The sequence below is a fragment of the Apodemus sylvaticus genome, chromosome 2, assembly GCF_947179515.1.
Source record: "Apodemus sylvaticus chromosome 2, mApoSyl1.1, whole genome shotgun sequence".
In the NCBI taxonomy this organism is placed as follows: Eukaryota; Metazoa; Chordata; class Mammalia; order Rodentia; family Muridae; genus Apodemus; species Apodemus sylvaticus.
In genome coordinates, this window is record NC_067473.1 from 49,479,194 (window position 1) to 49,623,372 (window position 144,179).

At 37.5% G+C, this 144,179-nt stretch overlaps 1 protein-coding gene and 1 non-coding gene across 5 annotated transcripts; one reads left to right on the forward strand and one right to left on the reverse strand.

Annotated features, from left to right (window-relative positions):
* Positions 1-38,865: 38,865 nt before the first annotated feature.
* On the reverse strand, positions 38,866-113,692 carry Pot1 (protection of telomeres 1). 4 transcript variants are annotated; one of them, XM_052173316.1, is made up of 19 exons: positions 113,624-113,692; positions 111,107-111,173; positions 106,346-106,461; positions 103,264-103,310; positions 99,049-99,163; positions 77,675-77,805; positions 74,341-74,631; positions 70,964-71,119; positions 56,181-56,350; positions 53,332-53,417; positions 52,118-52,180; positions 49,531-49,687; positions 46,857-47,062; positions 46,103-46,238; positions 43,765-43,853; positions 42,877-42,968; positions 40,689-40,794; positions 39,455-39,584; positions 38,866-39,152 (listed from the first exon to the last, which is right to left on the reverse strand). In XM_052173316.1, the coding sequence occupies exons 4-18, from the start codon at positions 103,270-103,272 to the stop codon at positions 39,472-39,474; spliced, it is 1,920 nt and encodes a 639-aa protein (XP_052029276.1). In that variant the 5' UTR covers positions 103,273-103,310; positions 106,346-106,461; positions 111,107-111,173; positions 113,624-113,692; the 3' UTR covers positions 38,866-39,152; positions 39,455-39,471. The 4 variants fall into 4 exon arrangements, with proteins under 4 accessions (XP_052029276.1, XP_052029274.1, XP_052029275.1 ...); XM_052173314.1 differs by having other exon boundaries at positions 38,866-39,584; XM_052173315.1 differs by lacking the exon at positions 106,346-106,461 and having other exon boundaries at positions 38,866-39,584.
* LOC127679500 (U7 small nuclear RNA) lies at positions 101,054-101,115 on the forward strand. Its single transcript, XR_007976805.1, has one exon. It is a non-coding gene; the product is annotated as a U7 small nuclear RNA (small nuclear RNA).
* Positions 113,693-144,179: the final 30,487 nt, after the last annotated feature.

Below are 144,179 nucleotides of genomic sequence, written 5' to 3' on the forward strand. Positions count from 1 at the left end.
TTTCTATGCAACTTACATATGTTAGTAAAAAATATTTTTTCTTTCAGATAGGAACATTATGAGTCAGAGGTCTATCTAAAAGAACTGTAGGGATGGAAATGGAGAGATGCCTGAGGAAAAGAATGTCCAGCAATAGACCCAAAGTGGGATCCAGCTCAAGCGGATGTCCCAAGGCCTGGCACTGTTACTGAGGCTATGGAGCATTCACAAAAAGGTACCTAGCATGCCTGTCTTCTGAAAGACACAACAAGCAGCTGAAAGACTCAGATAAAAATAAAGACCAATAGCTTATGCTCTAATATCAAGAATTGACAAATGGGACCTCATAAAATCACAAAGTTTCTGTAAGGCAAAGGACACTGTCAAAAGGACAAAAGGTCAACCAACAGATTGGGAAAGGATCTTCAGCAACCCTAAATCTGACAGAGGGCTAATATCTAATATATACAAAGAACTCAAGAAGGTAGACACCAGAGAACCAAATAACCCTATTAAAAAGTGGGGTACAGAGCTAAACAAAGAATTTTCCCATGAAGAATGTCAGATGGCTGAGAAGCACCTTAAGAAATGTTCATCATCATTAATCATTAGGGAAATGCAAATCAAAACAACCCTGAGATTTCACCTCACACCAGTCAGAATGGCTAAGGTCAAAAACTCAGGAGACAGCAGGTGTTGGCGAGCATGTGGAGAAAGAGGAACACTCCTCCACTGCTGGTGGGATTGCAAGATGGTACAACTACTTTGGAAATCAGTCTGGCGGTTCCTCAGAAAACTGGGCATGACACTTCTGGAGGACCCTACTATACTTCTCCTGGGCATATACCGAGAGGATTCCCCGGCATGCAATAAGCACACATGCTCCACTATGTTCATAGCAGCTCTATTTGTAATAGCCAGAAGTTGGAAAGAACCCAGGTGTCCCTCATTGGAGAAATGGATACAGAAAATGTGGTATATTTACACAATGGAGTACTATTCAGCCATCAGAAACAATGAACTCATGAAATTCTTAGACAAATGGATGGATCTGGAGAACATCATACTAAGTGAGGCAACCCAGTCTCAAAAGATCAATCATGGTATACACTCACTGATAAGTGGATATTAGCCTAGAAATGTGGAATACCCAAGACATAATCCACATATTAATTGATGTCCAAGAGGAAAGGAGGCGTAGTCCCTAGTTCTGGAAAGACTCAGTGCAGCAGTATAGGGGAATACCAGAACAGGGAAGTGGGAAGGATTGGATGGGGGAATAGGGGGAGGGAAGAGGGCTTATGGGACTTTCAGGGAGTGGGGAGCCAGAAAAGGGGAAATAATTTGAAATGTAAATAAAAATATATCGAATAAAAAATATTTGCACCCAAACAATGGACCCCTGCTGCTGACTCCTGTTGTTGAATTAGGGGAAAGCTGGAAGAAGCTGAGGATGAAGTCAACCCTGTAGGAGGACCAGCAGTCTCAATTAGCCAGGACCCCCAGATTTCTCAGACACTGGACTACCAACCTGGCAGCATGCACCAGCGGATATGAAGCCCCCAATACATATACAGTAGAGGACTGCCAGGTCTGGGTTTAGTCAGAGAAGACAGACCTAACCATCAAGAGACTGGAGGCCCCAGGGAGTTTAGAGGTCTGGTGCAGTGGGGGATGGGGGTTGGGGACATCCTCTTGGAGACAGGGGGTGAGGATGAGGTATGGGATGGGGCACAGTAGGAGGGTGGACCAGGAGGGGAATAAAATCTGCAGTTTAAAATAAAAAAATTTTTTTTCACATAGTATATTCTGATTCTGGTTCCTAACCCCTCTATTGGCAGTTTCTCCCAAACTCCTCTCCCATCTGGATTCACACACTTTCTGTCTCTTCTTAGAAAACAATCAGGCATATAAAATAAAAATAAAAATTAAATTAAATTAAATAATTATCAAAAAATAAAATAGGAAAGAATACAAACAGTAGAAAAAGAGCCAAAGAAAAAGGCACAAGAAACACATACAGATAGAGACATTTGTATACGTTGGCATTCCATAAAAATACAAATAAAATATATGCAAAGGATCTGTACAGTTACAAACAAATGAACAGAATGTCCTGACTCAATATTATGAGTCAAAGAACTTCCAAGGATGCCTTTGAGTTCATTTTCTGTTCGGCCACCTATGTTGTAAATATGTGGCCTACACTTAAGAGTGGCTTGCTTTTATAGTGAGACTTCCTTGTAGAAAACTAGTTTCTCATTTGCAAGTGGTTATCAATAGAAGATAGTATCTGGGTTGGGGATGAAGACTTGAGACCAGTTCTCCGTTCAGCACTAGGATCTCATGTGTGGCACGTCAATCCATGCAGCCCCTGTACATGCAGTCTGTGATTCCATCTGTTCATTTATCCCCCTGTGTCTACAAGGTCTTATTTCCATGGTGTGCTCTATTGCCTTTGGCTTGTTCATTCTTTATGACATACATATGTTTCTTTAAAGAAGCTAGACTTCTTCAACAATTTTAACTCAAAATGAGTTGTACACAACAGGTTATGAAAGAAGCAAAATGTTTTCACTCTACCCAGGGAAATCTTAAAATTACAGCTTCTTGCCTCTCCTGAAATTTTCCTATTGAGTATCAGAGATAGACAAAGATTCCCTAAGTCAGATAAAGGCCCTGTCTTACATATTTTTTTCAACCATGAAATTAATTATTAAACAGTTTCAAAATTAGAAATTCCCAATTATGGTTTCAAGATATAAGATATAAAATTGGAAATATATGTGTGTATTAATATATATACATCTATATAAAGAAACACATTTTAATTGTTTTAAATATATATTAAATATATATACACATATATGTATATATATAAAACATAAATTTCTGTCTAACCCCGGTTTAAGGACCAGTGTAAGTCAAGCATTTAAGTACATTCCCTTTGTTCTACAATCTATCTCAGAACTTTTTCTTCTGGCACAAGTCCATATATTTATTAAAAGCAACCCTCATCACCACTTTATTTTATGTCCAGCAACTACCATTATACTTTTTTTCTATATTCTTTGTTTACATTCTAAAAGCTTTCCCCTTTCCCAGTCCCCCCGCCCCATATGTCCCATAAGTCCTCTTCTCTCCATCCATTCTCCTATCTTTCCCCCTCCCTTTTATCTGTCCTGGTACTCCCCTACAATGCTGGATCAAGCCTTTCCAGGATTAGGGCCCTCTTCTTTCTTCATGGGAATCATTTGATATGCTAATTGTATCTTTAGTATTCAGAGCTTCAGGGCTAATTAATATCCACTTATCAATGATTGCATTCCATGTGTATTCTTTTGTGATTGGGTTACCTCGCTTAGGATGATATTTTCCAGTTCCATCCATTTGCCTAAAATATTCATGAATTCATTGTTTTTAATTGCTGAATAGTATTCCATTGTACATATATACAACATTTTCTGTATCCATTCCTCCATTGAGGGATATCTGGGTTCTTTCCAGCTTCTGGCTATTATAAATAAGGCTGCTATGAACATAGTGGAGCATGTGTCCTTATTGCATGTTGGGGAATCCTCTGGGTATATGCCCAGGAGAGGTATAGCAGGGTCCTCCAGAAGTGTCATGTCCAGTTTTCTTAGGAACCACCAGACTGATTTCCAGAGTGGTTATACTTTTTTTTGAATTCCACTATCTTGCATGCACCATCTGCATTGAGTCATATGCTTGCAGCATATATGGTTTTGCAACTGTCTTTCTTCACTTAGTCTGTGTGTTCAAGGTTCATCCATGGTTTTACATGCACCATCCATTTTTCTTTTTCAGGATGAAAAACAGCCTGTTGTACATATATGCCACATTATGTTTTAGCTTTTCACTTATCCATGGACATATGGTTTATTTCTACCTCTTGGCTGTTGTTAATAATAGTCTTGTGGATATGGATATGTAAATATTGCTTTGTTGTGTGTTTTGGAATGTATAACCCAAAGTATGGCTGTATGTTAATTTATGTTTAGTTTAGTTTTAGTATGTCTAGTTTTTAAGAAGGTATCATATTCTTTACTAGAATATGTATAATAGTGTAATAGTGTCACTTTTCTTTTCCCCCCTACAAAGTATAGGGGAACTAGTTTCTTCATATCTTCTTTCCAATCAGTAATTATCCTGGTGGTTATGAGGTAACTCATGATAGTTATAGATTTATATGTTATGTAACATTCAATAAGTTTTAAAAATGTTTGCATGGACTTATTTTCTTTGGTGATTTCAAGTCATTAGATGTGCACCATATGAAATCCTTACAAAGAAATGGTGACAGACCCAGAAACCGCAAGCAAGAAGGCCCATACCATGACATGTACACACTTTTGGGCTATTCTGCCTGGGAAAAGGTTGTTAGAGAGCAGGCTGGTGCCTCAAGCCAAGTGTAACTTATTAGCACCTAATTACTATGTATCTGAAAATACCTGCACCTGCTACTCCCATGGTCTTCAACAGAATGTCTGTTATAAAGTGTATGAAAATGAAAGGGTAACTGCACAATGCTTGAGGTGATATTTATATTATATTTTGGGTAAGAGCAAGAGCAAAAACTGCCCACTTACCAGCCTTGTCTATCTACAAAGTAACTATATTAATAACATGAGTACCTTTGCAAAAGATTTGCCTTCTTCAATTATACTCTGATGTGTTAGTGTTGTGTGTCACACTTATAGAGCCTTTTAGGTACTCATTGTTTAGCAAGCCTATGGCATTTCTAAGTTTCTGCAATGAGGTAAAATTAAAATAAATTTAAAAATAAACAAGTCAATAGAGACTTAGTATAGAATGAACTGCATAGTTCATATTGTATTTGGCTTCAGACATAAGTAAAATCTATAAAGATTATCCTACTGAAATGATAGCATCTCATGATATGTCTCTAGCATTCATGAAATAAGCAGGAAAGGGTTATTTATGGTTTTAAAGAAAGTGAGTGTGGATGTCAGTATGGCTGGGTTCGGTTCTTTCCCTCTATTGTGTGCACCGTAGGCATTAAATTCAGATTGGCTGAAAGTGCTTTCACCTGCTGAGTCATCTTGCCAGCTGTGTTATGAACTTCTATACTTTGAAAATATGTGAAAGAAGGAGTCCAGATTCCAAAGTTAAAGTCTATTGTATATTGGGAGCTGCTTCTTAGAAAGTGAAGGCCTTATCTGTCCTGGGACTCTGTTGAGAAGGTATTGAATTACCAGATTGGTGTGGGTAGCCCTAAACACACTTGAATACATAGGCAAGGCATTTATTTGGATGGTTTATAGAGCCAAAGTCCATGCTGTCATACTTCTGAGAAGATGCTGTAACGTTAGTATTCTTCCAGAACTTTTTAAAGTCTCTGAAGCTTTGCAGGGAATTGGAATTGGCAGGGACACCAGCAGCTGTGACCAAGCTAGCTAAGTTTCTGGAGGTCTCTAGACACACACTTGCAGAAATACTGACAGAGTTCAAAAGCTGCTGCTGCTTGTTGTGACCTCTATAGTCTCAGATTGAATTCATTTCTAGATCAGTCCTGAATCCTGCGAGGAATAGCTCCCTCATCTGCCACGCTGTCAAAGTGCAGTTTCCAGCCTCAGGCTTCAAAACTGATTTGATTCCACTGAGTTTGCACTTGAGATTGGTTGTATATTTCTGTAGTTGCTGTGTTGATCTGAAAATTAAAACCCTGTGTGTAAATAAGTTCACAATATAATAATCATTATAAATTTCCCATTAAAAAATGTGTGAATTAGCTACACATTTTCTTCAGAAAAAAAATCCATGATTATTTTACATTAGCATGGAGGATAAGTAGAAATCTGTGTAGTTGAAATTTATATGTACTTTCAGTTATGTGCTCATTAAAAATAATTGTGACAGTTAATCATCATGCAAATGGCATGTTTGTATATGATTTAGAATGCTTTTTGTCATACCAAATATAAAAATGTTAGACATTAACCTTGCAGTGAAAAAATACTAACTATAGAAAGATCTGCCTGGCTCACAGAAACACAAAATAAAAAGTGGAATTGCTAGTTACTAGATTAGCAGTTTTCCCCTATTGATAACAGATACAACGTGCTCTCAGCTCTCACTTTTGTAGTCCAGAAAAAGTTGGGATGTTATTCAGTTCAGTACCTAAAGTTTTTAGACACATATTCAAAATTAAAGTCTCTGCTTACATGGCCATCCTGAATTATTTTCTCTTCATAAATATTTTAAAATGTACTAAACAGTTTCTGAATGTCAAAAAGGAAGTTCATGTTACCTTTCTTAGGAGCTTCACAATGTTCCTAATAAAGAGAAGGAGTTGTGAGACAAGAAGGCAGGAACATAGAGAACTGAAGGAGTTTACAGTTACTTCCTTCAGCTCTGCGCTTTCATTCCCTGAACTCCCTTAGGAGAGCCTAAAGGCAAAGTGAATTAACATCTTCTCACCAGCCCAACCCGCCCAATTAGCATTAGGCTAATTGTCTACATCCATTACACTCTTTAAATCTCTATATCTAGAAAATGTGACAAACTGAGATTAAGAGAATGCACTTGACTAAGCTGAGTTCCTGAACTAGAGAGCTGTGTTTGTAAACCAGGTGTGGCTCCAGACCCCATGAGAAGAAACACTGTAATATGATATACATGCCAGGCAGGTTCATTCACTTCTTTCTTCACAGTTCTCTTTCATTTGCTTGGTAGATTATTGATTTATGGTGATGTAAGGCTTCCCAGAGAGCGCGTACAAGCACTCCCACTCCACCATAAAGACTTTCTACTTTTTTTAGTTGTTTTGTTTTGTTTTGATACAGGAACTAACAAAACATCAAAAGGCGTTGTGTTGCAGAATTTATTTAATCCCTACTTGGGTTTCTACCCTGCTTTTGACCCCTTAGTCCCAGATAAAAGACACACAGCCTTTACAATAAGCCTTAAACAGCAGTTGGGTAGATACCTACCTGCTATGCTATTAGAATTTACTTTCCTATGGATGACCAAGAAATATTACTTACTACTTACTGTTCCATCTGGGCTGCCCTTTACTCCAACTGGCCAGGTTTTTATGGTTCACCTAACCCATGGCTGCCTCTCCTCCTTCTCCTTTCTTCTCCTTCTTCTTCTCCTCCAACACCTTCTTCTTCTCCTGGTGGTTATCCCATGACCTCAAGCCCAAGAAATCTAAATCCCAACTATTTCTCTTCTGCTCAGCTATTGGCTGTTGACTTCTTTATTTACCAGTCAGAAATAACTTGGAGGCTGGGTCATAGGTGTCTACAGGGGGACTCTCTCATCTTTGGGGCAACAAGTCTTGGGGGTCCAATATCAGCAATAAAATACAATCAGCATCAGGCCAATCCATTTCAGGGTAGGTTGAAAGAATGTAAATAGATATCTGCAATTTCAAGGTCAACTATAGTTATAAGTAAGATCCTGGCTCAGGAAACAGAACAGAACAGAACAGAACACGACAAAACAGAACAGAACAAAACAGAAAGAAAAAGAAGAAAAGGAGAAAAGAAAAACCATATGGGTAGAAAATAACCAAATAATAGGGCCTCAGTTATCCAGTGCTGTGTTGAGTAAAGAAAGAAATTGCAATGAAAAATATGGCATGCTTGTTACAGAAATGTATCTACGAAGTAGGAAAAATAAAAACAGGCAGAGAAAAGGAGAATGTACAGAAGGAAAAGAGAAAGGGAAATGAAGGAAAAGAAAAGAAAAATGGTTTCAGACTCATCTACAATGTGTAAACTTCGTATTAATTGATCCAAATGTTTTGTGGAACACTGTCATTTTTACAAATAAAAATGGCAAGCAAATTTTAGATAACACTTAGCTGATAAAAGTTGATGATCCATAAGTGGAAGTAACATCTTGTGATTGCTGGCTGTCATATACGTAAGATTAGATGGGAGGGGAGTAAATAAAGACACATTTTTTATTCGATATATTCTTTATTTACATTTCAAATGATTTCCCCTTTTCTGGCTCCCCACTCCCCAAAAGTCCCATAAGCTCTCTTCCCTCCCTCTGTTTCCCCATCTACCCCTTCCCACTTACTTGTTCTGGTATTCCCCTATACTGCTGCACTGAGTCTTTCCAGAACCAGGGACACATTTTAGATTATCATGAAAAGATGCACTAACTTCAATAAATTAAAATATTCTCTGTGATGCTCCTATTTAGAGCATTTTACATATTTTTAACTAAACAGAAAATATTTTCTAAAAATTTTTACTGTTTGATGCATTCATTTTAGGCTAATATTTGTGTTTATTTGCAAATTGGAATGATAATTTTGTGTGTCTGAAGATAACCTCTTTTGTTTCTGCTTATTTCAGCATATAAGGAAGCCTTATTAATAAGGTTTACTAGACATTATAACACCTCTGTCGGAATCGCTTTGATCCATAAGAAGACGAAAGGGAAAATAGTGATATCTTGACATCTTCCTTTCCAATTTGTAACCCTTTGACCCCCTTTTGTTGTTTAATTGCTCTAGCTAGAATTTCAAGAACTATGTTGAACAGATAGGGAGAAAGTGGGCAGCCTTGTCTAGTCCCTGATTTCAGTGGGATTGCTTCAAGTTTCTCTCCATTTAGTTTGATGTTGGCTACCAGTTTGCAGTATACTGCTTTCACTATGTTTAGGTATGGGCCTTGAATTCCTGAACTCTCTAAGACTTTTATCATAAAGGGATGCTGAATTTTGTCAAAAGCTTTTTTAGCAACTAATGAAATGATCATGTGGTATTTTTCTTTAAGTTTGTTTATATAGTGGATAACTTTGATGTGAACACCTAAACCTAATAAACAACTTCAGCAAAGTGGCTGGATATAAAATTAAGTCAAACAAATCAGTAGCCTTCCTATATTCAAAGGATAAATAGAGTGAGAAAGAAATTATGGAAATGATATCCTTCACAATAGTCTCAGATAATATTATATACCTTGGTGTGACTCTAACAAAGCAAGTAAAAGACATGTATGACAAGGACTTCAAGTCTCTGAAGAAATTGAAGATCTCAGAAGATCTCCCATGCTCATGGATTGGCAGGATTAATATAGTAAAAATGGCCACCTTGCCTAAAGCAATCTACAGATTCAATGCAATCCCCATCAAAATTCTAAATCAATTCTTCATAGAGTTAGAAAGAACAATTTGCAAATTCATTTGGAATAACAAAAAAACCCAGGATAGTGAAAACAATTCTCAACAATAAAAGAACTTCTGGGGGAATCACCATTCCTGACCTCAAGCTGTATTACAGAGCAATAGGGATAAATACTGTATTGTATTGGTACAGAGACAGGCAATAGAATTGAAGACCCAGAAATGAATCTACACACCTATGGACACTTAATATTTGACAAAGGAGCTAAAACCATGCAGTGGAAAAAATGACAACATTTTTAACAAATGGTGGAGGTTCAACTTCCTGTCAGTATGTAGAAAAATGCAAAATGACCTATCCTTATCTCCTTGTACAAAGCTCAAGTCCAAGTGGATCGAAGATCTGCACATAAAACCAGGTACACTGAAATTTATAGAGGAGAAAGTGGGGAAGAGCCTTGAACACATGGGCACAGGGGAAAATTTCCTGAACAGAACACCAATGGCTTATGCTGTAAGATCAAGAATCAAGAAAAGAAAATATCTAATAAAAGAAATACGTTACCACCTGGAAAAAAAGTATTGACAAATGAGACCTCATAAAATTTCAAAGCTTCTGTAAGACAAAGGACACTGTCAATAGGACAAAATTGCAACCAACAAATTTGGAAACATCTTTACCTATCCTACATCCAACAGAGGGCTCTAATATTCAATACATACAAAGAACTCAAGAAGTTAGACTCCAAAGAATCTAATAGCCCTATTAAAACATGAGGTACAGAGCTAAACAAAGAATTTTCAGCTGAGGGATATGGAATAGCTGAGAAGCACCTAAAGAAATGTTCAACATCCTTAGTTATCAGGGAAATGCAAATCAAAACAACCCTGATATCCAACTTCACACCAGTCAGAATGGCTAAGATTAAAAACTCAGTTGACAGCAGAATCTGGCAAGGATGTGGAGAAAGTAGAATGCTACTCCATTGCTGGTGGGATTGCAAGTTGGTAAAGCCACTCTGGAAATCAGTTTGGCGGTACCTCAGAAAATTGGACATAGTACTTCCGGAGGTCCCAGCCATACTACTCCTGGGCATTACCCAGAAGATAGATGCTCCAACCTGTAATAAGGACACATTCTCCACTATGTTCATAGTAGCCTTAATACACACACACACACACACACACACACACACACACACACACATATCCCGAAGCTAGAAATAACTGAGATGTTCTTCGACAGAAGAATGGATACAGAAAATGTGGTACATAATGTGGTACATTTACACAACTGAATACTACTCAGTTATTAAAAATGATGAATTCATAAAATTCTTAGGCAAATGGATGGAACTAAAAAAATATCATCCTGAGTATGGCAACCTAATTACAAAAGAACATACATGGTATGCACTCACTGATAAGTGGATATTAGCCCAAAAGCTCAGAATACACAAGATACAATTCAGCAGACCACATGAAGCTCAAGAGGAAGGAAGACCAATGTGTGGGTGCTTCAGTTCTTCTGAGGAGGGGAACAAAATACAGGATCAAATATGGAGTTAAAGTGTAGAGCAGAGACTGAAGGAAAGGCCATCCAGAGACTGCCCCACCTGGGGATTCATGCCATATACAGTCACCAAACCCTGACACTATTGTGGATGCCAAGAAATGCTTGCTCAAAGGAGCTTGATATGGCTGGCTCCTGTGAGGCTTGGCCAGAGCCTTACAAATAGAGACAGATGCTCACAGCCAACCATTGGACTGAGCACAGGGTCCCAAGTGGAGGAGTTAGAGGAAGGAGTGAAGGAGCTGAAGGGGTTTGCAAGCTCATAGGAAAAACAACAATATCAACCATCCAGAGCCCCGCAGAGCTCCCAGGGTCTAAGCCATCAACCAAGCAGCACACATGGCTCTAACTGCATATGTAGCAGAGGATTGCCTTGACAGGCATCAATGGGAGGGAGAGGTCCTTGGTCCTATGAAGGCTGGATTCATGTCCCAGTGTAGGGGAACAGAGGGGTAGGAGGTGGGAGTGGGATGGGTTGAGGGAGGATGGGGTAGGGAATTTCCTGGGAGGGGAGGAAACTGGGAAAGGGAATAACATTTGATATGTAAATAAAGAAAATATCCAGAAAAAAAAAGAAGAGGAAAGTGTTAACTTAGGTTGCAAGTTCATTTAACCAGCTAAGAGAATAGATGATTGGAGAAAATGGGAGAGTCAATATTGTTTCTTTGGAAGTGCATTTTCTTTGCTTGGATTGTAGCCAGAAATTAATTAGGATAAAGTTGTTCATGCATATGCACAAATGTGTGTGTGTGTATAAAATCAAATATGAATATATTTTTGTCTATTACTATGTTTATAGTATTATGTCAATGTAAGAAGCTAATTGTAAACCAGAACCTTCACGTTTTTTCAGATAAGTGATTCTAATGTTTCTGCCTGATTTATAGTTTTGTCCTACATAATTAAGTATGGCACTTGCATAATATTTACTAGGGCTTTGGCTCCAGATAAGACCCCAGATTTCCCAGGCACCCAGCATGAAGGATTTCTTTAAGAGTTGATATTTCATTATTATAACAAAATACCCTCAGATAATTAAATGAAAAGGCTTATTTGGCCTCTCAGTTGTTGAGATCCAATCCATAACTCACTTGTTCTGTTTCTTTGGGCCTGTGACCTGGCAGGAGTTGCCTGACAGAGTAGCAGTTGGTTACATCATGATCTAGGGCACCGAGGAGAGCAAGAGAAAGACCAGGGTCCTGCAATGCCCTTCATAGTCATGCCTCAATGACCTAAATCTCCCATGAGGCCCAGCATCATAACAGTCTTTCAATAGCAGCTTCATGGGATCACATCTTTAATACATTGGCATTTGGGAAACACTAAAGATGCAAACTACAAGACCACTTCTTTTCAGATACACTTGCTATAAGGTAGCAGGTTTTGTCTATCCTTTCTTCATTTCTTGTCTCTTTGCTCAAGATCGAGTAGGAATCTCGGAGTTTCACTAGACCTTATTTACCTGTACTGGTGAAGGGTAGATTCTTCTTTGCACATGATTTTGGCAGAATAGATGTCCTATAATTCACTGCAACTCTACAAGAAAGAAATCAGAAAAAATTTGATGATATCCACATGAATCTAAGTTCTATTGAGGGACCCCCCTCTTCATATAGCTTCAAGAATTGAGCTGTAGTTCTTTCAAAACCGCCAGATAATTTTGAGAAATTATCTCTAAATATCTTTCATACATTTACAAACACAGACTATATACATACCAAATGTTCTTGAGTGTGTGCTTTTTTCAGTGCTAGAATCAGACTGTGCACAGGGAACTTCACTATGAATCTGCAAAGTGCTCTGAGATCTCCAAATTCTTGCATCATAAATGGAACTGAAATTCCTCTCAATTGCTTGTTCAGTGTAGTGGGTTCCTAATACCTGCTGACTGAAACTGGAGAAGAATAGGGAACCTGGTCTGGTCTCTGGCTAATTATTCAAATTATAGTTTTTGTTCTTTAAATTCTCTTAAATTCTTTTTTTTTTTCAGGAGATAGGTGAATCCTACAAAATCTAAAATGTTACAAGAAACATTAGTAATGAAGGCTGATTTTGCTGATATGGGAACATTGCTGTGGCTATCTTTATATCTTGTTCTACATTATTAAGAAAGAATCATGGAGGCTTCCCATGCACAGTAATTAGCATGTGCCCAAGGACTGGAAATCAGTTCCTCAGAGTCCTGAATCTCCAGCCTCCCCACTATACAAAAGACAAAAACACCCGATTGCACCTTGAGTGCTTCTTTCCTTTCTCCATGTTTCTACCTCACCAATGTTTCATCTCTCCTGTGAGCTTGCTTCCTTCCTAATTTTCTGTCCTGTGTGTCCACATCATCTTGTATTCTTTTGGTGTTTTAAGCATGTCCCTTGTTTATTGTCATCTAGATGTCTCTTTCTATTTGCATTATCTGACATTTGGCACTTTTTGTTTCTAATATCATCTGCCGTGCCACTTCCAATTTAATTTTTTCTCACTGTGACTGATACATAATAATTGTGCATGTCTATAGTATACACTGTGATAAATTAGTTCACTTCTTCAATATACAATGATCAAATCATGATAATTAGCTGTTGCAGATGGCTACTATTTCTCCATGATTGGAGCCTTTAGACTCCTTTCTTTTATTTCTTCATAAAATACATGATGAATTGTCGTACACTATCATTACCATACTGTACTGTGGGACACTAGAACACACTTCTGACAGAATTTGTGGTACCTGCTACCCAACTTCCCTCTGTACCCCTTCTCTTTCAGCTTCATTGAGGACCAGTGATAGCAACTTTCTCTTCATCTTAGCATAAAGCATAGTCTTACTCAAAAGCACACACCATAATTCTCTAGCACAGGGTGTACTGGTTAGTTTTTATGCCAATTGGACACAAGGTCGAGTCATCTGGGGAGATGGGGTTCTTAATTTAGACAATTCTTCCACAGGAGTGGCTAGTCTCTGAGACAGCTTCTTGATCTAAAATTTAGATGGGATGACTCAGTTTACTGTGGTGCTACCCTTGTGGTCCTGGATGGTGTAGAAGAACAGGTTGAGCAAGCCATGAGCAAGCAGGCCAGTAGGCAGCACTCTTCTGTGGCCTATCTATCAGTTCTTGCCTCTAGGTTTCTGCTTTGAGTTCCTGCCCTGACATCCTTAGATGATGAACTATTATCTGAAAGTATAAGCAAAATAAGCCCATTCCTCTCCAAGCAGTTTAGTGCTATGGTCTTTATAAGAGTGATGAAAACCCTACGAAAACAGGGCAGCCTTGACTTTTCTCACTGTCACTGGTCATACCTGCATGATTTTCTAAGATTAGATGATTAGTTTGCCTCATCCTGTAGGACTTCAGTATCCTAGTAACACTCCTCACTCCTATTGCTTCTGGAAACTTTTACACAAGGTCACACAGAAAGTTGACTTTTATGATGATTACAATGTCTTTCAAGATAGAAATCTTAAATGAGTCTCCTCTTGAAACAAGAACAATTCTGGTTTACTACCAAAACTTGTCTGAAAGACCTAGCCTATCTAACACGAAAGACAGGAATATGTAAAAAGTGAAGTGAAATTAAGAACACAAAGAGGTAAGTGACTAAATTAGCTTTGATTAAGATAATCACTAAAATTGCTAATGCCTGATTGCAGCATGGAGCAGAGAGTGTCAAATCTTCAGAGACGAGGTGAGAAAGAAATCCTCTCACTAAAGCTAGATGATCATTTCAAAGAAAGGTGTCTATCTAGAAATCGGTATCCTCCTGTATACTTATGACCATTAGCATGACCTCCCATGGGTCTTTCCTTCAAATTATCAGTATTGTTGTGTGACTGAACTTGTGTGGCAATTTTACATTAAAGCAGTTTGGTTTTAGTTAAAAGAAGGACTTCAAGGAATTAAAAGAATAAATATCAAAGTTAATAAAAAGAGTTTGACATGCCAACATGGGTTTGTGGAAGCTCGAAAGGACTTGCCTCTAGATGGAGAGATATAAGTAGTTGTGGGCTGCTGACAGAAGGAGAATTTGTCACCGTCAAGGATAAATCCCTTGATAGTTTATCCAATTCCAAGTTACCAGTCTTAAATACAAAACCAAAACTCAAACAGGACCTTTCTAAGATTGTATGTCTTTCTCTCTGTCTCTCTGTCTCTCTCTCTTTTTTTCTCTCTCTCTCTGTCTATATATATATATATATAAAACAATAACTAAAGACGAGATAATGAATTTGAGAGGTCATAGTGCGAAGACAAGGGAAGAGCTGCAGTCAGAAGAGGGAGGTGTAGAAATTATGAAAAACCAGTACTCACATGTGAAATTCTTGAACATTGTTAAAAGAAAAAAGCAAAGCCCACTTTATAATGAAAGTGTTATAAAGGGATGGTCATACCTAAAAGTAATTGATTACTTCTAGAAAGAAATGAAGTTATTACTAATGTGGAAGCATGGATAAGAATGGGAGAAAGCAAAAGAAGGACCCAGCTCTTCAGAGTTCTAGGAAGTGCATTAAAGAGATGACAGCTGAAGGCTTTGCAGAACTGGGAAGGCCTAACAGTGACTAGCCCCAAGATTGCCAATGCATCCCAACATAAAAATAATTTTCGCTAAATATTTTTAGGGATGAGGCAGTAACATCACTCAGTGGTTAGAGGCCATCAAACCCGATGTCCTGAGTTTGATTCCAGAGACGCTGAGGTGGTTTAAATGAGATGCCCTCACATCTGTGGGGCATGTGAATAGTTGTTCCCAGTTGTTAGTGTTGTTTGAGAGCTCTTAGAGGGTGTGAGCTTGTTGAAGAAACTGTGTTATTGTAGTCTGAGGCCTTGAGGTTTCAAAAACCACATAACATTCCTAGTTAGTGCATTGTTTCCCGTTTGTGGTTTGAGATGTTAGTTCTCAGCTTCCAGCTCCAGTTTTGATGTCTTCTGTGGGTTGTCTCAACATTTTGGCCTCTACCACCCTGAAAACATAAACCCAATGTAAACTTTCTTCTGGAAGTCATCTTGGTCATGGTGTTTTATCCTAGCAATAGAAGTGCAACTAATATAGACAGACTCACATGATAGAACAGAGTTCTGAAAGTTGTCCACTGAATTCCACAGGTATGCTGTAGCATATTATCAACCCCCCCCCCACATCCCAACCCTTCCACATACACACAACAAATATACAACACTATAATAAAAAAAATTCAATCTACAGGGATGATTGAAGGCAATAAATAGATTAGCCACCATTTCCATGATAGGAAAAGAACACTTTTTGCTTTCCTCTATACCATTTCATTGGAATAGGGAGGTTTCCATGAACTTGTTACCATAAGGAAAACAGCAAGCTCTGCAGAGAAAATATTTCATTCTGGCTTGGGATATCTGAAAAATCCAGGACTGAGCAGGCATGTGTCTTTTTATGTCTGATTTGTTTCCTTCTGTTTATTATATTATTATTATTTATATGCTCCTGTGTTTTATTCTTTAGTGGTAGACTGAAGGGGTTAGACCTGGAGAGGTGAGGAGGTAGGGAGGAGCTCGGAGGTGTTGGAGGAGGGGAAACTGTAATACAAATATAATGTGTAAAAAAAAAATCTATTTCAATGAAAGAAAAATAGAAAAAAATAAATCCAGAATTTCACACACATCAGATACCAAAGGAGAATAGTGAATCATCACCCCTCAGGTTGCTTCTCTTTGTGACTTTGTAATTACTCAATCTTCACAAGCTCATCTAAGTCTATTATAACACCATAAACACCTCTCGGGTTGTATAGTTGCTTTTTTTTTTTTTTTAGCATATACTGTTTTATCTCTTGGCAGATTCAAAGAATTGTAATTTTATTGGCCTAAATTGGAATTCAAATATTAAATAAATACAATAATTTTTACCTTCTACTGTGCACACCCATAGACACACACAAATGCATGAACACACACGAGCATATTGCTAGTACATATGTTCAAATAACTATGAATATTAGAAGAAACCATTAGTGACAGATGCCAGAGTGGAGGGCAAAGGGATCAGACAGTGACAATTCTAAGGGATAATACGGTGATGAACTGACAAGTGTCAAAGATGTGACTCGCAAGTAGGAATAGCGATCAAGCTTATCCGTCTCTACCCCTCTACCCTGGTTCTGACAAGCTACAAGGAAAGGCTCAGGAAGGACACTTTTCTCTTCTTCACTTGTGAGCAACCTGGGTTAGCTCATCTAATGATGCTATTTAGTCTATACTGATTTCCTTTCTATACCTCTATGTCATCAATGGTCCTCTCAGAAACCTAGCATTCACTGAGGTCTTCAGTATCTGACTCACAAACAGAAAGCCATGGAAAGCCAACACAGCTCTCCACCTTGCTACCCATAGCTTTCTGTCTAGCCCTCTCCCTGGTACACTTAGTTTCAGTTATCTACTCCCCAGGTCACATTCTGGGCTTTGTACCATCTTACCCTTCACCTTTGAAGTCTCAGCTCGGAAGCCTCATTCTTTGAGAGCAAAGCCTCACTCTTCCAGTTTTCTAACTTTGTGAGTTCCATTGAATAATTATTATTCACAGGTATCTTAGATCTCTAGTCCACATCTATGAACTCCTTTTGATGAATGAAATTTAGGTCCCACTGATCTTCCTTGTGGTAAGAATCTTGAACTCTACCTTTTATCTAGGTTTGGCACCTGCTCTCTCTCACCTCTGACTTCTACACTGCCCCTCTAAGCCCTCCTCTCAGAATAGTCTTTTGTTCTCTGCTTTCCCAATCAGATTCCCAATCCTAAGCATTCTTTGTACTGCCTTTGCAGCCATGTCTCTCAGAAAGCTTCCTTGACCACCATGTCTGAGTTACTTCTGAGATGTTTGTGCTTGTTCTTTACCATGCTTTACAGTGTCTCCTAACTCTCAGTGTAGTTCTGTGTATCTCATTAGACTAAGATACAGAAAGCCTGGGATTGTATCTTCTCGGTGTTCTCGGAGCCTGAACCATATGCACTATCAATAAATAACTAGATGTTTAAAATTAATGAAAAATATGTATGTAGATAAATATTTATAGTCTCAAATTAGGATATTCATTATGAATAGAGTATTTACTACTGATCTAGCCTTATTCCCCATCCTGGAAAGTTATTAGAAAAGTAAGTGATCTATACAATTCATATAGAAGTTTTATGTATAATACTTTAAGTGATTGTAATGTGCATATTATATACTTTTTAAAAGCCATGTACACATGATCTCCACTACCAGCATAGAAAATTCATTTCCTGAATTCACATCAGTTTCTCTTTGAAGAACATTTTTTTTCCCTTTGGCTCAATGTGATGGAAGGTGACTTTCTGAGAGAGGAAACAGGCTACTTTTAAATCTCCCACGGCTTGCCTGACAATTCATTATAGGTCCTCTTGGTCTTCTAACATTTTCTGACAGACTCTCTACCTTTAACAACATCATTGGCTATATATACAGCCTGTGCCACAGACTTTTCTTCATAAAATCTCAGTGCTAAATTTGCTCATGTCACAAATGTGTGAGCTGCCTGAGAACATTGGTATTCATTCCACTGCTGGTCTCCTCATAAAAGTGGAAGTGTCAGATGATGATAATTCTGTCTCCAGAAAAATGCCTATAAAATGCACGCAAATTGAGGGGACATAAAAGTTAGAAAGAGACTTGTAAGAATAAAAGAAAAATGCTAGGCTTTCATAACTGCTGACACTTTGATACCATAGTCCTCAAAGACCATTAGACTATATCCAGCTCCTTGCAGCTGACATGTCAGAGTTCCTGCTGCTTTGGCAGAGAGACGTGTCTCTATGGAAAAAGCACACTTCCAAATACAGGAGAGTAGGCAAGGTATATCTATGCTGGTAACTTCAAACATGGGAATAATAACAATTAGAGAAATATATAATACCAAATATAAATTACTGAGTGCAACTTCTAGTATTCTGATCCATTGTGCATATTTTTCATTTCCCTTTTTATTCTTGTTGTTTTAAGACAAGGACTTACTACATAGCCCAGGCTGACTTTAAACTCATCTCAGCCACCCAGGGTTTGGAACTATAAACTGCTGTTTGACTTTTTGACACATGTCTATTTACTCTAATAGAGCACCAAGAACAGAAATGATTCACCCAAGTCGAACACCTGAACCAATGAGTTCATTGAACTGCCTTACTGGAGCATGGACAAATGAAAGGCAGCTACATCACAAAATCCCACCCAGGCTGTGGCTACTCACAAAAGTCCAGGAATCAAGTTCAAATCTCTACATGTGATGGTACTTACCTGTAGCCCCAACTGTATGGTTGGAGACAGGAGAATTTCTGGGTTTGTTAGCTACCAGCTTTGCTCCAGATTCACTGAATGACTGTCACAAGGATTTAAGGGAAGAGGGATACAGAGCAAGTCACCCAGCACTTTCACCAGCTTCTATGCACGCATACGGAGGCCACACCTGTACACATACGTATATATGATGTATATTATGAACACACACACACACACACACACACACCAGAGATTCTTTTACATGCACCTATATATTTATATTTTCCTCTGGTCTTGATGCCTTCCTGTATGTCTTGAGTTTCGAAGCTTTTAGAATTCTCAACACACAGAAAGTCCATTTGAATTTTCTTGTGCTGTAGGTCAGCTAGCGGGAGATCATCAGCTGTTATCTGAGAAGTCTGTAATGTCTTTCTTTGTGAAAATATATTATTTCTGGAGACAAAATTCCATTGGAGAGAATTCTCATTCTGCACTATGAGAAGTTTACTTTTTTGGCCCTGAAAGCAATCTTCTTCCGGCCTTCCACAAGCTCTTCCATTGGGCTTCCCAGGCTTGGTCTAATGGTTGGCTGTGAATATCTGCATCTGTATTGGCGAGCTGATGGTAGAACCTCTCATGGAACCATGGATACCAGGCTCTTGTCAGCAAGCCCTTCTTCGTATTGGCAATAGTGCAGGGGTTTGGTGTTTGCAGATGGGATGAATCCCTAGGTGAGGCAGTCTCTGAATGGCCTTTGCTTCAGTCTCTGTTCCATTATTTTTGTCCCTGTCTTTCCTTTGGACAGGAACATTTCTGGGTTAAAAATTTTGAGATGGGTAGGTGGCCCTATCCCGCAATGGGGACTCTGCCTATCTCCTGGATTCATCTTATAGAGCTTCACTATGTTGGCCTTACCACCTATATTTCAGATCAAAAGTTGTTGCTCTTTATAGAAACAGTGATTGCACACCAGAACCAACATTTTGACAGTTTCCTTAATACCTTGGGGAATCTGTAGCACATCTCTGTCAATATGCATGGTCTAGTTCTTTATCATTCATAAGCTAATCTCCTTTTCCTTTTGTAAAGCAATATGAAGTGAATTTGACAGAGGAATAGACAAGTCCAGGCAAATCACATTTGCTCAAAAGGAGTAAAATAGAAAAATAGAGTGTCACAGAAAATCTGTGGATTATTTCCTATGCAGTCCAAAACCACTGAAGGGAAGGCAATGACATGCATCAATTAGTTAGGAGTCTTCGGACAGCCTACTGACAGACGCATGAATTTGAATTCCTTTGGTTATTTCAAGTGTGATGTTTTCTCTGTACATCTTTTGCTCCTATTAAAGACACAGCCAGATCTGACTATTGAAATCATTGCCCAATTCATATCTAGAGAATGGCATGAATTTTCTGTTAATTCTTAGTGTTAGTCTTATTTTCTTATAGTCTTAAGAGCTAACATTATTATCAAGAAAAATGAGAAAGTTGTGTGTGGTGGATCACACCTTTAATCCCAGCACTCAGGAGGCAGAGGCAGGTGGATCTCTGTGAGTTGACAACCAACCTGGTCTTCAAATCAAGTTACCAGCCGTAGTACTGTCACAAAGAGAAACCCTGTCTCAAACATAGAAAGCAAAGCAAAACAGAAACGACAACAAAAAAGGATTGTGTGAAACCGATGAAAAATGTGGAAAACTTGTTTCTTGTTATCTTAAATATGCTATCTTCAAATAAGAGATGCCTTTTTCTGTTTACATATTTTATCTAGACATTCAGTAAAGTTTAGTGTTTTGCCAATGACAATCATAAATGGACATTTCCACCATTATAGTGAAATATTCTAACAAAATTTCTAGTATGGGTAAAATGATGATAGACATGGTACTCTACTGTTTTGAATATGTCTTACATGGGATACTTATGGACAAATTGGGAATAACAGTGGCTTTAATACTACAGCAAAGAAAGGAGAGTTATTCTACTTTTGTTTTGGATGATGTTTGGAATGATACCTCTCATAATTGAAGAATGAAAATGCCTTAAATTAATATAGTCTTAATTGTTCCCCCACTTATTCTAGAGCCCAGCCGCATGGTGTGAAGATGACCAAACTGCTACGCTATCATGACACTGATTTTCACAACCTTGCTTGAAAAAAACCATTTAACTATGTTTGGTGGCTCATGACTGCCATCTTAGCACTGAAAGGTTAAGGCAGGATTACGGCAGCCAGGCTTCCATGGCAGCCTGGGCTACAGAGTGACTTTCTGTCTTAAAAGAAAACAAAACTAAAATAAACTAAACTAACATAAAATAAAAGCAAAAACAGAAAACCACAAACATTCTGCTGGGGTGACTTCTCATCCATTCAGTTACTAAAATGAAAATCATATTATTACAAAATGGCACTAACTTCCATATCTAGGAAAAACTATCACTATCAGCAGGAGCCTGATTCATTCTGCCTGTAATGTTTGGCAGGCACTGCTATCTATTCAGTTCTATCAGAGCTGAACATAGTTAAAAATTCAATGACATCTGCTTGTTGAAGATAAAAATACCATGTTAACTAACTTTTGATCACTATGATGAGATCCTAAAGAAAACAACTTAGAGGAGGCAGAATGTATTTTGGCTTAGGGTCCATTCTCAGTTCACTGTTGGCTGTATACATAACACTGAGGGGCATGCAAGACAGAGTGATGTCAGAGGGTGTAACAGAGTGAGACTGCTCATGTCAGTCTCGGTTGTCCAGGAAGCCAAGAAAGCGTGGAAGAGGTTGGGCAATAAATACCTTTCAAGTGCATGATCAAGAGAGTAGATTTGTCCAATCTGGCCACACTGCTCAGTTTCTACCACCTCCTAAGAATCCATTCAACGAGGAATTCAACAATAAGTTAATTTGTTGGTTTGGTTAGACTCCTTAGCAATCACTTTCCCAAAGCACACCAACTGGAATCATGACATTAAAAACAGATTTTGGGAGATGTGGAACTCTTCATACCCATACAACACAGGGCACACACCTTACATTTGAAAGTTAGTTGCCATTCCACCTCTCTATTACAGTTCATCTTTACTTGCAAAATAGGAGCATCTGTTGTCAAAGCTTCTGCTCCACTCTCAGATCCTCCTTCAGTGTGCCCACTGTTAAACTATCCGCTCTTACATATCAAGCTTCCTAGTGTGGTGATTTCTGCCACCTGACTTTGTTGGTCTGTTCTATTTCTCTTTTTCATGATAGAATTGACATATTAAGAAAAATTTGAAACAAAAGATATATCCTTGTAATGTCAGTTAGTTCACGATTCCCCCATTTCATTCATGTGTACAGTAAGTCCTCAAATTAACTGAGTGTGCAGCTGTTTCCCTTTCTCACCACCGTAGAAAGGCTGAGAAGGATGCTGCTGCATCAGAAAAATAAGACTAGAATAAAATGAAGTCTAAGAGAGCAGCAACTAAAATAAAACTTGTAACCACCACTGAATCCCTTAGAGCTTTTCTGTATCTGTCTCTTTGGTCCTCTGCTCTCCCTGTCATTCTGATATGAGCATTATTTCAATTTGCAGTCTTCACAAGGTCTAAGTAGCTTATTTTGGCGGTGTAGCCACAAGTTGAATGTATCTGAGCCAGACTTTAGGATGGCAACTATGAATCTGACACTTAAAGGTAAGTGTAACGTGAAACCAGCATTGAGAACCATTGTGTTCTTCATTCTAGAGAAAGGTACTTCTACACCAAAGTACTTGGTGCTTTCTGAGTCACCAAGCAGTAAGAGCTTGAATAGGTGAAGGTATATCTTCATACGGCTTCTAAAAGCAGGTCTGACTGATTTACCAGAGGTCATGACTAAATGTACAAATTACTAGTCATCAACCCCATTGACTCCTTCTTCACTCTGCATGGAAACAACATAGGGTTGAGCCTTGAATGCACATTTCTGGCTCTTGGGTAACTACTGGTTTAAACTCTGTTGGTGGTAATATATGCTAGTGTTCTGATTCGAAGACAGAGATATCTAATGTGGCAAGATCAGTTCATATTAATGTCATGAGAAACCTCCCACAACATACCAATAACTTCTAGACTCTGGGTCCTGAGAAGGGAACAGAGCTAAGTTCTGGTTTCTAAGGTGCCCATTCTGTTTTGGGTGAGAAAAGAAAACTGAATAAGCAGTCAGCAGATACAAGCAAAGGGGGAAAGTAAGATGCAAGGTAGCTGTCTGTTACAGAGCAGAGTGGACTTGTGATAGGCTGACAGCTGCTTTAGGACTAGGAATGTTCAGAGTGAACCCTGGAACATTAGTCCTAAGTCCCTGAGGGAGATTTTGCTTGCCCGATATGCTGAAGAAACAGAGGGTAGTGTTTGGATGAGAGAAGAGAATCAGGGCAATAGAAGGTACCAGAGGCTCAGAAAGGGTAAAGGAGCAAGTTCGTTGGTATAGGCCATTCCAGTGTCATTGTATGAGATGAGAACACATAGCTATGACTCTGCATGCCAGTCCAGACAAGAGAAGCTGTTACTCTAGCATGGGTTGCACAGCTGTAGGGAAGGGTAAGTACAAACTTCTGGCTAGAGCTTAAGAGAATTACGCATGATTGTTTTTTTTGAATGCACTGAATGTGTAATAAATACGTAGAGAAAAGGACAGAGAAGGCAACTAGATCTAATGTTTGTGAATTTGGAGCTTAATACATTTGCTGCAAATTAATTCCTCTCCAAGCTGGCAACTCGGTGAAGCCTGATTAACTTCTAACAAAAAACATCTTCATGGAGGTAAAAAACTAGAAAGCACAGTCCAAATGACAATGATTTATTACAACCCACGTTTACCCTGACATGAAGCATGGGATGAAAACCATTCAGCATCTAGACTCAGGGATCAGTAGGTACATGAGCCAGTCTGCTCAAGGTCGTTGCCGTCAGGAGGAAACAGCTCCTTCAATTTTAAAAAAAGACCATGATTTCGATATACTAAGTTATTACTGCTTATGATAGTTTTAAAATATGTAGACCCAGTTTCAGAACTACTTCCTATTATTCTCAATTAAATTTAAATTTCTGTACTTTAAGTATTCTTGATAACATAAATTATTCTGATATGTAGATTATATAAATCTATCTTGTCACTAGTGAGAATAATATAGTTTTACATAGCCTAATACATATGTGTGTATGTATATATGTATGTTATCAGTGCATTCAATAAGAGCAATATAACCTCATGTGCAATTGTCATGTATATTGTTCAATCCTGTTAGCATTCCTTAGACTAGATTATGCATTGTTTGTTTAGTTCTTTTCATAGGATATATATTTTCTTTCCCACTTTCCATTTTTCTTTTACTTTTGTCGTTTCCAAACCCATCAGCACAGACACCTCAAACTTGCCATGTATCCACAGTTAGCCAGAACTGTTGATCCCACCCCAAGAATGTCCCAAGCTCTGGGATTGCAGGGATGTGGCATCACGCCTGGCCTCATTCTTGTCCTTTTTTCTGAAGTTATGTCCCCTACTTGTCTTTTCTCACAAACTGTGTCAAGTCATTTTCAGGCACATCCTGTATGAGTAATAACTGAATATAAATGTATGAGCCAACCTTTAAAATACCCATTGTGCATACTGTATTGTTTATCTTAACATTCATTTATACTTTTGTAATTGTGTAGAAATTTTAGTCATTTCAACATTTGAGGACAAATTTACCTTTGTAGTGTTAGGAACATGCAAAAGAAACTTATTCTAAATACTACCATTTCATGTTCAGACTCCATTTAATTATTGAAGAAAATAAGTTCAAGGTCCTCAGCTGTAGGGGAGCTGGGGGCTTGCCTACAACTGAACAGCTTCTGTTGCAAACAGTTGTCTGCAGCCAGACATCTCAGGGACAGCGTGTACGGAGATGGTTGTCTGAGTCCAGCCATCTATCTCAAGGACAACGTCTCCATCTTGTTGGCAGGATCAGACAAGTTCATGTTCTCAGGTCTAGGAATGAACACTTATTCCACTTCTGCAAGTGTTTTCTTAATCGACTGTTAACGAGTAAAGAATATAGAAATTGCTGTTATCTAAACCAAGGTGCATAAGTTGTGAAAAATACACAACCAATGGCCTACTGGGCCCTAATTAACTATATGCAGCTGACCTGCTCCTTTGGCTCCTTACCACTCTGACTTCCAAACTTAATGCCTAGGAGAATGAATTAAGGACCCCAATAGCAAAATAGAGTTGGATGACACTGCAGCTCTTTCTGCTTTGTGTTCCCTTCCTTAAAATATGTATAAACTCCCTTTGGCGACACAGAACAGATTCCAAACTGGCTGCCTTCTGAATGCTAGAAAAATAAAGCTTTCATTTTTAAGCTTCCTTATCTGAAGTGCATTTTCTTGGCTTCCACCCGGAATCCAACAGTAGAACCTATCTAATAAGGGATAAGCACGTATAACTTCCTCCAAAACTAACCCTACAACAATGTCTTTCTATTTTCACCTGAATCCACAGGTTACTCATTTTGATTTTAGAAGATCTTACCTTGGAGCTAGAATGGCAGTAAATGCTTATAATCCTAGTACTTGGGAAGAAGTTTGGGTTGTGAGATCTTCACAAAAAAATGTTTTATGTTCCCTATAATGCTACAAGAAACTAGAATTGCCTATATATGCATACTTTTTTAAACTGTCATGGATGCTTGGGACAGACAATTACTTATGAAGTAGCTAAGTTTGGCAAAATCCTAATTTTTAAAACTGCCTTCTAAATAGAAGTAAAAAAAAAGTCATCTGAAAACTAAGAGTTTATGTAAAGCCCTATTGTTTTTCCTTTGGGAATTCATTTGATTTCAAAGAAAGGAAAAGCTATTTAAAAAAATCAGATGCCCATAGAAACTGTAACAATATATGAAAAAATATTTTGTTTCCAGATGATAGTGATGTTAGGTTTTTAACAGATATATTCTTTAACCCTTTAAACTGTTAATAAGCAGATGAACTAAAGAAAACCCACACAGGATACAAAGAGCTTTTTTCTGGTGATTGTCAGATAAATGACAATACAGACTCTCTAAAGAAACAAAACAAAATAACTTTCTCTATACAAACACTTCCACATATCTTCTCTCTTCTTCCTCCCCAAGTATGACTTTGCAAGTCACGTTTCAAGTACAAAACACAGGCAAAGTTCATTAAGATGCTGTCACAGTCTAAAAGTAGCCGAGCCACTGACCTACGAGTGCCTCTTTACACTTACCACTCTAATGATAATTGAAGCTGGAGACTTTGCAACCCACCAAGTGTACACGTGAGGGGAAGGGACATTTATCTCCTTGTAAGATCACAACCTTGAAACTTTAACTCATCTCAAATTTCTTAAGGGTTCTAATTACAACACTGAAAGAAAAAACAACACACACCATTCCTGAACGATTTTCTGACATCAGTGTAGGTATAATGTTACACATGAGTGTTCATAAGTTCCCAGGACTCAGAGGCAAAGACAGATTATCTTATCCAGATTTTACTAGTTGTTGAAATTTATACTTCCCTGATGAATGAAGATAGGTTATAAACCATCTAGAGATCCCAAGGCATGAGCAGAGGAACATATCTTTTATTTTCCCCAAAATGATATTCTAGGGGTGAGTCACCATTGCCTTAATTAAGTTCAAGATTCCTAGTGAACCACACAGATGATGTCCTTTCTTCCATTAATTTTCTGTCTCCATGAATCTGTCAAGCATTAAAAGTATCTTTAGGCAAAAGTGCTATAGAAGTTTTATTCTGCATTAGACAAGTGTCTAAAATACTCACTACCTAAAATACTATAGCGGATATTGTGAAATCAGGCCAGGATGTCTAGACTTACTTATAGGAAAAATAAGGTAAAAGGTAAAAGGCAGATTAAAATAATAATAATAATAATAATTTAAAAACAACATTATTAACTACAAAGTTATAAGGTTAAAAACACAGAGATAAGCAAGAGCAATGGGTTATAATGTACTGGGAGTCAGCTGGAGTGCCCTGTCCTCAAAAGGAGATTTCTTATATGCCTGGTGCTGGGGTTTTGTTAGTCTATGGTTCTTGTGGGAAGTATTGTATACTCAAGAGGCACAATTTCTTTTAAAATTCATGTGTCACATATTTATATATATCGACTTATATGAATTATATATAATTTAGGGTAAATATAAAACAATCTTATCTTTCCTTATTCCAAGAAGTAAGGATAGTTATTACAATATACAATAAAGATACTTACTTCTCTTTACAACAAATGTATACTATCAGAAAAAGCCCTAAGAAGATAAAATACAGAGATCAAAAGATTGTGGAGAGTTTAGCCCCACTGATATATTTACATCACAACTCCTGCTTCTGTGCCTTAAAATTAACACAGAAAGAAGAGCCAGAGCATTGGGAAGTGCTGTGTGATTGTCTTTCCAAGAAATGGTTTCATTAATAAGATCAGAACAACAGCAATTATCAAATACGCTAATGCAGATTGGGGAAATCCCATGGGGTCCTAGCTCTAGATCAAGAACTACAGGCAACTAATGTCTGCTGAGAGAGCAGAATTAGCCTCTCCCAGGTATAAGTCCCTAATTGGTTATTTAAGACAATGTGCTTAGCTCTGATATCATACACATGTACAACAAAAAAGACTCAGCAAGTTATATTTGTACATGTGTGTATATACAACATTCACTGTGCAAGGGTAACAGGCCTCTAGACTTTAGTAGTTTCTCAGACCTTAGCATGATGAGAACTGACTCCATGATGGATGGCCTATTCAGGCTCTAAAACTCAGCACCCAGACAATACCATCTGCCAAAACAAAAACAAAGACCTAATCCATCAAAACTCATAGTTCTTGGAAGTCTCTAAATATACTAACCTTGCATTTTTGGCTTCTGTAGTTCTGTTTCTGATTGCTCTTTGTTAACAGTGTGTCAATGTAAGGTATCATTTTTCCCCAGAAAGGATCTAGGGGGTACATTAAGATCCCAAACACTCAATGTACTTGCCCCCACACTTTCTATTGTCTTAAACCTGTAGCTGAATAGTCGTCTCTGGTGTATACCCCAAAACACAAGGTGATTGAGAATGAAAGAAATGGTATGCACATGGAAATATCACAGTATTCTGGCATTCAGATGTTCTCTCAAAGCAGTGTCACCGAAGGTGGCCAATCAAATAAAGGGGGAGCAATGAACACCTCCAAGCTTTAAGGCGCATTCTTTCTGTCCTAGAAACAGACCAATGTGTGAGAAGAAATACAATCTCATGGTGTCTACACAGATGCTCCAGAAACTGAAAATTGAGTTAGATGCTGTAAATAAACTGTTTACTTAAATTTGCATAATATTAAATCAAAACAAATATTCTAGCAGCTGCACATAAAGAATTGATATCTAGCATGAGCATCATGAATTAGCATCCAACTGCTCTAAAATGACATTTTCCCAATGTCTGTTTCTGATACAGGATCATAGACATGTGCCACCTTTAGATAAACACTGTGTTTATGAAACTTTTGTCCAAAACTGAAAAGAAAAACTTACAATAAACAAAGAAATCACAGCAATGTGAGCTTATTTAAAAGCAACAGAAAGCACAGCTGTTTCAAAAGAACAGTTCAGAGAAAAGTTTCCCTTTGTAAACCTGGAGGTACAACGTGGTATATTTGGAGCAAGATTGTGGTACCTGATCTCTGGTTGCTTCCTGAAGGCAGAAGAAATGTCTCACTTACTTACTTCTGAATCTCTAAAGCCTCACCAATTTCAAACATATTTGCCTGATGAACATTTTGAACGGAGAGTTACTAGGTTCTGAACAACAGCATCTCACTATCTCCCAAAAGCTGATAAGTTAGGCAAGGGTGAAGATGGACTACAGGAGTAGAAATGCATCAACATACAAAGGACTGGAGTTTAGGATTACTATAAGCAGGGGTTTCACAACAGTGTTAGAAACCCTTTATAGTGCTGGAAAACACACTGGTTTACTTTTCAAACTACCTCTGCTGTTTAAAGTAGGACTTAGGCCATATTCATCTCAGAGTCCATGTTGTGGTGGCTAACGGTGCAGATCACCTGAACTCAGCACATGACTAGCATTCAGAAACACCAAGTTGGCCTTTCAGTCAAGAATTAGTCTTCTTGTCAGATTAATTTGTTGTGAGGTTCAAATACATACTTAGTATGTAGTCAGTACCAAATAGCTGGCATACAGGCATTTTTTGCTGAGTTAGATTTCTGTTTAGTGACATAATACCTGTGAAGATAACTTATGAGGAGGAAATATTGATTTTGGCTCATGGTCTTAGACGTTTCAGTTCATGGTCACTTGCCCCTTGTTGTTTTCGATCTATGCTGTATACTGCATAGGATGCCAGTTCACCTCACAGCAGGGGAATGCAAAGAATAAGAAAAGCAGAAGTCAGGCTTCCAAATCTCCTTCCAGGACACAGACCATACAATCTAACTTCCTTCTATACGCCTCACACTTTAATATTTCCACAACCCCCTAATGATGCCATTGCCGACTCAACATGCCTTCAATACATGGTCCCTTGGGGGAATTCAAGATTCAAGCCATAGCACTCCACTCAACACCTGAAAACTAAGGAAACCTCCAAAATGTGTGCACTTATTTTAAGCTACCCAGATCCGTTATCTCACGGTTTTTAGCAAATACCTAAATGCTGGTGGCCAACCTTTCTTTTCAGTTGCACTTGAGGCAGTGAAATGGGAAGAGGATTGTTGGGGGAGGGGGTGGTGGCGTTAAGACTTAGTCTTATGAGAAGTTTAGGGCTGCTGTATAATAATAATAATAATAACAACAACAATAATAATATTTTCCTATAACACCAGTAGCTGACCTGTCTTCTGAGTTCCTTTGAGGTGAGAAACTGTTCAGTACCTCATCCTAAAACAGGAGGAGCTTAAGTAAGTAGCCTTTGTTCTGTCTCCACAGGAATTGTGGGGGCTCTATCTTTTAGCCTACTAGTTGAAGTCTCAGGAAGAAAAGGGGACACTTTGAAAAGTGATTTTAGCAGTTTATTTCTAAGTTGTATAAAGTTTCCTATGAAAGTTCTCTAAGAAAAAGGGGAAAAGGGCTTGTAAGAAAGGAGGGATAAGAGATTTAAGAACAAGTGGTATAAGGAGTGCTAAGAAGAGGGAGAGAAGGAGAATAATGCCAAGAAAACCAGAAACAAGGAGAATGAGTGTGAAGTGTCCTTCTTTCTAGCCTCAGCACTTACACACTTTTCAGAAAACATGACCATGTGATAAAAAGTTTATCACAAGTTTACACATAAATTCAAATCATAAATCGAATAAGAAGTTTACAACAGAGAATGTTTATATGCATATCCATTAGGAGTAATTTTCTGGATAAACATTCACCATCTGTCACAGTTCCACAAGGTTATGGAAAGTTAAAAACAATAACTAAGTTATTAGTGACATTTTGTATAGATAAAGCCAGGCAATATTTTATCTTCTGTCCTAGCACCTATGGTAAATCATTAGTTCCCTTTTATGTCCTTTGGTTAATGGTTTTACAACCTTTTAGAATGTGCTCTGAGTAGCAGCATGCCTGTTTACTAACTCAGAAGCAATTAATTGGTGACACTTGGAGACTGGCAGAGTTCTCATTGCAGTTTCTCCTATCAGAAAGGACCTAATAGCAGCCCTACTATAAAAGAGCTTAATAAATACTGATATACTTCCAGGAATTCTTATAAGATCATCATTAAGAATTAAGAAGTCATCTACCAGTCTCTATAGCATCACTACAAGACAGTACATCTTCATAGTTCTAGAGATTTGTTCAAAAGGGTGGGCTCACACCTAGTGATTGTTATATCAGGAAAAGCATATTAATAGCAGAAATCTTTCCTAAAATGAATTTCTCCTGGGCCTTGTCTACTGAAGCTTTATCATAGATTTTTACCCAAGGCGAATTCATCTCAGGAAGATCACTTGCTAATTATTAGTTAGCTATAGGTCTTGACACCCAAATAATGTACACACACACACACACACACACACACACACACACACACTCAAAACTGAGTATTTGTTCAAAACTGAGTATTCCTGATTTTAAACTTGTTAAACATACATAACTCTCCTTCCTGTCCTCTGTGGCCCACCTCACCTCTATCCATGTAGCAGCATGTTCCAAGTGACTGTCCTCCAACTGTACTACCATTCTCAATTAAAACTTTGGTGTTGACTTGGCTTTGTTCCTTCTTATGGACCCCCCTAGCTTTCCCTTCTAGTGCATTCTTAGTCCAACATGTCAAGCACCTATACCTATATACAAACTCTATCTGTGACCCCATTGGGCACACTGGGTTGGGACTCCTCATGTCCTTCATTATGCTCTCTCCGTTCTTATCCCAATATGTGCAACATCCTGCTTACAAGTGCCCATCCTTCTCAACTCCATTCCCAGGAAACTCCAATTCTTGGTACAGATCCAGAGTCCCCCTAGGACTTTCATCTCTGTCTCTCCAGAATATTTTATCTAACTGGACCTACTTGCAGGAGTCACTCCTCTGACTGTACCATGGGAGTCCTCTTCTTGCTGTGGACAGGACCTCATTAGTCCATCTCTATTTCTCTCTACCACCCACTGAATATAGAAGCTCTACCTACCAGAAAGCCCACAGCCAGCACACTTATATCACCATATATCAAGATCTAGAATCATGTCAAAAAGTCTAACTCTAGATGCCCAGAAACTAGCACAAAACCACAAACATTTACAGCCAAGACAGTAAGCCTCCACCAGAACCTAGCAACCTACTACTGTGGGCTCTAGGAAATTTAATATGCTGAAGCATAAGACAAGGACTTCGAAACCCCAATTATGAATATATTCAGGGACCTTAAAAAGGATATGAATATATCCCTTAATTAAGTCTGTAAAAACACAAGCAGTCGAATGGAATAATAATTTGACATGATAGTACAATTTATTAAAGAAACAGAATTTTAAAACACAAAATGAAATAAAATTGGAATAATACATTTGGGAAATCAAACAAAAAACACAGAGATTTTTTCTTAACCAAAAGATTGAAAGAGATGGAAAAGAAAGTTTCAGGAATTCAAAACAAAGTAAAAAAGTTGAAACCGCAGTCAAAGAAAATACTAAATATAAAAAAATCTAGGCACAAGAGATCAGGAAATCTGGAACACTATGACCATGAATTTAAGAATAAAAAGTAATAGAGGAAGGAGAAGAAATCTAGGTCAAGGGCACAGGAAATATTTTCAACAAAACAACAGAAGGAAATTTCACCAATCTAAAGAAATAAGTGCCTATCAAAGTACAATAAGCATAGAAAATGCTGAATTAACTGAACCAGAAAAGAAATTGCCTATGATACTTCATAATCAAAACACTATACTTACCAAACAAAGGACGAATATTAAAAGCTGCCATTAAAAAGAAAAAAAAGACCAATAACATAAAAAGGCAGACCCATTAGAATAGCACTTGACTTCTTACTGGAGACTCTGAAAGCAGAAAAGCCTTGGCAGGGTTTGACAAACTATAAGAGACCACAGATGCTAAGACCACACCCCCAAAATCTTTCAGTCATAATTAATAAAGAAAGAAAAACATTCCAAGTTAACAGCACATTTAAGCAGGATTTATATACAAATCCTGTTTTACCAAAGGCAATAGGAAGAAAACCTCAGTCTGATGAGGTTAATAGCAACCAAGATTAAACAGGGATAAATTATCCTGGACTAGTGAATAAAGAGGGGTAAAAAAATTCCACAAAACAATAAAATATCAGGAATCAAGAAATAGTATTTATTGATAACTTTCACTATTAATGGTCTTAACATCCTAATAAAAAGACAAAGGCTAGAAGACTGAATTAGAATCTTGCTGCTGCATCCAAGAAACATAACTTTCCAAGAATAGATATTACCACAGGATAAAATGATGAAAAAGGTATTGCAAGGCTCTCTCTCCTACTTAGTCATCACAAAGTAAGTAGTCCTGTTCTGCCACATGTTGCCATAGTGAGGTTCTACCTTCCCATGACAGGAAGCATGAAGTCACATGACCATGGGGCTGAACCTCTGGAACTACATCTCAGAATTTCCTCAGTTGTCTGTCAAAGTCATATACAGTAATATCTGAATAATAGAAACACAAATGACTCAAAAGCAAAAAATAGATAAATAGTTGACTGGTAAAGGAGAGAAAGAAAGAAATAGGAAGGAGGAGGATGAAGGAAGAGAAGGAGGAAGAGGAGGAGGAGGAAGAGGAGGAGCGGTGTATTAGAATGACTTACAAGTTGTAGTCCAGCTAGTCCAAGGATGGCTGTATGCCTGGAGGTTTAAGAACCCAGTAGTTATTCAGCCCACAGGTTGAGTATATCAGTTGGTCTTCAGTATATGTCAGAATCCCATAGAAGGTCTAATACTAGGGAAGAGCTTGCAAAAATGAGCAAGAGAACAGGTAAAGAGAGAAGTTTCTTTTTCCTTGTCTTTTATATAGGCTGCCACCAGAAATTTTAGCCTATATTAAAGGCTGGTCTTTCCAACTCAAATCTGCATTAACGTTTTATCTTCCCTCCTCAAAAGGTCCAGAATAAAAGTGAGCCTTCCCACTTTAAATGACTTAACAAAATATTCATCACAATTGTAGTTCCAGATGTAGTCTAGTCAGCAACCAAGAATAGCCCTCACTATAAGTAAACCTAGGGCTGAAATCAACAAAACAGATACAAATAAACGAACAAGAACTACAAAGAATCCAGGAAAAAATTAGTTCTTTGAGAAAATAGGTAAAAATGATAAACCTTTAGCCAAATTAACTAAACAGGAGAGAGAAGATATAAATTAGTAAGATTAGAGATGCAAAAGGAGAGAAAAATGCAGGGGAAATGCAGAGAATAATAAAGACATACTTCAGACTCATAACCCTTAATGATATAGAAGCAGTAAATACAAGTCTCCCAACCAAAAAATCAGGAGGTAGGTGAATTCCAAAGTAGAATTCTACCAGCCTTTCAACGAATATTTACTGCCAACACTCCTTAAATTATTCCATAAAATAAAAACTGAAGGAATTTTGTCTAATTCTTTTCGGCTCCACAATAAACCTGACACTTAAACTACACAAAGATCCAACAAAGAAAATTATAATATTTGCAAATGAATTCAAGAACATATCAGAAGATTAGCCACCATTTTCAAGAAGCCTTCTCTGCAGGAATGTACCACTTACACAGACTAAAGGAGAAAGACCACATGATCTTCTCATTAGATTCAGGAAACACTTTGCCAAAACCCAACATCTCATGATAAAGTTCTATAAAGACTACAAATAAAACAGATTTATCAATGTAATAGAAGTGATTTATAGCAAGTCCACAGCCAACACCAACTTAAACAGAAAGATACTCAAAGCGTTTAAAATAAAATCAGTGTCTTAGCTAGGGTTTTTATTGTTGAGAAGAAAAAAACAGCCTGGCTTAAAAGCAAGTTGAGGAGGCTTACTGGGCTTGCACTTAGACATTTTAGCCAGTCTATCATTGAAGGAAGTCTGAAGGGGAACTCAAACAACGCAAAAAACTGGAGGCAGGAGCTGATGCAGAGGCCACAAAGCGGTGCTACTTACTAAGCTTGCTCCATCGAGCTTGCTCAGCCTGTTTTCTTATATAGCCCAGGACCACCAGCTCAGATGAGATAGGCTGTCCCCCATTAATCACTAAGGAAATGCTCTACAGCCTTGCCCACTGCCCAGTACTTATGAAGCCTCCTAGATCATTTTATGTCAGGTTGACATAAATCTAGCAAGCATAACTGAGACTAAGAAAACATATCTTCTTTTTTCATATCTATTTAATATAATACTTGTAGTCTTAGCAAGTTCAATAAGATCACTGAAGGTGATCAAGGGGTACAAAAAAGAAGTCAACATATCTTCATCTGTAGATGATATAATTTTATAAAGGATCCAAGAGTCTCCACAAGAACCACAGCTGATACTTTCAGCAAAGTATCAGGACATAAAATCAACACACAAAAATCAGTAACTTCCCTATATACATATGACAGATGGACCAAGAAAGAAATCAGAGAAAAAAATTCCTTTCAAAATATCCTCAGGGAGAAAATATCTTGGGGTACTTTAACTAGACAAGTGAAAGACATGTATAATAAAAACTTTAAGATGTTGCAGAAAAAAAAAAAAACTGAAGAATACATGAGAGGATGGAAAAACCTCCACTACCCATGGATTGGTAGGATAGTAAAAATGGCCATCCTACCAAAACCAATCTACAGATTCAGTGGAATCCCCATCAAAATTTGGTCTTCATAGAACTTGAAAAGAGAAGTTTACCATCATATGGAAACATAAAAAAGAAAAGAAAAACTAAACAATCCTGAATAGTAAAAGAAATGTTGAAAGTATCACCCACCACCCTAGATTTTACAAATAAATTTCAGTAATAAAAAGAGCACAGTATTGGCATAAAACTGAAACTTTAACCAATGGAATTAATTGAAGACCCATGCATAAATCCACACAATTTTGGATACATGTTTTTTCATAAACAAGCCAGAAATACATTCTGAGACAGCATCTTCAAAAAAATAGTGCTGGCCAAACATGTAGAAGAATCCAAATAGATCAATACTTATCATCCTGCACCTAATTCAACTCACAATGGTTCAAAGACCTCAACATTAAAACCAGATATGCTGAACCTGATAGAAGAGACAGTGGGGAACAGCCTTGCACTCACTGGCACAGAAAAAGACTTTCTGAACAGCACACCATTAACACACACAGGCACTAAGATGTACTAGATGTACTAGATGGGTCCTCATGAAACCAAGAAGCTTCTATATGACAAAGGCTATCATCATTCGTACAAAGCAGCAGGTTGCAGAATGAGAAAATGCCTTTATAAATTATGCATTCAGTAGAAGGGTAGTATCTAAAACATACACTGAACTAGAAATCCACCAACTAGCCAAACAAAAACCTAAAAACAAACAAAAGACCCTAATACAGCAAAACCGAACAAAAAAAAAAAGCAATTGTTCCAATAAAAAAGGGGGTACAAAACTAAACAGGCTTCTCAAAAGCTTTAGCTAACGGTGAAGAAACATGAGTGGTCACAGTATTGGATTGAATTCTGCATGCTACTAGAGGAGAAAGGTAAACACCGACTCAGCTACAATCTACAACCATGAACTGCTTCAAGATACACTGGTACAATAGTGGAACAAAGATCATGGGGGAAATGAAAACCACTGATTGGACTCAAGGCCCACTCAAATGAGATGGAACCTATGTATGCTCAACAGTGTGCTTTGTTGGCCAAGAACCCGAGACTCCCTATGACATGGACCCAGGGAAAATCAAATACTGTTCTGCTAAAAGTGCATAGCAATAAAATAACCCTTAATATTCTGCTCTACACATATGTATTAGTCAGGGTTCCCTAGAATAACAGAGCTTATCGATTTCTCAATCCTTTCTCTTTCTCTGAAGCAAATTTATTAGAATGACTTACATGGTGTTGCTACAGTTAATTCAACAATGGCTGGTTGGGACTAAAAAGTACAAGAATCTAATAGCTATTCAGTCTACACAGCTGGATATCTGTTGGTCTTTAGTGCATGCTGGTATTCTAAAGAATTGACCTCTAATGCTAATTAAGGAATGGATTTCTTAGCAAGGCATGGTTAGGCAGGCAATGAACAGAAGTCTTCTTCTAAGTCCTTGTACAGGCTTCCAGCAGGCGTGGCCCAGATTAGATATGGATTAAAAATGTGTTGTCTTGATTCAAGATTTGGATTAAAGGAGTGTCTTTTCCTAGCTCAAAAGACCTGGAATAAAGGCCTGTCTTCCTACCTCAAAGATTAGAAATCTTCCTTTTTCAAATTAAGAAAGGTTCCTAGGTCTTCTTTCTTTCTTTCTTTCTTTCTTTCTTTCTTTCTTTCTTTCTTTCTTTCTTTCTTTCTTTCTTTCTTTCTTTCTTTCTTTTTCTTTTTCTTTCTTTCTTTCTTTCTCTTTCCTTCCTTCCTTCCTTCCTTCCTTCCTTCCTTCCTTCCTTCCTTTTTTCCTTCCTTCCCCCTTCCCTCCCCTCCCCTCCCCTCCCTTCTTTCTTTGGGTTTAATTTTTTCAAGACAGGGTTTCTCTGTATAGCCCTGGCTGTCCTGGAACTCACTCTGTAGACCAGGCTGGCGTCAAAGTCAGAAATCCGCCTGCCTCTGCCTCCCAGAGTGCTGGGATTACAGGCGTGCATCACCACCGCCCGGCCCCTAGGTGTGTCTTTCATGTTTTGAGTTTTAGTTCCAGATGTAGTCCAGTTGTTAACCAAGAAGAACTATCATATAATTGATCAGCACCTTACTTGGTCATCATCAGAGAAGATTCTTCTTGCAGTAGATGGAAACTAAGGCAAAATCCCCAACTGGATAGTATACAAAGTGTAGGATATTTTGGAACACCTAGTACTAAATTGGGTGTTGTCTTACCTTGCCATCTGTGAACCCATGTGAATCCTGCTTAGTGGTTCTGTGGGCCATGTTTTCCTCAGGTCCTTCATTTCCTGACTCCTTCAGTTTTCCATCCCCATCTTCCATGTGGTTCTTTGAAGTCAGAGGGGAGAAATCCTGATGGAGTCATCCAATTTAGACACTTGTGGAAAACTGTCTGTGTGTCTCTGCCCCTGCTCCCATCAGATTGTGGAGGAAGTCTCTTTGAGGGAAATGGAGAGGGGAATGGATCTGAGCGAGAGAGGAGGTAGGAGAGATCTGGGAGGAGTGGAGACAGGGCTAGGTTAGGAAGTATTGTATAAGATTAGAATCTATTTTTCTAAAAAAGTAAGAAGAAAAAGAAAACATCCCATTTGGACTCCAAATCAGTGACGGCATGGATTTATGAGTATAGAGGAATAGCATTACAAATTATTTCATTGATTTTCCCCCATTATGTTTGGATCTTCCCTACGTCTCTGGACTATTTAATCTCCAGTTCTTGACCATCCAGGCAGTATACACCATGGGCTCTCTCTTGTGGCATGAATCTCAAGTTAAAGAAGACATTGGTTGGCCACTCCCACAAGCATGGGCTCCCTAAATGGGATCTTTTCATAAAACCTCTCCCCTAAGGGCTCAGGGAATTTTATAGCTAGGGGAATTATATAGAAGAAGAAGAAGCAGACAGACGGTAAGAGCCAGTGAGGATAAAGGATACTAAGAAAACAAGGTCTTGTAGACACAACAGGACTAAGACATACATGAGCTTACATACTTTGTATGTACGAGGCCTATATAGATTCAAGCCAGACAGGGTCCCAGTGCTCAGCAGAACTGGATATGGGCTCCCAATCATAACCAAGAATCTGTCTTCAATTTTCAACTACTGGCAAAGAAACACTTAGCTTTCTCCAATGGAGTCTCACTAGTAATATTAACCCAGAAGTAAATGGCCAACAAAAAACAAACTCAATTGTATTTTGTACATATTTTGGTCTCATATTGCTTTATTTGGGACTTTCCTCCCCTTCTGTCACATGGGACTTTTCCTTGCATGCTATGGTTTCTGATTTTGTTTCACAGATTATTTTTGTATGTGCATGTCTATTTTTTTTTAAGTTATGGCCTGTTTTCTTTACCTGTTTTCTAAAGAGAGAAAAACACAAGTGTAGAGTTGGGTGTGTAGGAAGTATCTAGAAGACGTTAAAGAGGACAAAATGTTATTAAACTATATTTAACAAATGATTTTTTTTCAAAAACACCCATGTAAATTAATAACACTGTTGAACAAAATGTAGAACATTTAACTAACACCTTGGTAATGCAATATAGGAATGCTTTACCTACTACTGAAAAAGATAAGACATAGATGATTCACAAAAAATCATAAATCCCATCACTTTATTAGCAGGTATGCAATGAAATAACTTCTAGTATTCCAGAGAAAAGTCAAAAGTCAAACATACTATTTGGTTCAGAGACACATTCCTTCTAAAATGGGCAACAAGAGCCCCCAAGTCAAACATTCCGCCATGTCTTCTGAAAGCAAATCCTCCTTTTAGTACAGCCAGGCTCACCGAGACAAGCATTTGTTCAACCAGCACTCAGTTAACCGGATAAGTATGTGTGGATGGAGGGAGAATTTGTTCAGAAGTTGCTAAGCAGATTCTTCTGTACAAAAACATCAACAGCATAGAAGGAAAATAAGCTCCCAATGTTTTATAAACGGGAGCCAAGAAAACTTGGATCCCCCAACCTGAGCCGCCTCACTTTGTACCTCCTGGAAGATGATGAGCAACAAGGGACTTCTGACATGTTCACAAGACAGCATTAATAACAATAAAGTATTTTTCTGTACACAATAGCTAAACTATAGTGAAAAAGGATATAATACTTTTTCATAATAGCAAAGGGTCTTCTTGGAATCTCAGAGAGTCATGACCTTTTCTAAAACTGTAAAATCCCATACATACTGCACTGAGCTGCAGCACTAGACAACATCTTCTGCAACCGTGGTATCAGAAATCTGGTAGCAAATTCGTTGTTCTGTTCCAACGGTGACATTGTAGGACTTGATGAGGCATTCTAGCCATGGGTATGTATCTACAGACCAAAGGAAACATCATTTAGACATTAAACCAAGCACAGAACTGCTAATGCTGACTAATTTTATTTTTTTCCCCAGGAACAGATGAATGTGATTGGGATTACAGAAAAGCCAACAGTAGAGACAGCTGCCACATTCCTACCTAGCCGCAGGGCGACCTTTCAGTGCTGGATGCTTCCTGGCCTCTCCTGACTTTTCCTTGCTGAGTGAAAAAGAAATGGAACCTGAACTTCAGATCCAATGATCCTGAGTGTTAACATGTGACCTGCCCTGTAGGAAGCAGCGATGGATCCTCCGCAGCCTGGCAGCAGTGGTGCCATCTCTATACTCTATCATCAACAGAATGCTCAGTACAGTCTGAACAGCATCTGGTACAGCCTTAACGTCAGCAGGGTAAAGTGTGAGACACTTCTATGCATGGCTGTTGGAACTGTTTATTGTAGAGAACAGAATCTCTGGCCACAGAAGGACATGGTGGCAGTCATAACTGGTACAATTTTTTCTGGGCAGGAGCATGTTGACAAGCCAGTGTTGTGCAGAAACAACTAAAGCTCATACATTTTGCAAAGTAAAAATTTAAAATTCTGAAGTCCATTAACATGGAAAAGAAAACTCATCAATAAGTCAAATGAGATAAATGTGGATTATTTTTAGTACATGTTTCGTGGAGAAATTGCATCCACTTTGTATAATTAGTTTCAATGTCTGTATGCTGTATGTGTAAAGTCAGAGTCAAATGTACTGTGACAAAAACTGCTGTTTTAAGTATATTTCAAACTATTTTAAAACTCCTTTATTTTTATTTATCTCAGCTACTATCTCACCAAAATATGGGTAACAGTTATTTTTTACAACCTAGTCAGTTGTTCAGTTAGACTCATACTAGGCTTACCTCCAGGCTACAGATTTGAAACATACTAGGTATTTTTCTAAGAAAACGGGGGGGGGGGGGGGGGGGGAGAGGGGAATTAGAGAGGAAAAAAGGGAGGGAGGGTGGGAGGGAGAGAGAGAGGGGGAGAGAGACAGAGAGCAAGAGAGAGAGAGAGAGAGAGAGAGAGAGAGAGAGAGAGAGAGAGAGAGATCTTTTAATTACTGCCTACCAACTTTTATTCCTGGGGGACATATTGTATCCATGATCATTTCCAGGCTTCTCTGAAGGTTGTCATCAGTGAGGACTTCAGATGCTGGGATCTTGAAAAAGTTCTCCTAAAAATGGTAAACATAGGAAATGTTAGTCTTTTGAAAAAAATTTTAATGTGGGGTTGGAGAGATGCCTCAAGGGTTAAGAGCACTGGCTCCTTTAGCAGGGGACTCAGGTTAGATTCCCAGTACCTACACATGGGGCTCACAGCCACCTGTAACTCCTGTTGCAGGGGATCTGATATGTTCTCTGACCTCCTCATGCATATCAAGTGACGTCACTTCTTCTAAGATGAACGTGTGGAGCCTTACAAAGCACAGCAAGAGGACGGCAGTGTGGCTCTCTGCTTCCAGTAGCAGACCTTCTGTATGATGCCTCAAACTTTGATTCCTCAACTTTATACTTTTTAAAATATGATTTATAATAAAAATCAATGGCAAAGACCTAATATTAGATTTATGTGGTCATATTTTACTTATCTACTTTAAGTATTTTTAAATCCTTCTAAGAACAAAATGCAGAGAATTGAATTTTAGGCTTTAAAAGTTCTCAATAATTTAGACTGAAGTACTAACCATTTGCCTAAAAAATTCATGAATTCATTGTTTTTAATTGCTGAATAGTACTCCATTGTGTATATATACCACGTTTTATGTATCCATTCCTCCACTGAGGGATATCTGGGTTCTTTCCAGCTTCTGGCTATTATAAATAAGGCTGCTATGAACATAGTGGAGCATGTGTCCTTACTGCATGCTGGGGAATCCTCTGGGTATATGCCTAGGAGAGGTATAGCAGGGTCCTCCGGATGTGTCATGTCCAGTTTTCTTAGGAACCGCCAGACTGATTTCCATAGTGGTTGTACCATCTTACAATCCCACCAGCAGTGGAGGAGTGTTCCTCTTTCTCCACATCCTAGCCAACACCTGCTGTCTCCTGAGTTTTTAACCTTAGCCATTCTGACTGGTGTGAGGTGAAATCTCAGGGTTGTTTTGATTTGCATCTCCCTAATGACTAATGATGTTTAGCATTTCTTAAGGTGCTTCTCAGCCATCTGAATTTCTTCAGGTGAAATTCTTTGTTTAGCTCTGTACCCCTTTTTTAATAGGGCTATTTGGTTCCCTGGGGTCTAACTTCTTGAGTTCTTTGTATATATTGGATATTAGCCCTCAATCAGATGTAGGATTGGTGAAGATCTTTTCCCAATTTGTTGGCTGCCGTTTTGTCCTTTTGACAGTGTCCTTTGCCTTACAGAAACTTTGTAATTTTATGAGGTCCCATTTGTCAATTCTTGATCTTAGAGCATAAGCTATTGGTGTTCTGTTCAGGAACTTTTCCCTTGTGCCCATGTTCTCAAGGGTTTTCCCCAGTTTCTTTTCTAGTAGTTTCAGTGTGTCTGGTTTTATGTGGAGGTCCTTGATGCACTTGGAGTTGAGCTTAGTACAAGGAGATAAGAATGGATCAATTCGCATTCTCCTGCATGCTGACCTCCAGTTGAACCAGCACCATTTGTTGAAAAGGCTATCTTTTTTCCACTGGATGTTTTCCGCTCCTTTGTTGAAGATCAAGTGACCATAGGTGTGTGGATTCATTTCTGGGTCTTCAATTCTATTCCATTGGTCCACTTGCCTGTCCCTGTGCCAATACCATGCAGTTTTTAACACTATTGCTCTGTAGTATTGCTTGAGGATACTAAGGGAGGTAACGCAATCACAAAAGAATACACATGAAATGCAATCATTGATAAGTGGATATTAATTAGCCCTGAAGCTCTGAATACTGAAGATACAATTAGCATATCAAATGATTCCCATGAAGAAGGAAGAAGAGGGTCCTGATCCTGGAAAGACTTGATCCAGCATTGTAGGGGAGTACCAGGACAGAGAAAAGGGAGGGGGAAAGATAGGAGAATGGATGGAGAGAAGAGGACTTATGCGACATATGGGGGGGGGGGGCGGGAACTGGGAAAGGGGAAAGGTTTTGGAATGTAAACAAAGAATATAGAAAATAAATATATATATATATATATATATATATATATATATATATATATAAATTTACACTGAAGTAAAACTAAGAAGTATGAATATATAAAAAATTTAAATATAAAATTTTAGTGAAATATCTTTAGCAGTTCTGTTACTTACAGAATCCTTGAGGTAAGTGTCCAACACTCCGGTTCCGTCATCCAGAGTGAAAGTCATGACAAACACATACTGCAGCGGTACAATGCCCAGGACTGGGGAAAGGAAAAAGCAACTTATGTCTGCCAAGTAGACGTTTTTGTAAGATGAACTCTATCATGTAGCTGCAAATGCTGTTTACTAAGAGAATTTATAAGAGAAAGAAAATGTGCACTTAGGAACTGTCTGCTCCAGTATTAATTTAGTAAATTCAGGAAGCAGACCAATGTATATATAGGGGTAGTCTCATGATATAAGCAACTGTGTCTTAATATTTGATAGAAACCATAAAAAGTGTTAATTAAATATAATACATTAGAAATGGAGCTCTGGCGCTGAATTCTCAAGACACAATTAGCATATCAAATGATATCCAAGAAGAAGGAAGGAGGGGGCTCTGATTCTGAAAAGACTTGATCCAGCATTGTAGGGGAGTACCAGGACAGAGAAATGGGAGAGGGGTGACTGGGAAATGAGCGGAGGGAAGGGGGCTTATGAGACTGATGGGGGGGGGGGGGACCAGGAAAGGGAAAAGCATTTGGAATGTAAACAAAGAATATAGAAAAAAATAATAAAAAAAAGAGTCAGAAAGATTTGCACAGGACTTGTGTTTGGGATCAATGATTAAATGGAAAAACAAATGAGCAAGTAGTAAAATATGAATGTGATTATAATGCTTGGAAATACTCGCAGGCAATTTAAACATTCAGTCCTCATTTTCAATATAATTATTGTAAATAGATTTCAACTTAGCAAAGTTAGGTTGGTCCTGCCAAAAATATCAATAAGCACTAAAGAACAAATCAGTGAGATGATAGATTTGAAATTATGTAACACAGCAATTTATCTAACCTTCTGCCACCAAGGAAGAAATCCATGGTCCTTTATTAAGAATGGAATTTAGGTTTTGTATAGGTTTCAAGCTTGAACACTGTTTACATCTGAAATGAATAAGTAAAAAATAGTAAATATTAAATATAAACAAATTAATCTATCACATCCTATTCAAATATGGACAGTTTTAGAAAGTCGGTTATTAAATAAAAAAAAACATAACACTGTCTATACTTTAGCATGCTTGTTTCAAGAGAATTATGAATGATTTTCTACATAAAAGCAATTAAAGATTGTGTGGGTATGGTGGCTTGAATGAGAAAGCCCCCCTAAGCCTCATATATTTGAATGTTTGGATCCATGTTGGTGAACTTTGAAGGAAATCTTAGGAGATGTTGTGCCTTGCTGGAGAAGGCGTGTCACAGGGTGTGGGCTTCTGAGGTATTACAAGCTCACACCAGGCCCATTCTTGCTCTAATTCCAACTTACAGGTAAGATGGGGGTCCTCAGCTACTGCTGCACCATGCCTGCCTGCCTGCGGCCACGCCCCCCACTATGATGGTCATGGGTTCAGGCTCTGAAACTGTAAGCAAGCCTCAAATTCAATGCTTTCCATCAAAAGGTTGCCTTGGTTGTGGTGTCTCTTCACAGTAGTAGAACAGTGACTAAGATAATGGGCCTGAGATTAGAGCTTTTATGTTGAGATTCAGGAATTGGACTCTAAACCAAATAATAAATTTGGTTATAAGTTTTCTTGTTAAAACAAAAAGACTCAGGAGAGAAGTTGCAGGAACTCTTTGAATTTATGGTTTTGCTAGCAATATCTGATGGCCACAGCTTTACCAAAACAATAAGAAAAAATTATTCTGAATGAAAGGTGAGAACAAGTAATAGTTTAGGTAAAATATTGTATTTAGTAAGCACTTATTTAGAGTCATGTACATTATGATGCCTGATAGTCACCATCTAACATATAAAATTAGACATTGTTTTATACAATTTGCTCTCCCTATATTTTAATATATTTTAAGGACAAGTAATTCTACTTTATTAGGCATCATTGAATGTCTATAAGCTATAGAAAGTTAAGTAGAAGTAAATTTAACACTACCTTTCACTTAAAAATTGGATAATGCAGGGGTAACTTCAGGATTATCATTTAATTGACAAATTATACATATTTCTTTATTTACAGTAATAATAGAAAGATAATGAAATGAAAATTATTCACTAATATTAGACAATGATAAGGCAAGTTAGTGTTTCATATTAAAAGGAGCACAGAATATGATGGGTTTTGATATTTCAACTAAGGGGAATATAAGTCTTGCAGAAGGTTTAAAGATATGGAGACACTGGGTACTTCAGAGCAAAAGCAGTTACTAATTAATTTTACTTCATTGCTGAAGGTTTCCATGCATTGTGTAACAATGAAACAAAACAAAGGGCAAACTAAGGAGACTCTAAGGACAAACAAGGTCACTCTAAGGACCACAATCAAGTAACTTTGATAATGGCAGAAAGAAAATTTAAATTTAATTTAATTAGTAATAATGACTAGCAAATGCTATACCTTAGAAGAAGGAAAGGAAGACAGGGAGAGAACACGAGATCTATCTAGACTGCAGAACAAGGCTTCTCAAAAAGGTGTGTTTTTAGGGTGACTGTTTCATCAGCAGTACAGGGTGCTTTACCTCCTCTCCCTTCCAGGTCAGCATCTGTAGACGTCATACTCTCTGCCAGTTTTTAGTGGCAGCGACTCTGCAGGGTGCAAGGTGCAAGCTCTGCAGCTGTGTAATTCACTCACTGGATTTGCAACAATGAATTGTTCCTTTAGGTAGCAACTTAATTCTTATGAAAAAAAAATTTAGGCTATGACTGAGGAAGAAAATACTCAGTCTTATACCCACTGTGATGCACCATGCATACAGACTATGTATATGTTTATGCATATACATGTCCTAGAATAGAAATAGTCAAGAAAAATTTAGTATGGATGCTCTTCAACTCACAATGGGGTTACATCAGTATACCTAACCTAGTGAATACAGCATCCAGCACACAGTTACTTACCCTAATGATCCTGCTGTCCACTCAAATTCTGAATTTGCTATCTCTCCCTAGCATGTGAATGTTATGTTACACACCACTTGACTGGAAAAGATTAAAACTCAACATTTAAAGAAGAGTTTATTGAACCTGTATTGTACCCATACAATTCTAACACAATCATTATAGCTTTGGAACTGTTTCTAACCACTAACTAGTACAAGTAAGTACTTAATGCAAACACAGCAGCCTGGTGGATAAACACAAAGACACAGTTGTAACCCAAGCTCTTGAGCTGACCACCTACCCATAGTGATGCACCTTTCCCTGTATGAGGAACGGGGCTGCAAGGTCGAGCAGCTCCAGGTCCTCAGGGCTGGACCTCACAGGGATCACACTGTGGAACTTGCTGGACAGTTTAGAGACTTCACAGAGCCTTCCTCCTTTAAATAAACAAGTGAATAAATTCTTCAATAACACAAATATAACTGGAGCAAGATTTGAGATATAAGTAACACATGAGGTACAGCAAATTCTAGAAAGAATGACAAAGAAAGGGAGTTGTAAATTTAGAAAATTTAAATAAGCAGGAGAAAAAACAAAATAAAATGAAACAAAACCTTTTACATAAAAATTAGATTAAAAAACCCAGAGAATAGAAAATAGTATAATTTCGTTCTTTTTAAAGTTGTCATTATCATGGCCTCTCAAGGCTCTTTTCCCTGACTTAGGTAGCTGTACAGGATGTTCATCCCATTTTTTATGAAACAACAGTGACATCCAGAGGCCAAGACTACATCAGCTGCACATAAGCAACCAGCCTTTCTACTGCAGTATTATTGACCTAGATCATAACTGGGGAGATAGATACAATTCCAACAAGGTAGATAAATGCAAGTTTTTATATCTTGAAAATGCATAATTCAGGTAAAAGTGTTTGGTCATACATATTTGAATCCAGCTGATGTACTACTTTGGGAGAAATTTAGCAATATTTTACTATGTGCCCATAAGGACCACTAATTTGCAAAACAATATTCTAAAAACCTAAAGTCTCTTACCTTCTATCAAAATTAGACATTCACTTGAGGGGGGGAGAATGTCATCATTTTTCACAAAGTGAACAGCGACCTGCCGTCCTCCCTGGCCCTCAGTGGTCCAGACTTTTGAATCATATAATGATGTAGCTTGCAGCTTGATGTTTGGAGCTTCAGTTGCAGCATCTTGCAAAATTTTATCCAAATTGTCCTCATGTGGAACTTCTTGCCTAAAATTATTGATAATGAAGAATCAGAAAAGACTATATAAATTCTTAAAAATTATAATTAAATAAATTATCCAAGTAAAAACAAATCTTAGGGGTTACTCAGTGTTAAAACTTGCTTATCCTGCATAAAACCAGGATTACTTCCTAGCACCCATATGAAGCCATGATACCATCCATAATTCTAGTTCTGATCTCTGTGGGTGCCAGACATACACATGGTATACATAGACACATGCAAGTAAAACATACATATACATGAAGTAAATGAATATAAAACAAATTTTAAAAAATATTTCATAAACAGATTAAATCAGTAATAATTTCTTAAATTAAGGAGATAATTAATTTTTTATATTTAATGAATTTTGTTCAATAGATGTTCAACACTGTATAGCAAGATAAATCTGTGTCATAACTGGGGAGATAGACTGACTCTGTATTGGTGAACACATGTCATGGTGCATGTGTACAAGTCAGAGGACAACCTCCTATATTGTGGGTTCTCAGGTCAATAGGCCTATCAGCAGGCATCTTCACCTGTTATCCTGTCTTCTTGGCCCACACTTGGTTTAGAGTCCCAGGTTACAGTTATTCCCAGTACCGGTCTGTCGGTAGACAGCTATATAAGTAACTCTGTCCTCACCTCAGTTACTCTCCCTGTTACAGGGTGCTTACTTTAAAACATATGAACTTCAATCATCTTTAGTAATACTTCATAAAAGTCACAACTGTTCATGGAGTACAAATGGCATGGATGAGAATAAAATGGTCCAAGTGCCAGATCATGTTAGAAACAGGCAACCTAGGGAGGTAGGAGGTTGGGGGGACCCTCCAGAATGTACCAGAGACCTGGAAGGTGAGAGACTGTCAGGACTCAAAGGGAGGGACCCTAGATGAGATGCCCTACAGGGGGTTGGAGGAACTTGTGGAGCTCACTTCCAGCAGAAAGACAGGGCATCAAGAAAGGGATGGGGCTGCTATCCCAGAGTTAAAACTCTGACCCATAATTATTCCTGTCTGAAAGAACTGCAGGGATGGAAATGGAGAAGAGCCTGAGGAAAAGAAGGTCCAGGGACAGGCCCAAAGTAGGATCCAGCTCAAGGGGAGGTCGCAAGGGCTGACAATATTCCTCAGGCTATGGAGCACTCTCAAGATTGCCCTCCAAAAGACCCAACAAGCAGCTGAAAGAGTCAGATGCAGATATGTGTACCCAACCAATAGACAGAAGCTGCTGACCCCTGTAATTGAATTAGAAAAATGCTGGAAGAAGCTGAGGAAGAAAACAACCCTGTAGGAGGACCAGCAGTCTCAAGTAACCTGGAACCCTGAGATCTCTCAGACACTGGACCACCAACCAGGCAGCACACACCAGCTGATATGAGGCCCCCAACGCATATACAGCAGAGGACTGCCAGTGTCTGGGTTCAGTCAGGGAAAATGTTCCTAACCCTCAAGAGACTGGAGGCCCCAGGGAGTTTAGACATTTAGTGGGGTGTGGAACATCCTGGTGGAGACAGGGGGGCAGAAAAGAGGTGTGGGATGTGGATCAGTCAGAGGGTGGACCAGGAAGGGAATAAAATCTGAAGTGTAAAAAAAGAAAAGAAAATCAATAACGATAATAAAAAGAAAAAGTCAAAGTGCTTTTCCTATTTCTGTCACCAGCTGTTCAGAACTTCGGGTAATCTTTTACACTCAGTAAGATGCTTTATGCTTTATTTCTATAGTTTAATCACAATTTCGAGGTAGGATCATGTGGGTAGAAAACAGATTTCTTGGATTTAAGGATCAAATTTCTTTACAAATACTATAATCTCAGACTTCATAAGGAAAAACATACATTATTCTAGAGTTATATTAACAAATAACATGTAAACATACGCAATCTTTGTACACGTCTGTGTGTGTTTTGTATGTGATAGTGCCCTAGAGCTGTGGCTTGCTGGATGCTTTCCTGATGTGGACTTTCATGCACTCTCTGTATTTTCCATTTTCTATATTTCAAGGGAAGATGGTACATTATATTAAAGAGAATAACAGGAGATAAAATTCATTATCTAAACATGTTTGTGATGAGTTCACATTAATAACATTACAGAAATTTCTATGTATATATTCACATAACTAATGTTTGAAAGAAACACATTGTACTAATTATATTACCATTATTCAGCATGAATGAAAATTTTCAGTTATAGCTACTATAGTACATCAAACCTACTAAACCTTGAATTTTAAGACTGCAAATAGTCTATTTTATTTATTGTATACTACACAGAAGGATTTTTTGGAAGAATCATCATTCTTTTAAAATACTACAAATTAATCAAATCATAATTTATTCATTTTAGGACTTAAAACTTCACATACACAAACAGGCAACCATACACACATAGGGACACACACACACACAAGTGAATAATATAACATGAAAACATTTTGTGCTTGTTTTCATTTTGGGAAATACTTACAATGAATGACATTTAGGACAGAGAAGTTTGACAGACTGGAAGAGTCTTCTGGGTAAATATGATCTCAGTTTGGCACGGACTCGATACTGTTGAGGAGCTTTTTGCTTCAAAATGGCACACAATGGTGTTTTCTCTAAATATTGGTGATTGGTAAGAACTGTAAAGAGTTTTTATATTAAATCAGAGCAACTAAGGTACGGGAGTCTTAGCTACATTTAGTATGAACTCTCCTGAAGCAAAGATTCAGTATAAACTCAATCTCAGCTACAGTTACTATTCCTAGATGGAAACATTACCAGGCATACAGAAGATAACTCAGCATGCTTAAAAAACAGCTGCTAAGTAACTGGAACAAGGGGTAATTATATACAGTGTGTTTATGCATCTTTATACTATTAAATACTGTGTGCTTATATATTTTAATATAGAAGTAATGGAAATTTCTGACTTATAAGAAACTTGATAGACCATTTTAACAAGAAAATGAATATTACCTGTATAAAGTGTCAATCTCTGTATAAACTGCCAACCTCTCAGACATTCATTAGGCCACAGCTTTCATGCCAACTGGATTTCATCAAACATTAGCTAAATGTATTTGCTAAATAAAAATTATCTGCCACACTCTGTATCTCAGTCTCTGGGTATCTCAAATTCAAGAGTTTATTGAACCCTCCTTCATTAAAGAGTCCGAATGTGAGACTGGAGATGGTGATTAGGAGAATTCAATTATCACAGTCATACAGTATGCGAAAGAAAAAGGATTCATTTTATAAGCAGAAAGGGGCAATAGGAGAGGAAGAAAAGGACGGTGTAGGAGACAGGAAGCAATCAGAGTTAACAATAGAAGAAAAGAACAGTAGGAGGAAATACCTGGGAAATAGAAAACTGTAAGGTTTGGGATAACTGAACTGAATTGACCTTAAGCAGTTTAAAGCAACAGCTCTGACTCAGCTCTTAGACTATCTAATTCAGGGGGCTAACACTTCCCCAGGCCCTACAAAACTCAGTCAGGAAAATGCTTCTGCACATAACTCTCATGAAACAAAGCCTTCCTTCAAAGCACACATCTCCCTCCCTGTGCGAAGGGGTTAAGTGCTTGTGTGAAACACCCATGTTGTGCAGACCTGATCAACTTAAAGTAAAATGAATACCTTCATCTTTGGGTGATCTTCTTATTACTTCTGAATTTAAATAAAAAAGATTGTGAGAGCATAAAAATGTCCTATTCTTCAAAAAGATCTACTAACTGTAATCTACCTTTATCTGTTTCTCTCCTTACAACTTTGTAACTGAATTATTGAGAGTAGCTTCCAGTCTTTATGTCTCTAATATACTTCAGTATTTTATGAAAAAAATGTTTCACTGAAATTGCTGTAGTAACTGTTTCAAAGATAATCAACTTGGATTTAATACTATTATACAATTATCGGGTACTGATTAGACCTTTCTGTTCTAAACCTGACAATGCAAAATATTTGTTTTCCATGTGTTCACATTCTAATTCGAAATGGCCCAGTCTGCCTGTGTTTATTTCATGACACGGACTTGAGAGTGAGAAACTGCTTTGCAATTACTAAGGGGGTAACTAGAAAGGGGTAACCACATTATCCTTTATCAAATGTTTAGAAACCAAAAGTTTGTTTGTAATTAAACCAATATTTAGCTTCATGTTTGCAAAATGGTGAAATTTTTAAATACCATTTTTTCATCTATAAGGTGGCATTTCATCTTTTAACAGTTTTTCATTCAATCACAGTTCATTTTTATTTGCAACCTGCGTTTGTTCAATCCAGTTTTACTCAATGAATTCTGTCCCACCCTTAACATTTAATTTGATGATCACATTGTTTCAGAGTTGGTATTTTCTATTAACTAAGATACTTTCTAGCAATTCAGGATGTTCTTGGTTTAGCTCTAATTTCCTTGTTCAAATTTTGGAATCTGCCTTTTCTCTAAAAAACATTTGAAAAGACTATCTTTACAGGTCAACATTTGTCTGTGCATTTCATATGATTATTGCTTCCAGAGGTCATTGCCTCTGCCTGACAGCACCTGTAATACTTTCCATATAGGCACCTAAAGCCTAAGTATAAATCTATCTTCAGTTCCAGTAAAACATATATCTTTATTTTTCCATCCCATACTTACATCTCCTTTCTCCAAGAGGAAAAATTTCCATTTACAGCATTTTACAGTGTGTGGTAAATGTGTACGATTACTGCTAATGTTAAAATTTGGGAGCATAGTGAAAATATTTTCTTAGGTACATAAAGTTAAATACATAGTATTTTACTGAATTAATGCCAGAGTATAATTTATATTGTTAAGCTAAAAACACACCCAAATGCAATAAATTTTATAAATCATATTAATCTATAACTTAAAATACATATTTAATATAGAGACATGCACATGAACAGGTTTTACCTTATACTACTACAGGAGGAGGGAGGGGGACCAAAGTTACACACAAACACTAAGTGCTCCCGGGAAATCTAGTGTCACTGATGGATACGAAGGAATTGGTGGGAAGTGCAGGCAGGAGGCACCTGTGTGCTGGCTACTGAACCTTGAGGAGTCTTACTTGTAGCAGAGACTTGTTGGCATCGTTCTTCCTCATACAGTGATACTGAGCCTGATCCAGAGCCTAAATGAAGAAAAAAGGAAATCACACTTACTTAGCTCTTTAACATGGCCATTAGAAACTTAATGGAAACCGTAAAATAAAAAACACCGTCCAAAGAAATCAAAGAAAGTAGAAATAAATGTTGATACATCCACTTTCCTCAAATTCAGGTATTCATAACAAAAATAACAGGCTTAATTATAAAATTTGACAGGCAAGGTATCTTCTTTCTTTGAGAAAAAATATAGAGAATTTAGAATATCAATTTAGCATATTAATCAAGGACCTTTGGTAATGACAGCAAGACAAACCAGGAAAGTTTAGGAATCAACCCATGTTTTGACTGTTAGCAAAGGAAGGAAAGTTATTCACAGAGACCTCAGGGTTTTTGTTTTATTTTGTTGCTGGTGCGTTTGCTGTTGTTTTGTTTTGTTTTGTTTTGAAGAAATGGTTTTGCAAGTACTAGGAATTATTACTAAAAGACAGTGTAAACTTCCAAATAAACCAATTAAGTGATACCTTGGAAACCCCTAATAAAACCGTATTAATAGCCACTGGATGTTTTGGTAGATATATACACATGAAAAGGAGACAGACAAAGATTCTAACTCCATGTCCACTCACCAGCACATCTCCCAACATTAAGAAAGGAGCCACTGCATATGTTCCAGCAGAGATGAATCTCAGAACACAGTGTGTCCAAAAGCAATCCCAGTAAGATCAACAAGAAGAGTATCTTTGAGAGACTTGGATGACTCATGCTTATGCATTAGACAGCCATGTCTGGACAAAACATAACTTGGGCTTGTTAAGATAAGGGGGTACTAATACCTTTTGTTCCTCTTAGAAACTGACAAGGAAAATGGTTGCTTAGGAAATTCATACAATGTTCTTGTGTGTGAGGATACAAAACACTATACACACATAAAAAATCAAGTAAACACTACTGTTTTTATTTGAAAATGTGATTATATATTTAAGGGTAAACCAAGCTTAGTAGTGCATAGGACAAAATAGATGTTTAAGGAGTCACTTTAACGAACATACACAAATATGCCCTGTATAGTCAGATGAACTGAAAAGAGAGACCTCAAGCAAGAAACCATTGAAGAGGAAAGTGTGCTCCTAAAATTATGGGGTAGTAAAATATCAATGTTATAAATTGTCCTTACTTGAAAGTGCAAAGCTGTCCTCATTGTTTGATTGACAGATACCATTTGAGGGCTGAGTGACTGCCAAATCTGCACATTCTAAATCTCTAAAATGGAAGAAAATAAAAATAAATTGCGTAGCAAATTCAATAGAATAACTTTTACCTATATCCCCAAAATCCAGGAGTTCATTAAGTTATATCACTCAGCATGATTCTAATCAATAGTCTATAGATTTTATTAGATTATCTGAGACCTCTAAAGCCCTCACAATCAGCAGCAGTAGGTTAGAAAGATAGGAAGCGAACACTCAATCAATGAAATATTACCAAAAAAAAAAAATGTGGGAACTTAACGGTTAACACTACCAGTTCTAATGATATCACTGAAGCTTGGAAAAGTCAGCTTAATCTGGGATTTGACTCCTCTCAGTCCATCCATCTCCATTGCTTTCTGACTTGACTGACCTGCACAAAATCTTTCTTCCAGGGACCAGTGACTGCCACACTAGCCTGGGGTTCGAGTACAAGACCTTCATTCTTCCTGTGTTCCATTCTGACCTCTCCACACATAACCTAGCTCCATCTGAAACCTACTTGTCTGACTCCCTTTCCCAGTTTACAACCACATTCTTGAGACTCAACATCTTGGTACAGACGCTTGAGTATAATTTTTCCCAGTCACTTCTTTCAGCCACTCCTTCTAGTTTATCTCAATTCCTTCCTGACTTCCCAACAAACCAGCAGAACAGTTCTCTACCACTGACCCATAACTACCTCCCTTTCCTAGGACCAGACAGCATGTTACCAGGAATTCCAAATTGAACAAAAGCAATCAAAGAAGAGAAAGTCCTCCAAAAATAGAAAATCAGATGTCTACAACAGCCTAACTGCAGATGCCCAAGCCATAGAGCAAAGACCCAAGAATGGAGAACAAGAAATGAGTCCTGAAAAAAGCCATTAAGTCAAAGCACAAAACAAGGACAAAAAAAAAAAAAAAGAAAAAGAAAAGAAAAAAGAAAATATAAATATGGTTAAAGCCCTTAAAAGGGATTATGATAAAGACCATGAAAATACAATCAGTTGAATGAAATAATGAAAACACTTAAAGATAAGAAAGTAGACTTTGACAAAGCAATAAAATCAATAAAGAAAACCCAAAATGAAATAAAAATGGAAATGAAATACTAAAGTTAAACAAAAACCTCATAGATAAGCCTACAGAATTTCAGGTCTTGAAGACAAATTAGAAGAAATTGATAGGTTTGTATGATGGTAGAATGTGGTGGCTAAAATATGCCTCAACCATGCGAAATGGCACTATTAGGAGGTGTGGCCTTGTTGGAATAGTTGTGACCTGTTTTTGGAGGATGCGTGTTATCGTGTAGGCAGACTTTGAGGTCTCCTAATGCTCAAGATCATCCCCGGTTGGAAATAGAGCCTCTCCAGTCTACCTGCACATGACAGTGTCCCTCTGACTACCTTTGGATCAAGATGTAGAATACTCATGTCCTTCCCCAGCACCATGTCTGCCTGGATGCTGCCACCCTTCCCATTATGCCTATAATGGACTAAACTGAACAACTAACTACTGAATGACAATTGAGTCAAGCTCAAAATATATAACAAAATGAAAATCTTTTTATGATTGAATGAAAATGAAAACATATTTAAAGTTACAGAATGTAATAAAAGTTACAGAACTTCTAAGAGCCAAGTTTATAACACCAACTGCCTATATCAAAAAACTGAATAATTTTAATATAAGCAATATATTACACATCATATATACACACTTAAAAGCTCTAGAAAAACAAAAGAGGGTGTAGAAAAGAAATAATTGGGTTCAGAATTAAAATCAGTTTACCCAGTTACAAAATGTACAACCTACAACAGAAGCCCTCTTACAATACATACCAGTTCAATAGTGGCTTGAATGTTATAGGATTAACTAACCACTTTTAAAAACTGGACGGAGCATCTCTCAACCTCATCAGAGAAGCTGATTCTCGCACATGATGTTAGTGAATAAAGTGATCCATAAGTGGACAGACAATATGCAAAGAGCTGAGAGTCTTTGGAGCACTCATACTTAAATAGGATGTCTTTACCACACTGTTCTTTTCAAGCCTCAGGGACTGATACAGAAGAGAAGGCAGAAAGACAGCAAAATCAAGAGGTACTAATGATTGTAAAGAAATTTTAACTGTACTTGATAGAAAAGGGACAATCAGTTTTCACCAATGAAGTTTCACGTGGTATATCAACAGCTCTAGGACAGGTCCTATATTGTCCAGAGCCCAACACAATAGACTTTGTTTTGTTGCTGTTTTTGTTTTGTGCAGTGTATGTTTTGTTATATTTTGTGTTGTTAATTTTCTGTTTAGTTTATGTGATTTGATTTGTTGTCCTTTTTTTCCTAGAGATAAAGAGCAGAGAAGAGCAGAGCAGAGCAGAGCAGAGCAGAGCAGAGCAGAGCAGAGCAGAGCAGAGCAGAGAAGAGAAGAGAAGAGAAGAGAAGAGAAGAGAAGAGAAGAGAAGAGAAGAGAAGAGAAGAGAAGGAACATGAAGTTGAGTAAACAGAAATGTGGGGACGAATATGGGCGTAGTTAGGAAAAAGAATATGATTAAAATATATTGTATGAAAACATTTAAGACCATAGAGGTAGAGATAGGAACATAGTTCAGTGGTACAATCTGCCTAGCAGGTGAAAGTCTGGGTTTGATTTTCAGCAAGACAATGAGGAACAAACAAACCGACCAAGGCCTTGCATAGTAACCTAATAAATAAATAAACCTGAGGAACAGGCTTGCAAAGTAACCTAATAAATGCCTGAGCTATGTGTTTCAAAAAGGACATAAAATACTCACTTTTTCAGCTGATCCACACAAGAGCTTGTATCTGGCAAAACCCTAATGCCTCGACCATAACTGGTCCCTCCATGAAGATGAAACTCCAGCCTTAATAATGAACTGCTGGTTTCTGAATTAACAGACTGAAGTTTTGTATGGAGGCTATAGATTCTAAGAAAGCTTCCAACCTACAAAAAGATCATTTAAAAATCTCATTTTAGAATAAAGGGATTAATTAAACAATTTCTGATATTTGAAAATTTCACAATCTATAGGAGGCAATAACCAAGGACATAACAACCAGGGACACTGTCCAAGCACAGAAGACACTGGAAGCAGTACAGCACCATGACTAATATCAGCTGCATGGTTTTGAAACATGTACATACTACACATCATAAGCAGGCCCATTTCAGCGGTCCATCAATAAAATATAGCCAAGGTATTTAAGATTAAAATGAAATTCTAGTTGATAATATTTGGAAAAGAGCTTGTTTGAACAGGTCTAAAATAATGTTAAAAATCTGGCATAAAATGCCCTCACTATGACTCATTAGAAAAAGGATTAATCATATAGTTTCATCAAAATAACATAACTGACTTTCTTTCCCAGGCTAGTTTTCTTGCTGGGCACAGATACCCCTTGGCCCTCGGACTGCTGCAAGTATATGTGCGAGCCACCATATGCTTTTCCTTCTTGCACAGATTCTACAGAAAGTAATGTTTTGGTACAGCGGGTGCATATTTATTACAACCTTGTAAAATTCATTATGTGAACTCAAATATGGGATTAAACCAGAATTTTGAACTAACTACTCTTAGTCAATGTCAGCTATTTTTCTAAAGTTAGTCAAATCATCTTTAACTAGAGAATTTAAGATTTCAAATGAGAAAACATATCTGGGTATTCAAAGACACTAATAACACCAAGTACTGTTGTATAGCTTCTAGTATCAGCTAAGGTGGAAAGACCATCTGTGCCTACATTTTCAAACACAGCCCAGGCAACCCCATTTTAATAAAATAAAATAAGTAAATTTAAGACATTGACATTTATCCAAAGGGACAAGTTATATAACATAAACTGCATATATTTTTATGTAGTTTTATGAGCAAAAGGGAATGAAAAATAGGAAATTTAATTTATTTGCATATAAACAGTATTGCTGAATATGTGATAAATGAGAAGCCTTCTTTCTCCTTTTGTCTACAAATTCAGTATACCTGTGGCAATGTTAGAACACAAGCACCAAAGGGAGGGGTGGAAATGGGGCTACAGTAGAGGGAGGCAGGGAGGGAAGGAGAGAGAATGAGAAAGACAAGCAAGCAAGAGCTCCGCTCTGAACCTCCTTGTCAGTCTTGGTGCAGGAGGAGCAAAGGCAGAGGACAGAGGTCAGGAAGGAAGAGCACACTCGCAGCACTACTCCTGCCCCTCCAGGGACATTTCTTTCCAGGACTTGTGGATGTTCTGAAGAGGGTATGCAGGAGGAGGGAGCCAGCCTATTTTCCTCCACATGCCTTTACCTGCTTTTACATCAGAGGTGGAAAAGGGAATACAGAGGTTTGGGGAAATTATGTAAAACCTCAAGTACTTTTCTACAGACTCTAAAGTGAGACACTAGAATAATGAATATTAAAATGACTATTTTATAAGCATTTTGGGATGTTCACCACATCTTGATTATATATTAGTACAGCATTTCTATAGTAGAGATGTTGATATCCTTCAGAGGACTAGAATGAAAGCTGATACACAGGGAAATGACCTACATTATCTAAGCTGTTTTAGGACATTTTCATTTACATTAAAATTTAAATTTAAGGAGATTTCAGCTGGATACTTAAGGGTCTTTCATAACATATGACAATTTATTCCAAAAATGTGTATGGAAGAAAAAAGTCAAGATCATTGTGAAGACCAGGACGTAGGGCAAGGCAGAAGTACAATGCACATTCTGAGGAGCACACAGAGTACAGCTACGCCTAGAGCAAGAGAGGGGTGTTGAACTGTAGGAGACTGAGAGCAGCAGGGGCTCAGGAAGGTCCCAGGCATAGGTCTATCTGGAACAACTGTGGTAAGCTCTTCAGGAGAGCATGCACATGGTGAGTGTGCGCTGCTTATGACAGGTCTCCTTCACTACACTGCACACTACACAACACCGATAGGACAGGCTAGTACTGAGCTTACATCACTGAACAGATCACAAGAGTCAACATGACAAATTGTTATTATTACAAATGCCTTCTGGAGGCAGCATTGTATTTTTATAAAGCTTGAGTAAAGAGTATGAAATGCGTCTGATGATCTATTATGTTAAAAAAAAGCCCTGCTTAATCTTGTTAGTAATGCAATATTTTTCCTGAATTTACAAGCTAAAGAATTAGAATAAAACATAAAGATGTAGTGTAATCTGTTACAAAGGTTTAATCAGTAGATAAGCACTATCAATATGTAACCAGAAAGAAATCACTTTGCCAGTATAAAAGAGTATTCTACATTTTTTGTTTAAAAAGTAGATACAGTGCAATGCTTTTATTTTCTCCTATAGCTAACTATAATTAGTAGTCCACTAAATGACAAAGTATGATTATCACTATATATACTTTATGCTGTTTTAAGAACTGCAGCATTAAGAGTGCACTATTTATGGAAGTTGATATTATGCTGCATAACAAAATCATTATTAAAAACACTTTTCCTGCTCCTGTACAAGCTATCCCATGCATGCTGATATGAACATCTGTCTTGAAGTGCTGAGAATAAGGTATCTGCATCAATAACACGTGACTGAAGACTTCCAATTGGTTTGTGAGATCAAGGACCTCCACATAAAGCCAGACACTCTGAAGCTAATAGAAAAAAAACTGGGGAAGACCCTTGAGGACATCAGTACAGGGGGAAAGTTCCTGAACAGAACACCAATAATGTATGCTCTAAGATCAAGAATTGACAAATGGGACCTCATAAAATTACAAAGTTTCTGTAAAGCAAAGGACACCATCAAAAGGACAAATCGGCAACCAACAAATTGGGAAAAGATCTTCACCAACCCAACATCAGATAGAGGGCTAATATCCAATATATACAAAGAACTCAAGAAGTTAGACTCCAGAAAACCAAATTACCCTATTAAAAAATGGGATACAGAGTTAAACAAAGAATTTTCACCTGAAGAACTTCGGATGGCGGAGAAACATCTTAAAAAATGCTCAATTTCAATAATCATCAGGGAAATGCAAATCTAAACAACTCTGAGATATCACCTTACACCAGTCAGAATGGCTAAGATTAAAAACTCAGGAGACAGCAGGTGTTGGCGAGGATGTGGAGAAAGAGGAGCACTCCTCCACTGCTGGTGGGGTTGCAAATTGGTACAACCACTCTGGAAATCAGTCTGGCGGTTCCTCAGAAAACTGGGCATGGCACTTCAGAAAGATCCTGCTATACCACTCCTGGGCATATACCCAGAGGATTCCCTAGCATGTAATAAGGACATATGTTCCACTATGTTCATAGCAGCCCTATTTATAATAGCCAGAAGCTGGAAAGAACCCAGGTATCCCTCAACAGAAGAATGGATGCAAAAAATGTGGTATATATACACAATGGAGTACTATCCAGCTATTAGAAACAATGAATTCATGAAATTCTTAGGCAAATGGATGAAGCTGGAGAACATCATACTAAGTGAGGTAACCCAGTCTCAAAAGATCAATCATGGTATGCACTCACTAATAAGTAGACATTAACCTAGAAAACTGGAAAACCCAAAACATAATCCACACATCAAATGAGGTACAAGAAGAACGGAGGAGTGGCCCCTGGTTCTGGAAAGACTCCGTGTAGTAGTATAGGGCAAAACCAGAACAGGGAAGTGGGTAGGAGTGGGTGGGAGAACAGGGGGAGGGAAGGGGGCTTATGTGACTTTCGGAGAGTGGGGGACCAGAAAAGGGGAAATTATTTGAAATGTAAATAAAAAATATATCGAATAAAAAAAAGAAAATGAATACAACTGGCACCAAGGAATATTATATAGTTATATCACACACATAGAGAATGATTTGCATCCTGATACAGCCCTGCAAATGCTACAGTGCTATGATGTCCTGGAGAGAAATGACATGCCATCTATTTTCTTACTTATGTGTGCTCACATCACCCTCTAGTGGACAATGCAGAGGATACAGCATTGTGATTGAAACCCATTCACAATCTTGTTGGACTGCTTAACCGGCAGAAGTTGTTTAATCCTCACTACCCTTTGAGCCTTTGCAATGAGCTAGTTGAGATTTAGGGAAGAGAAGCAGCGCAGGCAGAGGAACGTGTGTAGCTACAACAGAAGCACAGGGAAGAGAAGAGAATTCAAATTATTCAAAGATCAAAGTACACAACGGAGCTGAGGAAAAGAGCACATCCTTTCTCCTCAGTAAAGAACCCTTCCTGAGTATTTTGAAAACACTTTCTAATTTAGACTTATGGTTATTATTGTTTCCAAAGAAAGTCAATCTATGTAGACAGAATCTTCAGAGAAAAATTCAAAAGTCTATCTTCAAAAGTATTTTTCCCATGTCCAAGTCCAGGTACTTGCATGCACATATACAACATGTCTACAAGATAAGAAGATGTAGTCATGACCCCTGGTCCTGCTCTTCACGTTGTCTATTGATCTGAGTCAGCGAAGACATTCTGTAACTCAGTATGAGAGTGCAAGTGTTTTCTGCCCTAGAACATTTGTTTACTAAAAGGGAACAGCACTGAGCTGCACACATACAGTTTTATTTCTGTTTTCTCTTCTCAAATAGGTTAAAATGATGTCCAGTTAAGATAATTCCTTTCAATGTTTATTAAACCCGGAAAAAGACATTGTATATTGATCTTTGAATGCCTCACTTTCTCGTATAAAATGGAATGAAGCCAACAGCTCTTATCTCTTGAGATAATAACCAAATCACTCTGTATTTGGATATTGTTAATCACAAGTGTTATCTGCTATAGGAGACTTTAAAAATATATAGGTAAAAATTAACAAAAACTGTTTTCTACTATTTAGGAGTCTAAATTTACTAAGAACTGCCAAATTTCCATGGACAGTAAGAAAGGCTTATAAAATATACAGAAACATTAAAATTACTGTGTGTGCTAGAGGTGGTATAATACTTAAGTAAGATGTACATCGCTCATCTTCATGTCTACACTCTATCAAAACAATTCAAAAAGTTTTAAGAAATTTAAGTTAGAGAGCTAGAATTGGGGCTAGAACCTCAGTCATGCACCTGTCACAGAGATACTTGACTTCACTGGGACAGACCTGTGAGATCAATGCCCAGTGTCTCCTGGACACAGTGACCTGTGATGACTGGGTACCTCAGACTACTTTCCCACAACCACGCAGGCATAGAGACTTCTTTCTGGCTGTCTGGAACCTGGTAGTTCATGGACTAGGAACTGCAGAATAAGCACTAGCAGAATCCAGAACAGTGGATGCAAAATCTGCTTTCAGATAATCAGACTTTGCTCCAGCATATGCCAATAACTCAAAACCTATTTTTGGAAAAGTGGATGAGCAAAAAAGGAGATTCTAAAGAAAATATCTGGCCTGAAGATATTTTCTTTATTGAATGTGAAATTTTGTTTCATAAAATAACTTGAAACCTTTACCAATACAAAATATTTTTCATTATACAAATTAATGTATGATAAAAATTCACACATTTCCATTGCTTCTAGACCTCTAAGCTACTTACAAGTGGACTTTACAGATGAAAAATAGTATTAGTAGATTTACAAATGTTGTCCAGATGCTACCCATGTAAGCAAAATAATTTGTCATTATTATTATGTTGGATATAAATACTGCTTTAGTGATAGCTTTCTGATGGTTAAAACCTAAAGCTCAGGCACCATTTCAAAAACAGGGATATGAAGACACAAGTGCCAGACCTGTAGAAGTTTGCTGTGAGATTATGTCTCCTCGAAATATCAGAAAAGCTAAACTCATAAAGTCATTATCAGCAAGGCTTGCAAAGTATGATCTGAACCAGGATGATATCAATAGGCATGCAAACATGGAAGAAAGAAAGGTCTGAAACCCAGATGAAAATCTACCAAGGAATGCAGACAACAGGAGAAACAGTCTTCCGCAGGGAAGAAGACATCAACTGGTTATCCAATACTGTGCTGGTCTGAATGAAAATGGTCTACATAGGCCCACAGGGAGTGGTACTATTTAGGAGTTGTAGCGCTGTTGTATGTGTGGCCTTCTTAGAGGAAGTGTGTCACTGTGGGTGGCTTTGAGGTTTTAGACACTGAAGTCAGTCCAGTGGCTCATACTCTCTTCCTGCTAGCTGCTGGTCTCGACACAGAACTCTCAGTGACTTCTCCAACATATGTCTGCTCGTGCAGTACCGTGCTTTCTCTTACCATGATAAAAATGAATTAATTCTCTGAATCAGTAAACCAACCCCAATTAAATGTTTGGCATAGTCATGTTGTCTCTTCACAGCAATAGAAGGCCTGTAAGACAGACGTAGGCACCAGGGACTGAGGGATTGTTGTGATAGGACAAACCATGATTTGTTTAAAGGAATGTAGACTTTGGGACTTTGGCTTAGGAAAGTAGTAAAATGCTTTAAGCATAGCTTAATGGGCAATAGTTAGGAAATAGTTTTTCTGATATTTTGGTGAAGAATGTGGCTACTTTCTGCCCTTGTCTAAAAATATTTGCATAAAGCTAAATGCAAGAGCTATCAATTAACTAAAAGGATTAAAGAAAAGCTTATGGCCAGGCACAGTGGTGCACCCCTCAATCCCAGCACTCACAAGGCAGAGTCTGGTCTACATAGTGAACGTTCTATGACAGCCAAGCATAGGCAATGAAAGAAACCATAAAATGGAAAACTGATGAAGATAAAATGCAGTGAGGGAGGCATGTTTCAGTCCCAGCAGCAGCAGAGCTTAGAAGCTTTAGAGTCAAGGAAAGAAGAATGGGGTTATACATATCCTCTCACCGCTCGGGAAAGCTGCTAAGACAGGCATCTAGCACAGGTGTCACTGTACAGAGGCATACAGAAGCCCCTGTGTGAATTTTGAAAGTGAAACCTGGACCGTCTTGGAGACCCCAAGATGCTGAAGACGCCATAGCAGTGGGATACCTGAGAAGGAGGGTGGCCAGTGGGGAGTTGAAGCCACCTAGGAGAATAAGGTAAGCTGCAGTCAACAAGGCTGAAAGGAGCTGGAGATCGGAAGAGTGCTTTGACATCAGACAAGTCACAGAGTTCAGAGTTTTCTTTCAGCCTTGCTTTGGTATAGTATTTCCTCATATGTTCTCTTTCTTCTGTTTTGGTAATGTATATCCTGTGCCATAATATGTCAGAAGTATATAATTTCCTTTTTGCTTTTGAATTTATAGATGATTAAATTGTAGACTGCCATGAGTCTCAGAAGACACTTTGGCACTGAGAGCGTGAAAGACTATGGGGCTTTTTGAAGTTGGACTGAATGCATTTCTGCATTATGATACGCTACAACCCTATGGGGGCCAGGGAGTGGAATGTTGTGCTTTGAATGAAAATAGCCCATATAGGACTACAGGGTGTGGCACTATTTGGAGATGTAGCCTTGTTGGAACAGGTGACCTTGTTGGAGGAAGTGTGTCACTGGGGGTGGGCTTTGAGGTCCCAGAAGCCAGGCCTACAGGCTCATTCTTCTTGCTGCCTGCTGATACAGACATAGAACTCTTGGCTCCTTCCAAGCAGAATGTATGACTTTGATGTCGCATGCTTTCTACCGTATCAATAATGGCCTAAACCTCCGAACCTTAAACCAACTCCCAATTAAATGTTTTTCTTTGTAAGAGTTGCTGTGGCCATGGTGTTTTTCACAGCAACAGAAACCCTAACTAAGACAAATACCAAAAGGCCAACTCTGAAAACATAAGTTTATAAGTTATGTAAGTTGCTTACATAAGTTGCAAGTAACATTTATAAGAATGGAATAGATACTGCTTATATATTTAGAAAATACACACACACACACACCCTTATACACATACTAACAAGGCAAAGGCCATGCAATTTTAAAAACAACAAGGAATAGGGAGTACATGAAAGGGGTTGGAAGGAGATGAGAAGAGTTAATCACACAATTATATCCACAAATAAAAATAATGTTAAGATCTTGATCCCGGGCTCCAGAGATCGGTCAGACTGAGGTACACAAACATAATCCTAGGCCCAACACCGCAGGGGTCTGAGCCAGACGGGCGTTGGCCTGCACCCAGGCCCTGGGCTGTTCGAGTGGCCATCGGGGCGCCAACCCAGCCAGGAGTTTTTTTTTTTGCCCCGGCCGGTGCACGCGCCGCCATTTTGCCTACAGGAGCCAGAGTGCTCGGGAGGGCAGAGACTGCTAACAAGCGTAGCCTGAGGCTAACAAAACGGGGGTCTAGGCCCCAAAAGGCACAGGACTGACCCCAAGAACTGGGCGGCTTGGTGGGCCATCTGTGTGTCAACCAGCCCAGGAGGTTATTAGCACAACAGACTCTCCCGGTGCTTTCGCGGAGCGCGGACGCGCACGCCCGCCATCCGGGTCACCTGGCGGACCCAAATAACAGACATAGCCCTAGGGGAACTTTGCTCGGACCTTGGCCTCCCAGGCGTTTGCCTGGACTCAGGGCCCAGGCGACAAGGCTAACCTAGTGTGCACCAGCCCGGTTGGGGAAATCGGCTGCCCAGCGGAGTGAGCGGAGCACAGGGGAGGTCACAGCAACATTCACCTTCGGAGCTCCCTGGGGGTGCACACGGGTTCCACCTGGTCCACAGACACAATCTGGGGCAAGGCCTCAGGCAGAAGCCCCCAGCTCAAATCTCTCCGCTTCAGATCAGCCTGGGTGGCCGCCACATCTCCAGGTCCCTCAAGAGGCTAGTGGGGGCTTCCGGGCGGCCAGCTGGGAAAAGTCGGTGTGCTCCGATAAATCCTGCGGGCCCCAGCGGGAGCCTTCAGGTGCCTGCTTTGGGATCTGAACAGCCTGGAAAACAGCACCCTGTCTATAGGCAGTGCAGAGTGTAAGCTGTGCACCAGAGGCCAACGGGGAAGGGGCAGCTTGCACTGGTGAGTCCAGCACTGACAAGACCAAGTAACACCAGTGAGAGCTAGATGGCAAAAGGCAAACGCAGAAATGTCACTAACAGAAATCAAGGCAATATGGCAACATCTGAACCAAATTCTCCTCTACCAGCAAGTCCTGGATACCCCATCACACCAGTAAAACAAGATTTGGATTTAAAATCACTGGTCATGATGCTGGTACAGGAACACATGAAGGTCATTGAGGAGAAAATGGATCAAAAGTTAGAAGCCCTTGCAAGGGAAACACAAAAATCATTGAAAGAAATCCAGGAGAATACAAAAGCCAACAAGGAGGAAATGCAAAAAACACTTAAAGAAATACAGGAGAACTTTGCTCAACAGGCTGAGGTCATGAAAGACGAAACACAAAAATCTCTTAAAGAAATACAGGAGAACTTTGGTCAACAGGCTGAGCTCATGAAAGAGGAAACACAAAAATCTCTTAAAGAATTACAGGAAAACACAAACATGCAAGGGAAGGAGCTAAGCAAAACCATCCAGGATCTAAAATCAGAAGTAGAAACAACTAAGAAAACTCAAAGGGAGACAACTTTGGAGATAGAAAGCCTTGGGAAGAAATCAGGGGACAGAGATGCAAATATCAACAACAGAATACAAGAGATAGAAGAAAGAATCTCAGATGCTGAAGATTCCATAGAAACCATGGACTCAACAGTTAAAGAAAATGCAAAGTGCAAAAAGCTTGTAACCCAAAATATCCAGGAAATCCAGGACACAATGAGAAGACCAAACCTAAGGATTATAGGCATAGATGAGAGTGAAGATTTACAACTTAAAGGGCCAGCAAATATCTTCAATAAAATTATGGAAGAAAACTTCCCTAACCTAAAGAGAGAGATGCCCATGAATATACAAGAAGCCTACAGAACTCCAAACAGACTGGACCAGAACAGAAATACTTCCCGTCACATAATAATCAAAACACCAAATGTTCTAAACAAAGAAAGAATACTAAAGGCAGTAAGAGAAAAAGGCCAAGTAACATATAAAGGAAGACCTATCAGAATCACAGCAGACTTTTCACCTGAGACTATGAAGGCTAGAAGGTCCTGGGCAGATCTCATGCAGACTCTAAGAGAACACAAATGCCAACCAAAACTACTATATCCAGCAAAACTCTCAATCACCATAGATGGAGAAACTAAGATATTTCACGACAAAACCAAGTTCACCCAATATCTATCCACAAACCCAGCCCTAAAAAGGATAATAGGAGGACAACACCAATACAAGGAGGGAAACTCCACCCTGAAAAAAGCAAGATAGTAACCTTTCATCAAACCCAAATAAGTTAAGCAATCAAATTTAAAAAATAACGTCAAAAATGATAGGAAGTAACAATCACTATTCCTTAATATCTCTTAACATCAATGGACTCAATGCCCCAATAAAAAGACACAGACTAACTGACTGGATACGTAAACAGGACCCTACATTTTGCTGCTTACAGGAAACACACCTAAGGGTCAAAGACAAACACTACCTTAGAGTAAAAGGCTGGAAGACAATTTTACAAGCAAATGGTCTCAGGAAACAAGCTGGAGTAGCCATTTTAATATCAGATAAAATTGACTTTCAACCCAAAGTCATCAAAAGAGACTCTGAGGGACACTTCTTGCTGGTCAAAGGAAAAATACAACAAGAAGAACTCTCAATCCTGAACATCTATGCTCCAAATGCAAGGGCACCCTCTTTCATAAAAGAAACTTTATTAAAACTCAAAGCACACATTGCACCTAACACAATAATTGTTGGTGACTTCAACACTGCACTTTCCTCAATGGACCGATCAGGAAAACAGAAACTAAACAAGGACACAATGAAACTAATTGAAGCTTTGGACCAATTAGATTTAACTGATATATATAGAACATTCTATCCTAAAACAAAAGAATATACCTTTTTTTCAGCACCTCATGGTACCTTCTCCAAAATCGACCATATAATTGGTCACAAGACAGACCTCAACAAATATAAAAAGATAGAACTAATCCCATGCCTCCTATCTGATCACTATGGAATAAAAGTGGTCTTCAATAGCAACAGAAACAACAGAAAACCCACAAACACGTGGAGATTGAACAATACTCTACTCAATGACACCTTGGTCAAGGAAGAAATAAAGAAAGAAATTAAAGACTTTTTAGAACACAATGAAAATGAAAACACAACATACCCAAATCTATGGGACACAATGAAAGCAGTGCTAAGAGGAAAACTCATAGCCCTGAGTGCCTCCAAAAAGAAAATGGAGAGAGCATACATTACCAACTTAATGACACACCTGAAAGCCCTAGAACAAAAAGAAGCTATTTCACCCAGGAGGAGTAGAAGGCAGGAAATCATCAAACTCAGGGCCGAAATCAATCAAGTAGAAACAAAGAGAACCATACAAAAAATCAACAAAACTAGGAGCTGGTTCTTTGAGAAAATCAACAAGATAGATAAACCCTTAGCCAGACTGACCAAAGGGCACAGAGAAAGTATCCAAATTAACAAACTTAGAAATGAAAAGGGAGACATAACAACGGAAACTGAGGAAATCCAAAAAATCATCAGATCCTACTACAAGAGCCTGTACTCAACACAACTGGAGAATCTGGAGGAAATGGACAATTTCCTTGACAGATACCAAATACCAAAATTAAATCAGGACCAACTAGACCATCTAAACAGTCCCATAAAGCCTAAAGAAATAGAAGGAGTCATAGAAAGTCTTCCAACCAAAAAAAGCACAGGACCAGATGGTTTCAGTGCAGAATTCTACCAGACCTTCAAAGAAGAGTTAACACCAATACTCTTCAAACTATTCCACAAAATAGAAACAGAAGGAACACTACCCAATTCCTTCTACGAAGCCACAATTACGCTGATACCAAAGCCACACAAAGATCCAACAAAGAAAGAGAACTTCAGACCAATTTCCCTTATGAACATCGATGCAAAAATACTCAACAAAATTCTTGCCAACCGAATCCAAGAACACATCAAAACGATCATCCACCATGATCAAGTAGGCTTTATCCCGGGAATGCAGGGTTGGTTCAATATACGGAAATCCATCAATACAATCCACTACATAAACAAACTCAAAGAACAAAATCATATGGTCATTTCATTGGATGCTGAAAAAGCATTTGACAAAATTCAGCATCCTTTCATGCTTAAAGTCTTGGAGAGAACAGGAATTCAAGGCCCATACCTAAACATAGTAAAAGCAATATACAGCAAACCGGTAGCCAGCATCAAACTAAACGGAGAGAAACTTGAAGCAATCCCACTGAAATCAGGGACCAGACAAGGCTGCCCCCTTTCTCCTTATCTTTTCAATATTGTACTTGAGGTACTAGCTCGGGCAATTCGACAACATAAGGAGGTCAAAGGGATACAAATTGGAAAGGAGGAAGTCAAACTATCATTATTTGCAGACGACATGATCGTCTACCTAAGTGACCCAAAGAACTCCACTAGAGAGCTCCTACAGCTGATAAACAACTTCAGCAAAGTGGCAGGTTACAAAATCAACTCAAGCAAATCAGTGGCCTTCCTATACTCAAAGGATAAGCAGGCTGAGAAAGAAATTAGGGAAATGACCCCCTTCACAATAGCCACAAACAGTATAAAGTATCTTGGGGTGACTCTTACCAAACATGCGAAAGATCTGTATGGCAAGAACTTCAAGACTCTGAAGAAGGAAATGGAAGAAGACCTCAAAAAATGGGAAAACCTCCCATGCTCATGGATCGGTAGAATCAATATAGTTAAAATGGCCATTTTGCCTAAAGCACTATACAGATTCAATGCAATACCCATCAAAATCCCAACTCAATTCTTCACAGAGTTAGAAAGAGCAATTATCAAATTCATCTGGAACAACAAAAAACCCAGGATAGCTAAAACTATTCTCAGCAACAAAAGAAAATCTGGGGGAATCAGTATCCCTGACCTCAAGCAATACTACAGAGCAATAGTGTTAAAAACTGCATGGTATTGGTACAGTGACAGGCAGGAGGATCAATGGAACAGGATTGAAGATCCAGAAATGAACCCACACACCTATGGCCACTTGATCCTCGACAAAGAGGCTGAAAACATCCAATGGAAAAAAGATAGCCTTTTCAACAAATGGTGCTGGTTCAACTGGAGGTCAGCATGCAGAAGAATGCGAATTGATCCATCCTTGTCTCCTTGTACTAAGCTCAAATCCAAATGGATCAAGGACCTCCACATAAAGCCAGACACTCTGAAGCTAATAGAAAAGAAACTGGGGAAGACCCTTGAGGACATCGGTACAGGGAGAAAGTTTCTGAACAGAACACCAATAGCGTATGCTCTAAGAGCAAGAATTGACAAATGGGACCTCATAAGGTTACAGAGTTTCTGTAAGGCAAAGGACACCGTCAAGAGGACAGATCGGCAACCAACAAATTGGGAAAAGATCTTCACCAATCCTACATCAGATAGAGGGCTAATATCCAATATATATAAAGAACTCACGAAGTTAGACTCCAGAAAACCGAACAACCCTATTAAAAAATGGGGTACAGAGTTAAACAAAGAATTCTCACCTGAAGAACTTCGGATGGCGGAGAAGCATCTTAAAAAATGCTCCACTTCATTAGTCATTAGGGAAATGCAAATCAAAACAACCCTAAGATTTCATCTTACACCAGTCAGAATGGCTAAGATTAAAAATTCAGGAGACAGCAGGTGTTGGAGAGGGTGCGGAGAAAGAGGAACACTCCTCCACTGCTGGTGGGGTTGCAAATTGGTACAACCACTCTGGAAAGCAGTCTGGCGGTTCCTCCGAAAACTGGGCACCTCACTTCCAGAAGATCCTGCTATACCACTCCTGGGCATATACCCAGAGGATTCCCCACCATGTAATAAGGATACATGCTCTACTATGTTCATAGCAGCCCTATTTATAATTGCCAGATGCTGGAAAGAACCCAGGTATCCCTCAACAGAAGAGTGGATACAAAAAATGTGGTATATCTACACAATGGAGTACTATTCAGCCATTAGAAACAATGAATTCATGAAATTCTTAGGCAAATGGATGGAGCTAGAGAACATCATACTAAGTGAGGTAACCCAGACTCAAAAGGTGAATCATGGTATGCACTCACTAATAAGTGGTTATTAACCTAGAAAACTGGAATACCCAAAACATAATCCACACATCAAATGAGATACAAGAAGAAAGCAGGAGTGGTCCCTGGTTCTGGAAAGACTCAGTGAAACAGTATTTGGCAAAACCAGAACGGGGAACTGGGAAGGGGTGGGAGGGAGGACAGGGGAAGAGAAGGGGGCTTACGGGACTTTCGGGGAGTGGGGGGGGGGCTAGAAAAGGGGAAATCATTTGAAATGTAAATAAATTATATCAAATAAAAAAAAAAGACAAAAAAAAAAAAATAATGTTAAAATGTGTGTGTGTGCATGTGTGTATATCATATTCAAAGTTTTAAAATTTAATTTAGATATCATATTCAAGGTTTTAAATTTAATTTATAATAGTCATTTTTAGTTACATTTTTAAGATAAATAAATCTGAAGTTAATTTATATATACCAAATATTACTTATAAACAATATATACAAAACTAAAAAGAATATAAAAACAAAATAATATACATCTGTCTAATTAACATCACCTTGATGGATTTTGCCACTTGAACATGGTTATCGTAGACTAGAATGTCTATTACCAGATTCTGTAGCCGCAGAATGTGACTCAAGTCACCTTCAAAAGTAAGATCTTGTGTGGAGATTCTCCAAGAAGGAAACACAGTCCTGGTTCCGTCCCACACCTGCCATGGGAAGGGAAGCTTAATGATCTTTATCCAAACACAGAGAGGCAATCGTAAAATGAACAGATGTATGCTGGTAAGTATCTATAGTACCTTGAAATGCTGTGTATCCACCTGTGATTGTAAGAAGAGTAATTATGAACTACTGGTGATAAGCAGAAAAATGTGGAGATACAAAAATGAAAAAGTCACTGTAGGATACCAAATGACTATTAACTAGCTGTGGACTTTGGATTTTTTTCTATCCTGTACTCCAATACCAATACCACACCCCTTCTTCCCCTACCCTCCTCTCCCTCTCTTTATCTCCTCCACTATACCCATCAGCTCCGGGTATGTATGACTTCTGGTTACTAGAAAACACAAAGATATAAGGCAAACTAAGAAAAAAAATGAAACAATCAGATTGTACCTGTTTCAAACTAAATATGAATAAGTCAGAAGATGCTTAAAGAAATTTAAAGTTAAAACTATTTTTAGCATCTACATTGTATGAACAGGGTGACAGAGAAACAGTGGAATAATGCTTTGTTTAGAGATGTTTGAGGGAAGGAAAGATGGTCACAATTGATAATGCATATAGCTGTTATAGAAAACATTAGTTTCATTTCCTTCACCAATGTCAAGCATCTTACAACTGACTGTAACTCCGTCTTTAGGGGATCTGAAAGATCTTTCTGGCCTTATCAGACATCTGTATAAATGTACACATACAGATAATTAAAAAATAAAGCCTAGGTCAGACTGGCCTGTGTACATGCCTGTGGGGACTTGCTCTTGACTGTTGATTGAGGCAGGAAGGCCCGGTCCACAGAGAGCACAGCATCCTTAGGAATGTCGTCCCAAGCCACGTAGGAAAGCTCACTGAGCATAAGCAACGCTGTCAGCCAGCAGACCAGTAACAGCCTTCAGGATGTCTGCTCTGCTTCCTGGGCTGTGCATGAGTTCTACATCTAGAGAGACTGTGGCCTAGAATATGATGCCTTAAGTTCTTCTTGAGTGCTTTCCTGACTTCCCTCTGGACTGGGATCTGTAGGTATATGCCAAATAGCTCTTCCCTTTCCTAAGTTAATTTTGGTTAAGGTATCTTATCAGAGCAACAGAAATGATATTAGAACACATAGCTAAGAAAACCTGAAATAGATTTATCACGATTACTAAAAAAAGGACCAAGATTACAACTGTACTAGGATTGAAAAGGAAAATATTACTTTGCATACTAATAAGTGCAACTTAGAATAATGTCTATTTTCCTCTTTTTAATACTTGATTAAAAATTATTTTTGATGAATAAGAAAATCAGTATCAGAGAAAAACCAGTCATAATTCTATTCCCTCAAAGTAGTTAGCAGCAAAGCATTGCCATGCATTCTTCCCAGAATATTTTTCCTACTCTATGCACACATTCAGCATACAAGTGAAGACATATTACTAAACAGACTACTATTAAAGTTTATTTTAGCAAGTTTAATTCTACAATATCACTGTATAGTCACAGAACATTCTAGCATATAAACATTTTACACAGTCAATTACTACATTTTTTTCTTTTCTAGGTTTTGACTATTTTTGGTAAGCTATTATTTCAAGTATACTTTTTCATATATTTAAATTGATTTCAATAAAAAATTCATAAAAATAAAATTTTAAACATTTTGCAAAGATCTTTCAGAAATATTAAGCTGTCCTTAAGAAAGCCTTGTTAATTTTCTATTTATTTCTCAATCCTGAATTTCAAAATAAATTCCTTGATCTTATTAAGACCTGCTAATATTCAAACTTGAAGTGGGAAAAGCTTACCAGGTCTCACACCCTAACACATGCAAATCACCAGCTTCTGGAGGAGGAAGTATCATTTTCTTTGGGAATGTGACCATTGGTGGGTTTATTATGCCCCAGTGAATGGAATCACATTCAAGGATATATTAGCAGAACTAAAATGGCCTTAGCGAGTTACTGAAAACCAAACAAAAACAGAAACAAAAACAAAAAAAGGAAAGGAAAGAACATGAAGGTGGGAATGTGATGTTCTATAGGGATGAATGAAGAGATAAAGGAAGAAATAGGAGGTAGATATAATATTTTATTGTATACATTTATGAAATTCTCAAAGTATACATCTAAAAAGACAATATAATAAACCCTTTCCCCATCGTTGGCCTATCAGATAATGGATTATCTACTAAAATAGGCTACAGGAATATATTAGTTCTTTGGAAAGAAATATGCATTTTTGACTGGATCAGCTATAGGATACTAACAGTCACTCACAGTCAAGAGGTGATATCTTCAAGGAGCCAGTGTTTTTGTTCTTAGTAATGTTCAATGTTTACTAAATGGCCATGTGTTACGAAAGTCAGATTGGCTAGGGAACATAAGTGATTTATTTCAAGTTCTTTCCAACTGTAGATAATTTTATGCTTTTCTGGTTTAGCTTTATTTACTTGACTTACTTAACTTTCTTTAAAAATAGAATTTATTTCTATGTTCTATGTTTATATAAAGCGGTGAACTTCAAAAACTTGGTATTTTATTCAGTTCTTTCTATTTTCAATGTTCCATTAAAAATACCCCACAATGCTAGGCCCTGTTTTGTCTAAGGACTAATTATTCCAAATAAACAGACAACAGAGAATTAAACAAGGATCTCAGCCAGGGAGGTGCTACTAAAATCCCTCTATCATATGGCAAGCAAGGAAAAGTATTAAGTAACTTCCTTCCTAGGTTTTTCATGGTGTAGGAGTAAATGAAGATTACATGGTATTTATGGGACTGCATTTTTTTCCTAGCGGATTTAAAATCAGAACAAAGATACCAACAAACATCTCAAGGTTATTTATGCCCATTCCCATGAACCAGGCAGGGAAACACATGGGGATAGAACTTAATGGCCATAAGAAAGGAAAGTAATGGATGGCAATAGAGTTGACTTTGACAAAACAGCAGAAACCTCAACACAGAAGTGTCAGTCTTCTGTAAGTTATTATTATTAAAAGAAGTGTCACACTGTTTTGAAAATTTATACTTGACAATATTATTTTTCTCTGAAGGAAAAGCACAGAAAAATGCAGTAGGACTATGTAAAAGGGGGCAGGGTGTCTCAACAAGAATACATTCAGTTAAATCCAGTATGAAAAGCAGTCTACATACATTCTCAGAATGGGACAGGCTCCTTAACTACAGGTGGCACTAAAGCATGATTTCACGTATTTCAAGCTTACCTTTAGAAGAAATGCTGTTGCGTCCACTTCTGCTTTGCCCAGGAGCTGGCAGGTCAGGTCATAATACTGCATGGGCTGAACATCGCACAGCTGCACTAGAGATGAAGAAGCTGAAATGTGCGTGGATGCCCACACCCGCAAAGCTTCTACCATCTTTTGGTCCTGAGAAGTGAAGCTAAAGACTTTGCTTGAAGTACGTGCTGTAACAGGAGTCCCTAAAGTTCCTTCAAATGTCAAAGATGCAAAACCAGAGCTGTTGATTCCCTGAAGCTCATTTTTATATACTTGGATCTAAGAAAGTGGGACAAAGTAGAAAATAACTAAAACACAGGAAACAAAGACCAGAAGTTATTTATTTTTTGTGGTATAAATAACAAAATAATTATTATTTATCCACTGAATTAGCTCACAAAACAATACAATCAATTGATAATATGTCAAAATAAACAACTCTGAATTTGATATGTTAAAATACACAACTAAAATTTAAAACATTAAGAAAAATGTATACTTTAGAAAAATAGTATACAAATCCTATTAAACTTGAATTTTTACATGTGTGATCTTTTAATTAACTATAATTTTTGATAAAGTGAAGAAATAGTGTGATAGCTATTTATGTGGCGTAGCCAAAATCCTAAAGACACAAATAAGTGAAGTGAAGCACACAGCAGAGGTTAAGGCATCTTTATGACTGAATATGCTCAACCTTGTTGTGAGGTCTTTCTCTGTGCCAGTCTGTAGGCTCCTGACAAATGCACACCTATCAAATATGTAGTATTAATATTCTGCTCATAAACTCACTTGCTCATATGAAATACTTCCTTATGCTTTAAAAGCTCTGGTAATATTTTATGACTGAAAACAAAGTATTTCATTTTTTGGTTGCTTAATGCACAACGTTTTCTTATACTTTATCAGTTTGTGTTTGTTTTCATATTTAAATGAAATTGTAGGCAGCACATATTTGATTCTTGAAATTTACTTAATGTACATTTCCCGGTGGTCTCCAAGCTCTATACGAACATTGTGGTTATGGGTACGCATCCTCTACCACCTCACTGTTTTACTTCTGTTCCTCACTCTTGCTTTCTAAACATGTGTTTCCTACTGTTCTCTTTTCCCCCACCTCACGGAATTCTTGTCACTTCGTTTACTTTCTTAGGTGTAGATGGATTGTTTGCATCACAGTGTGTACACAATCAGTACTGTGTACTGCACCCTCCCTGCTTTAAATTTCCCACGTCCCTATATACTCTGTACTACACAACTGTAACTGGTTGGTCAGTGGTGCAACTCTACCTAATCATACCATCTGTCCCTTGTATACTGGACAACACAACTGCTTTTGCTTAAGTTATTTACCTCTTTGTGAAATTATTAAGATAGATCAAAACCACACATATTTACTTAGAAATAGTTTTGCAACTTCTTAACCAATTTCTAGTTGGAAAGAGCCCATGCTACTGAAGAATGGTTTAGATAAATAAAAACTTCTAGGTCTATCAATTTTTATCAGAGGTTATTGCTATTGTGGCCTGTATGGACTGTGCTGTTTGTCTTCCAGCTGACTTTAAGTTCGCCAGTGCTCTTCAAGGTTTCCCCACACATTCACTTGTTAAAATTTGTCCTACTGTCTTAAATATATTTCCCCCTTTTATTTTTTTTCCTGTACTTTAAGCAACACATTACCAGATATTGCTGCAAAAGTCGTTATGATCTATTTATTTTTATCTACCATGTCTTCAATCCTGGTAGTGTCATTGTTTCTACCTTCAAAAAGTAATCCTTATTAATGTATACTGGAGACTTTTCATTTGTTGTTCCTTTTAGGTATTATACTTCTTTTTTGTTTGTTGTTCAGTTTCTATTTCTGTTTTGACTGTTGATTTATTTTTACTTGTTTGACATTTAAATTTGCTGAACAAACTTAATTTTTTAAAAAAAAAACTTATAATATCTACCATAAAATTGTTTAATAGACTCAACGTCTGGATCACCACAGAATTTGTTTGTCAAGTCCATTTATTTTTTAAAAACTTTCTTCTTCTACCTCTTGGCAGTAAGCATAGCAAGCATTCTGTTCTTGGTGATGAGAAACTGTGGAAGAGCACCTTAAAGGTTCTGAAGGGTGCCTCTTCCTATGGACTGAGTTCTGCCCCTTTTGGCAAGTTGCTAGCTGAGCACTAAAACTGACAAAAGATTGAATTTATGTGCTCTTAAGGGTGAACCCCCACCACCAAGCCTTCTGCCTTAGTGAGACTCACCCTGCAATCTTAGCAGGACTTGTGGTTCTTGATAGAATATAAGTACAAGGAGCCTTCTTTTAGAAGGATGCCCTTCCTGAGATATGGGAGGGCTTTGTGGGGGCCTTACCAGACTTGTACAAAGGCCTAGCTATGGACTGTGTGAAAGGCTCACTACAGGCTCCTGTGGTAGCACTGGCTGTGGCAACTAAGGAACAGAGAGCCTCGGTGCTAGTACTAGGTATCTACCACCTCTAGTACCACACTTGCTTCCTTCTGCTTCTTACTCTGGCAGCCACCTGAGACACAGTTCTGCCAGCCTCTCTACTGTGAGAATGAGCTGCCCAAATGAACTGCCTGTTTATAGCTGTGCCTGTCACAGTCATAAAGAAGAACAAGACAGTGTTAAAGAGGTGCAAATTAGTTATCCACGACCAGACTAGACCTCTAGTATCTCTACTGCTACATATCTTTTTCCTAGTCAACTTCAATTCTCCTAACAGAGGTTCTTATAAGCCTTAAGTGATCTTGCCTGGCCTGTACAGCAGTTTTCAGTTGTATTCTGGGGCAAAATGGCCCTAAGTCTGCAGACTTTTGGATATAACTATATACCTTTTTCTCCCTAGAGAGTCAAGTTCTTTTGACTGGGTGGAGTTTTAGTCTTCCCTTCCTCAGCTTAACAGAACTATACAACTTGTACTTCAGGAATCTGAAGCCAGTCAGAACAAGTAAGAATCTGGTATTAAATCAAATTAAATTATTCAAAAATAAGTTACAAGGATGTATCCTATCCTTTGCAAATTAAACATGGAAACTTGAGAACATCAACCATATTTAGAAATAACAGGACAAACTGGAACCAGTTAGAATACTTTTAATACATGTCTACGGAAAGAGGACATGCAATTTATTTAAATAAAAAGGAGTCTAGGTGCTAATAAAGCCTGATACTATTTACATTCCTTATCTCTTTAAATGCTTAGTGTCACATTTTAACAAGGCAGCCATATGATTAGTACTAACTGCTGTTAGTGAACAATGCAGGCTTCCTGTCTAATACTGTAGGTTGCAGAAAGGATGAGTTATACCTTCAGCCTGTGGAAGCGAACAATGTCTCCAACTTTATAAATGATGGGAAGGGCTTCATAGTTTCCACTAAAGAGCATACATGTTAACTTCACATTTGTCTGGTCCACAATTGTTACAACTGAGCAATAATCTGGAAAACAAAAAAATTTTAACAAAATATTAAAGTGTTTCAATGCACCTTTGATAAAAGTAGAATATGCTTATTTTAAAATACTAAACAAATTTCACGCATTTCTATTATGAAGCCTTCCAAGGAAAAAAGTGAGATTAAGACATGGTTTTGGTTTTCAGTACAACTGTGAAATTAATCTGAAAAAGTGATTTAAAAAATTTAACCTTAAGATGCATAATGAAACAAAAATAAGTAATCAACATTACTTTTCTGGAAAAGAAATAACTTTTTTGTTAAAGTATGAAACTCTTGAATGACATGAATATATTCAACTAAACAAAATAAAATTTGTAAATTAGGTAGAGGGGCAGATTGGTAGTCAGGGATCACCAGAGTAGAGGATCTCTTGGGACACACCCTGCCAGGATTCCACCTGTACCCAGGAGTTCAGCAGCGCCACAGCAATCTGTGCCAGGGAAAAGCAGGTTACCCAGGGTTGCTGGGTAGACTTGAGGCACATAGGAGGGGCAAGCACCAGCCAGTGACAGCAGAACCAACTAACAACAGAGATAATCAGATGGCAAAAGGCAAATGTAGAAAAATTGCTAACAGAAATCAAGGCAATATGGCACCATCCGAACCCAATTCTCCTACAACAGCAAGTCCTGGATACCCCAACACACCAGGAAAGCAAGATTTGGATTTAAAATCACAGGTCATGATGCTGATGGAGGGCTTCATGGAGGGGTTCAAGAAGGACATAAATAACTCCCTTAAAGAAATACAGGAGAACACAAGCAAAAAGGGAGAAACAATTGAAGAGCTAAGGGAAAACACAACAAAACAGGTGAAGGAACTGAACAAAGCCATCCAGGATGTAAAGGTTTCTAAAGGTAGAAACAATAATGAAATCACAAAGGGAAACAACTCGAAACATAGAAAACCTAAGAAATAATTCAGGAGTCATGTATCCAAGCATCAAAAACAGAATAAAGAAATAGACGAGAGAATCTCAGATGCAGAAGATACCATAGAAAGCATTGATGCAACAGTCAAAGAAAATTAAAAATGCAAAAAGCTCCTGACCTCAAACATCCAGGAAATCCAGGACAAAATGAGAAGACCAAATCTAAGGATTATATGTATAGAAGAGAGTGAAGATGTCCAACTTAAAGGGCCAGCAAATGTCTTCAACAAAATTATAGAAGAAAACTTCCCTAACCTAGAGAGATGCCCATGAACATACAAGAAGCCTATAGAACTCCAAATAGATTTGACCAGAAAAGAAATTCATCCTGTCACATAATAATTAAAACACCCAATGTAATAAACAAAGAAAGAATATTAAAAGCATTAAGAGAAAAAGGTCAAGTAACATATAAAGGTAGACCTATCAGAATTACACTGGACTTCTCACCAAAAGCTATGAAAGCCAGAAGAGCCTGGGAAGATGTCATACAGACCCTAAGGGAACACAAATGTCAACCCAGACAGCTGTATCCAGCAAATCTCTCAATTACCATAGTTGGGGAAACCAAGGTACTTCATGACAAAAATAAATTTACACAGTATCTTTCCACAAATCCAGTCCTTCAAAGGATACTGAATGGAAAACATCAACAAAAGGAGAGAAAGTACACAGTAGAAAAAGCAAGAAATTAATCTTCTTTCAACAAACCCAAAAGAAGATAACCACACAAACATAAAAATTCATCAAAAATAGCAGGAAGCAAGAATCACTATTCCTTAATATCTCTTAACATCAATGGATTCAATTCCCCAATAAGAAGACATAGACTAATAGACTGGATACGTCAACAAGACCCAACATTTTGCTGCATACAGGAAACACATCTCAGTGTCAAAGACAAACACTACCTCAGAGTAAAAGGCTGGAAAACAGTTTTCTAAGCAAATGGTCCCAGAAAAAAAGCTGGAGTAGCCATTCTAACATCCAATAAAATAGACTTTCAACCAAAAGTCCTCAAAAAAGAACCAAAAGGACACTTAATACTCATCAAAGGAAAAATCTACCAGGAGGAATTCTCAATTCTGAACATCTATGCCCCAAATACAAGGGCACCCTCATTCATAAAGGAAACTTTACTAAAGCTTAAAACACACATCACACCCCACATAATAATTGTGGGTGACTTTAATACCCCACTCAAAAATAGCCTCAATAAACAGATCAGGGAAATACAAACTAAACAGAGACACAGTGAAACTAACAGAAATTTTGGACCAAATGGATTTAATAGATATCTATAGATTCAAAAGAATATACCTTCTTCTCAGCACCTCAAGGTACCTTCTCCAAAATTGACAATATAATTGGTCATAAAACAGACCTCAACAGATATAAGAAGATCAAACTAATTCCATGCCTCCTATGAGATCACTACGGAATAAGGGCGGTCTTCAATAGCAACAAAAACAACAGAAAGTCCATATACACATGGAAGCTGAACAATGCTTTACTCAATGATACCTTGGTCAAGGAAGAAATAAGGAAAGAAATCAAAACCTTTTTAGAATTTAATGAAAATGAAGGCACAACATACCAAAATTTATGGGACACAATGAAAGCAATGCTAAGAGGAAAACTCATGGCTCTGAGTGCCTCCAAAAAGAAGCTGTAGAGAGCATACACAAGCAGCTCAACAGCACACCTGAAAGCTTTAGAACAAAAAGAAGATAATTCACCCAGAAGTAGTAGAAGTCAGGAAATCATCAAACTCAGGACTGAAATCAACCAAGTTGAAACAAAAAGATCTATACAAAGAAACAACAAAACCAGGAGCTGGTTCTTAGAAAAAAACCAACAAGATAGATAAACCTTTAGCCAGACTACCCAGAGGGCACAGAGACAGTACCCAAATTAACAAAATCAGAAATGAAAACGGAGAAATAACAACAAAAACTGAGGAAATTTTAAAAATTACCAGATCCTACTGCAAAAGCCTATACTCAATGCAATTGGAAAATCTAGATGAAAGGGACAATTTCCTAGAGAGATACCAAAAACCAACATTTAATCAGGATCAGGTACACCATCTAAAGGGTCCCATAACCCCGAAAGAAATAGAAGTGGTCATTGACAGTCTCCCAACCAAAAAAAGCACAGGACCAGATAATTTAAGTTCAGAATTCTATCAGAACTTCAAAGAAGACCTAACACCAATACTCTTCAAACTATTCCACAAAATAGAAACAGAAGGGATACTACCCAACTCGTTTTGTAAAGCCACAATTTCGCTGATACCAAAACCACACAAAGATCCAACAAAGAGAACTTTAGACCAATTTCCCTTATCAACATCGATGCAAAAATATTCAATAAAATTCTTGCCAACCAAATCCAAGAACACATCAAAACAATCATTCGGCATGATCAAGTAGGCTTCATCCCAGGGATGCAGGGATGGTTCAATATAAAGAAATCCATCAATGTAATCCATTACATAAACAAACTCAAAAAAGAAAACCACATGGTCATTTCATTAGATGCTGAAAAAGCATTAGACAAAAATCAGCATCCTTTCATGTTAATGGTCTTGGAAAGAACAGGAATACAAGTGCCATACCTAAACATAATAAAAGCAATATACAGCAAACCAGTAGCCAACATCAAACTAAATGGAAAGAAACTTGAATCAATCCCACTAAAATCAGGCACTAGACAAGGCTGCCCTCTCTCTCGATATTTATTCAACATAGCTCTTGAAGTTCTAGCTAGAGCAATTAGACAACATAAGGAGGTAAAAGGGATACAAATTGGAAAGGAAGAAGTCAAATTATCACTATTTGCTATTGATGATATGATAGTATACTTAAGTGACCCAAAAATCTCTACCAGAGAACTCCTACAGCTGATAACTTCAGCAAAGTGGCTGGATATAAAATTAACTCAAGCAAATCAGTAGCCTTCCTATACTCAAAGAATAAACAGGCTGAAAAAGAAATTAGGGAAACGACACCCTTCACAATAGCCACAAACAATATAAAGTATCTTGGTGTAACTCTAACCAAACAAGTGAAAGATTTGTATAACAGGAACTTCAAGTCTTTGAAGAAAGAAATCCAAGAGGACTTCAGAAGATGGAAAAATATTCCATGCTCTTGGATTGGCAGGATTAATAGAGTAAAAATGGCCATTTTGCCAAAAGCAATATACAGATTCAATGCAATTCCTATCAAAATCCCAACTCAATTCTTCATAGAGTTAGATCAATTCTCAAATTCATCTGGGATAACTAAAACCCAGGATAGCTAAACTATTCTCAACAGTAAAAGAACTTGTGGGGGAATCAGTATCCCTGACATCAAGCAGTACTACAAAGCAATTGTATTAAAAACTGCATGGTATTGGTACAGTGACAGGCAGGTAGATCAATGGAATAGAATTAAAGACCCAGAAATGAACCCACACACCTATGATCACTTGATCTTCGACAAAGGAGCTACAACCATCCAGTGGAAAAAAAGATAGCCTTTTCAACAAATGGTGCTGGTTCAACTGGAGGTCAGCATGCAGAAGAATGCAAATTGATCCATTCTTATCTCCTTGTAGCAAGCTCAAGTCCAAATGAATCAAGGACTTCCACATAAAACCAGACACACTGAAACTAATAGAAAAGAACCTGGGGAAGAGCCTTGAGCACATGGGCACAGGGGAAAATTTCTCAACAGAAATGCCAATAAGAATTGACAAATGGGACCTCATAAAATTACAAAATTTCTGTAAGTCAAAGGACACTGTTAAAAGGACAAAAATTGTAACCAACAAATTGGGAAAAGATCTTTACCAATCGTACATCCGTCAAAGACTAAAAACTCAAGAAGATAGACTCCAGAGAGCCAAATAACCCTATTAAAAAATGGGGTACAGAGCTAAACAAAGAATTTTCACCTGAGGAATATCGAATGGCTGAGAAACATCTAAAGAAATGTTTAACGTCCTTATTCACCAGGGAAATGCATATCAAAACAAACCTGAGATTTCACCTCACACCACTCAGAATGGCTAAAATCAAAAACTCAGGAGAAAACAGGTGCTGGCAAGGATCCAGAGAAAGAGGAACACTCCTCCACTGCTGGTGGAGTTGCAAGCTGGTACAACCACTCTGGAAATCTGTGTGGCAGTTCCTCAGAAAACTGGGCATGATACTACCAGAGGATCCTGCTATACCACCCCTGGGCATATACCCAAAGGATTCCCCAGCATGTAATAAGGATACATGCACCACTATGTTCATAGCCGCCCTATTTATAATAGCCAGAAGCTGGAAAGAACCCGGATGTCCCTCAACAGAGGAATGGACACAGAAAATGTGGCACATTTACACTATGGAATACTACTCAGCTGTTAAAAACAATGAATTCATGAAATTCTTAGGCAAGTGGGTGGAACTGGAGAATGTCATCCTGAGGGAGGTGACCCAATCACAAAAGAACACATATGGTATACACTCACTGATAAGCAGATATTAACCCAGAAGCTCAGAATATCCAAGAAACAATTCACATAGCAAATGATGCCCAAGAAGACCAGGGAGGAGAGGCCCCTGGTCCTGGAAAAGCTCAGTGCAGCAGTGTAGGGGATTACCAGGACAGGGAAGCAGAAAGGGAGTGATTGGGAAACGGGAAGGGAAGAAGGCTTATGGGACTTTTGGGGAGGTGGGATCCAGGAAAGGGAAAATCATTTGAAATGTAAATAAAGAATATATAAAATTAAAAAAGAGTCCATAGACATAAAAATAGTATGCAAATCAGTAAAGTGTTTCTGGATATCCTAAAGAATAAAGCCTTTAGCACCCCCCCCCCAAAAAGAGTCCACTTTATGAGAGTCTAGAAAGAGAAAGATAATGTCCTTAGAGTAGGGTAAGGGTAAGGAATTAATTTCATGAGGATATACTTGAACATTCTGTAATGGTACAAATAATTTAGAAATTGTTGTGATTCATTATTGGTGGATACATTGGTTAGAACTTTTTGGACTTTTATGGCACTTAAACTATGTCAAAACTGAGAAAAATTAATTAAATATTAAAGTGTAAAAAATTGTAAAATAAATATAATTGTATCAATAGTGAGGGCTATGGGAATAAAAAATGTTTGCATAATGAACAAGGCCCTGAGATCAACCCTCAGCATTTTGAAATTTGCAGGTAAATAGATGGAACCAGAAGAACTCACCCTTAGAGAGGTAAATCAGATCCAGAAAGACAAACACAGCATGTACTCTCTTTTAAGTAGACATTAGCTGTAGGATAATCACACTACAATCCACAGATCCAGAGGGGCTAATTAACAAAGGGTCTAAGGGGAAACCCATGGCTTTCCATGGAAGGGGAAATAGAAAAGAATGCATGGGTGGATGAAGGGAAGCGGGCATGGGGTTAGGAGTGATCTGGGGGAGGGGAGGCTGGAGGGACAGAGTTCTGAGAGAGAAAAATAGGAACTGGGGGAGGTAGAAACCTAGTGTAATAGAATTTCCCAGAAATCTATGAGGTTAACTCTAGCAAAGATTCTAAGTAATGGGGGAGAAAGAGCCTGAACCAGCCATCTTCTGAAACCAGGCAGGCTTCTAGTTGAAGGACTGAGAGATCAACCCATTCACAAAACATTCGACTTAACAATTTGTCCTGACTGTAAAATGTGATGGGTGAAAGGTGAAGAAGATCTCAGAGTGGCCAACCAAAGGCTGGCCCAGCTTGAGATCCATGCCTTGAGAAGGAACCTAAGCCTGACACTGGAGGGCCAGGAACCAGAGGATGAGAAGGAACCTAAGTCTGACAGTGGAGGGCCAGGAACCAGAGGATGGACAGCCCAGAGACCTAGAATACAACCAAACATGACTGGCCAAAACGAAACAGTAAGTTAATGAAATGATGCCTAGTGATATTCTGCTTTACTTGTAGGCTCAGAAAACGGCATAGCTGTCATGAGAAAGGCTTCATCCTGAAATTGACAGGAGCAGATGAGACCCACATCCAAACAGTAGGCGGATCTCAAGATCTAGAAGAGAGGGAGGAAGCATTATAGAAGACGGGTTATAGATACCACAAGAAAACTCACAGAATCAACTCATCAGATCTCTCAGACTGAACTGACAATCAGGGAGGCTTATGGGTCTGACCTAGGTCTTCTGCATATATGTTATGGATGTGTAGCTCGGTGTTCTTGTGGGACTCCTAATAGTAGGAATGGGAGCTGTCTCTGATTCTTTTGCCTGCTTTTGGGACCCTTTTCCTTATATAGTGAGTTGCCATGTCCACCCTTAATATGAGGGGAGGTTCCTACTTGTTGAAATCTGATCTGCCATGTTTGGTTGATATCCCTGGGAAGCTTCCCCTTTTCTAAAAGGAATGGGTCTGGGTAAGAGGTGGAGGAATGACCAGGAGGAGAGGAAGGAGGGGAAACTGCAGCTGGGACGTAATATATGAGAGCAGAATAATAAAGACCTGATCATTTAAAACAGTGGTTCTCAACTTGTGGGTCAGACCCCTTTGAGGGGTTTGTACATCAGATATTTACATTACTATTCATAACAGTAGCAAAATTACAGTTATATGAAAACATTCCTCTATCTCTGTACATACATTTTGATAAGTAATAATTCACAGGCATGTGAGACTTCCTTAATTCTGAAATGATAGTCAGAATACGATGCATTCTATTAACTGTAAATATTTTTGTTCTTGCACAGTTTATATAAGTCTATCTGAAATTCAAATTTCGTCCAATGCCAAAAACTCCATTATGGTGGCCAGTATCTTATATTTTAATAATGATAATTGCATAGATTTGCTTCACAAATTCCACTCAAATTTCTAAAATGTGAACCTAATAATTTTTCTTTCTTTCTTTCTTTCTTTCTTTCTTTCTTTCTTTCTTTCTTTCTTTCTTTCTTTCTTTCTTTCTTTCTTTCTTTCTCTCTCTCTCTCTCTCTCTCTCTCTCTCTCTCTCTCTCTCTCTTTCTTTCTTTCTTTTTTTAATATAGAGTTTATTTAGGGCATGGGGAGGGGAGTTAAGAGAGCAGTAAGGCAGAGAAAAGCAGAGAGGAGAGAGAAGTAGAAGGCAGCCATGACTACGTGGAGAGAGGGGAAGAGAATGGGAAGAGAGGGCAGAGCCCAGGAAGGCAAGAGGCAAGAGTGAGAGTTAAGGAGGATAAGAGTGAACCTAATACTTTCATTTGTCACTTAATAAAGACAGTGAAGAAGGACTGAATCTGAATTGTTCCTTATCCCCAAAGTGTAAATGTTCCTCATGCTGATGGGTTTTCTTGGGAGTCAGGGTTCACTCCTCAGTACTTGCTACTGGCAGAGTTTATACTCTTTGCATAGGAAATGACTCATCATGACAAGAACAGAACTAATGATGTGTGTGACATTTTCCTAAGCAAATGGGAACTGACATTTGAATTTGGCACATGTGGATAGAAACCTGAAAATGGAATTAAGCATGCAGTTTTAGAGAAGTAACAAAAATAAGGTTGCTTGTTTACAAACTTGAAACTGATCAAAATTTGACATATCAGATTGCAGAAAAGAAACTGGGATAGATTTCAACCACTGACTTGCCCACAATTAAACTAATTATCAAGACAAACTAGACACTGGTGATTTAGAACCACATAAGAACTAGTAAAATATAAGATATCTTAGTTAACAATATTTCAAAGTACGGAAGTTGAGTATTTGCTAATTTTCAAATATGAAAACAAATTATTTATTTTCAGCAACATATCTTATAACCAGGGCTCCAACAGAGCAAACATGTTATTATTCAGTGGGTAACAATTATCAAGGCCTCATTATATAGAAGGCAGCATGTTAAGCAATATATACAGATACACATGTAATCACAAAAATCTCCTGAATTCTTAAAAAACTGTATGCAGTGGAGAATATTGCTTCTAACTTTGAAAAAGGAAATTCAGTTTCTCAAGTCGTTAGGTGAGGTGCCTGAGCCAAAGCACACTGAAGTGAGAAAGCTAAGAGGCACACTTACCCTAACTAATATCCCCATGGTGCATGCTTTTAAAGATATTATAATCCCAAAGATAGAGAAGCTTAAACCAGTGGCAAGACTTCAAAGCTATTCGAGCCAGGTAAATTATGCTACATCTCAATAGTGTTATAGTAGTTATTACCTCATGAAGCTAACAGGAAATAGAAAATATAGTAAGTTTACTACAGAAGAATTAATAGAAAGTTTCACCTATAAATTTAGAACCCAAGAATATTATCAGACTATTAATTCATTCTTATACGCTGTTACTAAACTGCAATGATTCATACACAAACTTGTGGCATAAGCCAGTAAGCAGCACCCTTCCATATTCTCTGTATCAGATCCTGCCTCCAGGTTCCTGCCCTGATTGTGTTCCTGTCCTTACTTCCGAGATGATGAACAGTGCCACGGAAGTGTAAGGCAAATAAACCTTTTCCTTCCGGGGTGGCTTTAAAATGGTGTTTTGTTACTATAAGGTACTGTCTTAACAAGATAAATTTACTTCCTAAAAATATTCTATCAAAATACAGTGCCAACTTGGTCAGAATTGGCATACAATTCTTAAAGTACAGAATTAACAAAGTCAAAGGAACATAGTTATTCAGTTTTCTCTGGTGTCTCAATTAGTTGCTTTTAATCAGCCGGTAATCTCCTGGAAAAGGAAATTCATTATGGATATAATGGAAGTTTCTAGAAGAACTGAGCACAGAACATAACTATTTATACTGTCTGTCTCTCCTTAGTCAAAAAGTAAATTAAAATGTCATTGTTATTGTCAGGGTTCTCTGATGCCACAGAACTTATAGATAGTCTCTATATAGTATGATGACTTACGGTCTGTAGTCCAGCTCCCAACAATGGTCAGCTGTGTAAGGGAAGTCTAGGGATCTAATAGTTGCTCAGTCCCACAAGGCTAGTAGATTCCAAACAGATATGCTAGCAAAGTAAATATGAGCAGGCAAAGAAGAGTAAAGTGTTCTTCTTCCAATATCATTATGTAGGTCCCCAGCAGGAGGTGTGGATCATGCTGACCTTGAACTGAGAGATCTCCCTGCCTTAGTCTCCTGGGATTCATAGCCACCAGGCCTCAAGATCTCCATGCCAAGATCCAGGTCAGAAACTTGTATCTACCAGCCTCAAGATCTGGATCACATGTGAGCCTTCCAATTTTGGATTGTAGTTCATTCCAGATGTAGGTAAGTTGACAACCAGGAATAGCCATTACAATCCACTCCTTGTCAACTTGACACAAATAATATTTCATGTCCACAGGAAACAATAATAAGGTCATGAATATGCCTAATATAGTATGACTAGTCCTTGTATAATTGCAAACACATCCGTAAATTTACAATGGGGCAATGTCCCTTGGGAACATTCTTTTAGTATCTCAACTTAAATACTAATTGATCTTAAAGAAATTGGAAGAAAGCACAAACAGCTATACAAATGTGCTCTTAACAAAATAAAACAGAAGCATTCATATTGCTTTATAGTCCTCGTTTCTGCAACTGGTTATGTGGCCTTAGCTGATATTTATAACTACCTTCCTCTACCACCCATTCTGTATTTCCTCCACCCTCTGCAAGAACCTCAGGAAGTCTTGGCTTTTTCATGAAAGAGTGACCCATAACCTTCCTTCCTAATGGGTCTGTGCCCTTTGTCATCTTGCTTGGATTAGGCTGTTGTAGTTTCTCATTGATTTTAATCACAGGACATGGTAATATTAAGATATGCCCTAAGGGATCTCCTGGACTCCAGACATAATCCTGCTTACCTCCACTAGAGGCAATTGAATTTCATCATGATAATCTGGTTCTATCACCCCTCCTAACACTGTTACTCCTTTCTTAGCCTGTTGGTTTAAGGGCATTAGAAGTCAAAATTGACCCAGGGGAAGTCTAAGCTTCCAGTGCAATGGGATGTACATTGTGACTCCTGGCAAGAGCATTCCCCTCTCTGGAACCAAAACTTCTAAGCCAGCAGAACCTAGGGCTGTGGGTACAGGAAGCAAAAATTTTCTTAGAGGGTCACTAGGAGTGACAGTGAGTTGAACTATTCCCTTTTCTACCCTTTGATTCCCGGACCCAGGTATCTTGGCTGTGGTAGAAACTGTACTATCAGACGCTTATTCAAAGCATACACTGCCTTCTGAAGATCTCTGCCCTAGCTCTCCATGCTGCTGCCACCTATTGGGCCTGTAACTTCCTCTTCAAAAGGCCATTCCTTCTTTCTATCAGACCAGCTGCTTCAGGATGATGGGGAAGTCGGTAAGACCAGTGGATTCCATGATCGTGGGCCCATTGTCACACTTCTCTGGCTGTGAAATGAGTCAGAAACAATACAATCACACATTTGGTCATTTATTCTTCCAAACAAACTGTAATACCATGTGTTCTGCCCAAAGTTCAGCCCACTGTGAAGATTTTCCTTCATCTGTTTCTTTCAGGGTTGTCCCAGAAAGGAGTTGTACTGCTACAGCTGTCCAACTTTGGGTAGTGCTGGCATAATGTGCAGAGCCATCAGTAAACCATGTCCTAGTCTTCTCTTCTTCAGTCAGCTGACCATAAGGTACACCCCATAAAGCTATAGGTGCATGCTTAGCATTGTAATAGGAGTGGAAGCCATAGGGATTTGAGCAACTTCTCTATGTAATTTTTTGTACCTTCAGGACCTGCTGGGGCCCAATAACATATATATCACTTCCAGCTCATAATGAGTAGTTCAGGTCTGATGGTAACTTGGTGTCCTATTCTCAAACATTCAGTTTCCACTAAGGCCCAATAGCAGGACAAGAGCTGTTTTTCAAAGGAAGAATAGTTGTCTACAGATGATGGTAGAGCTTTGCTCCAAAATCCCAAAGGTCTCTTCTGTGATCCACCTACAGGATCCTGCCAGAGGCTCCAAATAGCATCTCTATCTGCCACCAACACCTCAAGTATCATTGGGTCTGCTGGAACATATTGTTCAAGTGGTAAAGCAGCCTGCACAGCAGCCTAGACCTTCTCCTGTTCCAGGCCCCACACAAAGCTAGCAGCTTTCCCAGTCACTTGGTAAATGGGCCTGAGTAACACACCCCAGTGAGGAATGTGCTGTCTCCAGAATCCAAATAGACCCACTAAATGTTGTGTTTCTTTCTTGGTGGTGGGAGGGGGCAGATGCAATAGCTTATCTTTCACCTTATAAGGACTATCTCTATATGCCCCACACCACTGGACTTCTCTAAGAATTTCCCTGAGGTAGATGGTTCTTGAATTTTGGTTGGATTTATTTCCCATCCTCTGATATGCACATGTGTTACAAATGAGTCCAAAGTGGCTACTACTTTCTGTTCACTTGGTCCAATCAGCATGTCATCAATATAGTGTACCAATGCGATATTCTGTGGAAGAGACCGATGATCAAGATCCATTCTAAATAAGTTATGACACAGGGCAGGAGAGTTAATATATCCTTGAGGCAAAATGTGAAGGTATATGGCCTGGCCAACTGAAAACAAATTGCTTCTGGTGGTCCTTATAGACAGGTACTAAAAAGAAGGCATTTGCTAGATCAATAGCTGCATACCAGGTACCATGAGATGTATTAATTTGCTTAAGTAATGAAATTACATCTACAGCAGCTACAGTACAGCAGCTACAATTGGAGTAACTACCTGATTTACTTTTCCATAGTCAACTGTCATTCTCCATGATTCATCAGTCTTCTGCACTGGCCAGATAAGAAAGTTAAAGGGAGATGTGAATGAACCCATACACCTACTGGTCATTTGATATTTGACAAAGATGCTAAAAACATCCAGTGGGAAAAAAAGACAGCATCTTTAACAAATGGTGCCGATTCAAAAGCCATCCAGAAACTGTCCCACCTGGGGATTCATCCCATATACAGTCACCAAATCCTGACACTATCATGGATGTCAAGAAATGCTTGCTGAAAGGAGCCTAATATGGCTGACTCCTGGGAGGCCCTGACAGAGCCTTACAAATACAGAGGCATATGCTCACATCCAACCATTAAACTGAGTGCAGGTTCCCCAATGGAGGAGTTAGAGAAAGGACTGAAAGAGCTGAAGGGGTTTGCAACCTCATAGGAAGAACAATATCAACCAACTAGAACCCCCAAAGCTACCAGAGACTAAGCCATCAACCAAGGGGTACACATGGCTCCAGCTGCACATGTAACAGAGGATTACCTTGTCAGGTATCAAGGGGGAGGAGAGGTCCTTGATCTTCCTCATAAAAGTAGGGGGAAGGAAGATGGGATAGGGACTATGTGGGAGGGAGGAAAACTGGGAAAGTTTGAATAACATTTTAAATGTAAATAAAAATATATCCAATTACAAAAAAGGAGGAAATGTGGTGGGAATTACCACCCCAGCATCTTTCAAGTCATTGATTCCCTATTTTCTTTGGCAGAGGCTTCCATTTAGCCTTTCCAACCATAACAGTCCTTACTCCACAAGTCAGGGAACCAATGTGAGAATTGTGTCAATTTCTAAGTATATCTGGAACATTTCTAAGTACATTCTAAGTACCATAGGATGTGTTCGGGGACTTACTGTACCTATCAGACATCAGTCACAACTCCATTAATCATCTGTCCTCCAAAAGCCCCTAGTTTAACATGTAGGCCATGATGGTTCTTGAGATTTCCTGGGATCAGCATTAATTCAGAACCAGTATTCAACAGACCCCAGGAAGTCTGATTATTTCCTTCTCCCCATTATAAACTTACCCTTCTAAAAGACTGTTGGTCCCTCTAGGGAAGAATTGGAGAAAGGCTAACAGCAAAACTTTTAGGTATCTTATCAAGATCCTTCCTCAAGGGAACCTGGCCACCTCTTCATTCAAGGAGTTCTAGGTCTATAAACTGGCTCAAGTCTGGAAATTGATTCACTGGCTGAGATTGCCTTTTGATACAGTCCAATGTAGACTTTCTTTCATTTTTGTTTGAGAATTTTCTGCTTCTACAGATCAAAGAGATATGCAGTAGGTTTCCTATCTATGTCATGCCTGGAAACACCATGACCGATTAGCCATTAACAAAGGTCCACACAAGTCATGCCATTATAAATTTCACTTCTCCTGTGCTGACCATTATGGGCTATGTCATTATAAACATTGTTTTGTGTTTGCTGCCCATTATAATAACTATGATCACTTTTTCTCTGGCGATTCAATGCTGCCACCTGGCCCTTGCTACCTCAAGGAATACCAGACATCCCCAACTCCTTTCCAATATGCCATGTTTTGAAAAATATTTCAAACCAATTAAATGCATTGCATTTAATTCATCTAATTGAGCAGCAGCATCTCCAACCTTAAGGTCTGGCACAAGGAAAAGGGCAAGAACAAAACTCTTCAAATGTGTAGGTGCCCCTCTTATCAGTTTGCATCTTATAGGGTTCATGAAGGGCAAATCTTCTGGGTCTTCCCATTGTGGAGGATAAGGTTTTGTACAGTGTATCCACTCTAGCATTGCAAATTCTCAGAGCCTTAAAATCCCTTTGTCAATACTAAGCCAAGGAATACCAGACATTTCCAATTCCTTTCCAGTAGGCCATCTTTTGAAAAATACTTCAGCCAACCACTCAAACAAACTTCTGACATCTGTAATGGTGCGAGTTTCCATATTAAACCTAGAATCTCCACTCAGAGGGCCCATGTCAATAAACTCAGTCTCTATATAGTAAGGGAATTTGTTATGAGGACTTACAGTTTATAGGACAACTCCCCAAAATTGGTCAGCTGTGAATGGGAAGTCCAAGGATCTAGTAGTTGTACAGTCCCACACGGCTAACAAACAGATGTGCTGGCAAGTAAATGCAAGCAGGCAAGGAAGAGCTCATCTTCCTTCTTCCACTGTCCTTATGTAGGTCTCCCACAGATGGTGTGTACTATATTGAAAGTGTGTACCACCAAACCTGGATCTGGGACTTGTTTTGTCCCAGGCTGACCTTGAACTCAGATATCTTCTTGCCTTAGTCTTCTGGGATTCATAGCCACTATGCCTCAAGATCTCCATGCCAAGATTCAGGTCAGAAACTTGTATCTCCCAGCCTCAAGATCTGGATCAGAGGTGAGTCTTCCAATTCTGGATTGTAGTTCATTTCAGATTTAATCACATTGACAACCAGGAATAGCCATTACAGTCAATGACACAAAAGAAGACAATCTCAGTAGAACAAAAGGATAATCAAGGGTTAGAAATATCTAATGTCTCAATTCTAACTCAAGACTAAGTGTACCAGGTAAGAGCAGCAATTAGCCTGACTTGACAGGATTTGATAAGTGTTCCAAGGAAGTGATCCAACAAAATAAAATTATTAGAATAATAAACATATTTTGACCCTCAAGTTATTTTTCAATCTTTTCCAGATCAAAACACAGAATTAAAGATAATCTAGTAGTCTGTTTCCTTGATAGCTGGCATCAGGAGTGAAAGAATTAAGAATATCTAAGAATATCATTTCGTCCTTTACCCAAACACTCCACAGTACAGTATACATGTATATAAACACACATGTGTATGCTTAAATCAGAAATATTTCAGATTCAAACTGATGAGAAGGTATTTACTTAGTTTTACACTTTGGTAATATTTGCATAACTTGACATAAATCTGAAAAGATAACAGATGATAAATTAAGCTCTTTATTCTGCAATCTTGAGCAATTAACCCAGTTTCTCCAGCACGACTAAGTGTAAATTGCCTTGGAGTTTTATTGTAAGGGGAAAAAACATAGCTTACCTAAGGAGGCCTTTAATCAATGAAGCATGCATACATAAAATACATAATCCATGAGAGATGCCTCTGCAAATGCTTTCCCATTTCCTTTTTATCTATAATATTTTCTCTTTTATATTGCTATTCAATTCATTCATTGAATATGAATGAGTAAAAAAAAATAACAGGTTTTTAGACAGAATTTAACAGTTAATAATTAGCTACAGGAAATTATAAAAGGCAAAGTGTCATGCACCAAAATCCAGATATATTCTTCAAACTTCAATCAAAATCATTCAGGTATATGAAAATCAGCAAATACCAAGGGTCACAGTTTCATCCCCCACCTCCAATCTCCTGGTAGAAATGGGTGGAATATTTATAAATGGAGTAGTTGTCAAGGACAAAGATAAGTCAACATTCCATATCTCTAACCAGGAAGTGATGAATAACCACAGCTTTGATGACTTCCATTACTAAAAGTCAGACAGTCAAGTGTGTCGGAGAGGTGCCATCACTGAGAAACACCATAGCAATTCATTGTAGGCACTGAAAAAGGGAAAGCCAGTGTCTGTTTCGCTTTAAAATCTATATCTAAAGCAGAACCATAAAGCTACTGGAGAAAATCACTGCAATAATAACTCCCAAATCCTACAAAGACCACAGCGTTTACTAACAGAATGACATCTTAAAGAATCCACATGGAGGGCTAGGGACATAGCTTCGCCAGTAAAGTCCTTGCTGAGTAAGCATGAGGGTTCAAGTTTGATTTCCAGAACCCAACTTAAAAACAAAACAAACAAACAAACAAACAAACCCCCAAAAACAAATAAAGCAGGTGTAGTGAGTGGCATTTATAAACCTGTGCTGAGGAGACTGATACCTGGGGCACCTGAGTCTCTACAGTCCAGGCCTGTGAGAGACCTTGTCTCAAATGAAAACAAAACAAAAATGAGTGGATAGATAGGTCCTGTGGAACACCATCAAGAGTTGTCCACTGGTCTTCAAATGTATGTACTCACATACATGAGAGATGAAACAAACACACATGAACAATATACACATATACAAGGATTCTAAAAGTATCATAGTTGTGAAGTTAGTAATTTTAATATTGTACGTTCTTTTAATAACAGGACTGATGGACTTGTAAAGGAATAGCGTTTTACTTCTTCCATGACTTAATATAAAGTTATGGAAATAGAGCATTTGCTACCACATGAAAATTGTAATCAGAAATGATAGAACACTACAGACCATATATAATCTTCAATATTTAGGATGCAAGGAATAGCATTTTTAAATCAAGTAGTAAAGAAGCCAAATTGCACCTCCTATCTCTACAGTAAATTTAAAATTTATAAAATAAATTTAACAAAAATTTTTACTCGCTCATATATGTAACATAACATTATAAAAATTCAAAATACTTGTCCATAAAGGCAATTCCCCTTCCTGCCTAGCGATACATCCATCTGGACGTTACTGACACTATGGAGCTAAGCTCAGACATCACACTGCTTTATGTAAAAGACCAGCCAGGGACTGTTCATGCACACTTATTCTAGTACTTTTCTGTGTCGATATTCACTAAGTTGATCCTTTGCTGAACACACATCAGTGTGATTTGTCTGACTTCTGGTGCTACACTTAATCCTGTTGAAGAATGAGTTCTGTCAACAGAAATAAAAATGCAACTGTAACTAAAACTACAGGATGGATAGTTTTAGACTTCACTGCCTATCTTGCTGGAATGAAGATATCATGCTATGTCTGAAAGATGTATTTTAAAGTCTCAATGACTGTTCAGATAAAATTGATGGCATTCATTTTAATTTGGTATCTCAGAAGAAATACAGAAATATATTATCCCCATAATAACAGATGTTTCATTACTAGTCATGAATTTTTTACTAATGTATTGGATTCAACTACACATATCTGATAGAAATATGAGGAATAAGCATACATACTAAGTAATTACATCTCCCCATGGCATTCCTTTTTATTCATGATTTAATAATATGATCACAAGAAAGAATGATTATACTACCTAGTAACTAAATATACACTGCCATTAGTGTTTTTAAATAACATTTTAATATTATACTGCAATTTTAACTGCTTCTGAAAATGATGTATTATCTGATCATATTATTTAAAAACTTTCAATGAAATGAAATGACATGTCAAATGCAAAGTTTTAAAACTGTTTCTTGTATCAGGCTCAAACGCTAAGACTGACAGTAGGTAAGAGGGTCGGAGTGTTCATTATGACATGATATTCAGGCACAGAATGGGGAGAGAACATACCACCAATGTGAAGGCATCTAAGGGCATGCTGATGGAGAAGGGATGAGGCTCAGGCAAGGATAAGTTGGAATGAAAATGCTTAAGAAATCCATATTGAGATCAAACTTTTATTTCTTTCAGTTTGTTTCATTGTCCTTTAAAACGTTATAAAGGATTTTCATAAATGATTCCTTTAGTTTATATTTCTGGCCCAGTCCACTCTATAATTATATCCAGAACCCAGTCTTAATACTGCACATTAGAAAAATATGAAATTGAGATTTTTCTATTAAGCCTACTCAACAGCATACGCTCAGCTAACTGCTCTATAATACAACTTGCATATACTTATGTTTATAAATACATTGTGCAACATGAACTCAATGAGGACATATCTGGGCTCCCAATATAACCACAGCTTCTAGAATACAATATGTAAACAATAATTTTATTTTATCAATAAGATCCACTGCTTTTTAACACACTCCCATTAAAAATAAAAAATACTTTTGACATATTCTTTGTACTTAGAAATACTTAATACAGTGATTAATAAATTAATGTTTTATATTAGATGAAATAAGACTAATAAATGATCAATTTGCTATGACTGAATTACACTTAGGTAAAGTGTAGTCTTCGTTTTTTATTATCTTGAAAAAACACTAAATTAATGATTTCTGGTATACCTTTTATAAATTTGTTCAGAGAGTTACATTATCATACAATGTATAAATTACACCTTCTTAAGTTTCTTTAAAAACTACACAAATGTATAGATGAAAACTGACATAATTTAAGTTTTAATCTTATAATTTCATCAAATATTCTTTTTTGATTGATGGGCAAGAGGATAAAAGATAAGGTCTATTAATTAAACAAAATTTTAGTGTAGAGCTCAAATGTACTATACAAGCATAATTATCCCACACCATTCCTTTCTTTTACCTTGCATAAAGCTGAAAATTTATAATCACTAAAGAGCAAATATCCATTTCCTACATTCTTTAGCCCCTGGCAACAGCCACTTTGCTTTCTACTTCCGTGCATGACAATTTATACAGGGCTACAAAAATGGTACACAGTATCTGACCGCTTCCTGGTATTCAGCTGAATACTGCAGTTAAGGTTCTTTCATTACTCCGGGTATCTTGTTTCCTTCTTCCTAAACTCCACAATACTCCAGTGCAAGGATATGTGATTTTCTTCACCTACTCATCCCCTGATGGATAATTTACCCAATTCTACAACTTGTCAGGTTTTTGTTTTGTTTTGTTTCTTTGTTTTTTTTTAAGATTTATTTATTTTTATTTGTATTTATTTATTTATTTTTATTTATATGTATAAAGAATGTAGGAAATGGATATTTGCTCTTTAGTGATTATAAATTTTCAGCTTTATGCAAGGTAAAAGAAAGGAATGGTGTGGGATAATTATGCTTGTATAGTACATTTGAGCTCTACACTAAAAACTGCAAACTGTAAACTGTAGCTGTCCTCAGACACACACTAGAAGAGTGTATCACAGATGGTTGTGAGCTACCATGTGGTTGCTGGGAATCAAACTCAGGACCTCTGGAAGAGCAGATAGTGCTCTTAACTGCTGAGCCATCTCTTCAGCTCCCTAGAACTTGTCTGTTATGAGTAACACTGAAGTGAATGGTGAGAAATCAATTATTATTTTATGATCTTGATTTCATGTTTTCTACATAAACAGTTACTTGTGACTGTTGGATCATAAGGCATCTCCACTTTGGAGAAAATGTATTCTCTCTCATGAGGGTTGCATAATCCTAGCACCACAGGGGAGAACAGTCCACTTCCTTCATAACCACTGTACAGAGCCATATTGGGGAGTCATGCCACAAGGTAGGAACTTGACTTTGGCTAAGGACAAGGTCTTCAGGCAGGTATCTGACCTTAGGACAATAGGGAAGTAGGTTACAGCAGGAATTTTTATCCTAGGGTGGAGAAGGTCAGAGTGAAGGTTAAGCTCATTGTTCCTCCAGGTCTAAGAATTCCTGAATTAAGCAGGTGACCCACCCAGCTGCCTGAGCAGTAGAGCCAAGGACCTCCAGAAGACTTTCCTGGAACTCAGTCTGGAGTCTGGGGGGAGGGATTTGCCCAAACTGTTAAAAGGTCTGACCACCATTAAAGTTGGGGCCTCAATTTGTAAACCTGACCTGGCCTTGTTCTTTTCAAACCTTCCCCATCTATCACTCAGCTTCTGATTCCAGCAATATTCTGTACTATTCAAGGTACAAGTCTTAACGTCCTTGCTTAAGTTTTTTTTTCCTAAGTATTTTACAGTATCAGTGTTATTCTAAACAAAGTTTTCTCTTAGTTACCCTTTGAAATTATTCATCACTAGTATGCTTATATAATGTTAAGTTTGCTTTTGTAACTTTACTGAACTCATTTATAAGTTTCAGAAGAATTCTTTTCTGAAGTATGTAGTTTTCTACTTACAGGATAATGTTCATTACAGATATAACTACATTTCTTCTTTCCTCATTGACTTTTTTTTTTTTTTTGCCTCTAACCTACAACTGTTTTGACTACAACTGATAATACTGTGTGGAACACAGTAGCAAAAATAGGCCACACTTGCACTTTTCTAACTTCTGAGGACAAGTTTTGTCCTTCTCAGTGACTAGCATCATGTGTGAGAATCACACACATGAAGTTTTTGAAGTTGTGATAATTTCTTCTACATATTCTACACTGAGCTTTTACAATGACAAACTTTGATTTTTTTATATTATAGGAATATTTCTCACAAGTATTTTCTTTGTAGTTACCATGGGCTCATGTAATATACTTTAAAGAAACAGCAATCTTTTCTAAGCTTACAGATATTTAACTTCAATTACTTGAAAACTCTCTCCTTTTCCATCTCCTCCTGGCACACTTCCAGATCACACTCAGTACATTCTATACTGTGTATCCATTAACACATTACAGCTAGATTTTCTCTTCTGTTTGCCTTTAATTTCTGTGTCAGATATTCATGTGCTTTCACATCACTTAGAATCTTTTATAAAGCCGTACTCACCTGGTGTTAAATAAGACCATGGAATCTAAAGGCCAGATTCACTTCACAAATTATTGTCAAAGAATATTCATCACTATTATTTGGCAATTAAAAGTTTGATCTGAGTTGTGTCCCTGAGATCAATAAAGCAGTTCTTGATCGTAAAACACCATATACATTGATACCTACCAGTTCCTTTGCTAACATATGGAGGCTTAAAAAATTTCACAACACCATAGACATTGGCAATTGCACCTTCCTTAAGTAGATTCAGGGGTGTATATGTATAGGGAGTTACAGGAACCTAAAGAAAGAAAAAACAACATTATAACATGTATAATATTATCTACATTTTAGAATATTAGGGTGATACCTATAAATTGCCAAGTAATTTCATTTCACTTTCAAATGGTTATCCTAAAGAGGACTTCAAAATGTAAAGGGGAAACATCTAAAAAAACAACACAGTAGCTTCCAAATGTTACTATAGAAACCAACTAATTTTCTTGAAGTAATTTTGTTCAGAAGTTGAGACATTAACACATTAACCTATAAAAGTATAACCAACTAAAAATGTAATTACACTCCTTCAACAAGAAAAGTATAAAATCCATTAAAATATCAAAAGTTGTATATCCTGACACCATATAGAAAATATCTTTGAATATATATACCATCAGGGTTAAAGCTCTATGAGAATTCTACTGAGAGAGATGACTAAGTGTGGCGAGACATCTGGGAAGGCCCAGGGTAGCTACTAGCATTCTGTCCCATTCAATAAGGGATTTTGGACATTGCGAGTCATCTTTCCTCAATATCCCCATGTGTATTTAGTTCTAAGGGTTCTTTCCTCAATATCCCCATGTGTATTTAGTTCTAAGGGTTCTTTCCTCAATATCCCCATGTATATTTAGTTCTAAGGGTTCTTTCCTCAATATCCCCATGTGTATTTAGTTCTAAGGGTTCTTTCCTCAATATCCCCATGTATATTTAGTTCTAAGGGTTCTTTCCTCAATATCCCCATGTGTATTTAGTTCTAAGGGTTCTTTCCTCAATATCCCCATGTGTATTTAATTCTAAGGGTTCTTTCCTCAATATCCCCATGTGTATTTAGTTCTAAGGGTTCTTTCCTCAATATCCCCATGTGTATTTAATTCTAAGGGTTCTTTCCTCAATATTCCCATGTATATTTAGTTCTAAGGGTTCTTTGGTATTAAATCATCCCACCTAGCATTCAGCTACTTCTTTCCTACCCAGCAAAGAATAAGTTGGAAACTCATACAAAAGTATGACAGAGAAAACTGCAAAACGTAAATGTGGCTCTGATTTTCAAATATATTATCACAATCAAACTTATTGTGACACAATCAAAATCACCCCTCTACATACACAGCTACACAAGAAAATCTGAGACTTGATTGAGAACTCAATTGAATAAAGCAATTCACAACAATAACAAGGGAAAAGGAAGAGCAAAAAAAGCATTGTATGAGGTTGTATCTGCATGTTAACACGGTCACTAAATTAACATGTAAAATTTCCGTAGCCCATTTACTCCTGCCCCACTGAGAAATAAACTCAGCACATCACTCTGAAAATGACTATTTAAAAACCCAAACAGAGATTCTTTTTTCTTTTTAAGAAAGCTGAATCTTTGATGCAGATAGAGAAGGGCTTTGCAATTTAATCAGTCTTTAATATATAAGAAAGTGTAGCTCATTAATTATGTTAGAATAATGCTCAGCAGAAGGAACAGAAAAGAGAAGATTTGGGCTGACAAATTATTCCAACAACATAAGTGGAGCGTGGATTCTGCCCTATGCAGCATGCCCTCATAGGAGAAGAATGGGAAAGGAGGCACCTCTTAGGGACCAAACAGTACCTGCACAACTTCTCACTGAGTCAAACCAGAAAAAGGACAAGCAAACAAACATTATTAAATTTCCTTCCCATGAAATTAGTCACTACACATCCATATATCAATTTATATAGCTCCAGTTTTCAATATAAATGTATAAACTGATTGGTCTACATATTCCCTCCGTTTTAAGTTGGGTCAATGTACTCTTGAATGGAAATTATATATGAAGATCATAAATAAATATACATAATACTTCCAAATAATACCAAAAAATACCAATTTTTGCCAGAAGGTTTTCTGACTTTGATTAGAAAATCCAAGAGATATCCAGAGATCTATCATAGCTCTTTTAGAACTTTTCCAGCAGGTTTTCTGACTTTAGTTGGAAAACCCATGAACTACCTAAAAAGCTGTCTACAGTTATCTTGAGCAGGCAGCAGAGCTGCTAACTTGCATCCATCACTGACTTTGAGTCAGTTCTTCCACTGCTCCCAAACACTCCTTCCTCAGGACCTTATTCCAAGCTAAGGCTGGTCTTTGCCAGGTGGTAACATGGAAATATGAACAAAACCCACAAAGCAAACACCACTTATAAGCATTTGGACATAAAATTACATCAGAGGTCTAAAAATAATCTGACAAGCTGGTGCTAAGTGTCTAATATCTATGCCACTAGGAATATAATGCTTAAAGCATCCTATCATGTCCTAACCTAGTAACACAATCTCATATTTCTTTATGTGTGTCACTGATTTCTAGGGCTCTGTATTGCTCAATGAATAATCTTAAAAAAAACTAGAATATTCCTATGTAATAGGTCCTTGTAGTGATAAGGTGACTGCTCTAGCCAACACAAGGGCACCTAGAAGATTTACATATGACCCGTTCAATGATAAAGTGAGTTCTTCGATACTGACATTTAGGAGAGTCTCCTCATGGAAACCCGGGATGTAATAATCTTCCTGCTTCACTGAATTATGTCATGCTGAGAGTACAGCATGTGCCAACACTTAGTTATAAATTTGTTTGTTTTTTAATTTTAATAGTCTCATGTCCAGCTACTGCAGCATTACACAGAATAGATCTAGAAGTCACTTACCCGAAGATACTAAAACATATTCATAAGAAAGCTACAGGACATAATATACTAAGGATAATTTGATGACAACCCTTCAGCATACATCTATAGCCAAAACATGAAAGGTGTCTATTATGTCTTGCTACCTTATGACAAAGCTGATCACATGATGGGGCAAACAAAAAAACGAGGCAAGAGAATGTGAGCACTAGGGACTGAGGCTGCACCTCAGACAGAGTTGATGCCATGTACAAGAAGAGTCCTGTACCAACCAATCAACCAAACCCCAGTGAAACAAAAGGCAACACAACCTCTCCTCAAACAAAAACAAACCCCATCCCTAAAAAAATGGATTAAATGTAATATAGTTTACAGCAGTGGATAAAAACCAAGACAGTTATGCCTGGAAGATGAAAATGTATCTAGCAGGGCTGGGGAGACGATTCAGCAAGAGAAGCACTGGGCATATATTTGTACAAATGGGAGCACCCAGGTAAACACTTGGTGGTCCATCTGTAATCACAACCCTCTGGAGGCAGATGGAGGACCCAAGCCAGCTAGACTAGAGTTAGCAAACACAGGGTTGTACTGAAGTATTCTGTTTCAGAATATATAGATCGGTCTGACCATCAACTGCTAGCATATACATATACTTCCCATGTGCACAGACAGTGGTTAAAGATAGCTTACTGCTCTTGAAGAGACTAACATTTGGATTCTAGCACCCATACTGAGTGGCTCACAAACGTCTACAACTCCATTCCAGGAGATCCAAAGCCTTCTGGCCTGGGTGGGCACCTCCTTGCAAATGTTGTACATAAAGTCAAACAAGCATATACAGATGAGAAATGAACAATAAATTAAGGCATATAGGTAGAACACACATTATATTAAACTGTACCAATGTATTGCCTTCTTTGTAATTTCATTCAGCTCTAAGTATCCAATCTATAAAAATAAAAATACTTCCTACTGACATTAGATACCACAATTTTATAAAAAAGAAAAAATTGTTAAACATGTGTAGGTATAAAACACTTTTTTATTTATACAATTTGTTAAATCACAACTCTATACCCAACAACCTGCTTTAATACAGGCTGATAAAAGAGATGAATTTGTCTGTGGTTTAAACTAATAAAAACTGTGTGTCTTCATAAAGTAAGAATTAGTTTTCTTCCAGTTTTCTTATATGTGTACAGCATATGCAGAGATATTAGTAGATAAAGTAGGTTAAAAAAATCAAATATCATTAGGTACAGAGAACTATAATAAAATATCATCATATAAAAAATGTGAAAATACTGGTTTCCATTTGATTAGCACTAATGTAAAAGCTGATTATAAAATATACTAATTTAAAATTAAACTATAAAGTAGATCAAAATATGAAGCAGATACATTAATGTATATTATGTGTATATTAAATATATAAATAAAATGTGTATATTAAATATTACCTTACCAAAGACATTGTTTGATGAAAAATCCTCTCATAGATCTATCATAAACCTGCAAACAAAACAAGAACACTTATTTGTATGTATGTTACTTCCATTCAAATATGGTTAACTGTACATTTAACAATACTCACATTCTCTATCATGGTATAGTTTGGTTCCATGACTATTGGCAGACACACACAACCACCTGTACCTGTAGTTCCAGGGGACCAACATGCTGCTCTAGCCTCCACAGGCTCATGCACTCATATGCACACACACACACACACACACACACTCCCATAATTAAAAAAAAAAGTTAAAAGATGTAAGATTCAAATGGAAATGTAGTTAAAGGTTTGGCTGGTGGGGGGTGGGAGGGCTCTCAGACAATCGAACACTGCACTAACAGTGCAGGGAACTTCTTGTTATATATTCCTCGGACACATTTTATTTTCTTCTTTTTTGCAACAAATAATTTTAGTGGAGTAGCTAATGATTTTGAAAGGGGAGATGGATTTTCAAGACTCAAACTTTGGCCTTTGTGTGACATGTGTATGGCTAATGTGCACTGTTATCATCTATGTTTGCTTTTAATCTGTCTACTGTCATTTGGTTTTGGCAAGGACCACTTAATGAGGATGTTTCAGCCTCAACACTAAACAACTAAAGAACTCAGACATAGTATTATACTGAGACTTAACAAAATATTATTTTATTCAATTACTTTGTTCTAATAAAACCCCAACAAGGGTAGATAACACCAAGTAACCAGAGCTCTTTATAGCTAAAATTCATGAAACGTTTCTGTATAAAACTTTTACTTCTCTCTAGCATATGCTGGCACTTAAGGAACAAAACAAGTACACTCTCACGTAATTTTCACAAAAAGTAAAACACACTTTCAACTGACAGATTAATACATTATAATTTGAACGAAAGTAAGATTTTAGTCAACGATTTACAGTTGCCTAACCTAACATTTCTGTCAGTTCTAAATTCTAAGGTACACTCCCACAGACACACACAATACTCACACACATACATACAAATCCCTAGTAGTGCACATTTACTATTTCACTAAAAACATTTTCAAATGTAAGCATTATATAGAAAGAAATATAAAAATAACAAAATTTATAGAGAACATGTCATATCAAAGAACAGTTGGGTTTTAATTAAATACTTAAGTGAGAAAAAGTTAGGAAAATCTGATATTCATCATTTTAGCAAATTCAAATTCAGACACAGGAAGTAGATATTATTTTAGGCATCTTTGTTAACTGAACAAAACTGAACACCAAGTTTTTTACCTACTACACCACATAAACATCAACATCCTTAACCATCCTCTGCCAGTGCTGGCAATGCTGGTGTTAGTGTTCATAATGTAGGATAGGCCTTCAAATACTACAAAACGTCCAAAGTTGAATTTCTATTAGAGACCCCACTCTCATTAAAAAAAAAAAAAAAAAAAAAAAAAGAACAAACTGAAAGTTTATTAAATAGCCATGAGAATGGTCTCACTTGAAATCTGATCATAGAAAAGAAGGACAGTTAAATTATTTATATTCTAATAGTGGAATTATGTCTATATATATATACCAAAGAGACTAGAAAGGGCCATATGATGATGTGGACATAAATGTTTTGATATACTTTGTTAAGATAGAATGACAGAGCTGTAGAGATGGTGCAGCTTGCTGCTCTTACAGAGGACCCCAGTTCAGTTCCCAGCATCCATATCAGGCAGCTCACAGTCACTTAAAATTATAGTTCGCCAACCCTATTAAAAAATGGGGTACAGAGTAAAACAAAGAATTCTCACCTGAAGAACTTCAGATGGCGGAGAAGCATCTTAAAAAATGCTCAACTTCATTAGTCATTAGAGAAATGCAAATCAAAACAACCCTGAGATTTCATCTTACACCAGTCAGAATGGCTAAGATTAAAAATTCAGGAGACAGCAGGTGTTGGAGAGGGTGTGGAGAAAGAGGAACACTCCTCCACTGCTGGTGGGGTTGCAAATTGGTACAACCACTCTGGAAATCAGTCTGGCGGTTCCTCTGAAAACTGGGCACCTCACTTCCAGAAGATCCTGCTATACTACTCCTGGGCATATACCCAGAGGATTCCCCACCATGTAATAAGGATACATGCTCTACTATGTTCATAGCAGCCCTATTTATAATTGCCAGATGCTGGAAAGAACCCAGGTGTCCCTCAACAGAAGAGTGGATGCAAAAAATGTGGTATATCTACACAATGGAGTACTATTCAGCTATTAGAAACAATGAATTCATGAAATTCTTAGGCAAATGGATGGAGCTAGAGAACATCATACTAAGTGAGGTAACCCAGACTCAAAAGGTGAATCATGGTATGCACTCACTAATAAGTGGATATTAACCTAGAAAACTGGAATACCCAAAACATAATCCACACATCAAATGAGGTACAAGAAGAAAGGAGGAGTGGCCCCTGGTTCTGGAAAGACTCAGTGAAGCAGTATTCGGCAAAACCAGAACAGGGAAGTGGGAAGGGGTGGGTGGGAGGACAGGGGAAGAGACGGGGGCTTACGGGACTTTCGGGGAGTGGGGGGCTAGAAAAGGGGAAATCATTTGAAATGTAAATAAATTATATCGAATAAAGAAAATTAAAAAAAAAATTATAGTTCGCAAGGGGTGCAATGTAATGTCCTCTCCTGGTCTCTTCACCTTCTGGTACCCTCATGCAGATGCTAGCACAGACATGAACAAAGAAATCTTTTAAAAATTGAGGTGAACATTTAGATAGTCTAATGGTCCTATAGCATAAACATGTATACATGCTGGTATAATTTTTAAAGTCTATTCTGCATCCTATAATATGGTTTAAATTACATAATTCATAAATTTGCCTCAAAATAATAATACACAACACACTCAAATGAGTTGAATACTCAAAGGATGAAATAAAGTGCCCAATAGCTGTAATTGCTGATGTTGATTGGATTGAGAACATACCTTTGGGGAGATCTTTGAGGAAGAAACTCTTCCAACAGAATGGCTGGTACATTCCAGCTCAAGAAGTCTAAGGAAAAGGCAACGCAGCTTGACTGCCTACCTTTCGCTCTTGCTGATGAGCGCATCAGACCTTGCTGCTGCTGCTGCTGCTATACTTTCCCGACATCAGATGCCAGCTTCTTAAGTCTTCGAACTGCTCTGTAGAAATACTGTAGGCTTTCAGCAACATAAGATAGAGACTAATGAGGCATGGAACAGATTGGCTGAACAGCTACAGCATTCTCAGCCTCTCCAGCATGAAGATGGCCATTGTTAAGAGAATCCAGATTCTACAGTATTAATAAATAATATATACTTTTTATCAGTTATACTAGAAAACTCTAATATGCTGTTGAAATCAGTGGCAGATGTAAAACTATTAGCTAAATAACTCTCATTGGTTCTGTATGTTTAAAGTTTTGCATAAACAAGGCTTAATTGGTTAAAGAAGCTGATGCCAAGCCTAACAACATGAATTCGATTTCAAGACCCACTGCGTAGAAGGAGAGGACCAACTACACATGTTGTCCTTTGACCTCTATATTCCTGAACATGATGTCAGCTATATTTTTCATAAATGTCTTGATCATAACAAGCAAGGACCCTCTTAACGTTCTGAGTTCTACTATCATGAAAAGTGCTAGAATTTGTCAAATATGTTTTCTGCAGCTACTGATATAATCATTTTATGTTTTCCTTTTATTCAATTAAGGTAGCATATTGCAATGACATTATTATTATTATTATATTATTATTATTATTACTATTATTTTCCATTTTTTACATCTCTGCCTGGTATTAAGACTCCTTAGCGTAATCCTAGTCATATGTTATAAATTTACGTTAACTACTATTTGGCTAAGGGTTTCACAGGCATGCATTTCTAAGATAGAATCTAATGAGCACAATGAGTTACAAAATACAGTATTTTTTAATTACATTAGTTTAACTGAGGAAGAAACAGATATGTAAGTTTAGAGTGTCTGTTGAATACTAAATATTGAAATGAAGTGACAGGAGAAACCATTCATTATATATATGGCTAAGTTATATACATTGTGAACTTTTCAATTCTAAAGGCATCATTGTATGTATCTTTTCCATATGTAAAATATATTTGACAATTTTTCAAAAATGAATCTGTAAAAGTATTAATAACTCTAAATCTATTTTAAAATAGTAAATATTATTGTTTAAAATTATTCTGCAACTTGAAAATAAATGTTTTTAGCCATTTGATATTTTTTCAAAAACACTACTAACTCTTGACTTTTGATTTTGATTTTTCTTTGTGAATTGATTATAAACATATGCATATAGATAAACATATTAAATACAACTGTTTTACCCATAATAAAACTGGTAAATATATTTTCACAAGCATAGTTATTTTCAAATATAATTATGAAGAAAATAATGTAAATGCTTGTACTTAGGCACGCCCCCAAAAAATAAGTTCAAAAATTGAGTTAAACAAAATCAACAGAAACAAGGCATGCTGCCATGCCTATAATTTCAGCACTTGAGCGACTAAAGCCAAGGGACCACAATGTCACATCCTGTCTAAACTGTATATGTGAAACTCTATCTAAGTGTGTAGCGGAAAAGCACATGCACAACCTGAATTAATACCCAAGTTTAAAGTAAAAACCAAAAACATGGGCTGAAGAGATGGCTCAGCCATTCAGAGGTTAAGACAACTGACTGTTCTACCACAGTTCCTGGTTTTGGTTCCTAGCACTTACATGGTAGCTCACGACTGTCTGTAACTCCAGGACCACGGAATCTGATACCCTCTTCTAGTCTCTGAGAGTATTGGGCATACATGTACTACACAGATATACATGAAGGCAAAACATTTATACACAAAAAATAATAACAAAAACAACAATACCAACAACAATAACATGCTTAAAACAGAAAGGTAAAAAATTCCAGAAATAACAGACAAGAATACTACCAGAAATGATTAAATAAAATTAAATCCTAAAATTAAACAATTAAAAATTATCCAACTAGAAGGAAATGCAGAAACAGAAAAAAAGTATTTTAAAAAAAAAGACATGGTGGAAACTGTGTTGAAAATTACAATAGAAGCTAAAGATGTACAGAACAGAGTTAAGAGATCAACACAGAAGAAGGTACTATAATAAAGTGGGAAATACAGAAATCTGATGGCATAAAAAACTGATCCTTACAATATATCAAATACACCTCAAGCTAGAATCAACCAAGAAAAAACAAATTATGAAGACAAAAGAAGAAAGGAGGTATTATTACTAAACTTATCAACACTAAAATGGACCAAAGCATAACTTTACAACAGTATATTGGTCACCTTAAATGAAAGGGGAAATTTCCTATTGAATTAAAAACTGTCAAAATTTCCCTCAAGTCAAAACAGGTAAAAGTAAAGAGAGGAGCCTAACCTCAACTTGTATAATGACACTTACTGTCAATATCTCTCCATACAAATGTCTACTAGGCATTTAAGGAAGCAATAATCATTCCTCAAACTATTCTGAAGTACAGAGGAGGGGCCACTAACCACCTATGTCATGAGACTGCGTTCTGAGACAAGCATGTCATCATGACAATGCTTCACACTGTTAGCCTTCGTAATGTAGAAGCAAACATCTGTAGCAAAGTTAGAGACCCGTACCCAGGAATATCAAAAGCAGTATTTCCTAAAAACATGACAGTCTTAAAAGGAAAAAGAAAAGATCAATCAAGGGGAACTACATACTAGCACAGTAAATTAAAATTAAGAGAACCAGTCAGTGATCAGCACTCAAGGTGAACTAATGTCTTTAGCAAAACTCAACGTCCCATCATGAAGGAACTCTCAGTGAATTAAGGTGTGAAGACATTTGCTCAATCTGCGGGATATACTCACTCATAGAAACATCACTTGAAAGGATGAATGACTTACTGACACTACGTTTCCACAGACCGCTTTCACTTATAAAGTATCATCTGTCCCTAATAACAGTTACAGAGGTGCTTCTTCTGGTTCACCTACCATCTTTCTGTCTTTGGTATACAACAATGGCTACTTGGACAAGGAGTAGAATGCGTACCCAAGTTCTATTCCAGATCTTGGGTAAAGGTTAAAGTACCGCACCATTAACTACAGTATTTGCTGCAACTTTAGAAGACAATCATGGTTGTATCTAAAGAGGTTCCTCACAGACCTAGTCATCTATGATAATTGTAAAATTAAAGCACACACATTTAAGCATCATACATTTAAAATGGGAAAAATGTAACATGCTAATGACTTTGTGGAAGTCACCCACATTCTCATAAAAATACTGACAGAAATGTAAACAGGCATTAATACTCTGAGAAGAGCTCTGCCAAAACTTAGTAACGATAAATATGTGAATGGCCTAAACCACAAACTTCACCACTGAAGGTTATTCTGTGTGGTCTGCAGAAAAACATACTCTTAAAAATATATGCAATCATATCTGATATAGCCAAACCCATAAAACTTCAACTGTCTATCAATAATAGAACTACAACAAAACCAGAACAGATAAATAGTCATGTATGCACTGAAAGGAATAGTCCATGGCAACAAATATAGACCAAAAATCATCTAATAAACCTCCTTAACAAAGTTCACAGGAGAGCCATGTGAGGCCATAAAACTAAAGGAAAAAACAACTAGTCTATGGATCACAACCTCTTTTCTGGATTAGATATTAATCGCAAGTATATGTTTCCCTTGTAAAAATCCATGACTTGGTCATTTTCCCACAAGGAAGTACATCTGAGAACATGTAAAAGCTTAAAGGAACAGACCCGTCTGGACTGAAACAGCAGTGCCTGTCCAGCCACACTATACTCATTGTCCTTGTTTGCTTAACCAATAGATGGCTTCTCTAAAAGATCTCACACATGAGGTCCATAACTGGGCCTTCTGCTTACTTGATCTCTGGTCCTGTCGGAACTTTACATTTCATTCAGCAGTCATCTGCCAAATGAAACTAGTACACACCCAAAACCAAACAAGACAAATTTCAGTTTTCTGCCAATACCTCTTACTTGATGAATAGAGACATTCAATCACAAATTTAATCTGTCTTTTAACAAGACCATATTTGTATTTGTTATTATAAATTTTATAACTATTCATTGCAATTCTTCTCCCCTCTAGGATGTAAACTTTAGAAAGCAAAGGTTAAATTTGGTCACCACAGTATTCCCAGTACTAACCACAGTGTCTATTCTAATGATGGTTAGAATACTATTATAATGATGGTATGAATACTTGCAGTTCATAGTCTGATTCCCGTTCACTGCCCCAGGATATACAAACAATATACAGGCTTTAGATGTGACTAACTGGTAGTATCTAAATGGCTAAGGTACACTTCCTAGATTGCCAGGATTACTTGAGCATTACTAGGGAGAGAGAATTCTCCCTATATAGGAGGCCATCAATATAAAAAGTAGTATGTTGAAGGCAAAATTTAAAGGTTACTAAAACAATTAGGTCACACTAGTCAAATAGAGTAGTTAAGTATTGCAATGTGGGAGTAAAGGGAGCTCATATAATGGTAAAGAAATGAGAGGAAGGAGGAGATACTACAGCAAATCTTTGGCAAAGGGAGAAATAAAATTTCCTTATATAGATATTGGCTGTCTACATTATTTTAAACAAATTACCTAGTAAAAATCACTATGTGTCTGTGCTTGTGTGCGTGCGCACACACGTCCCCAACCCCATGTGAAATGTAAATATATAAAGATACCAATTTCTAGAGTATAAGTAAAAAGATAAGCACAAATGAAGCATGCTTTCACTACATACCTTAAAGTATAACCTTCAAAACAGCTGTTTTACTTCCACAAGGCATCAAGAAGCAACTGCGCTTTTCCTGAAAAAAAATTAGCAAAGAAGACCATTTTTAATAGAATATAAAAAAACATTACAATAGATTTCAAAGCACTGAATTTATGGAGTTCATATAGTAATACTAGCAAAATACATAAAGATTCTTCTCCAATGGTTCTCACCTGAGAATTAATATCAGAAAGGTATATGCTTACCACAAACACACACACACACACACACACACACACACACACACACACACCTATGAAACCCTAGAGTGATGTAACCTTTGCTACTAATATCTGCCCAAGGATCATTGCTCACAATCTCCTCATAAGATGCTCATTTGCCTTTAAAACTCTGTGGTGTCCTAGTCCTTGCTATATACTCACAGTTCACTAAGGTGTGCTTTCCATGTTGTAATGCTATTCTAGTCCTAAATAAGCTTTATTAATCACCAGAGAATCTTTCCTGATGTTCATTTAGATCATTCTTTCAGGAAGTGAATATATTGTCGCTACACAAATATTAAAATCTACTTGACAAAAATCAGAGGATCGCTGGGCAGTGGTGGCACACACCTTTAATCCCAGCACTTGGGAGGCAGAAGCAGGCAGATTTCTGAGTTTGAGGCCAGCCTGGTCTACAGAGTGAGTTCTAGGACAGTCGGGGCTATACAGAGAAACCCTATCTCAAAGAAACCAAAGAAAGAAAAATCAGAGTACCTAAAAATAAGTATCATTCATAATTCAATGTTTAAACCAACCTTTTAATTTAGATACAAAAAGTGAAGTAAATCAATTTTCCAAAGCTTTGTTTTCTCCTCTAATATTATCTCTTCATAACAACAACAACCACAACAAAAAACAACAAAAAGCAAAACAATACAAACAAAAAAAAAACAAAGCTTGGTTTTTAAGGAAGTTTAAATGATAATAAAGAAAAAAGCTTACAAATATGATATGATATGCTGATAAACTAGGATAGTGGATAGTCTGGCCAAATCAATATTGAAAGACACAAGTGCAATTTTGGTTTTGTTCTAGTTTGTTAAAACAGTAAGTTTCCTGAGCTCACTAATCTTCTATTCTAATTTTTCTGGATTTTATCTCATCAAGCCTGAAACAAGGTGTCTATATTCAAATGTCATTTCTGCAATCTGTTAGCTATCTGATCTCAGGAAAATTACTTAACCTTTCTGAAATACAGCACCTTTGTATATATAGGTAAGATATAAAGCATCAATGCCACAAATTTTTGTGATAATTAAACAAATTAACATACACACCAAAATGCCATACAACAGAAAAAAAATACTAAATTGTACTGTTCATTAGCATTGAAAAAAATGACTATTTTTTCCCTAACCTTTCTACCACTAATCAAATCCTTATCAACACTTATGTTCATTGCTGTCCTTGCCTAACTGAATATTCTCCCTCTAAGCTTTCTATATCCCATATATTATTTGTACAGGAGGCACAGTTAGTTTTTACTGCTAACATCTAGTATGAAACTAACAATGTTTTACTACAACATCCAAATTTTTCAGCATACTGCTCTTACTAAAAGGAAGGTTAAGTAAAATACACCAGCACACTGAAAATCCCAGTTTTACTTTCTTAAACTAACATATAAAACCAAAAAGTTATCTCATGTTCACCTATCATACTGCTACACATTGTTAATTAGAATTAGAGATCACCTTTGGTATGGGCAGATATATTTGTCTTGGACCTTAGAAATGTATTCCATTGTATCATAAAATAATATGCTTGTTAAGTGACTGCTGGAAAATTTTAACAATGATATATTCAGTCTCAGTTGTAACTGTAAAAATAAAAACAAATCTCTTACAAAGATACGGAATATAAAGTACGGGTATTTCTTCTAGGAGGAAAATGTTTTCTGCGTTAACAACTTTCCACTGGACATATTCCACCTGCATATCCACTTAGCTTTTGTATTTAAAGAACTAGTTTTGAATACAAATAAATAAGAGCTAGTTTCTAAATGTTACAATTTCACCAATTTCACCTTGGTATTTTAAAACGTTGCACATAGGGGCAGGGGTTAAGTATAGGTTTTATTTTTTAATTCCTTTGTCAATTAAAATATTGTGTACGCACGTAAGCACACACTGTATCAAAGCTTCCTGATTCCAAAACTGGTATTGGTTGCCTCCTACCTCAAACTCGTAAATATCCTAAGAGAAACTGCAATTGATGCTGATCTGTGAACTCTAGGTTCAACCTTTCTTCTCAAACTTGTTGCCTGGGCTACTCAATAGCATCGCAGCTTAACTCTGTTGCACAGGGACCGACCGTTCCCAAACCACTCAGCAGCACGAGGGCGTACTTGGATCTATTCACGTCTCTCCCGATAGTGTTCAGTCAGCACTAACTGCAAGTAATAGCAAATTTTGCAATGAACTAAACAGTCCCCGTTATATTCATCCAGGGTCGGCCCGCCGCGACCGCACAAGTCACTCACCAGCAAAATCCGCGGACAACTAATGTTGGGACTGACGCGTCCGTGACGTCATGCGCGCGCATAGACGCCAGCAGCGTAGCTCACGCATGCGTACTCCACTAGACTCGCTGTGCTCCGACTCAGGTCTCCCGCGTAAACCCGGACTGGAAGAGGAGCGCTGAGCCGCAGCAAGCTCCTCCCACAACCACACCCACACCGGCTGTGGGTGTTCGCCCCTCCTCTCCCTAACTCACACGGAAGTCCTGTCGCTCTCGGAGGAGCCAGACCAGCTCTTTGGATTGCTAAATCCTGGACTGGAGAGGTGAAGTGGCTCAGCATTAAAAGTTAGCCTCAAAACCTCAAAATTAGATTCTTAAATCCTGTAGCCAGTAAGAACTCTATTCTAAATAAGGTGTTGGTTCCAGATTCCATTCTGTCGACTAGAAACCACCCCCCCCCCCCCCGCCGATGCTAAAGCTATTATTCACATTTAAAGTTAAACAATCAAGTGCAACTTTGCCAAGGCTACATACAAATACATGATGGTAATGATATTATTTGTTTTATAGCAGTTTGGTGACATCTATGGTATTTTCAGGTAAGTAGAAAGAAGAACCTTGAAGAACCTTTCCATTATTTTCTAAAGCTTTCTTTTCCTTCCCCATGCCTGTGTTTATAAAATAGAAGAGAACCAGGAATAACAAAGTGGAATTCAAGGGCTGCCCATTATAATGAGGCTCAGACCCATACTGTTAGTCACCTCACACGGTTGGTTGTGAAATACTATTTAACCGCTAAGTTTAGCCACTGTATGTATTTTGGATCCTGTGCACCTTGGTCGAAAGCAGGGAACCAGAAGATTCTTCTAACTCCAGATGAGGGCCTGGAGGCACCATCTTTGGCAATAAGCAAGCAGGAAATCAGAAAAATAAACAAGAACCAGCAATCAAACTGGTGACATACTGGTCGAGACAACTGTTATTGCTGGTTATAGCTTCATTATGATGACAGGTGAACATTCTTCAGGAGTAGGAGGAACGTGCAGAAGCATACTTTGAAGCTTATGTTAAGTGGCTTCTGAACAAAGTCCCCGTCTCCCAGGAATAGCAAACCTTTTTCTGTATGTGAAATATGCAGTTGCTGTTTTACGAATTCCCGGTCTGTTAAGAAAGCTGCTGTACTTGTATTCTGCACAAAGCTTTGCTTTGGCTTCACAATGAATTCTCCCATCTGATTTGTGTCTGACATCAGACAAAGCTTCTACCCAGTTGTTGATACCCTCACATCCACCACAGTAAAATTACATATATCCTCCTAGCAGATGTTCATGTTTTCCTCATAATTTTCCCTCAGTATTTAAACACATTCTTCTACATTTGAAGTTTACTAGTAGCAGGGATAATGGTTGTGTTTTGGAACCAAGCCTACTATACAATGGCTGCTAGCTTTAGGAGCTAAATATTCATTGGATGTGCTCAGAAATACTCAGAGGTAAATATATTTCTTTTCTTACCTTTAACATCAGCTTTTCCATCTTTGCCAAACCCTCAGATGATTATGTGGAAATTTTCCTTAACTAAAACAGGGAAACTAAGGGAAGTGTTGCTAAGCCTAAAGGAGATAGTTTCAAGTTTTTTACTAAGTCCTAAAGCATTGTGGTTGTATTGTCAAAATTGCTAAACTCATCTTATACATGAAGCAGTCACTGAGTCACTGTAGATATTATGGGTTAGGATTCTGTAAGATTCCTCCTTTCTGCATTAGCCTGAGTATTGCCTTTATAATTGTTCCCATCTTGTTTAGGCAGCCATATTATTGATATATCACAGGTGTAGCTTCCGAGGCATTTCTAGGAGACACAAATCTCACAGCTGATTTCCTGGTCTGCTGGTCCTCACAGTCATACTACGCTCTCCTCAGATGTCATCTAAGCCTTCCATATGGGGGTGGCTCTGTAGATGCATCTACTGTGACTGCACAGCCCAGGACCAGTTATTTTCTAAATTTTCACCGTAAGTGGATTAAAAGTAATATTTTCTTTTTACCCCTTATCAACTCAATCATTCAACTTTTTTCCTCTTGGTCTCTTTATCATATACATGTTCACATACTCCAAGATCTAATGAAGATGTGAGCCAGAAGTATACATATATGATTAGTTGGTTGCTTGTTTAAGTGGTTACTCTCAAAGTCTCAAGGATGTAAATACTTTCTACAAACCACATAACGTGTAATCCTGATTTATTTCACGATCTCCCATTTAATACCAGAGATTGGGGTGCATCTGACTCCAAAGCCTGTATCATATTTCCTCATATCAAAGATTAGTTTGTATAAGTGGGGAAAATTGAACGTGAATGATAATAATAAATTTTTATTTATAAATAATAAAAATACATTTTGAAATAATGAAAGGACCCCTTGAATTAACTAGAACCTAAAGAATCAGTTTCTGGTTTCCTTTGCCAATTGATACAACTTAAAATGGCTATTTTGATTTTAATAATGATTGTATTAACTGTTACAAGTTATAATTTTTGAATATATTAAAATGTTTTGATGTAAAATCTGTAGTGTACAAGTGCTCCTTTTTAAAGCAATGTTTAAAATGAGATCTCAACTAATAAATAATGAGCATCAGAAGTAGACTGGGAGTTTTATTAGATAATAATGACTATAAAGTGTCAATGCATTTACTATAAGTAATACATGAAAGATGAAAAATATTGATTTAAAACTGGCATTTCATACATGTTAGTATTTTCAAATTGATTTTCAGGTCTTTTGAGAGTATTGATATTGAAGTCAGTCACTCAACAATTCAGGACATGGAATATTGTTTTTTACATTTTGATATTTTTTGCCTGTTCTACATGCAGCATGCCTATTCTACAATCTGCAGTCATCAGGTTATATCCCTAAAGCGTGACATCATCTTGTACTTAAAACTAACATTTTCCTAGCAATCGTTTTTGAGACTTACTTTTGAAATCTTGAAATGTAGCTTGGGTCTGGAATTTACTGTTTAGACAAGGCTGTGACAGAACTTGCAGTCCTCCCTGGCATAGCCTCTTGAAATCTGAGAATACAGATCTATAGGGCTATCCCATGCAGAGAAACCCAAGCTTGCTGTAACTCCCAATAATTCCTCTTATGCATGTACATGGGAGTCTAGGTCTGCTTCAAGACACCATCACCACTGAACTTTTGCTTAACAGATGCTATCGTTCTGGTAATTAATCCAACTTCTGTGGGTACTACCAATAGTTCTTCTCATTTTTTTCCCTGTGATTTGATTTGACTAGATACAGTCTAAACTTATGATCGCTAATATTTAGAAGTGTTTGCTTGTAGCATGTCATCTGCATTTTTCTGAGAAATTTTAAAATCACAACTGTTTTTATCAGTATGTCTAGTTCTTTTGAAAATACAGAAATGTTCTTTTTTTAAAATCATTTCACTGGAGCATTTAATCTAATTATTCTGGGTATTTGACTACCTCGTTCAGAGTGTGAAAAACCTGTCAAGGCCTGTCAGGGAATTTAATGGCCTGCTGCTAAAAAACTATAGTTCTCTCAAGACTCAGAATTGACTGCTTCCCTAAGAATGCATGGAAGGCCAAGGCTGATATTAACAATAGAGCAAAAATGGATGCCTTTCTCTTTCAATTACACTCCCCTTGGCCCCCCCTTTTTTTATTCGATATATTTTTTATTTACATTTCAAATGATTTCCCCTTTTCTGGCCCCCCACTCCCAGAAAGTCCCATAATCCCTCTTCCCTCCCCCTGTTCTCCCATTTACCCCTTCCCACTTCCCTGTTCTGGTTTTGCCCTATACTGCTACACTGAGTCTTTCCAAAACCAGGGGCCACTCCTCCGTTCTTCTTGTACATCATTTGATGTATGGATTATGTTTTGGGTGTTCCAATTTTCTAGGCTAATATCCACTTATTAGTGAGTGCATACCATGATTGATCTTTTGACACTGGGTTACCTCACTTAGTATGATGTTCTCCAGCTCCATCCATTTGCCTAAGATTTCATGAATTCATTGTTTTTAATGGCTGAATAGTACTCCATTGTGTATATATACCACATTTTTTTGCATCCACTCTTCTGTTGCGGGATACCTGGGTTCTTTCCTGCTTCTGGCAATTATAAATAGGGCTGCTATGAACATAGTGGAGCATGTATCCTTATTACATGCTGGGGAATCCTCTAGGTAGTGGTATAGCAGGATCCTCTAGGTAGTGGTATAGCAGGTCCAGAAGTGGTATAGCAGGATCCTCTGGAAGTGATGTGCCCTGTTTTCTGAGGAACCGCTAGACTGATTTCCAGAGTTCCAATTTGCAACCCCACCAGCAGTGGAGGAGTGTTCATCTTTCTCCACATCCTTGCCAACACCTGCTGTCTCCTGAGTTTTTAATCTTAGCCATTCTGACTGGTGTAAGGTGAAATCTCAGGGTTGTTTTGATTTGCATTTCCCTAATGACTAATGAAGTTGAGCATTTTTTAAGATGCTTCTCCACCATCCGAAGTTCTTCGAGTGAAAATTCTTTGTTTAGCTCTGTACCCCATTTTTAATAGCGTTATTTGGCTTTCTGAGGTCTAACTTCTTGAGTTCTTTGTATATATTGGATATTAGCCCTCTATCTGATGTAGGGTTGGTGAAGATCTTTTCCTAATTTGTTGGTTGCCGATTTGTCCTGTTGATGGTGTCCTTTGCCTTACAAAATCTTTGTAATTTTATGAGGTCCCATTTGTCAATTCTTGATCTTAGAGCATAAGCTATTGGTGTTCCCTTCAGGAACTTTTCCCCTGTGCCCATGTCCTCAAGGGTCTTCTCCAGTTTCTTTTCTATTAGTTTCAGTGTGTCAGGTTTTATGTGGAAGTCCTTGATCCACTTGGAGTTGAGCTTAGTACAAGGAGATAAGAATGGATCAATTCGCATTCTCCTACATGCTGACCTCCAGTTGAACCAGCACCATTTGTTGAAAAGGCTATTTTTTTTCCCACTGGATGTTTTCAGCTCCTTTGTCAAGGATCAAGTGGCCATAGGTGTGTGGATTCATTTCTGGATCTTCAATCCTATTCCATTGATCTGCCTGCCTGTCACTGTACCAATACCATGCAGTTTTTAATACTATTGCTTTGTAGTATTGCTTGAGGTCAGGGATACTGATTACCCCAAATTTCTTTACTTTAACCCTTATCCAAATTTACCTGCAATGTATGTGTGTGTGTGTGTGTGTGTGTGTGTGTGTGTGTGTGAGAGAGAGAGAGAGAGAGAGAGAGAGAAGCACTTATCTGAAGTTTGTCTGTTCCTTCTGTTTTATTTGTGTTTTTTGTTTTTGTTTGTGCTTTTCATTAATTCCAACGAATTTTAGTTGATGCTTTTTAATTGAAAATAACTTTTTGTATCAAATATTAGCTTAAAATTAATTCTCACTAAATTAAGTTGCATTCTTTTATTTATTTGTATAGAGACTCTGAAAGTATAATAATAATGAAATAATACATTAAAATTATGTATTTGTGAAATAATAATATAATATATTCATGAATTAATAATATTAACTTGTTATTATTGAGTGGTCAATTTGTTGAGTATTTGTTTTATTTAATTAACAAAATTACTATTTTTATTATTTAGCCACATAACTAATGTTAAGTGAACCAAAATAGTTTTGAAGTTTTCACTTCTTTAAGCTCACTTTACCATTAAGATTATCTGATAGCCAAATATACCTTTTCTAAATTTATGAAGCTCATAGTCTATATCTATAATACCCATTCAACCCATGGATAGAGCTCTTATCATGTACTTGTGATAATATCACTGCCTTATTATGTTCATACTGACTATAAGGTGGACCAGATTAGTCACTTGAACAAACAAAACTGTGTTGAGCATTTAAGAATGTTAATTTCATGTTATTTCCCTGCTGCATGTACTTCTTGGTGTTTAATAATTAATTCAGTTGTTGGGTCTATTCACTCAACCAATGAGCAGCACTTATCATATCTAACTTATTATGTCTGATTGCCTCAAATGGGGAAGCAATTCCTTAGCCAAACATTGGACTGTGTGCATGGCTGCCTGAGTATATTGGACACTAAAATTACTCAGAAAGCCTGCAGCAGCTTCAGCAGACTACTATAACCACGTCCCAGCTCACAAAATGCGGGTTGCAGAAGTATTCCAGTCATGAGTACTCCAGCCCAACTGCACTGGCCTTGGAACACAGCACTGTTAAGAGAAGCCTCAGAGGATCCCTAAGGATTCTTCAGACCAAGGAGAGAGCATTCCACTAGGTAGGTCAGCAGGAAGCATGTTGGTGGTCACTGAGATTGATCCATATATAACACCTGGGATTGGTGGAACTAGAAGCTATTCTATAATTCATGAAAATACAGTGTTGCATTTGCAGGATTGGTTTTCAAGTCAGCCAAGAAACATCTACCTTTGCAAAAATAAAATGCTTAGTCCACAAGTCTGGCAAAACATTTTATCTTTTCCTATTTAGCAATTGTTAAAAACTGTCAGTAGAATTGATGAGTAAACAATGACTTTGCATAAAAACAAGTGCGCTTATATGTGACTATAAGTCTCAAAGTGCTAATATATGTCCAAGAAATAGAGAAATAGAAATTCTCATTTTATAAATACCAACATTAAATTTAGGGTGTGTGTGTGTGTGTGTGTCTTTGTGTGTGTGTCTGTGTGTCTGTGTATATGTGTGTATGTTTGCATTTCTCATGAATTACTTGGAAATGTACTATGGTCTATAAATGATACCAAGGCCATATTTTGAGGAATATGAAAAATGAGAGATCTTTAATAACAATGATTAGGGAGCTCTAAATTTTTAAAAACAATATAAAAGATGGTTTTTCAGTTATAAATTAATGTTTTGTTTATATTTCTGTACTTATGCTATATATTTTCGAGGAGGATATTATTCTGTTGCACTGGATAAATAAACCTTGGACTGCTAACTCAAGCAGTGCCCCTGTCTCAGACTCCCCAGTAGCTACACTACATGTATGTGCTGGTTCACTATATAATTGAATATGCTATTGATAATTAATAATCCCTGGAGTTTTCTCTCAGCCAAAGAGAATTATTTAATTGTTTTTGTGTACATGATGTCTGGGCATGATTGTCGAAGTCACAGGAATTATTTTTTCCTTCTAACTTGAATTGGGTTCTTGGTATAGAAGTAGGAAAATCCATTTCATTAAAGGTAACTTTTAATTAAATTATACAAAAGATGTATACTAAGATGTGCACAATGTAATCAATATTGTTTTAAATCTTTTAATTGTTCAATAAGAAAATATTTCTTAAGTAAATTGACTTAAAGTTAAAAATAAAATATCCCAACAGTGCCATTGTATGCAAAAATTATGTCTCTATTTCTGTGTTAGATATGCAGAACAAATACAATGATGAGGGAAAATAATGTGGTCTCAGCAAAAGTCAGAGAGTTTTTATGTTTTCCAGTAGAAGTACTATAGTTTGATGCCTATGTTGCATGCCATTTATACACTGACCTAAGAAGTCTTAGTGTTATTGAGGTAACAAACTGTTAACAATAGTGAGTTTGTGGGGGAGAACATTGACCCACATTGTATATAACTTGATATAAGTATGATTGCAGCACTTTCTATAAAAAGGAGTACACAAAGAAAAGCTAGGGAAAATACTGCTAAAAATTAAGACATAGATGTCAGGTATTCAGAGATATCTTTCAACTTAACACTATGGTTCTAATATTTATTCCATGATCTTTGAATCCCTTTATTGGCATGTCTTAAATTCTGTGTCACAAAAGGGCACCCTGAAAATGCTGCATGTATATAGTACTCTTTCTATTTAATTTTAGGCATAAAAAGTAGTGTTGAATGATGATCATATTCTAAAAGTTAAAACACTCAGGGGCAGGGAACAATTTGTTAGCTTGAAAATTTTTACTTTCTTCCCTGAATTTTTGAGTGATCAAAATTTGGGACAATTTTATAAACTTTATAGAGAATAATTTTGGATACTAGAAAGCCCATTAAGAGTTTGTATGCTTTAAAGGTTTATCATGAATATTTGGACTAATTGGGAACCATTTGTATTGTGTTCAAAATGTGTTTTTAAACACAGAATAGCATTTTGTACCATTGTTAAACTTTCCTCTATTAGTTTAAATTGAATATACATCAATTCATTATCCACATGCAATTACATGGGAAGTTCAGAAAATATTGAGATTCCCTTGATGAAAATGAAAGCAGTTTGTTCATTTCTTCACTTGCATTGCAGCAATAATATCAGCCTCTGAGCAAATCTTAATCTTTGTCCCCACAACCTGTTCATTATAGACTACATTGACAAAAATGATGGGATTGAGTGAGTATATTAATTACAGAATGAAATCTTACTGATCCTCTCCCATGTTTATATCAACCTTCAAACAAAATCAGTTAAAAATATCTTCCCCTGTGATTAAAGAACAATCGGGGTGATTGCCATGTAATCATGCTGAAGAAGCGTCTCTGTAATAGAGGAAATTCCAAGCAAAATAGGTCAGAATTTGGCCCAGTCAAAGGAATAGAATATTTGGAGAAAAACAACTAATATGATATTACTATTCATTTTGCTATTTAAATGATGCAAGTATTTCAACGTTTGAGGGAGACATTAAAAAACAAATGCATCTCCTTCCTTTGTCACTTGTCATCCATATTAAGCTTCCTAATACTAGCAACTGTCATCTAATACTAGGAAGTTTTTTTTTCTCTTCCATTGATTTTGGTTTTTTTTATTCGATATATTTTTTATTTACATTTCAAATGATTTCCCCTTTTCTAGCCCCCCACTCCCCGAAAGTCCCGTAAGCCCCCTTCTCTTCCCCTGTCCTCCCTCCCACCCCTTCCCACTTCCCCGTTCTGGTTTTGCCGAATACTGCTTCACTGAGTCTTTCCAGAACAAGGGGCCACTCCTTCTTTCTTCTTGTACCTCATTTGATGTGTGGATTATGTTTTGGGTATTCCAGTTTTCTAGGTTAATAACCACTTATCAGTGAGTGCATACCATGATTCACCTTTTGAGTCAGGGTTACCTCACTTAGTATGATGTTCTCCAGCTCCATCCATTTGCCTAAGAATTTCATGAATTCTTTGTTTCTAATGGCTGAATAGTACTCCATTGTGTAGATATACCACATTTTTTGCATCCACTCTTCTATTGAGGGATACCTGGGTTCTTTCCAGCATCTGGCAATTATAAATAGGGCTTCTATGAACATAGTAGAGCATGTATCCTTATTACATGGTGGGGAATCCTCTGGGTATATGCCCAGGAGTGGTATAGCAGGATCTTCTGGAAGTGAGGTGCCCAGTTTTAGGAGGAACCGTCAGACTGAATAGGAAGTTTTCTTATATTAGAGGTGATCCTATCCTTTTCATCTCTACCAGATAGCCTTTATATCAAACCAACTGTAACATGTCCATCCTCTTGGATTCAACGATGAATCCATGATCCTAATCATTCTGAGATGCAAGACATTATATTCTGGCATCTCTATGGCAGATTTGTCAAACTTTTCCATCTATTAACAGATTTGAAGTTGGTCGCATTCCTGGTGCTAAATGTGTGCATAAGTTGTTCTGGCAGTCTTACATGATCAAAGGAAACCATGCTTACAAAGAGCTCACTTCCTTGTTTGATTGGGTAATGAGCGAGATAAAAATTAAAAGCAAAATTCAGCTCCCTGACAATTGAAGGAAATGATCAGCCCTTAAGTAAACTTTCACCAAACTTCACTGCCCTCAAAATTTCTATGGATACATGTTAGCATATTTTCTTAATTTTAGTTTTTGGTTTTCTAATGACAGGAGAAAAATGCAGACTTATTTGGGGAAAATGTCTAGGAACTCAAAAATAAAAAAAAAATAGTTACCAACTACCAACCTGAATATTTAGTATATAGAATGTAGAAGAATGAAAAAAATTAATGTGGCTAGGGAATATATACTGCATATCTACATCCACCCTCGAGCAATGGCTTGCTGTGCCTATATCTGCAGTTTTGATGTATCCATTCTCAACTCGTGTTTTTTCTAAATTTATCCCTCCTATTTCCATAGCATATTAGATATTTCTAATTGGAGGTCTTGAATTTATCTCCAACCATAACAATGTAAACGATAGTACTGATTTAATACACTCTAATATTTCTCCTTTTATATGCTCATTATCTTAATGTTACCACCTTTATGCAATCATTTAGGCTCCGTTGGACTGACTGGTATGCCCTAAACAAATGTGGAAGCTCGAGTGTGGTAGGACTGAAGGGGAAGCTTTGGGAAATTAACTGAAGCATGAGGCACAGCCTTCACAGTGAAATATGAGTTCTTTTTTTAAAACATAAGAGTGAATCCTTTCTGTGCCATATGAGGATACAAGAAAAAGATAGTTATGTCTATATCAGGAACCAAGCCCTCACCAATCACCAGTGCTTGAATCTCTGACTCTCCATGTTCTAGATTTATGAAGAATATTTGTTAAGTTACCCTGTTTTTGCTATTTGTTATGTCAGTCTGAACTGGTAGATATGATACAGAACCTGAAGAACCGTGGAGTGTTATGACTCTTTGTCCATTAATTGTCATAGCCATAGGTAATGTTATTTTGATCTTAAGAATACATTTTCCTGTCTTGGAATGAGAAGTTGTCCACCATATAAACTAACCCATTTATCCTTCATGGGGGCCAAATTGCAGCATCTGCCAAGAGCTTCCCCACATCCAGGCTTAACCATTTACGTCTAATTCTCCACTTAGTAGCAGAGTTATTCTTTTAAAATATAATCAACAGATATCACTTTATATTGCAATAAGAAAAATGTTTTCCACTTACACTAAAGAAAAAATAGCATGGCCTCTCACTAGTTTCCTCAATTCTTTTTGCTAAATAGTACTTGTTATGCTTTTATTTTGAAATATTATAGACACATTACCCGAATTTTCTTCTCACATACCTTCTTAACACATTTCCTCCTACTTAAAGTCATTGCTGTAGTCACCTGATCAGAATGCATTTGTCTGTGATTTACTCTTTTCCACTTAGTATTTTGAATTTGTTTTAGAGCAACTAGGTAACTGCATAAAAATTGTATAAGAAAATGGGAAAGAGCACTTATAAAATCTCCTTTATTATACTGCTAATAACTCTGGACTAGAAGCAAGCTCTATTGTGGCAGAGATTTTGTTTTTACTCATTACTTGGAAAGACATTGTAGGTACTTAGTAAATATTAGTTGATTTAATAAATGTTTTGGTGGGCAATCCCACTTCCAAGTTTGAAGACTGTAAGAAATTGTTTGCTACTATCCTGGATGACTAAGCCTCAGTCACACTGATGTTTAGAAATAAACATACAATAAAAAATCCATAAAAATCCAAGCTTTTCCAGTTAACAGAATTACACATGAATATAAGAAGTAAACAAATGAAAGATCTTTCCTTGGATTCCGTACACACAAAGATACTGCAAACTCAGAGAGAAGGTCAATTCAGCCTCTTTGTGGTCCCTGCTTAAAACAAATTTCTATCCAAGTGATGGCCAAGGTAAAAGATATGTTGTCCAACAGATGTGAAACAGTACTTCCTTATCTCATTTCAGATTTTAAAAGAAATGTTCCCTTGGTCCTATGAAGACTTGATGCCCCAGTGTAGGGGAATTTCAAGGCAGGGAGGCAGGAGTGGGTGGGTGGGTGGATCCGGGAGCACCCTCATAGAAGCAGGGAGAGGAGGGATGGGATTGGGAGTTTCTAGAGGGGGAACTGGGAAAGGGGATGACATTCGAAATGTAAACCAACAAACTATCCAATCAAAGAAAAGAAAACAGAAATGTTCTCAAGTTGTCTCTGTTTTGTATAATGTTGGCTTTATTATCTTGAGTTTTGCTCCTTGTGTCCCTAATCATTCTAGGACTTTAATAAGGAAGGCATGATGAATTTTGTTAAATTTTTTTCCTGTACCTATCTAGGTGATTATATGAGATTTTTCCTTACGTTTACTTACATTACAGTTACTTGTATTACAGCTACCGACTTGTGTATGCTAACCAAACCTTGCATCTCTTGGACAAAGCCCAGTTGATCATTATTTTGATCCTTTTAATATGATCTTGAATTTGATTTGCAAGTATTTTGTTACAAATTTTTCCATGTGATCATCAGGAAGTTTTCAATATTTTTAGGAGGTGGCTGGGTGGTTGTTGTGTCTTTATCTGTTTGGATAGGAGGCTAATTCTAGTTTCATAGGATGAATTTGGTAGTATTCCATTCCTTCTTATTTTGTGGAAGGATTTGAGAAGCATTAGACTTAGGTATGCATTAACTTTGATTAAATTACCTGTAAAAAAAGGTATTTTATCTAAATTCATAAGATAACAAAACATGTAATATTGTACTTTATTTTGTTTGAACCATGGATATTGAATTTTTCTGTTAGTTATAAGCAAAGCATCTTTCCCATCATGTCCTTAAGATCTGCTTTATTCACTAAAACACCTACACAAGGCATTCTTCCAGTCAAAAGTCCCTCACAGAAAAAAAATCACTAAAACAAATGAGCATTTCACTTCCTGAAATAGATAAATCCATGGAGACGTTTAGATACTATATTACATTTCTATCAATTAACCATATAATTTAAGAATTTCATTTAAGTACAGAAAGAATATTAACTATTAGCATATTAACTACAGTGCAAAATACACACTAACGTGGATTGTGTGACAGATGTGGAAGGGCTCCAACAGGTGCCTTAAACATAGAGCTAATACATACAAGCTCTTGGAGAGCCTGCAGAGAAAGATTATTTTCATGAGTGCACAGATAGAGTTGAACAGAGTCATTTTCTTCCTTGAACAAAGTGTAGAGGGCAAGGGTTTATATCATTGAAGCCAGTCATAATCAGGCCAAAGCAATTGGCACAATTATCCATCATTTTTCTTCCAAATTCTCCTGAGGCTAGCACTGATCTGTATCCACATCCAGGGAGCAGAAATCATCAAATGAACTACCAGAAACTACAAAAGTGTCATTATCAAATTTTTACTTTGTGTTATTAACAGAAGTCACCAGTTTAACAAGAAACCAATTTTGATATATTAGAGAGTGACTTTTTCAAAGCAATATAACAAATGTCTGAAGAATGAGTCACAGAGGCTGCAGAAGGAGAAGAGGAGGAAGCAGCAGCAATTGACCTATTCTAGAACTGGAGTAAGAATAAATAACAAAAATTCACTCTAATGTCTAAATGACATGGAAATATTCAAGGAAGTAATTGTTGCTTGATTGTAAATTGATGGCAAATACAACTCAACATAAAATATGAATAACTGTAGGTAATGTGGAGGACAAGGAAAGATTTCTTTTAAAAAACCTGTTCCTTAGAAAGATCAGTTGTTAAACTGCAAAGGAAATTGAAATGGAGTCTATGTTCTCTTTTACAAAAAATATGAAATACAATTATTATCTTATATGAAAATGGTGATCCGAGACTTTAAGACCCTTTGTGAAAGACATCAAATAGCAGTAAGCTTATGCAGGACATCAGAGGGGAGGCTGTGTGGGATGTTGCCGCTGTTAGGCTTTATGTGTGGGAGTTACGCTTTATGTGTGGGAGGGTGCTCTTTGCAGTGAAGCAGCTGCTTTGATTACCTATGCTTCTGTAAGGAAAACCCCACCCTTGCTGCTGTAAGCTCAACAAACAACTTGGAGCACTTGATGCATGAAGAAAAAGAAATAATCTTAATGACTAAATAAACACTGAGCAGTGTTAAGACCAAAGGCCAAGATTGCTCACAGTCACTGAAAACCTCAAAATTTGCTAGAGAGAGAGATCTCCATAGGGTGGGTACCATGCATGCAAACTACAAAACTGGTATCTTTAACCTCATTATGGAGAGTGCAGGCTGTGCAGGCTGCCTTCCTGATCTTTGCCTTTATGGTGTTTCAGAGTCATTGGGATTGAAGAAAAAGAAATTGTATGTATCTGGTTTTTGCAACAAAGAAATTAATCATTCTCTTGTACATTTCAACTGAAAGTTCATTCGCATCTTGTCCACACTAAGCTTTAAAAGAAATCAACAGGGTAATCAAACCAAACAACCTCAACATAAAACAAGCAAACAAAACCGGGGCAAGAGAGAACTTCTGCTGAAAAGCATGGATGGAAGGGAAAGTTATGACAAAATAATATTATGAAAGCCTTAAAATAAAGATGACTAAATATTGTACTGTGGAGTACATGAAAAGTTGGGTTTTGTGTTTCTCCATGGCATCAAGTAGTTTGACTGGTTTTTTAATGTGAGTCATCTTTCTGTTATTGTAAGAAATACCTGAGACAATTGACTTATACAAAAACAAGGGTTCCTTTGGTTCACGGTTTTGGAGGTCAGTTCATAACCAACTAGCATTGAGCTGTGGTATGATGATAAGTACATGGTAAAATAGTCATTAAGTTCATGACTAAAAATAAAAGAATGAGAAAGACTACACAGGTCTAGTGATCCCTGGGAGAGCATATTTCCAATGGACGTAAGAATAGCCCATAAGGCCACACCTCTCAATAGTGACTACTTGGTGATGGACGTTTTTCTGTTGTTGCTGTTGTTATTATTATGTTTTGTATACAGGTTTTCCATGTATACTCTTGACTGTACTGGAACTCATTCTATAGACGAAGCCAGCCTCAAACTTAGAGATCTGTGGGTCTCTGCTTCCCCAGTGCTGGAATCAAAAGCATGTATTATATCACCACCACCACTAGTCTATAGATATATAGATATATCTTTCATTTCTTCTCTGGGTGAGATACTGACTTACTTTTGTTATTGTTCATAGAAATCCAACTTCCAATATCCACAAATGAAACTAAATATCACAAAATTATAAATGTGTATTAATCTATGCTGACATATATCTTAGGGTTTCTATTGCTGTGAAGAGACACCATGGCCATAGCAACTCATATAAAGGAAAACATTTAATCAGGGCTGGCTTACAGTTTCAGGACTTTAGTCCATTTTCTTCATGGCAGGAAGCATGTTGATCTGCAGGCAGACATGTTGCTGGAGAAGGAGCTAAGAGTTCTACACCTGGAAGCTCAGGGAGCAAGAAGAGAGCTGGCTTGAGCTTTGGAAACCTCAAAGCTTATTTCGTAATGACACACCTACTTCAACAAAGCTATATCAATTCAACAAGGCTGCACCTCCTAATAGTTCCACTACCTTTGGACCAGCCATTCAAACACATGAGTCTGTGGAGGTCATTCCTTCAAACCACCACAGTATAGCAATACATTATTAAATCAAGGAGTCCCTGTTAAATGCCAGGCATTGTTACAAGTAGAAATGTTAACCCAGTTAAAATTATCAAAGCCTTATAGATGTTACTGTTCTTATTCTCATTTGTAGATGACTAAACTGAAGTTCATTGTGGTTTTTAGATTTGCCCTAAATTGGACTCAGATGATAAATAGCAGAGCTGAGATCTGAATTTACAAAATGTAAGACTAGAGAGTGCTTTCTAATAAAGCTTAGTAATTAATTATTCTGTCAATTATAACTCTGTTCAAGAATCTACTTTGATTAAAATATATTTTTCTTAGTATTAATGGAAAAATACAATGCTTTTTCTAGCTTTGATAAAAATCTTTGACAGTATCATCTAACACTTTTGTTTAGGAATTTGGTTTTTCATTAATTTTCATTTATTGGAGAATTTGCTGTCTTTGTAATAGTAGCTAGATAAGAATCACCGAGTACTGACAATAAAATAAAAATGACTTAATAAAACATCTGTAACTGAATTAGAGCATTTCTCCACTGGAGTTGAAAGCACTTTAATAATTTGAAGTCAAAACTTTATGAAATAAATAAACACATAGTGTTCTTGCTGTTGGATGGTTCTAAGCTTCTGCCTTCAGAGTAGTTCACGAAAGCTAAGGTGCTGTTGAAGACTGCTATCTCAGAAAACCAAGAGACTTTTGCTTGGCTACTTGGATACCAGGCTCTCAGATTGAGAATACAGAAAAGATCAATGTTGAGAACAGCAAGACTTCAGTGAAACTGAAATTAATAATCTGAAAAGTAAAGTTATGTTTAAATGAAAATAAAAATGTAAGAGTCTTCATTTTCTCTTTACATGTACTATCTCTGTCTGATCTTCAATGTGTTCTTGTAAACAGAGCCATAGGAGAATGTCTGTTAGGCAAATTTCACTACCCAAATATCCATGTAAATATATAACAATGCTAATTGGACTTGTGATTCTAGTTGCTATTTTATGTGAAAATTCTTAAGACTTACCTGAGAACTAAGATTTAAGTCTTGACATCTAGACAAGCCATCAAATCAAAGTCTGTATAGATTGGCACAAAAATTGAGGTTTTCACTGTATATCTCAGCACTTACAATGGAAACCACAGGCTATCCTATTCACTTTAACAAAAGAGTGTTGATATAAATGCTATGGGATACAGCTTCCTGTTATTTGGGAAAGACTGGTATTTTTTTATTTATCAATATCTGACTGAAGGACTCGGTCTTTTGTAACTTTAATGAAAACTCTTCTGCTTATTTTATACTGCTGCTATCTCTCATCAAACAATTCTAAGGAAGGTCTTAAATATGGGTGACATTAAAAGCAAATAAGCTCCTAAAACAGATCTTATAAAATTATGGCCAAATATCTACTATTCTAAATACTTAGATACTATGAATAAATTGTAGCTAAAATTACAGGCACATGTATACACACTAATGATAAATAATTAAAATTTTGTAGGTCAAATAGAGAAGCAGCAAGAACACCAGTTGGTGCTGTTCATCCACAATGCTGAAAGATCTGACTTTTAATTTCTAGATGGAGTCAAAAGCTTTTAGTGTTCTGCAGCAGTTGGAATTAAGACTTGCAATAAAGGTAGCTACTCTAACCTTTGATGATAAGGGACTACAAAAGGCTTCCAGTGACCTAACACAAACTCTAAACATATCTCTGATCATATAAAGAAATTCTCATGAGAGAGTTTTAAATGTTATTTGTCATGCATGAGCTTAAGGTCCAATCTTAAACTTTTTGTATGTGTGAGTTGTTTATATGTAAACACTAATATAAAATGTAAATGTTGATATTACAGTTAGAGCTGTAAAATTAGGCATGGAGGTATAAGAACAGAAATAGAAATCCAGGAGAAAACTCCTATGGTTAAATTTAGGATAGGTTATCACTCAGAGATCCCTAAGAGATGGGAGCTGATGATACAGTACATGCTATACACTCTCTACTATCTGTGGTGAGGGGAGGACAAGGACGAGGCAGAGGTGGGTGAGAAGAGAAGAGGATAAGGCAAGAAGTGATAGAAAGGAGGGGAAGAGGGAGACTGGAAGAGGGGAGGAGAGAGAGTTAGACAGGATAGAGCTGAGAGAAGGAGCAGGGAAGGGAGGGAAAAGGGACAGTACAGTAAGTTAGAGAGGAGAGATTCACAACTGTGGAGGTTTACTGCATCCAGATTCTGCAGGATAGGCTGGGAAGCATCAGACCAAGAGAACGGTTGTGGTTTTAAAGTTCAGTCTCTATTCTTTTTAAAGTCATTGACGGGTCAGATGAGGCTTACCTACACTCTAGAGGGTACGCTGATAATTAAAAGTCAAAGTCTTTAAATACTAGTCTCATCTAAAACGCATTTTGACAGCAACACACAAAGCAATAGTAGACCAAATGAGTCTAACTTCTAGAGTTCTTTGTATATATTGGATATTAGCCCTCTGTTGGGGTTGGTAAAGATCTTTTCCCAATTTGTTGGTTACCGTTTTGTCCAATTGACAGTGTCCTTTGCCTTACAGAAACTTTGTAATTTTATGAGGTTCCATTTGTCACTATGGAGTAAGAATGGTCTTCAATAGCAACAAAAACAACAGAAAGCCCACATGGAAGCTGAACAATACTCAATGGTACCTTGGTTAAGGAAGAAATAAAGAAAGAAATCAAAGACTTTTTAGAATTTAATTAAAATGAAGGTACAACATACACAAATTTATGGGACACAATGAAGGCAGTGATAAGAGGAAAACTCATATCCCTGAGTGCCTCCAAAAAGAAAATGGAGAGAGCATACACTAGCAGCTTAAGGGCACACCTGAAAGCCCTGGAACAAAAAGAAACTATTTCACCAAAGAGGAATAGAAGACAGGAAATCATCAAACTCAGGGCTGAAATCAATCAAATAGAAACAAAGAGAACCATACAAAGAATCAACAAAACTAGGAGCTGGTTCTTTGAGAAAATCACCAAGATAGATAATCCCTTAGCCAGACTAATCAGAGGGTACAGAGACAGTATCCAAATTAACAAAATTAGAAATGAAAAAGATATGTCTTAAAAATTTAGTTAGTTACATGGAATATTAGTATGATGACCATACAAGCTACAATACTTCCTCAAATTTGAAGTATAAGATGAGTCACAAGATAACGTACAAAATGATGTACACCTTCCACAACTCAGAGAAGAAAAATGGGGAAAATGATCCAAGGGAATACAACAAAGATGTAGTAAAATTAAGTAGACGATAGATGGGAGAAAAAGAGCAATTAAAACCACACAAGGAACGAACTTAACAACTTGGATAATTTGTTCCGTGGTGTGTGCTTGGTTAGCAAGGGCAGGCTTGGTTCTGTCTCTCATACTATGTCTACAGACATGTTACATGTTCCCTACTGTAAGCTATTTTGAAAGTTTAAACCATAGTGATGTGATGCATTTGAAATAAAAAAAAATGATGGACATAACAATGACTTCGTACTGGTATGTATGTATGTATGTATGTATGTATGTATGTATGTGTGTATATGTGTATATATATATACACACATATACATATGTATGTATAAATAATAAGTTTACATTTCTCAGGAAAATAGTTTTAGGCTAAAAACTTTATTAAGGTTTAAAAGGGTCACTTTGGAATGACATGATAGAAATGCTAGGAAGATAAAACAAGAGAAAGACACAGAATTTAATTCCCTATTATTCACGCATGTATAATTCCCCAAAGTTTTAACACAGATTAGATTTACTTGAACAAACTCCTGTTTATTTCCCTGATCTCTCACCTTGGAAATCTAGATCACATTTTTTTTACTAAGCCTTCTAGTGTTGATTATTTTCCCTACTCCATTTTGCCTCCCTCTTTGCTGATGTTTGGCAGTTGTATATTGAGTTAGAGGAAAACCCCACAGGAGAGTCGTCTTTTATGGGTCTATAAGTGCCATGTACCCTTACAACTATTATAAATAAATAATCATCATCATTGGGGATGAAATAAAACATAAAAATGTCAAACTTTCAAGGAAAAATGAGTTAGGTTCCTTTCTCTAACTATACCTTAGAGGAGCATTCTTATAAAATTGGAGGAACTTTTCAAGAACTATGTTATTTAAGTTAAAAGAGAGAAAGAGAGAGAAACAAAGGGTGATGGTTCCATCTAAGGTGAACTATCTTCTTGAATCACTTGGTTTGAGTGGAGAAAACCTTGTGTACCAGAAAACTCTCAATACCAAACGAACTAGGGAAGATGGATGCCCCATATAATCCTCCTTCACATATGAGGAACAAATGCCTTTGACTGAAAATTACAACTAATGAAAATTTGGGGCAAAAAAATCAAAATAATAATAGAAAGTTGATTTTCCCCATCAAAGTCCTATATTCCTATTACTAAAAGTTTATGTTTTAGACATTAAGGGTTTATTCAAATATGATTAGAAAATATATCTTCTTTTTTTATTTGATATATTTTTTATTTACATTTCAAATGATTATTTCCCCTTTTCTGACCCCAGCACTCCCCGAAAGTCCCATAAGCCCCAATCCCTCCCCCTGTTCTCCCACCTACCACTTCCCAATTCCCTGTTCTGGTTTTGCCCTATACTGCTACACTGAGTCTTTCCAGAACCAGGGGCCACTCCTCCATTCTTTTTGGACATCATTTAATATGTGGATTATGTCTTGGGTATTCAAAGTTTCTAGGCTAATATCCACTTATCAGTGAGTGCATTCCTGATTGATCTTTTGAGACTGGGTTACCTCATTTAGTATGATGTTCTCCAGCTCCATCCATTTGCCTAAGAATTTCATGAATTCATTGTTTCTAATGGCTGAATAGTACTCCATTCTGTATATATACCACATTTTTTGCATCCACTCTTCTGTTGAGGGGTGCCTGGGTTCTTTCCAGCTTCTGGCAATTATAAATAGTACTGCTATGAACATAGTGGAGCATGTATCCTTATTACATGCTGGGGAATCCTCTGGGTATATGCCCAGGAGTGGTATAGCAGGATCCTCTGGAAGTGATGTGCCCAGTTTTCTGAGGAACCGCCAGACTGATTTCCAGAGTTCCAATTTGCAACCCCACCAGCAGTGGAGGAGTGTTCCTCTTTCTCCACATCTTCGCCAACACCTGCTGTCTCCTGAATTTTTAATCTTAGCCATTCTGACTGGTGTAAGGTGAAATCTCAGGGTTGTTTTGATTTGCATTTCCCTAATAACTATTGAAGTTGAGCATTTTTAAAGATGTTTCTCCACCATCTGAAGTTCTTCAGGTGAAAATTCTTTGTTTAACTCTGTACCTCATTTTTAATAGGGTTATTTGGTTTTCTGGGGTCTAACTTCTTGAGTTCTTTGTATATATTGGATATTAGCCCTCTATCTGATGTAGGGTTGGTGAAGATCTTTTCCCAATTTGTTGGTTGCCGATTTGTCCTTTTGATGGTGTCCTTTACCTTACAGAAACTTTGTAATTTTATGAGGTCCCATTTGTCAATTTTTGATCTTAGAGCATACTCTATTGGTGATCTGTTCAGAAAACTTCCCCCTATACCGATGTCCTGAAGGGTCTTCCCCGGTTTCTTTTCTATTAGCTTCAGAGTGTCTGGCTTTATGTGTAGGTCCTTGATCCATTTGGAGTTGAGCTTAGTACAAGGAGACAAGGATGCATCAATTCTCATTCTTCTGCATGCTGACCTCCAGTTGAACCAGCACCATTTGTTGAAAAGGCTATCTTTTTGTCAATTGGATGTTTTCAGTCCCTTTGTCGAGGATCAAGTGGCCATAGGTGTGTGGGTTCATTTCTGGATCTTCAATCCTGTTCCATTGATCTGCCTGCCTGTCACTGTACCAATACCATGCAGTTTTTAACACTATTGCTCTGTAATATTGCTTGAGGTCAGAGATACTGATTCCCCCAGAATTTCTTTTGTTGTTGAGAATAGTTTTAGTTATCCTGGGTTTTTTGTTGTTCCAGATGAATTTGAGAATTGCTCTTTCTAACTCTATGAAGGATTGAGTTGGGATTTTGATGGGTATTGCAGTGAATCTATATATTGCTTTTAGCAAAATGGCCATTTTAACTATATTAACCCTGCTGATCCATGAACATGGGAGGTTTTTTCCATTTTTTGAGGTCTTCTTCCATTTCCTTCTTCAGAGTCTTGAAGTTCTTGTCATACAGATCTTTCACATGTTTGGTAAGAGTCACCCCAAGGTAGTTTATACTGTTTGTGGCTATTGTGAAGAGGGTCATTTCCCTAATTTCTTTCTCAGCCTGCTTATCCTTTGAGTATAGGAAGGCTACTGATTTGCTTGAGTTGATTTTATAACCTGCCACTTTGTTGAAGTTGTTTATCAGCTGTAGGAGTTCTCTAGGGGAGTTTTTTGGGTCACTTAGGTAGACTATCATGTCATCTGCAAATAATGATAGTTTGACTTCTTCCTTTCCAATTTGTATCCCTTTGACCTCCTTATGTTGTCGAATTGCCCGAGCTAGTACCTCAAGTACAATATTGAAATGATAAGGAGAAAGGGGGCAGCCCTGTCTAGTCCCTGGTTTTAGTGGGATTGCTTCAAGTTTCCATTTAGTTTGATGCTGGCTACCGGTTTGCTGTATATTGCTTTTACTATGTTTAGGTATGGGCCTTGAATTCCTGTTCTTTCCAAGACTTTAAGCATGAAAGGATGCTGAATTTTGTCAAATGCTTTTTCAGCATCCAATGAAATGACCATGTGGGGTTTTTTTTTTTCTTTGAGTTTGTTTATGTAGTGGATTGCATTGATGGATTTCCATATATTGAACCAACCCTGCATCCCTGGGATAAAGCCTACTTGATCATGGTGGATGACCGTTATTATGTGTTCTTGGATTCGGTTGGCAAGAATTTTATTGAGTATTTTTGCATTGATGTTCGTAAGGGAAATTGGTCTGAAGTTCTCTTTCTTTGTTTGATCTTATGGCATCAGTGTAATTGTGGCTTCATGGAAGGAATTTGTTAGTTTTCCTTATGTTTTTATTTTGTGGAATAGTTTGAAGATTATTGGTGTTAAGCCTTCTTTGAAGGTCTGATAGAATTCTGCACTCCCAGACTCAAAAGGTGAATCATGGTATGCACTCACTAATAAGTGGATATTAACCTAGAAAACTGGAATACCCAAAACATAATCCACACATCAAATGAGATACAAGAAGAAAGGAGGAGTGGCCCCTGGTTCTGGAAAGACTCAGTGAAACAGTATTCGGCAAAACCAGAACGGGGAATTGGGAAGGGGTGGGAGGGAGGACAGGGGAAGAGAAGGGGGCTTACGGGACTATCGGGGAGTGGGGGGGCTAGAAAAGGGGAAATCATTTGAAATGTAAATAAATTATATCGAATTAAAAAAAAAAAAAAGAAACCATCTGGTCCTGTGCTTTTTTTGGTTGGAAGACTTTCTATGACCCTTTGTATTTCTTTAGGGGTTATGGGACTGTTTAGATGATCTATTTGGTCCTAATTTAATTTTGGTATTTGGTATCTGTCTAGGAAATTGTCCATTTCCTCCAGATTCTCCAGTTGAGTATAGGCTTTTGTAGTAGGATCTGATGATTTTTTGAATTTCCTCAGTTTCTGTTGTTATATCCCCCTTTTCATTTCTAATTTTGCTAATTTGGATACTTTCTCTTGCCCTTTGGTCAGTCTGGCTAAGGGTTTATCTATCTTGTTGATTTTCTCAAAGAACCATCTCCTGGATTCGTTTATTCTTTATATAGTTCTCTTTGTTTCCACTTGATTGATTTCAGCCCTGAGTTTGATGATTTCCTGTCTTCTAATCCTCCTGGGTGAATTGGCTTCTTTTTGTTCAAGGACTTTCAGGTGTGTCCTTAAGCTGCTAGTGTATGCACTCTCCATTTTCTTTTTGGAGGCACTCGGGGCTATGAGTTTTCCTCTTAGCACTGCTTTCATTGTGTCCCAAAGATTTGGGTATATTGTGCCTTCATTTTCATTAAATTCTAAAAAGTCTCTGATTTTTTTCTTTATTTCTTCTTTGGCCAAGGTGTCATTGATTAGAGTATTGTTCAGCCTCCATGTGTTTGTGGACTTTCTGTTGTTTTTGTTGCTATTGAAGACCACTATTACTCCATAGTGATCCGATAGGAGTCATGGGATTAGTTCGATCTTCTTGTATTTGTTGAGGTCTGTCTTGTGACCAATTATATGGTCAATTTTGGAGAAGGTACCATGAGGTGCTGAGAAAAAGATATATTCTTTTGTTTTAGGGTGAAGTGTTCTATAAATATCAGTCAAGTACAATTGGTCCAAAGCTTCAATTAGTTTTATTGTGTTCCTGTTTAGTTTCTGTTTTCCTGATCAGTCCATTGAGGAGAGTGGAGTGTTGAAATCATCCACAATTATTGTGTTAGGTGCAATGTGTGCTCTGAGCTTTAGTAAAGTTTCTTTTGCGAATGAGGGTGTCCTTGCATTTGGCGCATAGATGTTCAGAATTGAAAGTTCTTCTTGGTGGATTTTTTTTTTTTTTTTTGACCAGCATGAAGTGTCCTTCTGTATCTCTTTTGATGACTTTAGGTTGAAAGTCAATTTTATCTGATATTAGAATGGCTACTCCAGCTCGTTTCCTGAGACCATTGGCTTGTAAAATTGTCTTCCAGCCTTTTACTCTAAGGTAGTTTTTGTCTTTGACATTGAGGTGTGTTTCCTGTATGCAGCAAAATGTAGGGTCCTATTTCCTTATCCAGTCTTTTAGTCTATGTCTTTTTATTGGGGAATTGAGTCTATTGACGTTAAGAGATATTAAGGAATACTGATTTACTTCCTGTCATTTGCGATGTTATTTTTATATTTGAGTGGTTATCTTCTTTTGGGTTTGATGAAAGAAGGTAACTATCTTGCTTTTTCCAGGGTGTAGTTTCCCACCTTGTATTAGAGTTTTCCTCCTATTATTCTTTGCAGAGCTGGGTCTGTGGAAAGATATTGTGTAAATTTGGTTTTGTCATGGAATATCTTGGTTTCTCCATCTGTGGTGACTGAGAGTTTTGCTGGGTATAGTAGTCTTGACTGACATTTGTGTTCTCTTAGAGTCTGCATGAGATCTGCCCAGGATCTTCTAGCTTTCACAGTCTCTGGTGGGAAGTCTGGTATGATTCTGATAGGCCTTCCTTTATATATTACTTGGCCCTTTTCTCTTGCTGCCTTTAATATTCTTTTTTTGTTTAGTGCATTTGGGGTTTTGATTATTATGTGACAGGAGGTATTTCTGCTCAGGTCCAGTCTGTTTGGAGTTCTGTAGGCTTCTTGTATATTCATGAGCATCTCTCTTTAGGTTGGGAAAGTTTTCTTCCATAATTTTGTTGAAGATATTTGCTGGCCCTTTCAGTTGTAAATCTTTACTCTCAATCTTTACTCTCAAACCTATAATCCTTAGGTTTGGTCTTCGCATTGTATCCTGGATTTCCTGGATGTTCTGGGATACAAGCTTTTTGCATTTTGCATTTTCTTTGATTGTTGAGTCAATGGTTTCTATGGTATCTTTGGCATCTGAGATTCTTTTTTCCATCTCTTGTGTTCTGTTGTTGATATTTGCATCGATGGCCCCTGATTTCTTCTCAAGGTTTTCTATCTCCAATGTTGTCTCCCTTTGTGATTTCTTAGTTGTTTCTACTTCTGTTTTTAGATCCAGGATGGTTTTGCTCAGTTCCTTCAATTGTGTGTTTGTGTTTTCATTTAATTCTTTAAGAGATTTTTGTGTTTCCTCTTTCATGACTTCTGCTTGTTGACTCAAGTTCTCCTGCATTTCTTTAAGTTGTATGTGTGTGTGTGTGTGTGTGTGTTTCTTCTTTATTGGCTTCTATCTCTTGAGCCTTATTCTCCTGAATTCCTTGAAGTGATTTTTGTGTTTCCATTAATTGGGTTTCTAGCTTATTCATGTTCCCCTGTATTTCTTTAAGAAATATGTCCTTTTTGTGTTCTTCTAGCAGCATCATGACCAGTGATTTTAAATCCAAATCTTGTTTTTCTGGTGTGTTGGCATAACCAGGACTTGCTGATGTTGGAGAGTTTGGTTCAGACTCTGCCATATTGCCTCGATTTCTGTTAGTAGCATTCCTGTGTTTGCCCTTTGCCATCTTGTTCTCTGGAGTTAGTTGGTCTTGTCTCTGGCTGGTGTTTGAGCCTCCTGTGAGGCTCTAGGGTTATTTCCGCAACACTGGATGACCGGGTTTCCCCTGTTGCAGATTCCTGATGTGCTGTCCTCCTCTTGGTTGCCTTTGGAGCCCTAGTGTGCCTTGCCCCAGATTGTCTCTGTGAACCAGGTGGTGCCTGTTTGCTCCTTCAGGGAGTGCTGATGGTGTATGCTGTGGCACCTTTTCCGAGTGATGATCACTCTGCTGTGCAGCCGATCTCCCAACCAGGTTGGTGTACACAAGACTAGCCTAGCTGCTGAGGTCCTGAGTCTAGGCAAAAGCCTGGCAGGCCAGGGCCTGAGCAAAGTTCCCCTCGGGCTATGAGTGTTAACTGGTTCTGTCAGGTGGCCAGGATGGAGGAGTGTGCATGCTCCTAGAAAGTGCTGGGAGAGCCTTCTGGGCTAACAACCTCCTGGCCGGGTTGGCACACAGATGACCCACCGAGCAGCCCAGGTTCTGGGGGCAGTTCATCGCCTGTCGGGCCTAGACCCCCCTATGTTAACCTTGGGCGCCCGGGTCTGGCAAACAACCTCCTGGCCATGTTGGCACATCGATGCCCCCGTCCCCCAACAGCCAAGGGCCTGTGTTCAGGCCAACGCCCATTGGACTTAGACCTCTGCGATGTTGGCCTCGGATTATGTTTGCATACCTCAGGCTGTCTGATCTCTCTGGGGTCCGAGAACCAAGATGGAGGCGAGTCTCTCATAACTGACTGGAGGGAGGCAGATTTCTGATGTGGCTTCTGTGTGGTGAAAAGCGCTGTAAATCTGCTGCCGCTTGCAGCCTTGCTGGCCAGTGATGGTCAGTAGTAGCGGGAGCAGGGCCTGCCTAGACCCTGTCACCTTGGTTCCACTGCTGATGGCCTTTCAGCTGGACCAGCTGCTGCTGCTGTTGCCGCTGCCACTGCCGCCCGCCTGGTCTCTCCCAAAATATATCTTCTTAAATGAAAGATTTATGTAAAGGATGTATTTTCCTTTAAATCCACATTTATTCTGGATAAATTTATCATATTTACTGTTTCATTATGTATCATAGACAAAATTACAATTTTTTCCTCAGACATACAGGTATGTGGTAAGTTGAAGAATATAATGTTACGAAGTCAATTACGCCTTCTTCAATGATAATCTTAGGAATGTTCCAGAGCCTTGCCTTTGCCTGTGTGGACCATCTATGCTTTGAACAAAAGAAGTAGTTAATAGACAGTGGAATGCTCAAGTTAGGAAAACATATTCCTAAATTACAATGAAAGCATAGTCCTATTCTCCAAGAAATTGACCAAACCTCTTATCTCTCTGAATTTAAAGTATATTTTCCATATTTAATAACTTATGAAATGTAAAATTTTTCTTTGATCAAAATGAGCATAGTTTCTGGGGCACTATTAAAAATGTTCACTCATTAACAAAATTATTCCCTGAGTGCTCTGCAGTTCAAAGAGGAGTAAAACGTAATTCTGCCTTCAGGAAGCTCACAGCCTTTTCAAGGTGAAAAGAAAATGAACTTGTTCATGACTACTGTGTACAATGTAATTCTATATATACAACTGATGACTTCATTATAATGTCAAAAAATTTACAAAAGTGTAAGTACAAACATAGTTCAATCATGAGAGTTCGTGTTTAATCTCTCATTCATAATCAAAATTATTAAGCATAAGTTTTCTGCTTGGTACTATAGAATATTGCCTATGGGCTGTGAACAACAAATAATGGCTCTGAACATCACTTCATTCACTGTATTTGCATGTAAAGACTGTGACTAGGTGCTCAAATGTATAAAATTTATCTGTCACAAATGGGAGCAATTGTTAACAAAGAAATAGACAAATGGTATGAGTCACCCCTGAGAAGCTGGGAGGGCTACATAAGTTACTCACATGGGATGAGACTGGACAAAGGCTTTGCAAAGGACACATTTGTCTCAGTTTTCTGGTTCTTTCCATATCATTCTCCAGTGCTTTGCTTAAGTAGCCACAGATATGCATGTTCTTTCTTGTTAACTATCTTGAGATGCAAATATAAAATTTTACATCATATTCAAAGTCTCTCATATTTTATCCCTTTGATCCAATACCCATTTCCTCAATTTATTTTTAGTTGACCCCATCAGACTTGGTATTTAATAATGTTTTCTATCCTGCAACATTTTTTATCATCTCTTCAATTCTGATTCTTCTTTTTCTTCTTCTAGTATAGCATATAGGGGGAAAAGGAACTAATTAAAATAAGGGTTATATCAGGGGGATGCAAGAATTACATAGGTAATCTTAATTTGCCTCAACATATTATATGTGATTCTACTGCTTAAAAAATAGATGTACTAGAAAAGTAGATGTTTTTAAATAGCAACTATGTGACTTGCCTCCACCTTGTCTGATGGCATCATTAGGATGAAAGCAGCTATGTGACTGGCAGCCATCTTTACTAAGGTTAAGGGATACATGCCATGTAACTTCGCCAGCAGCTTGGGTAAGATGACCACTTGGAATAAAGCAACAATTATAAAACTTCCTAGTCCTACATAGCCTTCAGCTTAACACTACCTCTCCTTTTTTTTAGAATAAGGAGCCAGTAACAAGTCTACAAAATATCTATCAACATATCTAAAAGTCTACTCAAATTAACAAAAAATGACTTAGAGTTCTATGTTTAACTAGGTCTTTGCCAACTATTTTCAATACCAGGCTTCAAGAAATTTTAGATAAACAATGTATGTTTGATAAATAAGATTTATAAATTCTTAAAGAGTACTCAGGTTAATAGTAACTGAAGAAAAGATAGATGTCTAGCTCCTTGATCTCTGCAAACTTTATTAAGTTGTAAATATTTGTCTGGTCTTAGGACTTTGTTGACTTTATGAGGCTATAGGTATTTGGATAAACACACAAAAAACTCTGCAATATCCTTCAATGGTATAACACTATAACCATTGAAGATAAAGATAAAACACTATAAAAAGATAAAGTTATCAGTCTCTCTGTGGACTGTATTTATGGTTTAAAGTTTTATTAGATGCTAAAAAATCTTCAATTAAATCTTCAACTCAAAAATTTTAAGGTTCAAACTTAACAGAGATAAAAGTGTAAAATCCTAATCTTACAACAGCTACTAATGTTGAAAACAGTTAAAGATAATTAAGCCATATAACTTAATGGTCCGTTATTTCATACAGAATCAAATTTGTCAATGTTCTCAGAACTGTGTTTATAGCTAATCAAAGTTCAAATGTAATTCATTTACAATAACAAGCTGTATTAACCTCTGGTATGTGTTGTCAAGCTTTAGCCTAAAGCAAGTAACTAAAAAAAAGTATAGCTGCTTAAATCAGGAAATGATCCTCATACTCTTTTGAGAGCTTTTGAATATGATATTTAAATGACTTAATAAAAAACCTTTCCATGATAGAGAGAAATGCTACCTTAAAGAGCAGGCCCTAAGTTCTCCAAAGAACATGAAGGCACACAAACTTCTACACCAGGATTGAGGTAACTCTAACAACTGAGCTAACCTGATCCATACCTTGCCTGCCTCCAGGGTCTGACACAAAGTGTAGACACCTTTGGGTTGGTTACCCTACTCTACCTCGTCAAGTTAGGCAGCTGAAGATTTAATTCCATCCTATGTGATAGCTGAAGAACAACTAGCTCTACTCCACCCTCCTCCCCCAGACACATCCCCCCCCCCACTACTGAAACCATCAAGACCCCAGGAGCCTAGGGTAACATCCCACATAGTGGTATGTCTCTGTCATGTTAATTGTTACATAGGTCAATAAGTGATACATTGGCTTATATCCCCTGCTATAATTTATTCTTCTTAGATCGTTGATAGTATTGACAACAAGGTTACCTGTAGGTTTATCAGTTTAACAACAACAACAAATCAACTCCTTTCCAGTTCTGCAGCTGCTTCTCAGTTCCTTGTTCCTTGTTCCTGGAGTTTCTAGGTCTACTGAGAAAGGCAGACACAGTTTGCCTTGCTGGCTGATTTCAGACTGATAAAGATACACTCACAAAATAGGCTTCAAAGTACCTTGTTACTATGCCTTTGTTTAACGGAACTTGCTTTGCAGTGACTGCTCTCAATAATCAACCATCTGTGTCTCATGGTAAATGATTACATAGAAAGAAAAGGTTTAAAGTTTTTGAAAGCTGTGAGTGTCTGGGAAAGTGATTTAAACTTTGTAAATGTAATTTGTAAAGGTATAAGAAAGTGATTTCAAGTGCATTAAAAAAAAACCCAGAAATCTTTCAGACTTTTTTCCCTATCTATAAGACTTAAAACATTCAGAGTTTTAACATTAATCAATAGAATTCTGATAAGCTATTAATCTAACTCTGGTAAAGCACTGATTGGTATTATCATGGTCAGAAAGTCAAAACTTTTCTATTTTCTTTGGTTGTCTTCTAAGTGTAGACAAAATGTAGTTTTCACGGTGCTGAAAACATCTTTGTCCAATCTATATACAAACCCTCTGGACAGAGGAAAAATATTAATGCTTTTACCTAATACCGTATTTGGATTCCCAAGCTTTTATTATGAGTTAAAGGCAGGAGTCTGCTGTGTTTTGTTTGTTTGTTTTTCTTTTTCTTTTTTCTACAATGTGGATTTCAGTACAGATTACAATGATAATGCTAATACAGTTAAAACTTTTATCTCTTTTTGTAAACTTAAAATAATCATGTAAGCTTCAGGATGTTGATTTGAATCTACCTCTCACAGGTCAAGTAGACTCAGATAAATACTTCTAAGTTTTCCCACCTACCTATTTACCAAGGGTGGGATATCCCCCTCCCCACCACCAATACCTTGTGCCAAAAAGCTTCAAAATGAACCCAAGACATAAATTTCCCTGCAAACTCTTTAACTTTTCCTTTTTCCCTAGTTTCTCTGTCCCAAAAGGTTCCAGTCAACTGCAGACTGCATCAATGCTGCCTGCAAACTCACCAGCTCAAGGTGTATCCTAGACTACTCCAAAGTGTCCAGCACTTCCCTAGCT

Coding starts and splice junctions, on each gene's coding strand:
- Pot1 (XM_052173315.1), bottom strand. Junction 46,239..46,856: donor ATGTCTAATTTTGATAGAAG/GTAAGAGACTTT, acceptor GTTTATTTAAAG/GAGGAAGGCTCTGTGAAGTC. Junction 39,585..40,688: donor TCCCCCAGGAATAAAAGTTG/GTAGGCAGTAAT, acceptor TTTGGTCTGTAG/ATACATACCCATGGCTAGAA.